This window comes from Schistocerca serialis, chromosome 3, assembly GCF_023864345.2.
Source record: "Schistocerca serialis cubense isolate TAMUIC-IGC-003099 chromosome 3, iqSchSeri2.2, whole genome shotgun sequence".
Taxonomy (NCBI): Eukaryota; Metazoa; Arthropoda; class Insecta; order Orthoptera; family Acrididae; genus Schistocerca; species Schistocerca serialis.
The window spans coordinates 974,667,136-974,789,031 of NC_064640.1; the positions used below are offsets into that span (position 1 = coordinate 974,667,136).

General features: G+C 42.7%; 2 protein-coding genes and 1 non-coding gene across 3 annotated transcripts; 2 read left to right on the forward strand and 1 right to left on the reverse strand.

Annotated features, from left to right (window-relative positions):
* Positions 1-19,866: 19,866 nt before the first annotated feature.
* LOC126471408 (THAP domain-containing protein 1-like) lies at positions 19,867-21,165 on the reverse strand. The gene is made up of 3 exons (XM_050099538.1): positions 20,985-21,165; positions 20,577-20,860; positions 19,867-20,459 (listed from the first exon to the last, which is right to left on the reverse strand). The coding sequence occupies exons 1-3, from the start codon at positions 21,053-21,055 to the stop codon at positions 20,335-20,337; spliced, it is 480 nt and encodes a 159-aa protein (XP_049955495.1). The 5' UTR covers positions 21,056-21,165; the 3' UTR covers positions 19,867-20,334.
* Positions 21,166-21,297: 132 nt separating this feature from the next.
* LOC126471406 (PIN2/TERF1-interacting telomerase inhibitor 1-like) lies at positions 21,298-121,334 on the forward strand. Its single transcript, XM_050099534.1, has 4 exons — positions 21,298-21,506; positions 49,270-49,392; positions 60,780-60,954; positions 119,906-121,334. The coding sequence occupies exons 1-4, from the start codon at positions 21,434-21,436 to the stop codon at positions 121,104-121,106; spliced, it is 1,572 nt and encodes a 523-aa protein (XP_049955491.1). The 5' UTR covers positions 21,298-21,433; the 3' UTR covers positions 121,107-121,334.
* On the forward strand, positions 114,823-114,897 carry Trnat-ugu (transfer RNA threonine (anticodon UGU)). The gene has a single exon. It is a non-coding gene; the product is annotated as a tRNA-Thr (tRNA).
* Positions 121,335-121,896: the final 562 nt, after the last annotated feature.

Genomic DNA, 121,896 nt, shown 5'->3' on the forward strand with positions numbered 1-121,896 from the left:
CTGTTGTTCACATTACTTTTCCTCTTGTTACGACAATCTCTCGAACATGACCCTGCATCCCGCAATGATAGCAGATTCGCTTCTCTTTACAATCCTTACTCTTGTGACCCAGCTTACTGTATCTGTAGAATTGTACTGTTGTGTTGAAAACTCTGCGTTCTTGTTTCTGCGTGTCATTCTGGCGTCTTAGTGCTTCAACGAAACCAACAGCTGATTCTACTGCTTCCTGAAACGTTTTACATCATGCCAGTCGAACTGCTTTGCTTACTTCCTCTCCGTTCAATCCACGAATGAATGTGTCCAAGACTCTCTGGTCGGCTTCGAACAACTGAATGCGATTTTCATTTTCATCTTCTACTAACTCGTACGTTTGAACGTTGATGTTTCGAATTCTGTCGGCAAACTGCTCGATAGATTCGTCTCGTCGCATTCGCAAACTGTAAAGCTGCTCTCTGTAAAATCTGATCGCGTTTTTACTTTTAAATCTCTGAACAACATTCGTTCTAAACTCATTGCAATCTTCTGTTTTCACGAAAGTGGACTCTGCGCTAATGAAATCTTATACTGCTCCCTGAATTCTTAATTTGGCAACCACTAGCTTATCGGAATCTGTCCACGATCCTAAAAGGGCGGCACCTCCAAGTTTACGAAAAAAACACTTTCACGTCATCTTCGAGTCTCCTGCTAAACACTGGTACTGATGGCAATAATGAAATATTCTTTATTATAATTGTACCTGTACTGCACGAACTATCATTTGACAAGTCTTTCGGAATTTTACGCTCGCTTCTTTCTGGTTTTAACTGGCAAATCTCTTCTTGCAGTTCATTAATAACAGTTTGTAGATCAACAATGTTACTCTGACTGGATTGCGACATTTCGTCTAAATTGACGCCAATGAGCCTCTCAAATGTAAAACAAAAATCCATCACTGCCTAAACTGCAGTAAACCAAGCTGAATTCCAGCGTCGGATGTCCCTGCGTAGTCGGAAGATGTTCGTGCTGCTGCTGCTGCTGCTGCTCGAAGTTCACATTGTGCTGCACCTCTTCAAGACTGTAGATTTTCCGTAATTATCCCCAAGCTGACACCACTTCTTTAAGGCGGTTGTTTGTGTTGTTGCCACGGATGATAATTAGATGAAATATTTGTCAGGATTTTTAAGCGGTGGGTCCTTAAGGTACGGCAATACGCGAACACCGACAAGTAAGTTTAAACAGTTTTATTAACAAAGGCTGATTATAAAACACGCACGTTACGCGCACGCTTCATCACTGTGTCCGACATCTTAATTACGGTCGTATCGAAAGGCTCCACGGTGAGCTAAGAAAAGAGACATATTCGCGCCCAAGGCTGCGCTAGTTAAAACGGCGGCCAGTGGCGTACTCCCTGCGGCCGGACGCACTCGTAAAGGCCGGTTCCCACTAGGGCTGCCGCGCGTCAAAACCGCGCGTCAGCGGCGTGGTTGCCATGGAAACGGCGTCAGCGGCAAGGCGCGGCGGGCTCTGCGGCGCGGTTTGCCCATGTCGAACCGCTTCCGCTGCCGCGTGAAGGCCGGTTCCCACTAGAGCGCGGCAGCGCGGCGTGCGGAAACGGCAGCGGCAAGCGTTTTCCGCGTTGACGCGGCGGCTCGCGGAATTGGCGTTCCCATCTGGAAGCGGCAGACGTTAGCGGTAGCCAATGACGGACAGCCACTGAGGTACGGGGCAGGACCCACTGAAACGCGCGGTGCGTTTGATTAACTATATCTTACACCTACGTGAAGGAAAGACGAAGTTGGGTGAAGACATACCAATTTTTCATTTTCTGTACAATGTGCTCTTTCACATACTTCATTATTCATGTTTTCTCATTTCACCATAAACAGATTTCATGACTACCGTTCACGATTGTTCACTATCTCCTAACACAGTGAAACAATGTACAACAAGAGAGATTATTCAGATAGTTAAGCGAGACAAAATTTTAAATGTAGTACGGTAGCAGGTACACGAAAACAGTAAGAACACAAAGGCTAGGTGGAGGGGATGAAAGTGGAAGCCACCTCATAGAATTTCCCACAGAGCATAATGTAATCATCGCCAGCACCTTGCTTAAGAATCACGAAAGAATAATATATATTTGGAACAGTTTTCGAAACCAGATTTTAAATTGTAAGGCATTTCCTGGTGCAGACGCAAACCTGACTGAAGACTGTCAATAGCAAGAAAAGCGTTCTGAAAAAGAAAATTTGTTCACACCGAATATAAATGCTAATGGTTGGATACTATTTTACAAAGGTATTTGTGTGGAGTGCAGCCTTGTATGTAAGTGAAACGTGGACGATGAACACTTCTGTCAAGAAGACAATGGACGCTTTCAAAACGTGGTGATTCATAAGAATGCTGAACATTAGATACGAGGATCGTGTGACTAAAGAAGAGGTACGGAATTAAATACAGGAGGAAGAGGAAATTACAGTACAACTTTGACGACAATAGGGGCTAGTTGACAGGGCGTATTGTGGGGCGTCAAAGAGTGAGGACAAAGGGGTTGGGTGATAGTATTCTGATAATAATCATCTGTTGAAATACTATTCTACTATTTTATCTATTAATGTAAGCAGTGAATTTACTCTTCCATGCACTCCTTAAAACATTTAAACCAAAACTGAAATCAGCTGAACACCAAATCTTTCAACCACTGTCTGACAACTACTGGATTCACTTTCAACTTTCTATAACTATCACTGGCTAGCCACACACACATACAGATATAAGGAGAACAAAAATAAACAAACATTAGTTTTCAGCATATAATTCTGCAGGTTGGCAACATGTACATAAACAAACCAGACAGGAAGGGACATGAGGTGAACACACTGTAGTTACGACTTTAAATCAGAGTTTTCGGTAAAACGTCTACTGCTAGAGACAGAAGAAAAAAGAGCGAACATGAAAATGTGCTTATGTTCCATAATATAAGTTTTAGTTCAACCTCCAGCATGTGAGCAGGTGAGGGGAAACGTATATGTCCGCCAAAAACTCAATTCACTGTAAGTAATCAGTCATTCACGTAAAAAAAGATGTGAACTGTTTTATAATCTCCAAGTATCACAGATCAAAACAAAACTGAGTCATTCTAGATTCCACCGAAGATGCCTTAAAGTAAAAGGCGAAACGCGTCTTGAATCTGTAAAGTACACTGGATAAAGAAAAAAGAAAGGAAATAATCAATAGCTCTACATATTTAGTAAATTACATCTTATGACATACCAGCAAATTAGTTTCGGTTTAACTTCTCATTCGACATGCTATTAGTGCCATTTAAAAAAATCCATCTATCCCTTCTGAAAAACTGTAGTTACTTTCATATCTTGGTAGATAAACAGATTTAGGATATTTATCATGCGACGAAATACATGACTTTTCACAAGTTATCGTTAGCAACAAAAAAAAAAAAATTCGATTTCTTGAACCGTTTACGAAATTTGCGGTTGATACAAGCACATGGTTTACGACGAGCAGGACGAAGTACCGGTCGCGCCGCCGAGCAACCCGCGCGCGATCACGGCATAGCCCGTCCGCCGACATATCAGTCAATATCTCGAGAACGGTGATAGCTATCGATCTGCTCTCAGCTTTAAAAACAATTTCGATATGTTGACTAAATTTCATACGCAATAATGTATTACCTAAAATGAACTGTACGCAAAGTCCACGCAATGCGTTTTTACCTCTGCACACTCATTAAAATTTCGTGTAAAGGTTTACGTAAATGCCATACAGCAAGTAACCACGACGAATAACGAAAAGAAATTCGGTCCTTTATCGAGAGAAGGTATCAGGCTGTAACATGCCCAAGAATCAAATTTTTCTACCGAATAGTTTCCTTGGAATCGGATGATAAGTATTTCACAGCTGCCGCCGCGTCCGCGCCAGCGGTTCGGCGAAAGTTCGTGTGGCCCGGGAGTCCGTACCTGACGTCACGCTCAGCGCGTTCTGTGATTGGCGGCGCGCACCTGGAGCGCGGCACGCGGCAGCGGAAGCGGTTCGACATGGTCAAACCGCGACGCAGAGCCCGCCGCGCCTTGCCGCTGACGCCATTTCCATGGCAACCACGCCGCTGACGCGCCGTTTTGACACGCGGCAGCCCTAGTGGGAACCGGCCTTGATGCGCTCCAGGTGCGCGCCGCCAATCACAGAACGCGCTGAGCGTGACGTCAGGTACGGCACCCCGGGCCTCACGAACTTCCACCGAAACGCTGGCGCGGACGCGGCGGCAGCTATGAAAAACATATCATCCGATTCCAAGGAAACTATTCTGTAGAAAAATTTGATTCTTGGGCATGTTATAGCCTGATATCTTCTCTCGATAAAGGACCGAATTTCTTTTCGTTATTCGTCGTGGTTACTTGCTGTATCGCATTTACGTAAACTTTTACACGAAATTTTAACGAGTGTGCAGAGGTGAAAACGCATTGCGTGGACTTTGCGTACAGTTCATTTTAGGTTATACAATATTGCATATGAAATTTAGTCAACATATCGAAATTGTTTTTAAAGCTGAGAGCAGATCGATAGCTATCACCGTTCTCGAGATATTGAATGATATGTCGGCGGACGGGCTGTGCCGTGACCTCAGGCGGCTCGCTCGCGAAGCGACCGATACTTCGTCCTGCTCGTCGTAAACCATGTGGTTGTATCAACTGCAAATTTCGTAAACGTTTCAAGAAATCGAAATGTGTTTTTTTGCAAACGATAACTTGTGAAAAGTCATGTATTTCGTCGCATGATAAATATCCTAAATCTGTTTATCTACCGAGATATGAAAGTAACTACAGTTTTTCAGAAGGGATAGATGAATTTTTTTAAACGGCATTAATAGCATGTCGAATGAGAAGTTAAACCGAAACTAATTTGCTGGTATGTCATAAGATGTAATTTACTAAATATGTAGAGCTATTGATTATTTCCGTTCTTTTTTCTTTATCCAGTGTACTTTACTGATTCAAGACGCGTTTCGCCTTTTACTTTAAGGCATGTTCGGTGGAATCTAGAATGATTCAGTTTTGTTTTGATATGTGATACTTGCAGATTATAAAACAGTTCACATCTTTTTTTACGTGAATGACTGACTACTTACAGTGAATCGAGTTTTTGGCGGACATATACGTTTCCCCTCACCTGGTCACATGCGGAGGTTGAACTAAAACTTAGATTATGGAACATAAGCACATTTTCATGTTCGCTCTTTTTTCTTCTGTCACTCTAGCAGTAGACGTTTTACTGAAAACTCTGATTTGAAGTCGTAACTACAGTGTGTTCGCCTCATGTCCCTTCCTGTCTGGTTTGTTTATGTACATGTTGCCAAACTGCAGAATTATATGCTGAAAACTAATGTTTGTTTATTTTTGTTCTCCTTATATCTGTATGTGTGTGTGGCTAGCTGGTGATAGTTATAGAAAGTTGAAAGTGAATCCAGTAGTTGTCAGACAGTGGTTGAAAGATTTGGTGTTCAGCTGATTTCAGTTTCGGTTTAAATGTTTTGTGGAGGAGTGCATGGAAGAGTATATTCACTGCTTACATTAATAGATAAAATAGTAGAATAGTATTTCAACAGATGATTATTATCAGAATAGTATCACCCAACCCCTTTGTCCTCACATAATACGTCCTGTCAGCTAACCCCTATTGTTTTCAAAGTTGTGCCGTAATTTCCTCTTCCTCCTCTATTTAATTCCGTACCTCTTCTTTAGTCACACGATCCTCGTATCTAATGTTCAGCATTCTTATGAATCACCACGTTTTGAAAGTGTCCATTGTCTTCTTGACATAACTGTTCATCGTCCATGTTTCACTTACATACAAGGCTGCACTCCACACAAATACCTTTGTAAAATAGTATCCAACCATTAGAATTTATATTCGGAGTGAACAAATTTTCTTTTCCAGAACGCTTTTCTTGCTATTGACAGTCTTCAGTCAGGTTTGCCTCTGCACCAGGAAATGCCTTACAATTTAAAATCTGGTTTCGAAAACTGTTCCAAATATATATTATTCTTTCGTGATTCTTAAGCAAGGTGCTGGCGATGATTACATTATGCTCTGTGGGAAATTCTATGAGGTGGCTTCCACTTTCATCCCTTCCATCTAGCCTTTGTGTTCTTACTGCTTTCGTGTACCTGCTACCGTATCACATTTTAAATTTTTGTCTCGCTTAACTATCTGAATAATCTCTTTTGTCGTACATTGTTTCAATGTGTTAGGAGATAGTGAACAATCGTGAACGGCAGTCATGAAATCTGTTTATGGTGAAATGAGAAAACATGAATAATGAAATATGTGAAAGAGTACATTGTACAGAAAATGAAAAATTGGTATGTCTTCACCCAACTTCGTCATTCCTTCATGTAGGTGTAAGATATAGTTAAACGCACCGCGCGTTTCAGTGGGTCCTGCCCCGTGCCTCAGTGGCTGTCCGTCATTGGCTACCGCTAACGTCTGCCGCTTCCAGATGGGAACGCCAATTCCGCGAGCCGCCGCGTCAATGCGGAAAACGCTTGCTACTGCCGTTGCCGCACGCCGCGCTGCCGCGCTCTAGTGGGAACCGGCCTTAAGGCCTTAAGGCCGGTTCCCACTAGGGCTGCCGCGCATCAAAAGCGCGCGTCAGCGGCGTGGTTGCCATGGAAACGGCGTAAGCGGCACGGCGCGGCGGGCTCTGCGTCGCGGTTTGACCATGTCGAACCGCTTCCGCTGCCGCGTGAAGGCTGGTTCCCACTAGAGCGCGGCAGCGCATCGTGCGGCAACGGCAGCGGCAAGCATTTTCCGCTTTGACGCGGAGGCTCGCGGAATTGGCGTTCCCATCTGGAAGCGGCAGACGCTAGCGGTAGCCAATGACGGACAGATACTGAGGTACGGGTCGGGACCCACTGAAACTCCCGGTGCGTTTTAAAAACTATATCTTACACCTACATGGAGGAAAGATGAAGTTGGGTGAAGACATACCAATTTTTCATTTTCTGTACAATGTATTCTTTCACATATTCCATTATGCATGTTTTGTCATTTCACCATAAACAGATTTCATGACTACTGTTCATCATTGTTCACTGTCTAGCACATTGCTTAAGAATCATGAAAGAATAATACATATTTGGAACAAAGTTTTCGAAACCAGATTTTAAATTATAAGACATTTCCCGGTGCAGACGCAAACCTACAATACTTTATTAGTTACGAGCTGCAGTTTACAACTAAAGAGACAGTAAATGGTAGCAAATGAAGGAAATGAAACTTGAATAAGTCAAGACCCACAGTTTTTCGATAATCTTAACGTTAGCGTAATGCAACGACTGACTGAAACAGAGGAAGGAATCCGCTAGAATACGAATGGATATCTTTGAGAGAAGAAGTGGTGAATGCAGCAGAGTATGAGAATGGGAAGAAGGCACAGTAGAAATCGTTAGATAAAACTGGAAATATTAAATCTGACAAGAGGGAAAAATATAAAAATGCAGCAAATAAAGTAGGTCATTGAAATAGAAATATCTAAACATGACGTTGACAGAAAGTCCAAAATTGCAACGTCATTTTGCACTTGGAAAACATAAGGGAATGAAAATGAGAAAGAACAAAGAAAACTTTGCTCAAAAGAGAAGCAACTGTCAAGAACTCATTTGGCAAGCCAGAACTAAGCAAATAAGAGAAGGCTAGATAGTGGAAGGAATATGTAGACAGGAGAGGGGGAGGGGTTGTACAAACTAAGATAAGTACAATGTTAGATTCCTGTGAGATGTCTGAACACGCAAGGCAATACTGATCCTACCACTTAACTAAGTAGACACACTGAAGAACAGCGATACTGTGTTTATAGCATTTGCATGTTTAGAGAAAGGTTTTGACAATCTTAATTAAAACATTCTTTGAAGCTCTGGAGATTTCTTCGATAAAACACAGGGACACAAGATTATCTACAACTTGTACAGAAACCAAACTGCATTTCTAAGACTTCAATGATTTGAAAGGGAAGCAGTAATTGAGAAGGCAGAAGTAGAGAGGATATAAAATGAAGACTGTGAATAGCAAGAAAAGCGTTCTGAAAAAGAAAATTTGTTCACATGGAATATAAATTGTAATGATTGGGTACTATTTTACGAAGGTATTTGTGTGGAGTGCAGCCTTGTAAGTGAAACGTGGGTGATGAACGGTTCTGTCGAGAAGACAATGGACGCTTTGAAAACGTGGTGATCAATAAGAATGCTGAAGATTAGATATGAGGATCGTGTAACTAAAGAAGAGGTACGGAATTAAATAGAGTAGGAAGAGGAAATTACGGCACAACTTTGACTACAAGAGGGGTAAGTTGACAGGACATATTATGAGGCGTCAAAGAGTGAGGACAAAGGGGTTGCGTGATAGTAATCTGATAATAATCATTTGCTCAAATGCTATTCTACTATTTTATCTGTTAATGTAATCAGTGAATTTAGTCTTCCATGCACTCCTCCACAAAACATTTCAACCAAAACTGAAATCAGCTGAACACCAAACCTTTCAACCACTGTCTGACAACTACTGCATTCATTTTCAACTTTCTGTAACTATCACTGGCTAGCCCCACACATATACAGATATAAGGAGAACAGAAATAAACAAACAATTTCAGCATATAATTCTTTAAGTTGGCAACATGTACATAAACAAACCAAACAGGAAGGGGCATGAGGTGAACACACTGTAGTTACGACTTCAAATCAGTGTTTTCGGTAAAATGTCTACAGCTAGTGACAGAAGAAAAAAGAGCAAACATGAAAATATGCCTATGTTCCATAATCTAAGTTTTAGTTCAACCTCCAGCATGTGACCAGGTGAGGGGAAACGTATATGTCCGCCAAAAACTCGATTCACTGTAAGTAATCAGTTATGCATTTAAAACAAAACTGAATCATTCCAGATTCCACCGAAAATGCCTTAAAGTAAAAGGCGAAACGCGTCTTGAACCAATAAAGTACACTCGATAAAGAAAAAAAAAACGTTTGTTACTTACCAAAGGAAATAATCAATAGCTGTAGATACTTAGCAAATTACATCTTAGAACATACCAGCAATTTAGTTTCTGTTTAACTTCTCATTCCACACGCTATTAAATGCTGTTTAAAAAAAATCATCTATCCCTTCTGAAAAACTGTAGTTTCTTTCGTATCTCGGTAGATAAACAGATTTTGGATATTTATCATGCGACGAAATACATGACTTTTTACAAGTTATCGTTTGCAAAAAAACGCTTTTAGATTTCTTGAACCGTTTACGAAATTTGCAGTTGATACAACCACATGGTTTACAACGAGCAGGACGAAGTATCGGTCGCGTCGTGAGCGACCCGCGCTCGGTCACCGCACAGCCCGTCCGCCGACATATCATTCAATATCTCGAGAACGGTGATAGCTGTCGATCTGATCTCACCTGTAAAAACAATTTCGATATGTTGACTAAATTTCATACGCAATAATGTATTACCTAAAATGAACTGTACGCAAAGTCCACGCAATGCGTTTTTACCTCTGCACACTCATTAAAATTTCGTGTAAAGGTTTACGTAAATGCGATTCAGCAAGTAACCACGACGAATAACGAAAAGAAATTCGGTCCTTTATCGAGAGAAGATATCAGGCTGTAACATGCCCAAGAATCAAATTTTTCTACCGAATATTTTCCTTGGAATCGGATGATAAGTATTTCATAGCTGCCGCCGCGTCCGCGCCAGCGGTTCGGGGAAAGTTCTTGTGGCCCGGGGTTGCGTACCTGACGTCACGCTCAGCGCGTTCTGTGATTGGCGGCGCGCCCCTGGGGCGCGTCACGCGGCAGCGGAAGTGGTTCGACATGGTCAAACCGCGACGCAGAGCCCGCCGCGCCGTGCCGCTGACACCGTTTCCATGGCAACCACGCCGCTGACGTGCGGTTTTGACGAGCGGCAGCCCTAGTGGGAACCGGCCTTGACGCGCCCCAGGTGCGCGCCGCCAATCACAGAACGCGCTGAGCGTGACGTCAGGTACGCAACCCCGGGCCACAAGAACTTTCCCCGAACCGCTGGCGCGGACGCGGCGGCAGCTATGAAATACTTATCATCCGATTCCAAGGAAACTATTCGGTAGAAAAATTTGATTCTTGGGCATGTTACAGCCTGATATCTTCTCTCGATAAAGGGCCGAATTTCTTTTCGATATTCGTCGTGGTTACTTGCTGTTTCGCATTTACGTAAACCTTTACACGAAATTTTAATGAGTGTGCAGAGGTAAAAACGCATTGCGTGGACTTTGCGTACAGTTCATTTTTTAGGTAATACATTATTGCGTATGAAATTTAGTCAACATATCGAAATTGCTTTTAAAGCTGAGAGCAGAAAGATAGCTATCACCGTTCTCGAGATATTGAATGATATGTCGGCGGACGGGCTGTGCGGTGACCGCGCGCGGGTCGCTCGCGACGCGACCGATACTTCGTCCTGCTCGTCGTAAACCATGTGGTTGTATCAACTGCAAATTTCGTAAACGGTTCAAGAAATCTAAAAGCGTTTTTTTGCAAACGATAACTTGTAAAAAGTCATGTATTTCGTCGCATGATAAATATCCAAAATCTGTTTATCTACCGAGATACGAAAGAAACTACAGTTTTTCAGAAGGGATAGGTGATTTTTTTTAAACAGCATTTAATAGTGTGTGGAATGAGAAGTTAAACAGAAACTAATTTGATGGTATGTTCTAAGATGTAATTTGCTAAGTATCTACAGCTATTGATTATTTCCTTTGGTAAGTAACAAACGTTTTTTTTTTCTTTATCGAGTGTACTTTATTGGTTCAAGACGCGTTTCGCCTTTTACTTTAAGGCATTTTCGGTGGAATCTGGAATGATTCAGTTTTGTTTTAAATGCATAACTGATTACTTACAGTGAATCGAGTTTTTGGCGGACATATACGTTTCCCCTCACCTGGTCACATGCTGGAGGTTGAACTAAAACTTAGATTATGGAACATAGGCATATTTTCATGTTCGCTCTTTTTTCTTCTGTCACTAGCTGTAGACATTTTACCGAAAACACTGATTTGAAGTCGTAACTACAGTGTGTTCACCTCATGCCCCTTCCTGTTTGGTTTGTTTATGTACATGTTGCCAACTTAAAGAATTATATGCTGAAATTGTTTGTTTATTTCTGTTCTCCTTATATCTGTATATGTGTGGGGCTAGCCAGTGATAGTTACAGAAAGTTGAAAAAGAATGCAGTATTTGTCAGACAGTGGTTGAAAGGTTTGGCGTTCAGCTGATTTCAGTTTTGGTTGAAATGTTTTGTGGAGGAGTGCATGGAAGACTAAATTCACTGCTTACATTAACAGATAAAATAGTAGAATAGCATTTGAGCAAATGATTATTATCAGATTACTATCACGCAACCCCTTTGTCCTCACTCTTTGACGCCTCATAAAATGTCCTGTCAACTTAACCCTCTTGTAGTCAAAGTTGTGCCGTAATTTCCTCTTCCTACTCTATTTAATTCCGTACCTCTTCTTTAGTTACACGATCCTCATATCTAATCTTCAGCATTCTTATTGATCACCACGTTTTCAAAGCGTCCATTGTCTTCTCGACAGAACCGTTCATCACCCACGTTTCACTTACAAGGCTGCACTCCACACAAATACCTTCGTAAAATAGTACCCAATCATTACAATTTATATTCCATGTGAACAAATTTTCTTTTTCAGAACGCTTTTCTTGCTATTCACAGTCTTCATTTTATATCCTCTCTACTTCTGCCTTCTCAATTACTGCTTCCCTTTCAAATCATTGAAGTCTTAGAAATGCAGTTTGGTTTCTGTACAAGTTGTAGATAATCTTGTGTCCCTGTGTTTTATCGAAGAAATCTCCAGAGCTTCAAAGAATGTTTTAATTAAGATTGTCAAAACCTTTCTCTAAACATGCAAATGCTATAAACACAGTATCGCTGTTCTTCAGTGTGTCTACTTAGTTAAGTGGTAGGATCAGTATTGCCTTGCGTGTTCAGACATCTCACAGGAATCTAACATTGTACTTATGTTAGTTTGTACAACCCCTCCCCCTTTCCTGTCTACATATTCCTTCCACTATCTAGCCTTCTCTTATTTGCTTAGTTCTGGCTTGCCAAATGAGTTCTTGACAGTTGCTTCTCTTTTGAGCAAAGTTTTCTTTGTTCTTTCTCATTTTCATTCCCTTATGTTTTCCAAGTGCAAAATGACGTTGCAATTTTGGACTTTCTGTCAACGTCATGTTTAGATATTTCTATTTCAATGACCTACTTTATTTGCTGCATTTTTGTATTTTTCCCTCTTGTCAGATTTAATATTTCCCGTTTTATCTAACGATTTCTACTGTGCCTTCTTCCCATTCTCATACTCTGCTGCATTCACCACTTCTTCTCTCAAAGATATCCATTCGTATTCTAGCGGATTCCTTCCTCTGTTTCAGTCAGTCGTTGCATTACGCTAACGTTAAGATTATCGAAAAACTGTGGGTCTTGACTTATTCAAGTTTCATTTCCTTCATTTGCTACCATTTACTGTCTCTTTAGTTGTAAACTGCAGCTCGTAACTAATAAAGTATTGTAGGTTTGCGTCTGCACCGGGAAATGTCTTATAATTTAAAATCTGGTTTCGAAAACTTTGTTCCAAATATGTATTATTCTTTCATGATTCTTAAGCAATGTGCTAGACAGTGAACAATGATGAACAGTAGTCATGAAATCTGTTTATGGTGAAATGACAAAACATGCATAATGGAATATGTGAAAGAATACATTGTACAGAAAATGAAAAATTGGTATGTCTTCACCCAACTTCATCTTTCCTCCATGTAGGTGTAAGATATAGTTTTTAAAACGCACCGGTAGTTTCAGTGGGTCCCAGCCCATACCTCAGTGGCTGTCCGTCATTGGCTACCGCTAGCGTCTGCCGCTTTCAGGTGGGAACGCCAATTCCGCGAGCCGCCGCGTCAACGCGGAAAACGCTTGCCGCTGCCGTTGCCGCACGCCGCGCTCTAGTGGGAACCGGCGTGTACTGTCCAAGCAAATTGTCAGCAGGTCTGCTGGCGAGCGCGTGTTATGGCTGCGTGCAAGCCGTAGACCTTTACACAGACTTATTTCGTGCTCATATTGATTTGTTACTTCGATTATGACTATTGAAACCTCACCAATATACGATACTTAACATTAACAGATATCATATGTATGTGGTTGTTCAGTTGTTACTTGCATTATATGCATTAAAACCTTACCTATTAAGGATGTGATAGCATAAAACTTGACATTGACATAAACATTGACATTGCCAGTGTTATTCAGTCAGGAGCTTAAAATTTTCATATGCAACTTTAAAGCTTAACATATTATTACTGGGTCAATTCGTAAAACTTACAATTAGTCAGGTCATAAAACTTACAATTAGTACATTATAGCTGTAATATCTATATATACCGTCAGAACATTACAATTTTACAACTCTCAGTTTGACACATCGTGGTAGCTCTTGTCCGTGCCATCTTCCTCTTGTTTCCTCACCGATGCTGTTGTCCTGGTGGGACTGTCGTTGCTGTGGGCGGAACTGCGCAGCTTGGCGTTGCCTCCCTTTCCTGTACTTCTGATTAACTTCCATTTATCAGGATCCCGCAGTGCTCGCTTCAGATTGTCTTGTAGCAGTTGTACTTCTTCACCCAGTTCAGGTCTGTTTAGTGGAGAACAACATTCTATGGTGTGCCCAGGTTTCCACATGTGGAATTGGCGGCTCTGTCCTGATGTATACAGTTAAAGTATGTTGGGTACGGTCCGTGACCTGTAAGGAAATGGATCGTGCCTGAACCTGGGTCAGCGTGTCTCATTTTTAAGCGCTCTTCAATATTAGGAAAGAACTCAGATACATGCCTGCCCTTTTCACCGGTGCCCCACTGCCTTTGCCACTCCATTAATCTCTGTCGCTTTAAGTCGTGTCTAGTCGGGATATCCTCACGAGTTATCTCCAGAACTTTGTGATGCTCTCCCCATCTCAGCCAATACGCTGCCTCTCTATATCTAATTGTTATATCTATAGGATACGTGCCGAGCACTACGCATAGGGCTTCAGTAAATGTTGATCCGAAGGCGCCTGATAGCCGCAGGAGTACATTCCTCTGACCACTTCTGGCGGCTGTCACATATGTCGATAGGCGTAATCTGTGTGCCCGTGTGCTAGAGGCAAAACTCACTATCGACTTGTATATTGCATAGTAATATGTCTTAATCATATTTAGTGGCATCCTATACTCTACCGTATTTATTCTGGCGAGTTCGTGTAGAATAGCTACTGCCTTGTCTGTTGTCAGCTTTATATGCTGCATAAATGATAGTTTTTCGTCTAGCTGGACTCCGAGGTAGCTATCACTAAAACTGATAGATCGTCAGCATAGCCCATGATCCCGTCTGTGTTGACGCTTTCTTCCATGAGACAGAGAAGTGGCTCAGTTGTAATATCCCAAAATAGGGGCCCTTGGATAGATCATTGTGGACATCCTTTCGTTATTTTCTTGACTACATTTCTGTTGCTTCTCTCCATTGGGCGACCCTATCTCGGCAGTAGTCTTTCAAGTAGTGGTATAGGGTGCCCGGAACCTGCAGCTCTCTTAGCCATAAGAATAATCCGGGCCACCACATGTTGTCAAATGCTCCTTATATATCTATCAGTATTACTACTGCATATTTTCTGTCAGTATCATTACTAATTCGAAGCACTTGATTGATGGAGTCGTCGATTGACCTATTCTTGCGCATTGTCTGGTAAAAGTTTAAAAAGCAGATATTACTGATATTTTATTATTAACTTTAAGTTCATTATTCATTGATTTTACTTCTGAATTTTTTTATTTCAAGTACCATAATTACACAGTCATTTTGGCCAACATAAAATGAAAGCGTCCATAATTGTCATTTTTCTTTTTGAAGAATCACTTTTAAGAGCCCATTTTATAAAGTCGCCCGGGCGCAATTTGTTCATGTAAATGTTTATATGTATTCACACTATTTTCTCCTGAAAATGAGAGCCTGCCTCATACAGTTATTTTGGGGACCTTATTCATGGAAACCTTTCTGTAATGGTAGGATCCTTTTTCCTTTTATATCTATTTGTATATCATGAGCTATGTAAAGTTATCATGAGGTATTTTTCTGAGTACAGATAAATAAATTTCATAAGCTGGTGGCTTGGTGGGAGACTTGATGAGCTGTTCCCAGCAGACGTTCCAAGGGCGCTGAAGCCGGCGGAACTTGACAGCATGCCAAGCACACGCATAAGGGTGGAACCACATTAGCTCCCCCTCCCCTTCTCTGATACCCTTTGGTGCCGGCAGATCGGGTGTTTGTTGCTCTTCGCCGAGACAGTTTACCTGAGTGGCGAGCTAACAGCCGATGGACATGCCCACCCTCTCTCAGCGTGCTAGCGCCGGACAGCATTCCTACATGATGTGCCAATAGGGGCATGCTGGCAAGCCAGGCGCAAAGACGTACGCATGAGATGGCAGAAGCACAACTCAGTCATCAAAACACCCGACGTGGAAGAAGAAGAGGAGCTCATTAAACAGTGAACTGCAGAGTCTGAATCTACATCTACATTCTACATCTACATTTATACTCCGCAAGCCACCCAATGTCGTGTAGAGGAGGGCACTTTACGTGCCACTGTCATTAACTCCCTTTCCTGTTCCAGTCGCATATGTTTCGCGGGAAGAACGACTTCCGGAAAGCCTCCATGCGCACTCGAATATCTCTAATTTGCCGATGACATTGTAATTCTGTCAGAGACAGCAAAGGACCTGGAGGAGCAGTTGAATAGAATGGACAGTGTCTTGAAAGGAGGATATAAGATGAACATCAACAAAATCAAAACGAGGATATAAATAATTTTTTCAGCCTTCAGTTGCAAGGTAATTTTTACTCGTTTACCTATTGCAAAAACCTATTTGCAAAACGAGGATAATGGAATGTAGTCGAATTAAATCAGGTGATGCTGAGGGAATTAGATTAGGAAATGAGACACTTAAAGTAGTAGATGAGTTTTGCTATTTGGGGAGAAAAATAACTGATGACAGTCAAAGTAGAGAGGATATAAAATGTAGAACGGCAATGGCAAGAAAAGCGTTTCTGAAGAAGAGAAATTTGTGAACATCGAGTATAGATTTGAGTGTCAGGAAGTCGTTTCTGAAAGTATTTGCATCGAGTGTAGTTGTGTATGGAAGTGAAACATGGACAATAACAGTTTAGACAAGGAGAGAATAGAAGCTTTCGAAATGTGGTGCTACAGAAGAATGCTGAAGATTAGATAGGTAGATCACATAACTAATGGGGAGGTACTGAATAGAAGTGCAACGAAGAGGAATTTGTGGCACATCTTGGTAAGAAGGGATCGGTTGGTAGGATATGTTCTGAGGCATCAAGGGATCACCAATTTAATACTGGAGGGAAGTGTGGAGGGTAAAAATCGTAGATGGAGACCAAGAGATGAATCCAGCAAGCAGATTCAGAAGGATGTAGGTTGCAGTAGTTACTTGGAGATGAAGAGGCTTGCACAGGACAGAGTAGCATGGAGAGCTGCATCAAACCAGTCTTTGCACTGAAGACCGCAACAACAGGCTCCACTGCCAGCGATCCAGTGCACCTGAACATGTTTACCAATGTATGGATTGTTTTATCAGTGGGACCATCGTGATGGAATTTGCAGTGAAATCTCATCTGATGTCATCATATGATGACATCTTTAGCCTCCACGTCGCAGTAGCCACCGTCTATTTTACAGTAAAAAAACATGCACATTCATGCTGTAAACAACGAAACGCATTTTTAGTTACCAGCATGAGTTTAGTAGTTTAGTGCATATCAGGCAACAGAAAGTACACACAAAATATGTTAAATGTACCTGCAATGATCATAAAGCATATATTTCTACAAAATGGATACTTAATCTCTGGACACCCTGTAGATAAAAGAAATGACGTTAGCATGGATTTGCTAAAATTATATAAAATATGAAAATGACCAATATATGTGATTGTTGTCAACATACATCATAATGACATCACTGATATAAAAGTGATAAACGGAAATAGATAGTGGCAGTTGCCATGATGTAGCTATCAGCTGAAATCTAAAATAAAAATGGCCAACACAAGGTGTCTCAACAATAGTGAAAATTTATATAATATGAGGCTCTATTTCCCTATACGTGATCTTGACTAATAAAGACTTTACAAAAATTCAACATTCATTATCCTACCTGAGAGCTTGGCAGATAAAGATTTTACAAAAAATTAAGATTCATTTCTGAAAAATTTAGGTTACTATTAATTACGTTAGATTAAAACCATCTTTCGTTTATTGTAACACATTCTGTTTTTTTTATTTCTATTCCTGTAATCTCGTTTATCTTATTCTGTAGTCTAAGTCTCCCCTTATACCCTTTTGTAAACAAATACTTTTGGGAGAAACATACTTTCTTGCCATAGTGCTTTTTTAAAAGGGAAATAAACGATCAAACTAACCAAGTAATATGCAGATATAAACAGAACAGGCTAAATTCTAGTGGGTAACATTTATCTTCAGCAGTGGAAGATCTTGGGCAATATTGGGGGAAGCATTATGATAGCAGAAATTTTTTAACTTTGCTGGCTATCTTAACAGCTGGCCATTCATATTGGCAGTAGAGTGTTTTCACAAGTAAGGTGACTGCTTTAGTCGGAAAATTTAATGGAGGAGAGATGGAAGCGCAAGTTTCAAAGCAGCAAACATAAGTCCTGTTGGCATAATCATACTTTGCCCTTTGACCAATGATGGTGAGCAGGCGAACTCACCCACCTTCAAACGTCAGTTGGTATTTCTGCACATATGGTCGAAATTGTTACTGACATAATTTTAAGATGGTGTCATTGGTTCTTAATGCGGTTGTGCATATTTTACCAAGAGTTTAACATACTGAAAACTGACCCTAGAATGCTGGACACGAAAATGTATTTCTTGCAGAACTCGTTTGAACCGTTAAATTCTCTGGTAAATGAGTTATTGCCAGAAGATGAACTGTCATTCTAAAACTTTCTAACGAGTAAAACTAATTTTTAATTAATTTTGAGTCGTATTTCTACCTCTAAGTCAGATATACATGTGCTAGATGCCATCCCAGCTCACGTTAAGTCACAAGAAACAATAAGATATCTGGCTATTGTCTACTGGAGACACCCTCCATCATCACTACACTATTCTTACAGCGTTCCTGAATGTCTTACAGCGTTCCTGAATGCACAACTTATAAGTTTTATGTAAAATGAAGGTTGATATCTACAATACTCCGAAGGCACATGTGACAGTAAGGCTCCTAAAATAACAGTTTCAGCTTTGTTTTATTCTTGTAACTAGTCATGTGTATGAGAGGTCACTGGTAGTGTAAATATAACTATCCCCGTACTTAATTATGTAACCATAGTGTAGATCCTCTCATCGTTCAGTGATTCCTCAAATGAAAACAACGTTGTATTTTAATGGGATTTTATCTTAGGTCAAGAATACATTTAATCAGTGCGTGATTTGTGACACTATACACTGACATTCTGTACCAGTACCTTTGACAAAGAAAACTTAGAACCACAGATTTTGAGATGTGGTACGATATAACTTTATTTTTTACCAGTACAGTTGATGTATTAGCACTTCTAAATTGCATAGAAAAGCGTTAAAATAACATTTTAGGAAGTCTAAATTTCAAAAATGCTGCTCCAGAAGGTCACAGTAAAGGAACCTCTTTTTTTCAGATCTCCGAAGGTACAAATAAATATTCTGTTTACAGTCAGTGACCACAGCAAAAGACTTTTATCATTATTCTGAAATCAGAATACAGTAAAAATCCATTTCGGCAGTAGTGTGTACCTCGACAAGTCCATACTCTAAGTTACCATAGACATACTTTTGGAAACATTGCGTTACTGGAAATGATACTGAATAATTTTTATACCATACAGTGGTTAATGGAAATAGCTGAAGGTTAGAATGAGATTCCTGCCAGAAGATTTAAGAAAAAACAAGCTATTCAAGAGCTGCACTATCAATCGAACGAAAGCAGAATGAGCACATTACTGCCTGCAAGGACAGTTGCTGACACTATTGTGCAGTTGTGGGGACAACGACAAAAGGCCAGTGAGGTTAAAGAGCTTTTAACTTTCCTGACTGTCGTGTGCCACTAGTGTGTTTCCACAGCCAAATGATACGGCATGAGCGAGAGTGGGTATGCATCAACGAGTTAAAATTTCATAGAGTGGCTATAGGTCCGCCATGTTTGAAGCAAATTGAAGTTCTGGCCGCCATGTTTTCTTTAGTCAAGGCATTCGTCTGCTGTGTCCCGCCCCCTTGTAACTGCGTTTGACTTACTTGAAATAGCCCATACTAGCTTTATTTTTTCTAAAACAAGCAATAGACAGCAGTGATTTCAGTGTACACTGACAGCAAAAAGGGATGTTTTTGTCGAAATATGGCTAAACTTTTCGATGTAGATAACGCTACAAGACAACTCAAATAAGTCTGTCCATCCACTATAACGTTACTTGTTGCCCATAAATTAATGCAATTAGAGCAGGTACCACCAGAATATTACAGTGAAACTTCTAAACATGCTGTGGTTAACTATTAGAAACAGTAACGGGCGCAGAAATGCGATATTTTTGTCGCTATTTCAAAGTAAACAGTCAAAGTCTCAAAAACCAGTACACTGTGAACGAGAATTTATTTGAAATATGTGTTACAAGTAGTTAACAAAAATGGTTCAAATGGCTCTGAGCACTATGGGACTCAACTGCTGAGGTCATAAGTCCCCTAGAACTTAGAACTACTTAAACCTAACTAACCTAAGGACGACACACACATCCATGCCCGAGGCAGGATTCGAACCTGCGACCGTAGCGGTCGCGCGGTTCCAGACTGTAGCGCCAGAACCGCTCGGCCACCAGCGGCCGGCAGTAGTTAACACAAGCATATTAATTCAATAACAAAGTCGAAGCGTTCTTGGGTGGGGTAATTTCACAAATTTTCGTAAGTAGCTGTATGCCTTGGCAGAATAAAAGTGTAGGGTCAGGGCAAATTTCCTTATTTGCTGAGAATAATGGCATACTTTTAGCACTGCACTGAAGTTCCAATAGCTCCTTCAACAAGCCAACTACATGTTCACTGTTTAACATATCAGAAACTGAACTACATAGCCTTCTTCTCAAACCAGCAACTAAAGTCTGTAACTGCACTATTCTTCTTTTGTGTCGTACACTAAGTTGCTTCATTTACTTTATCCGCTTCTTTAGTCGCACATTCTCTGCTTGTACTCTGTTATATTGTGTTTTCAACTTCTTAGGGCTTGGTAGACAGTAATTGTGGTCAGCAGAAACAGATGTGGGTCCGACAGGCACTGAAAGAATGTAGTTACATCATAAGTTTATAACAGAGTTACACTATAAGATTATAATAGAAAGTATGTAATTCAAAGTAATTAAGAACACGGAGTAAAATTAAATCATTGACTTACTTTGTGCTAATGATGTCACTGTAATAGCACTATCTTGCAAATTGTCGAAAGATCGCTTTCTGGGTTGTGGTCGTAATACTTTATCTTGCTTTTGTATATGTGGTGGAAAGTTAAAGACAGTAGGTACTGGTTTTGACAAAAGGCGCCTCTGGACATTTGTGTGGTACATATATTTCTCTTCAAAATGAGCTGAACAGAGGTAACTGGCTGTAGTAGGAAACCAGTTTTCTCGCTTCATATTTGTAACCCATCTTTTTGTAATTTCCTTATCTTTTAAAGGAAATCTGTAATCAACGATAAATAAATTACTTCCTGCATTTGTCTTAAGCATAATTACAGTTCCAATGCAAATGACTCTTTAATAAACATTAAAAAACGCGTGTCGTATTTCGGTACTAATATACTTACTTATAATATGAAATATTTGTTGTTTTATCGCTGCGATTTGTGCAGTTGAACGCTGAACACACTGCAGGCATGTTGACTTTATATTTTGTAACAAAAAAGTCAACTAGAAAAGTTAAATATTGCAGTAATATCACAACAGCTGACACACTTCCAACACAAACAACAGTAAAGCTTTCCTAATGTTTTGACTAAGGAGAACATGGCGGCCGAGTTAGCGTTGGTTGCCGCTAGGAGCGCTGTAACTAGTACCTCAGCCACTCTATGAAATTTTAACTCGTTGGTATGCATGCAGAAGCGCTGGTTTGTCTTGAATGCTATGAACTTTGTACGGCGATAAACAGTTTGTTTTTTCAATTTCGTGTTGGTGGTGGCGTGTGAATGTTGTGAACGTAAGGGTTTAAAGAAATATCTTGTAAATATTAGTTTTTGACTTTTAAAACACCCTAATAATGTCTATGCTTGCGGAGAGGCGTACGAAAAAGAAGTGGTGTCTCAACCCTAATGGCAAAGACTGGAGTAACGGTGAGTTAATGGAGTTGAGTGACTGTATGGTTACTGTATGAGTGATCATAGAGTTTAACTTTGGCTCGTACTTTCGAAGAGGCACATCTAGCTTGTTCACATTAATATTAGATGTTAGTGAGGGTTGGGGTAACACATCTAAGCACTGGAATATTTAGGACCATGAACGACACGTATTTCCTCATACATATCTAATAAATGTTTGATGTACATGAGATAACTGTAAGTTATATTTTTAATCTATACATTGTACAATAATTACGCTGGTCAACGAATTGAAACTGTTTCGTTTCTAAGTGGATTGATTTATCTAATTTTGCTAGGTTGAATTCAGATGTGCAAGCAAATTTCTTTCACGTCACTTTGCCGAAATGCAAAGTACTGACTAAATCTTTCTCATAAACTGGAAATTATTCACACACACGAAACATCAAAAAAACCATAATATTGTTAATGCATTGCGTAGTTTGTAAACTTATTTGGGAAAATGGGATGCAGATGATTTATCTCGTAGGTCATCCCATACCGAGTTGTAATGCTGGTAAAATTCCCTGTTCTTTTACTAATTACCTTGTTAACTTAACAAGACGTTCTGACACATTAAATTCATCACTAACTTTTGCTCGACTCCAAGAATTCGGCAGTAAACTGATAAGTAAAACAACACTTTTTCTTCTTCACTGCAGTCTTCGATTAATGTAATGTCTATTAGGATTCACTCCATACACACTCACTTTTATGACATGCTTAATTAATAATAACACTAACATAACACTGAGACACCATTTTTCAACTGCACAATTCAAGAACTTCTAGCTAAATAAGTGTGAGTAGACAATTATTGGTGTCAGGGGGAAGACAACAATCAGACTTGTATAGGCTTGCAGATGCAATTGTTAGCCTACTGAAACAATTAACACAGCATTATTTCGACAAATAATCATTAGCTAGTCTAATGTGGTGTGTTACTTTATGCAGTTGGTATACTTTATTTGATTAGCCTACCAGATATCACAGACGTTAAAAATGTTTTTTTGACTCGTGTTTCTCCATAACTTCCAGTTGAATCTCAGAGTTGAAATTTATACTGAAGTTTGATATCATAAATGTCTATTAACTGAGAAATTTTCAGATTTTTATCTGCCCCCCCCCCCCAACAAAGATATTTCAGCCCACAAAATGGAAAAATTAAAAAAATATATTTTTTAAAACAGTTTTTCTTAAATGTACACTGCTCAGCATTGATACTGTATAAAAAGTAAGTATACTATACAATGTAATAGCATAAAAAATATTAAAGCTGAGAAATTAATCTTTCTTTGGAAAACTACTGCTCAAAAATTGAGTTTTTTTAATTTGTGGCTGATAACTTTGAACTATTACAAATATATTAAAGAATACATTCAGCTAAGTGATAGTGATGTTAATTTGTAGCCCAGAGAGTGTTGAAGCAAATGCATTTTATCTGAAACGCTTAGGACAATCCACTACTGAATAATTGTAAAAAATGTAGATGCTTGCAAATACAAAAAAACACATGTGGCCTGGAACTAATATGGCCCCCATTTCAAAATAATAAACAATATTTTTTAAAAAAAAATATTTTTGTGACTGCTAAACAATGGGAAATTCACCCAGCAAATATAAGATTTTTCTGAGATGGTCAAGCAACCAACTATTTTTTTCTTGGACCACTTGGTATGGGTTGTGACCCTCTTTTGAAATGCCACAGAGTATCTCTAAATAAAAGAAAACGAAAACCAACAGTTATTCTTCATGATGTTAGGAAGAACTCCGTTGACAGCTGGTGAAATTGTTGTTTATTAAAACACGGCTGGTTTCGCAGCTTAAAGCCGCATCATCAGGTGCAACAACATTAAGAGACCATAGGCATACCAATCACCACTAGTCAAAATTTACTATTTAGAGAATATCGGCAATACTATGGTGAGTGAATTGACGATATTCCCTGTGTAGTAAATTTTTACTATAGGCGATGGGTATGCCTATGATCTTTTAATGTTGTTACACCTGATGATGTGGCTTTAAGCCGTGAAACCGGCTGTGTTTTAATAAACAACAATTTTACCAGCTGTCAGCAGAGTTCTTCCTTACATCATGCCTTTCAACAGCTGCGGTTCCCCAGAATATACACGTAAAATAGTTTATGGTAATCCTTGATCACCCAAGTGTTTCATTGGTGATGGTAGCAATATTCCATGGTAAGACTTTCTTGACCCTGTTAATCACTAACAACATCCAAATTTTGTGTGAAAAAACTTAGTTAGAAAACGGTGAACAATGTCTTTTTTTTTGCGAGTTTAGCATCAAATTATCATAAATGAACAATTTTCTGTTGTCCTATAAAGACAGTGGACACCTGTACTGCCCCCTAAAATCTGGGTGGTAGTGACAAACCGATCAGTCGCGTAGCCTGAACTCTAGGTTTAAGAGTGATAGTTTGGTTGAGAGCTGACAAAGCCTGTGAATGTGAATGCAAAATAAATGTGTCAACGGCTAACCTGTAGCATAGTATTTAGTTAATGTTTGTCTTGGGGCAAGAGGAATGTTTGATATGAGTTGTTGGCAGTGACCAGAGGCATAGGAAGCATGCATCAGAATTAGTAAACAGTATGGTGACTACAACATGATGTTATTGATTTTGTCAAGCTACACACCAGTCTGTAACCACACTGAAAACTTATCGAGGTGTATGATTACGTCTTCTCGGGTTATCAGCTGAGTCAGTACGTCATTCTGTGGCAACATTTCAACAAGTTTTCTGCTTGTCACCCTTGCCTGAAGATGAATATCCACAGGAATATTGGATGGTAATTTTGTCCATTTTTGCTGCCCTTCTTGCAGACAGGTGTGATCTCTGCCTTCTTCTGGCTATTGGCCACAGTTTTCTTGTTGGAGGGATCTATAGTATATTAATGGTTAAAAGAGTGGCTAATGCAGCCACGAATTGGTATAGAATGTGATATAGATTCCAACAAGCCCTGGAACTTTGTTCATAAAGAATGATGAAAAATGCAAGTACTTACAAAAATTTTTCTCAATAAACACACCTTCTCAGCTTGCCTTCACTACTATTGGGCAAAGATTCTTTCAAACAATTGAATGCTTCGCCCTGTGTTTATCAAGAGCCTTCGCAAAGTTAATCATCAGCCATAGTTTAATATGAAGCAGGGGCACAATTATTGGTTAATTCTTAACATTTTCCTTTCCTGGAAGATACTTTTATCTGATAGCCCATTGCTTGATGTTGTAGTGGGTTTTGATCTCTCAGCTGTTCCACAAATACAGAAAACAATAGTATTTTGTTAAACCAACCTGTAAGTAGTGAAATGATTTTTGAATGACAGCAGTTCGCCCACTCGTAATATTTATATTTGTTAACCCACAGTCAGAGGGCCGTGATTTCGTATGTTTTGTTCTTATTAAGTGAATGAACCAAATATTCTGATAGAAGGTTAATTGCTGCTAATATGGTACTAACGAATTACTAATAACATTGCTTTCAAACTACTTTTACACTCATAAATTAACACTTGCCAATTTTTAGCATTATGCCGAACATCCAAATCTTGAATCAAACAATTGAAATCTGTGTTTGTGCACATGCTCGCTCTCTCTCTCTCTCTCTCTCTCTCTCTCTCTCTCTCTCACACACACACACACACACACACACACACACACACACACACACACACACATATATTGAATTTTTATTTTTAATGTTTGCAGACAGATCACTGTGTCAACTCTTAAATGTTGAAATTCTTGTTATTTGACCTAAAATCTTATAAATAAATAAAATATTAACTGACTGAAAATATAAATGTGTCGTATAGTCTTAAATATCCCAAAGACTTTACACAATACCACACTGTAGGGGTACATTTTGATCCTGCATTCAGAAGTACGTATCGGTTGATATATCACACACCAGATGCAGTATGATTGTTGACCAGAGCTGTTAGTAAATGGCTTGTTTGGCTGGAAATTGTATTAGGTTAAAACATTCCTTGTTAAGTGCGTGTGCAGCTTTTGATGAAAATTCCAAAGTTCAGATAGTACAGTTTGAGTCATTTACATTATACTCTGATTAAAATTACTTTGTTATCGATGTTTCAACAAGTTGAGTGTTAGGAGCTAGCCTCCATCCAGTTGTGCCCTTTATTGCATGCCGCCACATGCTCACTGTGTTACCTGTTTTGTAGGTACGTGCAGTGCCTTGTGAAGCATGGCTGGCTGCATGCCAGCAGTACATATGCCCCCCCCCCCCCCCCCCCCCACTGAAGTTTGTCAGTCACAAAGTAATTTTAATCAGAGTATAGAGTTTAATTATGACACATTCAGTACATGAAATAGTGACCTCTGGCTTTGATGTGGAAAGTCAGTTTTACAATTATCACTTTGTTAGTGAAAGCATTGCAATATATTGACCATTTGCATGATTCTCTTATGTTAATTTTTTCATTCCATCATGATTTCTGCTTAACTATGTTGGTCAGTCTCTCTCTCTCTCTCTCTCTCTCTCTCTCTCTCTCTCTCTCTCTCTCTCTCTCTCTCTCTCTCTCTAGCACATATGATTTCAGTTTCTGTTTGAATTTATTATCTATTACATTGTTTACAATTGTTGGTGGGTGATAAAGCTGTTTATCTCAAATGTGCTAGTAACGGCTTTATAGTAAGAGAAGTATTAGTTGTTTTATTCATTCATGGATCATTTTTACAAGGATATGATTGAACAGTGTACCACTAGCCTTCTTCATTATGAAATAACTGCTTTACATCAATATATAAACAACGCAACATTGTACACAAAGGATAAACCAAATGAGGCTGTACTATTCTAAGCAGACTGGCCTTGTATTCTGGAGGATGGATGTTCTGATCTCCATTTGGCCACCCGCCATGGTGAACTACCTGTCCCATCCTTGTCAGGCTACACCAATACATAAGAATTATGATATTTTTTTCTGAAACTGTAATATCATGACATGTCAACAATCCGTGTAAAAGTGATCCATGAATAAGACTACCACTACTACGAGACACTGTTCCATATTGATGACAGGACTGTAAACACATGAAATGCTGATTATATTGTTTGCAAGTATTTTGTGTGTTCCTACCTCTTCAACTGGGAACCAATATTCATTCCTAGAAAGTTGACTTTTTATGCACTCTGTAGAGGCATCATCTGCATTTAATTTTATCATTGCCATTTTTCCTCTTTCAACTGAACTTCATGGTGTTTTACTTGTGTTCAGTGTAACTTTATTGCATATTGATCAAATCTAAACTTCCTCGAGGGGTTCATTTGCTTTCTCTGCTAAAGTCTAGATCAGAGCCAGCACCAATCACAGCTGTGTTTTTCTGTTGCTCATAAATGGGCAACACATCAGTTTTGCATAGCCAGTAAAATGATACTTTCACATAACCAGTGAGTGGTGAGAAGAGGTAAATAATTTCTAGTGCTGAAATAGAAACCATTCTCTTTTTCACTGTTGTAAAAAATATTTTATTGATTTTCAATGTGTGCATGTGCACACAGGTTTGAATGGTTTGATTCAAGATTTTGATGTTGAGCATAATGCTCAGAATATGTCACAAATTACAAGGTTGTGTCTAGGTTGGGATCTACTGCCACAGCTTAATTTGATGCTCATTTCATTTGTAGAAATTGAATTTATGATCTTGGCTGTCACAAATAGTTGACTCTTACAATTTCCGAGTTGTGGTGTATGTACGTGACTGTGTCACAATATTCCTTTCTCTCTTACTTCAAAACGTGTTATCTGTCCACTGCTCTCTCATTAGCTGTGTAGAACTAGGGCTGACATACCCCTTTCATTCCCACTGCACCTAACAGCAAGTGCTGACAGCATTGCTGCATGAAACATGTAAGTATGCCACTGGCCCTGATTTGGGCTTTTACTCTTAAGGACTTTTCTTTCTTTTTTCAGTTACTATGGTACATTTGGAAGATCCTGTTTAACCAAAAAAAATATTAATCTGTCTTTTGTAATTGATTCAAGTCGAGTGAACCTACCGATAATGCATGGTAGCTTTATCCCATAACATAATGATGCTGAGGCATATGACACCATACATGCTCAAATAGAAAAAGAACAGAACACTGACAATATCTCTTTCACTTTGATTGTAAGCTGACTGTGTTTTTTAGAATGTAAGGAAATGGACCTGCAGTTTTCTGTGTGGTCTGCATTACCTCTTTTTAGCAGAGGAACAACTGTTGCCTGTTGAAAATACAGTGGGAAGTTTCCTGGTGTGAATGACTCTCTTATGTTTGTTAAGGGAGATTTTATGTCCTGTATGCATTGCTTCATTGCACAGGTTGATGCTTCATGTAGGCATGCTGACCTATAATTTTTTTAAATGTTTATATGATTTCTGACTCAATGCCCTATGGATGGAATTATCATCATTGTACTTAGTCCACAACAGATATTATATCTGTTTTTGAGAATTAGGCCTACGTGAAAATGTTTCTGCAATATTTGAAAAATGTTCATTCACAAAATTTGTTTGGTGTTGTGAATGATGTATCACTTTATTCCCAATCCTTATCTGTACGTTGTTACACTTTTGTTTCTACATCCACATCTACATACATACTGCGCAAATCACCATATGATGTGTGTTGGCTCAGGTTATCTTGTACAACTATCAGTCATTTCTGTACCTGTTCCACTCACAAATAGTGAGAGGGTAAAATGACAGTCCATACACCCTTATATGAGCCCTAATTTCTCTTATCTTTGTGCTCCTTACACAAAATGTACATTTTGTGGCGGTAAAATCAGTGTGCGGTCAGATTCAAATGCTGGTTCTCAAAATTTTCCTAATAGTGTTCTGTGAAAAGAACATCAGCTTCCCTTCAGGGATCCGCATTTCAGTTCACAAAGGCTCTTCATAACACTCACATGTTAATGAAACTGACTGGTAACTAATCTAGCAGCCCACCTCTGAATTGCTTTGATGTCTTCTTTTAAATGACCTCGTGGGGATCCCAAACACTTACGCAGTGCTCAAGAATGGATCACACTAATATTCTATATGCTGTCTCATTTGTAGATGAGCCACTCTTTCCTAAAATTTCAATAAACTGAAGTCAGATGTTCAGCTTCCCTACTACTGTCCTTATGTGATTGTTCCATTTCATATCACTTTGCATTCATACACCTTGCTACAATAATAAATGTGACTCTGTGCAGCAGCATGCAGTTAATGCTGTATTTGAATATTATGGGATTGTTTTTCCTGCTCATATACATTAACTTACATTTTTCTACATTTAGAGCAAGCTGCCATTCATCACACCAACTAGAAATTTGGTGTAAGTCATTTTGTATCCTCCTCCTGTCACTTATAGAGGAAACCTTCCCATACACCATAACATCATAAGGTATGACGAGGGAAGTTGTATGGTCCGCGCATTGATCTTACAGACACACAAATTTCTACTAACCTTTGCCTCTCGACATTTCCCTTTTATGAACTGAGAGTGCAACAATCTCTGTTTCCTCAGCCTTTTCTGAATTTGATTGTTAAACTGCGGACGGTTCATTGTCTAAGTGGGACGCTAACAACTGCTTATCTGCTTTTTCTAGCAGAAATATTCTCCTTGCCTTCTTGATGGATTTATTAACCTTAGTAACCGTTGAATTCTAATTGCTGTCTCTATACTGACACTGTCACTAAGGTCAGGCCTGTTTGTAGCTACAAGGTCTAAAATATTTCCATTGCATGTGGGCTGTCAAATTAGTTGTTCAAGATACTTTTCAAGACACTGTTCGAAACTACTTAACACAACTGCCTGTTTGTGCCACTTACAATGAATCCGTAGACATCTCTGTCTATACTTGGTAGGTTAAAGTCACCTCCAACTAATACTACATGATCTGGCTGTTTCCACACTACTGTGCATAGACATCCTCTGAATGATTGTAAAAGTGTCATGGTGAGATCAGGTGACCAGTAAAGGTATCCGATAATTCCCGTAAAACTTACATGCATCCAGATAATTTTATTGTCACAGTTTTCTCTCCCCTTTTATTGTTTTATCACATCCTAGACTACTTTTCTTTTGTTCTTTACACTGTGAATCATTTTGTCATTAGATGACATTTTTGGCAGAAGTCTGCATCCTTCTATAAATATTTTTGTAGGAAGAAATTTGAGAACTGTGGGTCGCTGTGACTCTGTTTCATGGAAATTAGGTACGTAAGAGGGTAGGAGAATACACTAATGCCTACTGCCATCAATTTGTTTTTTGAGATGTAGCTAATGATGTTGGTCCTTTGGAAATGTATTTTCAAATTTCAGTTTAATTAATGGTGAGAACTTCTGAGAATTTCACATTCACATGTGCTTTGCTTTACATTTCACCCAAATTTTTGTTTGATGGTTCCCTTTAAAAGGCTTGCATTTTGAGGTGTGATAAGTCTTCAGTATGCCTGTAACTTGGGGATTTTTTCCATATCTGATTTTACTGTTATTATTTGGCATAAATGATCTGAGTGTGCAAGATCTTTTACAGATTTTTCACACTTTTCCTTGCCCATAATTGTGGCCACACAGTATATTAATAATGCAGTCATTGTATTGTTTGGCCACAATAAGTTGATCCTTTGTGGTTGCTGTGAGGAATGGCAGGGGGGTATGTGATGCTCCCCACATTAGAACTGCTGAGGGAGAGGCAGTTCCACATCCTTTCTGCAGTGCTGACAGTATTACCCGTGTTTTTTGCTTATAAAGTGGGGCTGAGTCATACGGAAATATTGGCAACATCCATTAGACAAATGAATATTTTCCAACTAGAGCCATTTTTCTGTGCTGCTGTCAGCACAGTCAAAAGGGTAAACTTTTCATAGCCAAATGGTAGTTGGCATTGGTTTTGATGTGTGATGTAATGAAATTGTTATGTGTGATGTCATATGTGGGCAGTAGAGATCAGAAATGTCTGTATACTCGCTTTAAGCTCACCAGCAGTTCCTATGATGTCATCTCCGAACTCACCGTTTCCGTACACTTGGAGACTTAACTTGCCAGTCTCCATCGATGCCTATTTAATTGAAAACTCATCACATGTGCCTGTTGATGGGTACAAGTGGACTTTAGCAATGTAAAAAGGACAGAGAGTACTCTAGTTCGCATGAATAACTGATCACTCATGACAATGCTTCTACGTACATAATGGTTGGTCATGACTGATTTTTATTTAGCAATATGACTGACTAGTGAGGATTCTTCTTTTTATTCATCCATCCGTCCATACATACATATACAGGTTAGGTACAAACAGAGACTAGTAGAGGACAATGAAACAAGCAAATAATCTTAACAAATGTAGGTCAGGAAACCTGTGGTTTCCTCAGTACATTGTATTATGATTGAGCACATGGACACCTTATAGCAGAGTCCCCAAGTATCCAGTCTGCAGATATGTCCTTGATGACAAACACATTACAACAAGCTTACACAAGGCCACCTGGTCACCATTCATGTGAAGGCAGCCTGTAGTAAATCTCCTCATCGATGTCCATACATGTTTAATAATCCCAGGCATGCCAGGCGCGTTCCGAATGCATCGACAACTATCCATAGTGTATTCATCTACATCTGCATGGGTACTCTGTAAATCACACTGAAGTGCCTGGCATTGGGTTCATCATCTTCAAAATAATTCTTTATTATTCCACTCGTGAACAGGATGTGGAAATAATCAACGCCTCTATCTTTTTGTGCGAACTCTACTTATTTTTATTATGTGACTGGTTCTCTGCATGTAGGTTGGTCTCAACAAAATATTTTTGCATTTGGAGGAGAAAGTTGGTGATCGAAATTTCATGAGAAGGTCCTGCCACAACGAGAAATGCCTTTGTTTTATTGATGTCCACCCCAAATCCTGTAGTGTCCCCTATTTCTCGATAATACAAAACATACTGCGCTTCTTCAGACTTTCTCAGTGTACCCTGTCAAAACTACCTGGTAAGGATCCCACACTGCACAGCAGTACACCAAGAGGACGGATGAGCATATTGTAGGCAGTCTCTTTAGTAGAACTGTTGCATCTTGTAAGTGTTCTGCCAATAAAGTGCAGTCTTTGGTTTGCTTTCCAAAATTTTCTGTGTGTTCTTTCCTATTTAAGTTGTTGATAATTGTAATTCATAGATGTTTAGCTGAATTTATGGTCTTTAGATTTGATTGATTTATCATGTAACCGAAGTTTAACAGATTCATTTTAGCACTCATGTGGATGACTTCACACTTTTCATTATTTAAGATCAACTGCCAATTTTTGCACCATACAGATATCTTTTCTAAATCGTTTTGCAATTTGTTTTGATCGTCTGATGACTTTACTAGATGATGAATGACAGCATCATCAGCAAACAACCTAAGATAGCTGCTCAGATTATCTCCTAAATCATTTAAATACACTGATAAGTCAAAAAATTATGACCACCGCCCACTGCGAGGTTGGATGCCGCCTGGTGGTGTTGTGGGCACATGACATGGTAACGAAAGTATGTAAGCGGAGCAGACATGGACGGGAGATAACCCTAGCAAAGATATGGGCTACAAATGGGGAAATCCAATGAGATAAGCAACTTTCGCAAAGGGAAAATTATTATTATGCAGATCCTGTGAATCCCCCCCCCCTCCTCCCCAGGGGGCCTACAGCTCTTTGGCGGGTTTGTGCTTGGCTACCATGATGTCCCAGCTTTTGCGGAATCTTTTCCCTTCTGTGCTGCTTGTCTATACTCTTGCTATTGTTTTTCCCCTCCCTTGGGGAACATGTCTGGGATGTTTTTGGGAATGTGTCCAGCACTTTCAGTAGCAGATATCAGAACAGTCTCTCCACTGATTTTCGTTCCTTTTTTTCTTTGTTCCTTTTCTCCTATCCTTCCTCTGCTTCGGCTTTTGAGGTTTTTCTTTTTCACGTACCCCGATACAGACCAGGCCCAGGGATGAGTGATTACCTGACGTGCTACCTTCTGAAATCACAGATTGGTCCCTCTGTCAGGTGGTCAGGTGGTGTGGCTTGAGATGTGAACAATCACCTAAGGTGGGTACACTCCCCTCTGAGGCCCCCCACCCCATTGCAAGGAGCACATAGTCAGAGACACTGACAATCATGGGGGAGTTCCTCGGAATGAGCCAATCATCGCCGTCACAGTCAACATCTACTAAACTTAAATGGAATGAGGCTAATGATTCAAAGACCCTCCCAGCTGCACCATGGTTCCTTGTGGTTTCACGTACTGAAGACGATCAGTTCTTTGCTATGATCAAACTGTTAATTATTCAGCAAGGTGTTGATGCAGTTGCTGACCCTGTGAAATCCTGCTCTTGTTTACACAGTGGCACTTTGCTTTTGGAGATTACTTGTGATTGTCAAGCACAGCATCCGCTTGCAACTTTGCACCTCCATGACTATCCTGTTTGTGTTGAGGCCCATCAAATGCTGAACTCTACCCATGGTGTGATTTACACTATGTTGCTCGGTGGTCTGACCCATGTAGAAATCCAAACGTACCTCTCTGATCACGGTGCCATTGCAGTTCATCAGGTGATGAAAAAGATAGATGCATCCTTAGTGCCCAGACATACACTCTTTTTCTACTTTTGCTAGAGTGGTGTTTCTGTCCAAGCTCAAAGTAGGCTATGAAGTTATCACAGTCAGACCATACATTCCATGCCCGATGTTCTGCTACCAGTGTCTTTGTTATAACCAATTTTGAATGTCCTGTCGACACCCAACCAAATGTGTAACCTATGGTAGGGATGCTCATGAGGGCGATTGCCACCTCCTCCTCCTCCTCCCCACTGTATCAGTTGCAATCGCTACCACGCAGCTTTCTCCTGAGATTGTCCCATGTACATCAATGAGCGGGCCATCCAGGAGAGGTGGGTGAAGGAATAAGTGCCTTACCCTGTCGATCGCAAGTTGTTGGCTAGTAGGAAAACCTGCGTTCTACCATCTAACACTTACAGTACCGTTGTTGCTACATCTTACTCCACCAAGGACATGGCCGTGCGGACATGCGACCTCAAATTCATCACTGCGGTTGTAAAATCGCCCAGTGTCATGATCGCATCCCTGTCTCATGCTCCAGGTATGCAACAAGCCACGAAACTTTCGCCCCACAGGGCGAAGTCACCTGCTACACAACTGGCTGGCCAGAGTGAAGGAATACTCCCACAAAGACTTCTTATGTCTCTCCAGCCACCAAACATCTGAGTTTACCTCTGCCAACCGCAAACACTCCAAGAAACCAAACAAAGGCAAATGGTCTTCTCCTTCGCCGACTCCCCCTGCGGGTCCGGGGTAAGAATAGGCCCGAGGTATTCCTGCCTGTCGTAAGAGGCGACTAAAAGGAGTTTCAACCGTTTCGGCATTCCATGTGATGGTCCCCCTTGGGGTTTGACCTCCTTTTTTCAAAATTCTACAGTAGTACGAGCCTTTTGGGGAAGGACGCCTTACGTGGTGTATCACTGGTCCTCAGTGCACTAAGACCTTGGCACTCAGCATTGTAACAGCGTTGTAACCACACCCACTATTCCTCCAATTGGGCCTAAACGCCTGATGGGTGGCACACGTTCCGCCCATAGTGTGTCCCCATCTGCACCTACGATCATGATGGACTTTCCATGGCACCCGAAATCCAGCATGGTAGCCAGCCCGTTGTGGTGGGGTCGTCATGTACCCTCTAGGTTGTAGCCCCCTGACAACACAGGGATCGTACTGCCGATACCTGAGCTGCACCCTCCCCACATCGGCCAAGGAGTAGATGCCCGTCTCCTTGGGGCATCAGGACTCCCGGCAACAGTCATCCTGCCAGGTGGCCCTTGCTGAGGCTGGGTGGCGCCCGTGGGGAGAGCCCCTGGTCGGAGTGGGTGGTATCGGGGCGGACGTTTTGCAGATGAAACGTCAACATGTATCAGGTCGCTCTGCGGCCGAGTCTTTTAAAAGGAAAGGTACTGTCTCTGGTTCTGGTTCTCCTACCCTTTCCCCCGTGGCCACTCCCTGGGAGGAAGTACAGGCCCGCCGGCTTGGGGCGAAGTACTTCCCCTGCTATTTAGTCTGTTCTCGGTCCGATGGGGGGACGTTCACCACCTCCAAGCCCATGTTCTTTGTCCAGCACATCGAGGACATCTTCGGGGAAATTGAGGCTCTCAGTAAAATGCGTTCGGGGTCCGTTCTTATAAAGACCCCCTCCGCCACACAGTCGGCGGCGCTCCAGGCATGCGACCGACTAGGGGACATCCCAGTGTCCATTGTCCCGCATCTGGCACTGAATAGGATGCAGGGGGTTATTTTTCATCGAGACCTGCTGCAATCTGATGAGGAGCTCAGGGCCAACCTGGAGCGCCGAGGCGTGCATTTCGTCCGGCGAGTTCAGCGCAGCCCCAAAGACCGTCGCATCGACACCGGAGCCTTTATCATCGCCTTCGAGGGGGACGTTCTCCCGGAGAAGGTAAAGGTGATGTGCTACCAGTGCGGTGTGCGACCTTACGTCCCGCCTCCTATGCGCTGCTTTCGGTGTTTGCACTTTGGGCACATGTCGTCACGGTGTGAGGCTGAGCCCCTTTGTGGCGATTGTGGACGTCCTCTTCATGAGGAACATACATGCACCCCACCACCTCGGTGCGTCAATTGTCCTGGCATCCACTCGCCTAGATCTTTATACTGCCCCGCGTATCAGAAGGAGAAGAAGATTCAAGAATTAAAAACTTTGGATCATCTCTCTTATTCTGAGGCCAGGAAGAAGTATGACTGCCTCCATCCCGTGACGTTGACAACTTCGTTTGCCTCAGTCGTGTCCACTCCTTCCACAGTATCCTCACCCCTATCCTGTCCCCCCTCCACCTCCTCACCCCATCCGGGGTCTATGCCTCCACCTCCCAAATCCCTCCCTTCCAAATCCTCCTCCCTCGCGGCCCCTGCCCCTCTGCCCCAGGGGCCACCCTTCCTCCTCCTCCTCCCCCACCGCCGCCTGAGAAGTGATCCTCTTTTCAGGCGTCCATCGGGGAAACATTCCGGACTCCGGTTTCCGAGGTCCGGCGTTCCAAAACGGACCCCGCGCGTGAGGACCTTCTTCGGGTCCAGCCCACCATCCCCGTGCCTCATCTGACTTCCAAGAAGGCCTCCAAGAAGAAATCTTTATCCCCCTCTCCACCCCGGCGCGTTTCATCTGATGTTCCATCCGCGAGTCGCTGCTCCCGGCCGTCCTCAGTTTCGCCGGGACGCTCTGCTGCCAGGCGCTCATCTGGCCTCTCGTCGGCGAATGATGCTGCCCCTCCTACACAACCCGGGAAAGTGGCCGCAGCTGGCAACGACTCGATGGAACAGGATCCGCCTCCCGCCGGTTGTAGCGTTGTTCCCTCGAAACCTGGCCCTCCCCGGCCGTCGAGGTGACCAGCTCTTCACCCGTTTCGTTCCCCCCTTTTTTTCTGCCTAGCGATGGCTTTGTTACATTGGAACGTCAGAGGTATTCGATCTAATCGGGAGGAATTACAACTGCTCCTCCGCCTGCACTGTCCGCTTGTCTTTGGTCTCCAGAAAACCAAGTTGCGCCCAACTGACCGTATTGCTTTTACCCTCTATACCTCAGAGCGGACTGACCTCACCCCTGCAGACGGTATTCCAGCTCATGGTGGGGTCATGTTGCTCGTTCGGGACGATGTCTATTACCATCCCATCCCATTGACCACCCCACTCCAAGCAATAGCTGTCCGTATTACTCTTTCTGCCTTTACTTTTTCTGTTTGTACCGTCTACACTCCATCGTCATCCGCAGTTAGTCGGGCTGACATGATGCACCTGATTGTTCAGCTTCCTCCGCCGTTTTTATTGTTTGGCAACTTCAATGCCCATCATCCCCTTTGGGGCTCTCCTGCATCCTGTCAGAGAGGCTCCCTCTTGGCGGATGTCTTCAACCATCTCAATCTTGTCTGCCTCAATACTGGCGCCCTGACTTTCCTCTCGGACTCCACTCATACCTACTCCCACTTGGACCTCTCGATCTGTTCTACCACTCTTGCCCGTCGGTTCGAGTGGTATGTCCTTTCTGACACCCATTCGAGCGACCACTTCCCCTGTGTCGTTCGTCTCCTACACCACACCCCATCCCCACGTCCTTCGAGCTGGAACATACCGAAAGCTGACTGGGGACTTTACTCCTCCCTGGCGACCTTTCCGGACCACGACCTTCTCAGTTGTGACAGTCAGGTCGAATACCTCATGGCTGTTATCGTCAATGCTGCCGAACGTTCCATTCCTCGTACTACCTCTTCTTCACGTCGGGTTTTCGTCCCCTGGTGGAATGAGGCTTGTAGAGACGCTATCCGTGCTCGACGACATGCTTTACGCACCTTTCGCCGCCATCCTACATTGGCGAATTGTATTGGATGCAAACGACTCCGAGCGCAATGCCGTAGAGTCATCAAAGACAGCAAAAAACCTTGTTGGGCCTCTTTCACCAGCTCCTTTAACAGTTTTACTCCCTCTTCTGTCGTCTGGGGTGGCCTGCGCCGGCTGTCGGTCATTAAGGCCCACTCCTCGGTACCTGGCCTGACTTCAGGTACTGAGGTCCTTGTTGATCTTGTGGATGTCTCCAATGCCTTCGGCGGCTTTTTCGTGGAGGTTTCAAGCTCCGACCATTACCACCCTGCCTTCCTTCCCAGGAAAGAGGCAGAAGAGGCTCGGCGACCGTCCTTCCACTTGCTGAATCTGGAAAATTATAATGCCCCCTTTACTATGCGGGAACTCGAACGTGCACTTGCACTGTCCCAGTCCTCTGCTCCGGGGCCAGATGCCATTCACGTTCAGATGCTGGCACACCTTCCTCTGGCAGGCAAAAGCTTCATTCTTCGTACCTACAATCGCGTCTGGACTGAAGGTCATGTCCCCATGCGTTGGCGTGACGCCGTCGTTGTTCCTATACCCAAACCCGGGAAGGATAGACACCTTCCTTCTAGTTACCACCCCATTTCTCTTACAAGCTGTGTCTGTAAGGTGATGGAGCGCATGGTTAATGCTCGGTTAGTTTGGATTTTTGAATCTCGACAGCTACTTACCAATGTTCAATGCGGCTTTCGTCGCCACCGCTCCGCTGTTGACCACCTTGTGACCCTGTTGACATTCATCATGAACAACTTTTTGCGAAAGCGCCAAACGGTAGCCGTGTTCTTCGATTTGGAGATGGCTTATGATACCTGTTGGAGAGGAGATATCCTCCGCACTATGCACAGGTGGGGTCTACGCAGTCGCCTGCCCCTTTTTATTGATTCCTTTTTAACAGACCGAAAGTTTAGGGTACGTGTGGGTTCCGCCTTGTCCGACGTCTTCCTCCAGGAGAATGGAGTGCCTCAGGGCTCCGTCTTGATCGTAGCCCTTTTTGCCATAGCGATCAATCCTATTATGGATTGTATTCCACCTAATATCTCAGGCTCTCTTTTTGTCGATGACTTCGCGATCTACTGCAGTGCCCAGAGAACATGCCTCCTGGAGCGCTGTCTTCAGCATTTTCTCGACAGCCTCTACTCATGGAGTGTGGCAAATGGCTTCCGGTTCTCCGAAGAGAAGACGGTTTGCATCAACTTTTGGCGATATAAAGCGTTCCTTCCGCCATCCTTACATCTCGGTCCTGTTGTTCTTCCATTCGTGGAAACAACTAAGTTTCTAGGGCTCACACTGGACAGGAAACTTTGTTGGTCTCCGCACGTCTCTTATTTGGCTGCCCGTTGTACACGTTCCCTTAATGTCCTCAGAGTTCTTAGTGGTTCATCTTGGGGAGCGGATCGCACTGTCCTGCTTCGCTTGTATCGGTCCATAGTCCGATCGAAGCTGGTTTATGGGAGCCTCGTCTATTCGTCTGCTCGGCCATCCCTCTTACGCCATCTCAACTCCATCCACCATAGGAGGTTACGTCTTGCGACCGGAGCCTTCTACACTAGTCCCGTCGAGAGTCTTTATGCTGAAGCTGCTGAATTACCATTGACCTACCGGCGCGACGTACTGCTTTGTCAGTATGCCTCCCGCCTGTTGTCCATGCCCGACCACTCCTCTTATCAGTCCTTCTTCGCCGATTCTCTCGATCGTCAATATGGGTTGTATGTGTCTGCCCTGCTGCCCCCTGGAGTCCGCTTTCGTCGCCTGCTTCGACAATTGGATTTTGCCCTCCCTACCATCTTCAGAGAGGGTGAGAGCCTGACTCCACCTTGGCTCCAGGCTCCGGTTCATATTTATCTCGACCTCAGCTCGCTCCCGAAGGAGGGTACTCCGGCTGCAGTGTATTGCTCACGGTTTGTCGAACGTCGTGCGCGACTTGCTAGTCACACCTTTATTTACACTGATGGCTCCAAAACTGACGATGGTGTCGGCTGTGCCTTTGTCGTCGGGGCCGTCACCTTTAAGTACCGGCTCCTCGACCAGTGTTCCAGCTTTACGGCCGAGCTTTTTGCTCTCCATCAGGCCGTTCAGTATGCCCGCCGCCACCAACATTCATCGTATGTACTCTGCTCTGATTCACTCATTGCTCTTCAGAGCCTTGGAGCTCCATATCCGGTCCATCCCTTGGTGCAACGGATCCAGCAGTCCCTCCATTCTTTTGCTGATGGTGGCTCTCCTGTCAGCTTTCTGTGGGTTCCCGGCCATGTAGGAGTGCCTGGGAATGAGGCTGCTGATGCTGCAGCCAAGGCAGCAGTCCTCCTGCCTCGGCCCGCCTCCCATTGTGTCCGGTCGTCTGATGTTAGTGGGGTTGTTTGTAAGAGGCTTGTGTCGTTGTGGTGGGATACTGCGTCCTCACTTCAAGGAAACAAGCTCCGGGAAGTAAAACCGTTCCCAACTGCTTGGACAACCTCCTCCCGACCATCTCGGTGAGAAGAGGTCCTTCTGACCAGGTTGCGGATTGGGCATTGCTGGTTTAGCCACCGCTACCTGCTCTCCGGTGACCCAGCCCCGCAGTGCCCTTGTGGTCATGCATTAACAGTGCGCCATGTTTTATTGTCGTGTCCCCGTTTTAGTCAATCTCTTGTTGTCCTGCCTCTGCCATCTACTTTACAGGATATTTTAGCTGATGACGCTCGAGCAGCTGCTCGTGTTCTTCGTTTTATTACTTTGACTGGCTTATCCAAAGACATCTAACTCTTTCACTTATTTTATCTGCATCTTTGTAAGAACTTTCTGGTGTCCCCCCCCCTCACCCACCCACCCCCTTGAGTTTTACTAGATCCTATGTGCTCTACCAATTGTGACTGGGCGCTAATGACCTTAGTAGTTGAGCGCCCAAAAAAAAAAAAAATTCCTTCGCCGACTCGGGTATCCTCTTTGACGGTGTCACCATGTGATACTCTTGCCCAGCCAACCTCTGTGTTGCCATTGTGCACCACCAACAGTTTTTCTGCCCTGGACTCCAGAGACCAAGAGAAGGACAGTGCCAATGCAGGATATTTTAGCTGATGACGCTCGAGCAGCTGCTCGTGTTCTTCGTTTTATTACTTTGACTGGCTTATCCAAAGACATCTAACTCTTTCACTTATTTTATCTGCATCTTTGTAAGAACTTTCTGGTGTCCCCCCCCCCTCACCCACCCACCCCCTTGAGTTTTACTAGATTCTATGTGCTCTACCAATTGTGACTGGGCGCTAATGACCTTAGTAGTTGAGCGCCCAAAAAAAAAAAAAAATTCCTTCGCCGACTCGGGTATCCTCTTTGACGGTGTCACCATGTGATACTCTTGCCCAGCCAACCTCTGTGTTGCCATTGTGCACCACCAACAGTTTTTCTGCCCTGGACTCCAGAGACCAAGAGAAGGACAGTGCCAATGCCTCTGTAGATCTCATGGAGCAGGGTCCTCCAGCCCCTATGCCGTATAGTGGTAAGTCTTCGAAGGCTGGCATTTGCGACCCACCAAGGTGACAACCCTTCATTTTTTCCCTCCTCCCCTTTCCTCATCATGACTCTCCTCCAATGGAACATTCACAGCCTTTGATCCAACAATCCAGTAAAGAGGACTTACTCTTGGAATTGCAGTGCTCGCTTGTTCTCTGCCTCCAGGAAACAAAATTACACCCGCACGACTGCTTTGATCTCTCTTGTTTCTTCCCGGCCTGCTTTGACCTTGTGCTCAAGTACGGCATTCCATCTCATGGGGGAGTCTTGCTGCTCATCCAGGATGACTTTCATAGTCAACCCATCTCCCTGACTCTAGCTTCAAGCTTTTGTAGTCTGCATTTTTCTTCCTCATCTGACCTTTTGCCTTTGTAACGTTCACATGCCTCTGTCATTTGGTGTCACCAGGGTATACTTCCTCCAGCTGATTTGGCAACTTCCTCACCCCTTTCTTCTGCTCAGTGACTTTAATCACACAATCCCCTTTGGGGCTCTCCCAGAACTTGTCAGAGAGGTACCTTCTTGGCTGACCTTCTCAATCAACTCAACCTCATCTGCCTTAACACAGGAGCACTCATGTTCCTTTCAGACTCCACACATACCTATTCCCATTTGGACCTCTCCTTTTGCACTGCCCAGCTTTCCCATCATCTCAGGTGATGTCATAGTGGACCCTGTTGCTATCTCCAACACCTTGGGCCACTATTTTGTGGAGATTTCGACCTCCACCTGCTATCATCCTGCCTTCCTCTATCAGAAACGACTGGAGGAGGCTTGGGTGATACTCTCCTTGTCTCAGAATTGCGAGTGCTACAATGCCACCTTTACAGTGAGGGAGCTTGATCATGCTCCCACTTCATCCCGATCTTCCACCCTAGGGCTGGACGATGTTCACATTCAGATGTTGCAGCAGCTTACTCAGGCGGGCAAGCACTTCCTCCTTTGTACATACAATTGCATTTGGGCAGATGGCATGTTTCTCACGTGTTGGTGTGAAGCCACTGTCATACCCATACCTAATCCTGGAAAGTACAAACACCTTCCTTCTACTTATCGCCACATTTCTTTCATCAGCTGTGTTTGCAAGGTGATGGAATGTATGATTCATGCCCGGCTGGTATGGTGGCTCGAGTCTCGCAATTTAGTAACCACTGCACAGTGTGGATTTCGAGTGTACTGTACCGCAGTTGACCATCCCGTCAATTTGTCAACCCATGTACGAATAGTTTTCTGCAGAATTGCCAGACCAGCCATGTTTTCCAATTTGGAGAAAGCCTACGGCACCTGCTGGAGGACTGGTATCCTCCGTACTTGCTACATATGGGGCCTCCATGGCTGCATGCTGTGTTTCCTTCAGGAATTTTCAAAAGACAGAGTTTTCAAGGTACGTGTGGGTTCTACCTTGTCAGACACATATATATACAGGAAAACAGTGTGCCTCAGGGTTCCGTCCAGAGCGTCATTATCTTTTCTATCGCCATTAACCCTATTATGGCCTGTCTCCTGCCGGGCTACTCAGAGTCCCTTATCGTTGACGATTTTGCTGTCTATTGCAACTCTCCACATACTTGCCTCCTTGAGTGGCATCTTCAGCTTTGTCTTGATCGTCTTTACTTGTGGAGCATTGACAATGACTTTCACTTTCCCACTGACAAAATCGTTTGTATGAATTTCTGGTGGCATAATTAGTTTCTTCCACTGTCTTTACATTTTTGGCCTGTTGCTCTTCAGTTCACTGAAACCACGAAATTCCTGCGAGTCTTGCTCGATAGGAAACACTCTTGGTCATACTACGTGTCTTACCTGGCTGCCCGCTGTATACAGTCCCTCAGTGCCCTATGTGTCCTTAGTGGTGCTTCCTAGGGAACGGATTGGACCACCCCCTCCATTTCTAACGGTCGCTTGTCCGTTCGAAACTAGACTATGGGTGTTTTGTTTATGCATCTGCTTATCTGTCCCTCTTACGCCGTCTCAATACTATCCACTATTGTGGCATCCGTTTGGCCACTGGCACCTTTACACTAGCCTGATTGAGAATTTGTTTGCAGAAGCTACTGAACTACCACTGTCATACCGCTGTGACTTTCTCCTCAGCCAATATGCGTACTGTTTGTCTGCCACGCCTGGTCACCCATACTATGCCTCCTTTGACGACTCCTTTGATGACCAGTATGGGGCGTGTCCCTCTTCTCTTGTTACCTCCTGGAGTTCGCTTTCAGCTCTTGATCTGGGAGCTTAACTTCACGCTACCTGCCCCCTCCATGATGGGTGTGAAGCCTTCACCACATTGTTTTTGTGCTGCGGCCAGTGTTCACCTTGGCCTTCATTCACTTCCTAAGGACAAAACTCCAGCCTCATTCTATTGCTGTAAGTTTCATGACCTTCGCATGGAACTTCGAAATAGTACCTTTATGTACACTGATGGATCTCGCACTGACCGTGGTTTTGAGTGTGCCTGTGTCATTGGCACCGACATATTTCAGTATCAGTTTTCGGAACACTGCTCAGTATTTACAGCAGAGCTCTTCACCCCGTATCAGGCCATGCAGTTCACCTGGCAACACAGGCTTTTCAATTGCATCATCTGCTCCCACTCTTTGTGCCCTTCAGGGCCTCTGTGTGCTGTAAACTGTCCATCCCTTAGTGCAACGGATCCAGGAACACTGTCATTTGCTCGCTCTTGGTGGAGCCACTGCGATGTTTATGTGGCTTTCTGGTCATGTCAGTCTGACAGGAAATGAGGTCACTGACATTGCTGCCAAGGCTGCAGTCTTCATACCTTGGTCCGCTAGTTCTTCCATTCCGTCTGATGATCTCTGTGTTGCCATCTGTCAGCAGGTGGTGTCATTTTGGCACCGCCACTGGTCTTCCCTTCATGGGAACGAGCTTCAGGGAATTAAACCTCTCCCAGTGGCTTGGATGACCTCCTCTCGGCCCTCTCACCGCTAGGAGATCATTTTAGCTAGGTTGCGTATTGGGCTCTGTCTTTTTAGCCATTGCCTTTTGTTAAGTGGTGATCCCCCACCAGTTTGTGCTCATTGCCCTCAACCTTTAATGGTTTGCTATTTCCTGACGGAATACCCTGTTTTTAACCAGGTACATTCTCATTTGTGTTTGCCATCTGAGGTATCGGTCGTTTTAGCAAACGATGTGTGGGCTGTAGATAGCATTCTACTTTTTATCCGTCTTAGTCATATGACGAAGGACATTTAACATTTAGTTCAGGACCTCTGTTTCTTTATGGCATATTTTATGGGCCTTTCTGCAAGTCTCTGTTTTAGCTGTCTTTCCTTCCGTCGATTGGGCTTAATGTGTAGCCATTTTTAACTTCCTTTGTGTTCTACAGTTCTGGCATGGGCGTGTATTACCCTACTTGTTTTTGCGCCCTAAAAACAAAAACAGAGCCTGTGAATGAGTATCTTGAAAATGGCAAAGCTGGTCGAATGTTCACATGCTATTGTCCCTCCAATGGTTCAAATGGTTCAAAGCACCATGGGACTTAACATCTGAAGTCATCAGTCCCTTGGACTTAGAACTACTTAAACCTAACTAACCTAAGGGCATCACACACATCCATGCCCGAGGCAGGATTCGAACCTGCAACCGTAGCAGCAACTCATTTCCGGACTGAAGCGCCTAGAACCGCTCGGCCACAGCGGCGGGCCCCTCCGATGATCTTTGTGTCTGTGAAAGGGGTAGGAGGACAGTGAAACTACCACTAGGCAATAAATTGTTGGATGTCCATAACTCTTCACAGAATGTGGGGTTTTGAGGCTTGACTGCTCTGTAAAGTAGGATAGATGGTGATCTGTGGCATCTCTGCCAAAAGAGTACAGTGCTGTTGCGTGCACAAGTGTTTCAGAGCCCACGGTTCATCGTACATTGTCGATCATGGAGTTCCGCAGCAGACCACCAATACGTGTTGACTTGTTGACCCAATAATATCATCAATTACAATTGCAGTGGGCATGGGACTGTTGGGATTCAACCGTTGATCAATGGAAATGTTTCAGCTCTTCAGCTGAATTATGTTTTCACTACACTAGGTCGATGGTCGTCTCCACGAATGCTGTCATCGAGGTGAAAGGGAGCTTGAAACATGCAGCATGCCGCAGACAAAGGTGGTGAGAGCAGTATTATGCTGTTGGAGACATTCTCCTGCACTTGCATAGGACATGTGGTAGTAATCAAAGACACAGTGACAGCTGAGAACCACCTGCATCCCTTAATGTGTGATGTCTTCCCCGACAACGATGTCGTCTTTGAGCAGTTTGATTGTCCATGTCTTGGAGCCAGAACTGTGTTATAGTGGTTTGAGGAGCTTTATAGTGAGCTTACATTGATGATTCGGTGACCGAATTCACCTGATGTAAATCCTATGGAATCCACCTGGGTCGCTATCGGGTGCCATCACTGCGTATGCAAATCAGTAGTCCACTATTTACATGAATTTCATGACCTGTGCATAGACATCTCAAGCCACATACCTTCACAAACCTACCTATAAACTGTCAGATCCCTAGTTTGCAGAGTATTCTGGCCAATCGATGTATATTAGAATCCTAATCTGCGATCTGAAGTTTTCCCGGCGTATTTCCAATTTGAACAGTTCTCAGGTATCCGACTGGGTAGCATCGTAATTTCTCCACAATATTTCGGCAGACGTACATGCTGCCATCTTCAGGTGGATCCTGACGAATTCTGTGCTGTTCTTCTCGGCGCCCTATATATACTAGCTGTTACCCCCTCCACCGTTCCTCTCCTGGTGTCTTCGGTGTGGCCAGCACGGTGGTTACTGGAGGTGGTGGGGGAAGTGGCGCCTGGGTCTGAACTGGGGTCTGCAGTCTCCCTGCTGCTGCCGTCGGGCGCGGTCCTCGATCTCTGGGACTGCATATTTCTCTCCAGGCTGAGTGCAGGGTTCCGAGCCTGACTAAGTCGAAGGCCGCTGTCTTTATTAATTAGATCGTCCTGTAGTCGGATTTTGATGGCCTCTTTAGTAATGCAGTCCCAGAAGTAGGAGGATTGACAGAGTATTTTTGTTTTTTCATAGTCCTTAGTATGGCTAGTCTTTATACTACGGTCAGCCACGGCTGGTTTAGTGGCCTGGCATAATTCGGTATGGCGCTTGTGGCCGCGGCACCTCAGGAATGGTGGAGGGGGGTAACGGCTAGTATATATAGGGCGTTGAGAGGAACGGCACAGCATTCGTCAGGATCCACCTGAAGATGGCAGCATGTACGTCTGCCGAAATATTGTGGAGAAATTACGACGCTACCTGGTCGGATACCCGAGAACTGTTCAGATTAGAATCCTAATCTGTTATGAAAGGAGCTCAATTTTATTAAACTCGTAGGAATTCACAAGGAATCAAAATGGCGAACAAGCTACAGTATAAGGTTAGCTGCTGTTTTCTCCTCATGGGCTATGGAGCAGTAAATAATACTCTGTCCTCCATACGCCACTTTGCACTGATAGTTCGTATAATCAATGTAATGTAGGATGTTTCACATGTGTCATCCATCTGCTTATCATGGAAAGAAGCTCTTTTAACATTAATAGCAGCAGCAACTTGTGGTACCAGCAGCTTTTTAATAGTGTCTGCTGTGGAAATTACTCAATTCGTAACCATATTTGGATGATTTAGTATAGCATTCACATCAACTCCACGACTTGCATTGTTTCATACAGGTATGATTGCTTGGGTTACCTTTACGACTGATTATTGAACCATACTGAATTAGGCCTATGTAAGATCTTCGCAGTGCAAGGGTGCCTCTGAATCACAAATAGTGCATTTTTTGATGGCAGGGCACGATGTTGCTCTGTGCCCAGTTTTTGTTTGGTGGAACACATATGTTTTCTCATGGTGAAAGCAAACTAAACAAGAATTTTAAATTTTGTTTGCATTGTACGAACTTTCTATGTTTTGCCTATGAAGTGTGGACTGTAGCATTGAACTTCTTTCAGACATCACTCTTTCTCTTATAGAGCACATTTCCAATTGTATGCACTGTGTCAGAAATGTTTCACCTTACAACCTCGACAGTCTCATAAAACACAGTTTCGTTAGAGGCCATCTGATCCTGAGTGTCGGTCATTTTCATCCTACGGTACAACAGAAAGATAATGCTCTCAACTTCCAAGTCACAGCTTGCCTCATACACCTGCACACTTCAGTAAGAGGGAGCAAGTCGATGAGTAGGAAGCAACTGCGGCACCATTGTTCTCACACTCATCATACGTAGAGAATGACAGTGGTAAGGAAGGAGGACAGTATAACACTGATGTAACAGCAATGTCTTAATTTCTAATGTATGAAGCTTTCAACATTTTACTCATATTTTCTCCGTTTCTGATCTCTGATGAGTGGTTTATTTGAAATTTAGTTTATGACTTGGTGTTTTGTAGCAGGTGGCACTCTCTAATGCTGAGTTTCTTCGTCAGGGAAGTAGTTGTACGGAATGGCGTGCTGTGGATCTGACATGGTGATGGTCGATGTGACAAGTATGATAAGTTATCTACAAAACTATTGTGTTACGGAAAGCTGTTATGTATCACCATTATGAGAAGGAAATTAAAATGGTGGAGGTGGCTCAGTCACACAATAGCGACGGATTCATGTGATAATATCATGAGGGCACTGTGTGTATGTCCGTACTGTGTGGAATATTGTTTGAAAACTTCTGGACTGCTGATCAACAGTATAGTTTACTTGACCTGCTATACGGTTTTAAGTCAACAAGACGACTGCCGAGTGAGGTGGTGCAGGGGCTAGCGCACTGGACTCGCACTCGGGAGGACGACGGTTCAAACCCGTGTCCAGCCATCCTTATTTAGGTTTTCCATTATTTCCCTAAATCACTCCAGGCAAACGCCGGGACGGTTCCTTTGAAAGGGCACGACCGACTTCCTTCCCCATCATTCCCTAATCTGATGGGACTGATGAACTTGCTGTTTGGTCCCCTCCCCCAAATCAACCAACCAACAAGATGACTTTTAGCAAATGGTCTATTATTAATTAGTTTTCTTTTTGTAGGAAAGTGTGCTCTGAGTAAATTAAGTTTGTATCACATAGTGGGACCTAGGGTTGTCATTGAAATTGAAGAATTGCCATTTAATTTTAGTTTTATTGCTGTTTGAGGTAGGAAGAGGGGTATTAGATACTGGAAGGGGCTTTTGGTAGGTGGGCAAGGGAGGCATTTTTATTTGTAGGGAAGTAGGTGGGGAAGATATTGTACTTGTTTTTTTTTGTGTTGTTTAGCACATGTATTGGAAGTTTTTATTGAATTTTATTTATTTATATATTTTAGGTTTTCTGTATGATGACATTTTTCAGTTGATGATTGCAATTTTAAAATGTGTATGTTTAGCTTTTGTTCTTATTATGACAGTATTTGCGCATGCCAAGTGTGTGCTTTGGGTTTATTTTAGGTGTTAACTGAAGTTAATGATGTGAGGTATAGGGAGAGAGGGTCACATTTCAATTAGCAGCACTTTTCAGTGGTTTGGATTTCTCACTACTGGAAACTGTTTAACGGACTAACAGATAGACAATCATGTTCCACAATAGAATAGTAGCTGATGGTAGGTTCCTCAGGTCTAATTTACAGTGTCAAACATCAATGTATTCTTTAAAGTGAGAGATCAGATAATTGTTGTCTGTGATGTTTTTGTTCGTATATCATCTGCATCTTTTAACATTTTGTTTATTTATTGTGAGTGGTAGCTTGGATCATGTTGTCTACTTGACTCTTTAGTAGCAAGTGTGCTGGAGATTGCAATATACCATTCTACTTTGCACATTTATATGTTGGTTTTGGTGTACAACATAAGTATGTTTCATCTGACATCTGAGATCAGAGCTACCATGGCTCGGTTAGAGATGATCTAGGACTGAGGAAGTCTGTTGTTTACAAAATCGCTTGGCATTAAGGAAAAATATATGTCGACCAGACAATCTGCAATATTTACGACAAATAAGTTGAGCAACATCGCCACATCTGCTTACTCCAACTTGAGAGATCTGCGGTGGCAAAGTGCTTTCTAATTGAGGGGTACAGAATGTTGTATGATGAGACACAGATAGTTGATCCGGCATCTTGCTGTTGGGACTGTGTTACAAGGGAATTAGTTGAAATTAGACTGGCAGAAAATATTATAAATAGGGAGAAGGGAAATCCTGTAAGTGAAACATGGACTCCTGTTTTGTCTGATATTAAAAAATAATTGACTCTGACTCAGCTGGCACAATGTATTGACCTACATATTCTGTAGTGACTTATTGTTCTTGCCGCCTTACATAACTGGGGTACTGTACTTTAATTTTGTGTTGGGGGTAGTTGTGACAGCCTTTTGCACATGCACTGTTGGTTGTCCACGGTGTATGAAAGGGTTGCTATTTACAATAGGCACCCATTCTGGTGAGGTTTAGCAACCAGTGTTCTCACCTATGGCAGTCAGATGGATTGCTGAAATATCATGTCGAGATGATTATATGAGCTGGCTGCAGGCCCAGCAAGGATATTATAAGTATTTTGCCAAAATAAAATTGGAGAAGTCAGTGGAACATTATATTTTGCAAATTGTAAAAACTGGTTGATACAATTTTTGTGGAGCAGTTCTGTTTAGTTTTATGGTTAAGGTTTCCTACACGAGATTGTGTGTCAATTTGTTTGCTATAAACAACACACTAAGTTATTTGTGTGCAGTGGTTTGCATCTGATTCTTCCATTCTTACCACAACAAACAGTGTACCCCTTGTGTGACTATTGCACATCCTCAACAGATATTGTTTGTAAATTATATGATTCTATTTTTCTTTTATAGATAATAATAAATTTGGTCAACGAATGTTGGAGAAGATGGGATGGAAGAAAGGATGTGGTCTTGGAGTAAACTTGCAGGGGATGAAAGAACATGTCAAAGTGTCGGCCAAGAATGACACCAAAGGTACTGAAATGACTACATTATTGAGATTGACACTTTTTTCCCCTTGTCTGATATTGCAGTTTTCCAAATTGTCAGGTTATTTTTGACCATCGTAGACACTTAAATATTAGTTATCTCGCCTGTGCACAAGTACTTACTCATGTATGTTGTTAATCAAAGTATCTTTTACAACCAAATATTTAATTTTAATTTTATTAGAAAAATATTTCTTATCACTTCAGTTATGTTTATGAAACATTGTCCCAAACTTTTACACTCCTAATCTACTGTACATATTTCCATCTGTAACAAACTTTGATTTTATATGTGTTCACACTACTGTTTTCATTATACTAAATTTTCTCTTTCAAACTCGCGTGGTAAGCAAAGAGAAGATGAGTGTAAAGACACTATCAAAGATAATGCTGGGCTCCTTTCTTCTTACCTTTTTTCAAAGACAGTTTTGTACCTAAGAGCAATCAATGGCTTGGCCCATCTCACATGGACTAGACACTTTTTGTGTCTTTGTCTTAACTATTACTTCTAGTCCCCCCCCCCCCCCCCCCGCACCCCCCTGCCCCCCCCCCCCCCGCACCCCCCGCACCCCCCTGCCCCCCCCCCCCCCAGATAGTACCATTTAAAAAAAAAAATAAACATTTGACACTCTTCTCCTGAATGTTTGAATATTTTTTTAATGGTTTCGCTTCTCATCATCACATTTCGTATAAAGAGTAACCTTCACAAGCAGGCTGAGAGAAGCATGTGACCCTGCTTGGCCACTGTATCATCTTTTGCTTTATTGGATCATTTGGATGCTATACAGAGTCGCATGCAGTCAGCTCACCTTTCTCATTGTCAGTGTAAGCTTTCCATATTTTGGAGTTGGGAAAATCTTATTCAAGCAGCTCATGAATCGGTGCCAAGAGTCTGAGTGCACAAGATTCCAGTCTTCTCACCAAGGAAAAATTTGTGGCACTACTGGGAACAAAGCCCAGTTCTCCACGTGGCAGTCAGGCACACTGATTGCTCCGATAAGGAGCTGAATAGCATCTATAACAAAGAAATGTTTATTTACTGTATATTAATTGATAATAATCATTTCATTACTCCAAGTTATTTTTTGTAACAGTTTTAACCCAGTATTACATTTGCTCTTTCACATATGAGGAAATAGATTTATCTTTATACTATACTTGCAGAAAGTTTTAAGACATGATGTTTTTAGACAACTGAATTATGGGTTTTCAATTAAAATTTCAATGCTCCATCTCTAACACTTTTGCATATTTAAGTTTTTCTGTATTGTAATTAGGTCTGTGAACCCCTGGGTTTCTGACTAAAATGTTTTCCTTCCCTGAAATGGTTAATCCCAGAGATATGAAATTTTTACTGTTGTTTTATTACAGCAAAAAGGAAGTAAAAATTTTGTTGCAGTAGTTCTAACAGTTGTGAAGAAAGAAAACATTTTAGTCAGAAAAATAGGAATTTTTAGCCTTGTTTACAAAATGGAACAACATTCCATCTCCAAATGTATTAGAGCTAGAACAGTGGAATTTTAATTGAAAACCCACAATTACGGTGTCTAATAACATAAAGTAAAACATAGACAAAATGCTATTACTTTAAGGATACGTACAGATTCAACAAAATTTAGACATGTCCCTATAATTTCTGCAAGCAATGTGTGTGTGTGTGTGTGTGTGTGTGTGTGTGTGTGTGGGCACACACACACACACACACACACACACACACACACACACAGCTACTTTGAGCCAACTGAATACACTGTGTCAGGAATGCAGTTCTACAGCTGGACTGGGGCGTGAGGAGAAAGGTGGCGGGGAGTGGAAATGAGCATTGGGAAGGGTGGCTGATGGCTGGGTGAAAGGTAGCTGGTGCATGGAATGGGAATGCAACAAGGGCACAGGCACCACTGAATTCATGCAGTGCATTATGGCGATGACCTGAAAGAGTGAATTGAGAAGGGGCAACATAACAGAGAAATGGGAGACTAGGGATGATGATATGGCTGCAGGATGAGTAAAGTTAGGGGCCTGTGGCAGGGTGGAGGCGGATGTGTGATGGGGAGATTGAGGCCAGGAGGATTATGGGAACAAAGCAAGTGTTATAAGGATAAAACCCATCTGTGTAGTTCAGAGAAGCTGGTGTTGGGCAGAAGGATTCAGATGGCATGGGTTGTGAAGCAGCCATTGAAATCAAGCGTCTTGTGCTGAGCAATATGTTCCACTTCTGAATAGCCAGTTCTGTTGTTGACCACACTTTGGCAGTGGCCATACTTTCGGGTGGGCAGCTGGTTGGTGGTCATGCCCACATAAAATGCTGTGCAGATATTGCAGAAGATTTGGTATATGAAATGGTTGCTTTCACGGGTGCTGCTACCACTGACGGGTTAGGATAATCCTGTGTTGGGCATGGAGTAGGACGTACTGGTTGGGTGTATCAGATATGTGTTGCATTTGGGTCTTCCACATGGATATGACTCATGTGGCAAGAGATTGGGAGTGGGTAGAATATTTCTCATGTCTTGGCTCGATGAATAATAGTTGAACCCCTGATGTGGTTCAGATGATTTTGGAAATGAGGAGCTGCTACTTTGTAGCTGGTTTTTGGGGGTGATGGGATGAATAGGAATGTGTGAAAATGTGGTGCAGGAAATTTGTCTGCCTTTTAGATGATGTATTTATCATATAGGGCAAAGGAAATTGTGGTCACTGGTCCATGGGTAGACAGACTACATGAGAGTGGTGATGTGGTGTGGAAGCGATGATAGTTGTCAAAATGCAGGTATTGTTGATGGTTAGTGGGCCTGATAGGAACAGAAGTATATATCGAGTTATCAGAGAAGTGGAAATCAACATTCAAGAAGGTGGCACATGGCACTGAGAGAGCCAGATGAAGTGAATGAGAGACAAGGTGTTGAAGCTGTGGAGGAATGACAATAGTATGTCTTGGTCTTGAGTCTAGATCATGGAAATATCATCAATAATCCTGTATAAGAGGTTCTGGAAAGCTGGAAAGGTTACCTCTAGATGGCCCCTAAACAGGTTAGTATAAGAGGGTGCTCCCCATGCGTGTCCAGGGGTTAGAATAGGCCTGAGGTATTCCTGCCTGTCTTACGAGGCGACTAAAAGGAGTTTCACATGTTTCGGCCTCTTTGTGATGGTCCCCTGTAGGGTTTGAACTCCATTCTTCAAAATTTTTCCGAAGAGCGAGCCAATTGGGAAAGGGCGCCTTACAAGTTGCATTGTGTCCATTGTGCATTGAGATCTTTAACCCACTTTCTCGTTGTCACATTGCAGCCCTGCTCATTCTCCATCTCTTGGGCAAGGACACCTTCCTGGGTGTGTTTTCCACCGTGCACTACACAATGTCAATTTCTACATCGACGATGACCATGGACATCTTTGCACCCGATATCCAGCACGGTAGCCAGTCTGTTGTGGTGGGGCCACCATGTACCTTGTAGGTTGTAGCTCCCTGACTACACAGGGATGGCTCTGCTGATGCCTGCACCGTTAACTCCCCATGTATGCCAAGGGGTAGATGCCCATCCTCCTGGGGCATCGGGACTCCTGGTAATGTCCATCCTGCCAGGTGGCCTTTGCTGCGGATGGGTGGCACCTGTGGGAAGGGCCCCTGGTCAGAGTGGGTGGCATTAGGGCAGATGACACTCCATGAAGCATAGTCCATCATCTCTTGCTGGTGGTGAAACACCAGCAGTCTCTAAGCGATCACGAGCTCAATTCAATGCACATAAGTACGATCCCAAATTGTTCCCCTCCCTGGCCACACCATGGGAGGAACGTCAGGCTAAGTATGGCAGTGGATCTTATTCACCTCGGTACCTTGTATGTTCGAGAGCTGATGGGGCATCTCTCATGACGATGAAGCCTCAGTTTTTTGTTGAGCATTTAGAGGACAAGTTCGGGGAAGTGGAGGGCTTGTCCAAAATGAGATCTGGTTCAGTCTTGATCAAAACAGCATCCACTGCCCAGTCACACAAGTTACTCGCTTGTGACAAGCTAGGGGATGTTCCTGTAACAATTACGCCCCATAAGAGCTTAAATATGGTCCAGGGTATTATATTTCACAGGGATCTTCTTGTGCAGTCTGACAAGCTGTGGGATAACTTAGAGCGACAAGGTGTTCATTTCGTCCGGCACGTACATAGGGATCCAAAGGACAATCAGTTAGCCATCGGTGCCATCATCTTGGCCTTTGTGGGTGATACATTCCCCGAGAAGGTCAAGGTGATGGTATACCCTCCCCCAATGAGGTGCTTTAAGTACTGGCAGTCCTGGCATATGTATTCCCACTATACTTCCAGCATCATATGTCGTGACTGTGGACGTCCATCACATCCCAATACTTCATGTGCCCCGCCTCCCATATGTGTGGAGAGCAGGATTCTCCAGAAAGAAAGGAAAATCATGGAGTACAAGACCCTGGACTGACTGATCTACACTGAGGCTAAGAGAAAACTTGAACGCCTGCATTCTGTGCGTATGACATCATCTTACGCTGCCGCTAGAACAGTTCTGACGCCATCAGCTCCGCCAACCCAGGTCACCTCTCAGAGCTGGAAGTCTACACCTGCCCCTTCTTTGATGGTGGGAGGCACTTCCCTCCATGTTGCTCTTGCACCATCTATTTCGGAAGCTCGCCAGTTATGCAGCACACATTCATAGTTCCCCTGACCATACGAATTACCGTCTCCATTTGCCGCCCACGGCAGTCCATCTCCCCCATCGGCGGCCTAGATCGGGGCCAACGTTTGCAGTTCGCGTGCGGTCCCTTCTCTCCGAACTGGAGTTCTTCTCTTCACCACCTCTACTTGTAGTCCGTTCACGTATGCCTCCATGGTGTACGCCTCGGCCACAGCTTCGTCTGGACCTTTTGCATGGCCCTAAGGACTCCACTAACCCCGCTGCTCTCCGCTGTCACTTCCTATCGATTCTTGACGTCTTCCGGGCCTCTGAAGTGGTTTACACCGACGGCTCAATGGCTGATGGTCACATAGGCTTTGCTTATGTTCATGGAGGACATATTGAGTAGCATTTCTTGCCAGTTGGCTGCAGGGTTTTCACTACAGGGCTGGCGGCCATCTGCAAGCTATTGACCAGTGCTACCATCGCCACCCCCTGGTAGCGTCCATTCAGGAGTCCATCTGTGCCCTGGAACAGTCCTGATGTTGCGTGGTGTTTGTGTGGACCCCAGGACATGTTGGAATCCCTGGCAACGAACTTGCCGACAGGCTGGCCAATCAGACGACGCGGAAACTGCTTCTGGAGATAGGCATCTCCGAAGCTGACCTGCGTTCTTCGTGCACTGCAGGGTTTTCCGGCTTTGGGAGATGGAATGGCATAACAGCACGCACAACGAACTGTGTGTCATTAAGGAGACTATGAATGTGTGGAAGTCTTCCATGCAGGCCTGTCGCAGGGAATCAGTTGTCCTCTGCCGGTTCCACATTGGCCATACATGGCTAATGCATGCTTACCTTCTCCGTCGCGAGGACCCACCTCAGTGTCACTGTGGCTCCCAAATGACAGTCGTCCACCTCTTGCTGGACTGCCCACTTTTAGCCGCTCTGCGGCAGACTTTTAACTTTCCCAGCACCCTGCCTTCGGTGTCGGGCGACAATGCCTCCACAGCAGCTTTAGTTTTACGTTTTATCCGTGGGAGTGGGTTTTATACTTCTATGTAGTTTTTAGTGCATGTCCTTTGTCCCTCCTTGTCCTCTACCCTAGTGCTTTTAGGGTGGAGGTCTTAATGTGTTGCAGAGTGGCTGGCTTTTCCCTTTTATTCTTGTGGTTGGCCAGTCACTGTAATCTTCTTTCATGCTGTCATGTTTTACATCTTTCTAGCATCTCTCTGTTGTTTTCTTGTCCTCTTTTGTTCCTTTTAGTGTTCATTGCCTTCCCTTCATTCTTGTGGCTTTTCCTTTCTTTCCATTTTGTGTTATATGTCTCCTCTGTTTTATTCTCACACTTGTGGCATTGTTTTATTAGGAACAAGGGACCGATGACCTCGTAGTTTGGTCCCTTCTCCTGCCTTTAACCAACCAACCAACCAACCTATAGGAGGGTGCCATGTGAGTGCCCATGTCCACTCTTCAGATTTATGTGTATATCTTCCCGTCAAATTTGTGGTAGATGTGTGTTGAGGGTGTAAGTAGTTAGATGTATAAGGAATGAAGAGGTGGATTTGGAGTTGGAAGGACATCCGGAGAGGTAGTGTTTAAAAAGTGCCAAGGCCTTGGGCACCGGAGTTTTCCAGTCTATGGAGGTGCTGCAATAATGATGAGAAGGAATACAGATGTTAATGGATTGAGGATGGTTGATTGTATCTGTAATACGTCTATGAGTAATTGGTCAACAAGAGCAGAGATTCTTTCATTTGGTGCACAGTATTTAGCTATAAGGGGAGGCCATGGATTGTTAGGTTTATGGATTTTGTTAAGCATGTAGTAGGCGGGTGTGTGGAGGGGAGAGTGGTCATTATGATGGGGATGGAAATGGATTTGGGAGAGAGATTCTGGTAATGACTCAAGGACTTGACTAGGGACTGGAGGCTATGCTGACTGGACTTCTAGGATCGGATCACAATTAGAAACAACTTAAACTGGAACCATCTTATAGAAAAAGACATGGTGAAGGTGAACCAAAGACTGCAGTTTATTGGCAGAACACTTACAAGATGCAACAAATATACTAAATAGAGTACTTCTCCGTACCCTTCTGGAGTATAGTTGCATATTGTGGGATCCTTACTAGATAGGATTGATGGAGGACATTAAAAAAGTTTAAAGGTCAGCTTGTTTTGTTGTATCATGAAATAGGGGGGAGAGTGTCACGCAAACGGTATTTGAGTTAGGCTGACAATCATTAAAACAAAGGCATTTTTCATTGCAGTGAGAAGAATTCATATGAAAGCTAGTGTAGTTTTCAGTATTGTTTGTGTGTCTGTCAACAATTCAGTGCCTCTGCTTACCTTTGCTCCTAAAATATGCAGCTTAAAATCACAATTTGCTCACTCTGGATCAAATTAGGATAAATTCAGCTTAAGTTCTTTGTGCCTTCGTTTTATTTCTACTGTACCTAGGACCATTTGATAAAAAGGCAGTAGCATTTTGTACACAAACAGCACGCTTGTGTTGTTAGTGTGCACAGGTGCAGACTCCCAGATTTTGCGTGCACTTCTTTCAGTATGTATTAGATAATCAGCTAGTCAGTTAAAAAGTAATTCCAATTGTCAGTATTTGTAGGTTTTATCAGCAGGCCAGCATATCATAAAATGTGTTGTTTTCCATACTATTGTTAAGAAACTGTGTTTACTGTACACTCTTGTCTTGTCTTTTTGAGGAGCAACTATGCATTTGTCTGTTTTCTTAGAAGTGTATGCATTTATGAGTTACCACTTTATGTGAAATTCCATAGTAATTAAAGCTGCAAGAGAAGCCATGTTACTTTGCCTGTTTTCATTCCTTGTTTTAAATTGTAGATTAAACAATTCCAACTCTGTCTCACGGATGACAGCACCTATGAGTGCCTGTCAGCTTATGTGCAGGCAGGCATAAGTGAGTAGGCTACTTGCAAGGTGGTCCTATTGCACCACATTCGTTCCTTGTTCCAGGCATGTACAAGCTATTTGGCCACTTCTGCTGCGGACTCTCAACTGAGGCATAGTGTCTCGTTTTTATTTATTTATTTATTTATTTATTGTTCCGTGGGACCACATTTAGGAGAAGTCTCCATGGTCATGGAACGAGTCAATACATGAAAATATAACACGATTGTAGAAACAGATAAAATGAAATATAAGAAACATATTCAGGCGACAAGTCGTTAGGTTAAATAAAGAAAATCAAGAATGTAACACTGGAATTTGCTTAATTTTTTAGCTCTTCCAGGAGCTCCTCGACAGAATAGAAGGAGTGAGCCATGAGGAAACTCTTCAGTTTAGACTTAAAAGAGTTTGGGCTACTGCTAAGATTTTTGAGTTCTTGTGGTAGCTTATTGAAAATGAATGCAGCAGAATACTGTACTCCTTTCTGCACAAGAGTCAAGGAAGTGCATTCCACATGCAGATTTGATTTCTGCCTAGTATTAACTGAGTGAAAGCTGCTAACTCTTGGGAATAAGCTAATATTGCTAACAACAAACGACATTAAAGAAAATACATACTGTGAGGGCAATGTCAAAATTCCCAGACTATTGAATAGGGGTCGACAAGAGGTTTTCGAACTTACACCATACATAGCTCGAACAGCCTGTTTTTGAGCCAAAAATACCCTTTTTGAATCAGAAGAATTACCCCAAAAAATAATACCATATGACATAAGCGTATGAAAATATGCGAAGTATACTACTTTTCGTGTTGAAATGTCACTTATTTCAGATACTGTTCTAATGGTAAATAAAGCGGCATTTAGTTTCTGAACAAGATCCTGAACATGGGCTTTCCACAACAGCTTACTATCTATCCGTACGCCTAGGAACTTGAACTGTTCCGTCTCGCTTATAACATGCCCATTCTGTCTGATTAAAATGTCAGTTCTTGTTGAATTGTGAGTTAGAAACTGTAAAAACAGAGTCTTACTGTGATTTAGCATCAAATTATTTTCCACAAGCCACGAACTTATATCATGAACTACATTATTTGATAATGTTTCAATATTACACACAAGATCCTTCACTACCAAGGTGGTGTCATCAGCAAACAGAAATATTTTTGAATCACCTGTAATACTAGAAGGCATATCATTTATATAAATAAGAAACAGCAGTGGCCCCAGCACCGACCCTTGGGGAACGCCCCATTTAACAGTGCCCCATTGGGACTGAACATCATTACCACTCTCAATATTGCGGAGGATTACCTTCTGCTTTCTGTTCTTAAAGTAGGAGGCGAACCAGTTGTAAGCTACTTCCCTTACTCCATAATGTTCCAACTTCTGCAGTAATATTTTGTGGTCAACACAGTCAAAAGCCTTCGTTAAATCAAAGAAAACACCTAACGTTCGCAACCTTTTATTTAATCCGTCCAAAACCTCACAGAGAAAATAGACTATAGCATTTTCAGTTGTTAAGCCATTTCTAAAACCAAACTGTACATTTGACAGCAAATTATGTGAATTTAAATGCTGCAGTAACCTTGTATATACAACCCTCTAGATAACCTTAGCAAACACCGATGGCATAGAAATAGGTCTATAATTGTCAACATTATCCCTGTCTCCCTTTTTATAAAGTGGCTTCACTACCGAGTACTTTAATCGGTCAGGAAACCGACCACTGCTAAAGGAAAAGTTACAGATATGGCTAAGTACTGAGCTAACATACGTGGAACAATACTTCAGTATTCTGCTAGCTACCCCGTCATATCCATGAGAGTTCTTGGTCTTTAGTGATTTAATTATTAACTCAATCTCCCTCTTGTCAGTATCATGGAGGAGCATTTCAGGTAACAGTCTCGTAACACTTTTTTCTACGAGCGCTATATGATTCCCTGTTGGGACTAGGTTTCTGTTTAGTCCACCTGCTATATTCAGAAAGTGATTATTAAGTACTGTACATATATGCGACTTATCAGTAACACGGACATCCCCACTACGCACTGATTCTATATTCTCGACCTGTCTCTGCAGACCAACCACTTCCTTTATGACTGACCATATGGTTTTAATTTTATCCTGAGACTTAGCTATTCTATTTGCATACCACATACTTTTTGCCTTCCTAATAACTTTTTTAAGCACCTTACAATACTGTTTGTAATGGGCTGCTGCATTTAGATTTTGACTGTTTCTAACATTTTGATATAATTGCCACTTTGTTCTACAAGATATTCTTATCCCTTTAGTCAGCCACCCAGGCTGCCTGTTTGTGCTAGTACCCTGTTTTGAACGTTCTAATGGAAAGCAACTTTCAAAGAGCACGAGAAAAGTCTTGAGGAAAGCATTATATTTATCGTCTACTGTATCAGCACTATAAACATCTTGCCACTCTTGTTCCTTGATAAGGTTTACAAAAGTCTGTACAGCAACTGGATCAGCTTTCTTAAAAAGTTGGTAACTATATTTAACATGTGTTGCAGCGCAAAAATCTTTTAGACTTAAAATTTGTGCATCATGATCTGAAGGGCCATTCACCTTTTTGCTAACAGAATGCCCTTCCAATAATGACGAATGAACAAAAATATTGTCTATGGTTGTTCTACTGTTCCCTTGCACTCTCGTTGGAAAGAATACGGTTTGCATAAGATTATATGAATTAAGGAGGTCTACCAGCATCCTTTTCCTTGCACAATCACTTACACAATTAATGTTGAAGTCACCACATATAACTAACTTTTTGTATTTCCTATAAAGTGAACCAAGAACCTCCTCTAGCTTTAGCAAAAATGTTGTGAAATCGGAGTCTGGGGATCTATAAATAACAACAGTAAGAAGTTTTGCTCCACTAAATTTAACCACACCTGCACAACATTCAAACACCTTTTCAGTGCAGTACTTTGAAACATCAATTGACTCAAATGGGATACTGTTTTTCACATACATGGCTACTCCCCCACACAGCAAAGAGCTTCTAGAAAAGCTGCCAGCCAACCTGTATCCTGGTAAAGGAAGCCTCTGAATTGTCTCCTTATTTAAGAAGTGTTCAGATATACCAATAATTTCTGAGTCAACATCTATAAGCAGTTCACTAACTTTATCTCTAATACCTTGTATATTTTGATGAAATATACTAATTCCCTCATTAATCAGATACCCAAGCTTTGTCGAAAGTGTATCCTTTGTTAGAGAGACTTCCCATAAGCAGCAATACCTATCAGCTAGCTTCAATCTAAAAAAGGTGCAGCTTTAACACCCACTAGTATAGGAATTTTCCCATCAGTGATCCCACCACCCCCACCTATGCTGTCACCTATAAGCTTTGCCAACCTCCCCTTTCCATACCTGTTGAGGTGCAAGCCATGTCTAGTGAAACCCGTTCTGCTGATAGACTCCACCGACACCACTGAAATGTGACTCATGCCTTCTGTCATCAGCGCACCCCCAAGTCTCATGTTATTACGCCTGACGGCTGTATTAAGATGAGGCCGATCGTGACGCTGAAACAGTTCCACGAAATGCACATTCGTGTTGCCAGTCTGAGTGGCTACTGCCCAGCTCTGTAACCACCTGTATGTCAGCAGTTTTGTCCACTCCTATTTACCTCTGCCTGTGGGCATATGGCACTCGAGCTGGGACAACCTGTTGCAGATATTTAGCTCTCTTAAGTCAGTGATTTGGGCACAGCACCCTTACAAACGTTTTGCTTAAATTCGATACTTTCCATGATCCATTATATAACTGATTTTGTTTGTTGTCACTTTTTTTACAGGTTTAGGGTGTAAAAATAGTAGTGACAATGAGTGGATCCATCACCAACAAAATTTTGAAAGTTTGCTATCGGAGCTCGCAAGTTCCACATGTGAAGAAATTAGACCGCCTGGAACATCAGAAACTAAGCCTGTTTCATTGGAAGAAAAATCGAAGAAATCCCGAGCCAGGGTGCAGTAAGTATAAAATATATTTAAGCGTTCATCGATAATTGCTACTCTTTTCTGTCTCCACTAACTTGTCATTATGAAGCTGAATCTACTCTGTTACCTTCCTACTGCTCTCTGAATCATTATAAGCCAATTTATTTTGAATATCTTTAGGGAGCTATTTTAATCTACAGTTTCTCTATTGAGTTGTGTTTGTAAATTTTCCCCAATAAAATGCAATTATTACACCATCATTCCTTGCCCTTGCTTAGATCTCAGCTGGCGATAAAAGACCAAAGCTTCTGTGCTATTGAAATTCAGTTTTGATTAGCAATTTGTGGTGAGTTAACACATCTGTGCATTGAAGATGGCTTTTGTGAATATCTTCAGACTCAGTATAAAGATGAGGAGGAGGAAAATTGTAACTGACAGTGAGATCAGAATTCTTAAGAAACATACCTTTCTTACTTTCTTCTTCTTCTTCTTCTTCTTCCTCTTCTTCTTCTTCTTTAAGTGTCCATCATCAGGAGTTACAGGAGCATGTCAACAGTGAAAGGAACGGAAACCTAGGGGTAGGAATTGAAGTAAATAATGTAAGAGAAGGGCTAAGAACATTTTTAACCAAGGATTGTTGGATATAATCAAAGCAGAGAAAGAGAGAAGCCCTTGTACAGCAATAGACAGTGTTTTAAGTCATGGTCATTTGTGAATTTGTTGGTTCGCTTGATTGTGTTCTGGTAAATGTAACTCATTCAAATAAATTGAATAATAGGAATAAGTATTAATATTGATAAATTGATTGTTCCTGAGCTGGCACCTGGATAGTAACCAGATTTATTGTGCTAATCTCCGTACTTGCTTTACCAAACACTATGAGAAGTAACATTGTAATTTGGAAGTTGAGAGATATACTTAAACATTGGGTTCAGAAATAAGCTGAAATGACTAATATATGTTGAGTAGAAATGCTAGGTAATACATGTTGAGGAGAAATGCTAGGTAGTGAGCAACCTCTGTGCCACCATACACATTTTGTTTGTGATAGACTTGTCTAGAATTCAGGGCTTTTGAAAAATGCTTAGTGTTATTCTACCTGCCTGTCGCATCAACTTATAAATAAAACTCCCAAAGGAAAGGCTGAACTTTTATGGATTAAAAACACCAACACAATAAAAATCTAAATTCATGCACTGGGAGTGACTGTTACAGAGTTCCTAACTGTAACAGGACAAAAAAATCTTTGGAAAGAACAACATTTTAGTTTAGTTGGAGGCTGCAGTGATTGTTTTGAAAATAATTTATTGTTTGCAAGTCATATGAATTTTTAACGAAATAACCAACTTAAGCTGGCATCAGCCACCGTCAGATCTATAAGACAAATATGTTTAAAAATTGAAATACAATTTTTGCAGATTACATCAAAATTTTAATACAGCAATATAAAACAATTTCATGAAAATACACGCCTTGATTCAGTCCCACCAATGATGAAACCACATAGTCAATGAATATACGTGTGGAGGGTCCTGTATATAACAGCTAATCCTTTGCTCAATAAAACATGTAAAGTTGTGACTGAAGGCAATTTTTAATTCATACTTCCAGTCAATAAAAAGTTTTTCAGTAAAAAATTTAAGAACATATGAAAGTACTTTGGTCAATAAAATGTATAAAACTGCATTACAAAGTTGGCATTTACCGTATTTTATGACACAAATGCGTCTAAAATGCAGATAATTTTTTATCTGACCAGCATCCTGCTCGCCAGGTGCATGTTCGTCACTTTGTTAACAGCACTCTTGCTAAGAATGGTTAGGCAGGTAGAAGGCTAATTCAACCTGACATGTACTTGTGGTGTCCACGTATGACTCCATATGGCAGGTGGAATGATGTGTGTATAAAATGTCATCAAAAATTTTAAAAATACTCATCTCTTGCATGATCATTGTGGTCATTTAACAATTTATTCAGGTCTTTTTGTTTAGTAACGTAAATTCATAATTCCTCAATGGTGTCCAAGTGTCTTTGCTTGCCAATTATGTGCAAGGTTTTTAAGTTTTCATTCTTGTTTGTAATACTACATTTTTCTTTGCTGATATGAAACCCCAATGCTGGTATGTTGCTCTTTTATATATGTTCATTGAAATGAATGTATTCTCTCTTGAAATCTTGACATTTAATATTATGCAGTCCACTTACTGAGAACTTATATGTCCTAAGTGTGATATTATGTCATAGTTTTAATTTCAAATTAGTGGTCGTTAAAAGCTACTCTTACATTATTTTTCTGAAGAGTATGTTCAGTTTTTCTCTCTCAGGTTCATTGTATGCAATTGCAGCTATTTTGTCTTGTATATTCGTTGATTTTATTTTGTTGTGATTCACTGGTGGGTCTGCTCTTGATTTTATTTTTATTATGTATTTTTACTACAATTTTTGCATCATAATTATTAGCAATGGCTATCTGCTAAAGAGTACTAATTTCTTTATTGATTTCAGGGCCATCTAATGAAAATTGTAGAATTCTAGGTTTCATTATACAGAAAAAGACGTTAAAGACATTAAAATATGAATTAAATGATGTCTGTGCATGTTAGTTTTTGATAATTTGTTGACAAATATTTACTGATAACTTTTGAAGTAGTTGAACCAAAGTTATTTGACCTCTGTTCTACTGTAAATGGCTATGGTACGACATGCGACATGGCTGTAACTTGATTGTACTGTATTTTAATTTTGACATAATAAGCATAACTTTTCTTTTAATCCTCACCCCTTCTCCCCTTTCAGTTTCTAGTTTGTACCCGAATTGATGCCGAGTCCTTACTTAGCCTAATATTGTTTTTTTATTTAAAATATTGAAGAAAAATTTTGACAAGTAACCTCTACTAGCAAAATGCAAAATTTCTCCGTCCTGATTAAAATGGTGACCCATACTCAGTTACAGGCATTGGTCTCTACTGACAAACCTCGTACCATGCATGGCACCATCGCTCTAGTGTGTGCAAAGTGCTCAAAAGCATGGTGAACCAATAACAGCTCTGGTGGCTCAAATCCGAGGAATATCTATCCTTTTAAGAATCCCTTGTCACCACTGATCCTCTTATATACTTCATTTGGTTCCAGAAGCCATAATGCACAGCCTACATGTCATTCCCATACTTTTCAGTTTGTAGGAAGCATAGGAAAGTACCTGGCTCTACCACATCCTTTCTGCAATCCAGATTTGAGGATTCCAAAAATCTTGCAAATATGTATCTACATTGAAGCACCACAGAAACTGGTATAGGCATGCGTATTCAAATACAGAGATACGTAAATAGGCAGAATATGGCTCTGCAGTGGCAATGCCTATATAAGACGACAAGTGTCTGCCACAGTCATTAGTTCGGTTAATGCTGCTACAATGGCAGGTTACCGTATTTTCTCGAATCTAAGCCGCAATCGATTCTAAGTCACACCTGAGAAATGAGACTCAAAATCCAGAAAAATTTTTTTTCTCGAATCTAAGCCGCATCTAAAATTTGAGACTCGAAATTCAAGGGGAGAGAAAAGTTTTAGACCGCACCTCCAAATCAAAACAAATGTGGTCCATTGTAACATGAGAGACAAATTAGATTGAATGTATGAAGTTACAGCTACAGTAGTTTGCTTCGAGTCGTAAACTTAGCAGTTAAGCTTTACCAGGGAGCCATTGCTGTGCGTCAAGTGCTCCGTCAGTATTTATACCTGTACCCTTTCTTTTTCACGTGCTTCGTCTGGTTTGAATCGATTGCTTATTTTGCTTTGACCTGATACGTGCCTTTCTCTTTGTTATAGGTGTTTACGTCACTCTAAGCTGAAAATGCATTATTGTACTGTGTCATGCATTGTTTGTCGCATTCTGATAATGAGTGTTTACGACCTGTCGCCACTCGCAGCGTGGCTTGCTTGTATGCGCGCTACCGCCGCTTACAATAAAAAAGAAAGAAGAATTGTCTCATTAGTGAAACAATGGCATGAAACTGCTATTTGTTGTTACTTACACTGCTGCTTTCTTTGCTAATGATAAACAAGAACCAAATAATAGACTCTGTATGACAGATGATGTTCTGAACGAGAGTTTAGCGAAAAAAATTTTCCCTTTGAAAATCTTTGCAGACGCCTCTGTAGTACATTACTTTCTGCACAGAAATTAGTCATCTTAGATTTAAAAATCTAATCAGTTGCCGTGCTTCATTTCGGACTCTATCACTATTCAGCATAAGAATAATACGAATATAAACATGAAATGATATGTATATTCTTATGATATATATATTCTTCCGTGTTTGCTGTTGTCTCACTCTAGTTTCGTAGTTTATTTGGCAGATAGGATTTAAATGAGATAGCAGCAAACATGAAAGAATACACGGCATAATGTTCACATTCGTATTATTCTTATGATGAAGAGAATAATGCATGCGATTCACAATTAATAAAAGTTCCTATTAGCAAACATCTCTTGTCACAGGCAAGAAAAAATTCAGAACGTAGAGTTGGCCATATTGCCATACATCCCAAACAGTCTTGCCAGTAAGGGCATCAAAATACAATTGTCTACATTATATAACAATAATTTCAGCATATTATAAGTATGCAAAGATGTGTAAGTTTTGTTTTACTAATGCAGCGTATGCTGTGTAATTACGTAATGTGCAGAATAGATATTGTAGCTTCTGAAACACCAAGCCTGTTCATTTGCCAGTAACTATATCACCTGAAGAGATGAAGTCAGAAACTGTTTCAACACTTTTTACACCTATTGTATCTGTATTTTTTGTCTTTCCTTTTTACCCAAGCTTAGCAAAGTTGAAAATGAATTTTTATATTGTCTTTTTTACATCTTTCTTTTTTTAAGTAATTCATTAAGAAGTGTTAATTAATTTCAACTATTACGTTTAGTTCCTGGTTTAGTAATGCTTCTTTGTGTGATAAATCTTGAAACAGGTTTCACCACATATTGTTATGTTGCAAGTTTAGTATTGGTACCTGGTTTCTTGGTACTCATTCTGTTCTGTGCAAACCACACATCCGAACATTAGCGTACTTTTCTTCTAATGTTCACTCTCAGTTACACCTGTAAAATGCCTCCCAGTAAGCTGTAGAGGATTCTCATCATCAGAGCACGTTCCTCTGCTTTTCTCTATTCTGTTGTGTATTTTTCTGCAGTTTACCTACTGAGATAAACTCTTTGAGTAAACAACCTGTGAAAAGCATGAGCATTTAAAATGCACAGATCCAGAATGTAAAAAAAAATACTCCTTGTACCATTCCACACAGGTCTTACTGAGCTAGCATGTCACAAAAGTCAACTGCTTCCATACTCAAATTGTAATCTACAATACATTGGGTTTTCTTGATTTTTTTGCCAGCATTTCTTTCAGTCTTCTCTGTTTCGTCAATTTATGTTGTGTTACATGCGGTCCACATTCTCACTTCTCTTTTATCCCATCACTTGATAAAAGCATCTTGTCAGTTGATTTGAACTCAGTTTCTCCTCGTTCAGTGTCGTCTGCAGTTTTGGCTTGCTGTGCCTGTTCTTACAAACAGTGCCATATGCAGTTGTTCCATAGCTGTGAAGACAGAGAAACAGGTCTTGGCTGGACTACCAGTTGTGGACGTACAGAGTATGTCCCTGTTACAAATATGGTCTAGTAAGTGTTGCCACTGCTTTACCACTTGTTCTAAAATTGTGGAATCCAATTACTGCTGTTGTGCCTGTATGTGCAATGAAATTCAAAATCTACCCAGTCTGACAGTCACACAGCACAAATGTCTTTATTCCAAATTAACTTTGCTTGGATGGAATAAATTGTTTAAAAGATAATTGACTTTTGAACAACAAGAGATATCGCCAGTACAAGACTTCTGATGTGCACCAAATGTACTGAAAAATGTCATATTAATATTATCGGTGGTATTCCTAATTTCAAACAAATTGTCACTTCCAGTATTTGCAGAGTTGTCACTAAAGGGTAGCATTCTCAAAACGGTCTTGGGACCTTTTTTTCTATAAACTGGGATATTAAAAGTATATTTGTGGACCAATAATCACTTATTTTCAACTATTTAACTTCAAGCATTTGAGGGAAAATAGCAACAAAACAAAGTGCCTGAAATCCAACACCTTTCTACTTTGACATGCAAGAATGCGCAGCTTCTGCAGTATTTGCTCTGATGTACACTTGATGTTGATTCATTTCATCTGCTATAACTGCAACAGGTCTCCTGACAGAAATGTAATTAAAAATGGCAAAATGCTTGAGTCATTTACCAGTTGACATTTGTGTCCTGAAGCCAAGGCAAATGGCTGGAAATCAGTTTGTTTCCAATCAAAAGTGTCATAAGGTGTGCTCTTTTTCCAGAGCATTTTGTTATCACTTTCTGATTCTTCAGATTCTGAATAGCTACCGACTGCACCTCTTGTAGAAACATCAAGCTGGTGTGCTGTACCAGCTGATGTACAGGGCTGAGGATTACTTCTAATTCATGATTCCATTGAAGATTCGTTGTTGCTACTGAAATTAGAGAAATCTATTCACTGTGGCTCCTATTGAGTATCTCCATGATATCTCTATTTGTGGAACCAGGGACATGACACATCTCTCATAGGACAAAAAAACATGAAGTTAAATCTGATGGAAAAACGCAAAGCAAAGTTGAATTTTCCGTCAAACTATGCATCAAACTGGAACTCTGAACAGCTACTGGAAGACCAATGTGGAAATACAACTCTGTGTATTTATATGTGTCTGGGGCACACAGATACCTGTGAATCAGTGTGCATAAAGCCATCCACAGCACCAAAGGGCTGATGGAATAGGATGCTTAAACACATCAATAGCACTGTTGGAAAATGCAAGGGCTATGCTGAAAACTCGTCAGTAGCACCTGGGTAGTGGCGGAGCAGGAATAACTGTGTCATCCACAGCAGTCAGAGGATTATACATTCAATCCTTCTAGCACCAGCAACCTTACCTGTCTTGTTTGCTCATTTTAACATATCTGACAAAAGTGTTTTTTGTACATCTTGTCAGTAATAAGTGTTGTGCTGGATGGATGTGAGATATAACCTCTTCCTACAATAACAGCACTGGGTGTCCTTCAGCTGGGTACCTCGCTACAGAGTCACCCTCTGACACTATTCCAGTTTGCTGAAATAGGTTACTTCTCTTTTAGTCTCTATAAATCAAGTGTTTTGTTTTATATATCTGGACATTCTTCCTCTGATTTTTATTACTTTAGTCAAGTAGTGGATCACAGTAATGTGTCATAGAAAATAGTTTTGCTACCTAAAAAGGTTGCTGTTAACAGAGTTCTCTTAAAATATAAAGACTGATGACTGCATTGTCTAGAACTCATAAAACCACAAATGTCATTATTCAGTGGCTCCGAGTGAATGGTGCAGATAATTCGATTTGGTTTTATTAACCATAAATCCCAAAAGGGAATATATTTACAGGCGTGGCAGAATGTATAATTGCAAGACGCTTAGTCACAAAGAGTTTATGAATTGACACTGTAAATTGCTCTGATTGCCAATTTTTCGAGGCTAAGAATATTCTATATGAAAACAGAGCTGCCCCTGAACAAGATATCAGTGTCTCAGCTCATGGCTTTTAGAGAGCAAATTGCCACTCCATTACAGTAAAACAGTGCACACAGTTCTCACAGGACTCTCTTGAAAAGAAAATGTTTTTCATTATGGATAAGTAACCAATAAACAAAACATTTCAAATTTTTAGGACTGAAGATATATGAAGAGCTGTCTCGGAAGTATCACATGTAGGATCTAGTTCAGGTCAGACGGTTTATGTGTACTGAGGTATGTTGCTATTATGATATACACTACTGTTTCAAAAACCTTTGAAAACACTAGTAGCAGTGATGAAATAGGCCTGTAGTTGTGTCAGTTATCTATTTTATCATTTTTGTATAATTCAGCATTTCTGGAAAATGACTATACCTGAAAGACATTGCACAAATTTAAATGCAGCACTAGTGTACTGTAACCTGATCGTCATAAGCCTACTTGATATTTCATACTCCATGTGAATCTTTGCTTTTTAGTTATTTAATAATTTATGCAGTGTATTTTTTCTATAATTCTATATTTGCTTAAAGCTGTAAAATTTGCCAACTGTTGACAGAAAGTGGTAATTAGGTTGTGCAATCCAAGTGGACAATGAAAATTTTATTTCCCCTTATGAAAGATGTAAAAATAGACACCCATGTTCTATCCTGATATTTGTTTCACAAGTGAACATGCCGTACTAATTTTGTTCTGTGAGCTCCCTGTTCTCCTGATGTAATGGACAGTTTTGGTTTGTCCACTGAAATTCTTTGGTGCTTTATGATGGTATTGTCTGTAAAGCAAATCTTTAACTGATCTGTGACTGCCCTTCAACATAATACTCTAGTACTATAAATTATTTAATTTGGTTGCATGTTAGTTCTGCAGTCAAATTGTTTGTACTGTGGACTTCTTCTCAAGTGTTTAAATGTCTGCATTTCAAGTGGACCCTTATTTCTAAACCATCTGTTTATTATGCTAAAGTGGAACAATTTTTTTGATTGATTTAGGTTTCAACGTTTGTGTGTCATAATGTGGCAGGCTGTTATTAATTTATTTCACTCTGTGGCTAAGAGCTAAATAATCATGAAGATATTGTCTGTGACTGTGCTGTTGTTTTGCTATTCTTCAATTGGAAAATATGCTGTTTGTATCGTGCTGTAAGAGTCAAATGGTTCTCTTAACAACGCATTCCTACAAAAAAAATTGTAAAATGCTAATATCAAAATTTTTAGTAAATTAATTTTGATGTCTGTCTTACAAATTAATCCTAATACAGTGCTAAGCATGGAGAGGAAGTTTCTATAGCCAAATCTAGGAGATTCATAGTTCAGAGCCTTCAAATATTAGCTCTGTACAATGTTAAATATGACATTACATTTAAATGAAAACTTAAATTTTGCGTCTGCTGGGTTCTACAGCAAATAAATGCCACCTGGCTGGGTACAGTTGGTTTATTTATTCACACAAATCATCATGGAGCCCTCACCACAAAGTAATTCAAAAATTGTAGTTCTAGTGAAGAAATAGTCTTCAGGAGGTTCTGTCACCTACACGGGTGTATTGCGTCAATAGTAACACAGTACTGGAGAAAGTTTGGAGTCCATCAGGCTAGGCTATTTCATAGGAGTCTAGGCAACATTCCAGGGTTAAAGCATGACGACAAACACAATAGATGGAGTTAAGCTCAAGGATGCTCCACCAGGTGGGGCAGGAGTGGTGAAATCGAGTGGAATACTCTGTGAGGGCTGATTCTGGAGGCAACTGGCTGATGTGCTGTTGGAGGCTGTTTTTTCTCTGCTGTTTGGTCAGTCGTTTGTCCTTCTTTTGTAGCTTGCTTCACTAGACAGTTGGCTGGTGTGCTGTTGGAGGCTGCCTTTCCATAGCTGATAGACACATAAGAGGCATTAATGGCTGGAAAGAATTCCTCACATAGAAATGAGATAAGATATATGCCCCTAAATGAATTTTGCATTGCTTTTGGACATGAATGATACTCTGAAATAAAAATTTGAAATACATATCAACAATATATGGATATAAATTTCTGTACTGGAAAATACACATGTTCCTATTGAACCACTTGTCTTGTTTTTAATTTTCCAGATCTTTAAATTCATTACACTGTTCTTAATTTTAAAAATACATTGACTTTTGCATCCTCATTTTCAATTAGAAAAATAGCGGTGTATAGCATCTGATTATCCTAGAAGCATCGACAGACTGTATCTTTCAGTTTTACAGAGCTGTTACCTAATTGTAGCTGGACTAAGGATGAGAATTATATTCATCCAACAGACTGATATACTGTGTTTGAAAGAACTGCATGGAGTTGGTCATGATGGAATAAGGCCAGGTGTCTGAACATTTAAAAACTCATTGTGTGGCCAGGCATTTAAATGTATTCCATATGCCAGGTGACTGTGTATAATACTGTTAATTTTCTCCAATTGAACATTATTTTAATAACTGCCTGTTAATCATGAAGTACTATGGATTCTACATTTTTTAGAAATAGATGTTACTAAAGTAATTGCTAATGTATAAATTCAGTAAAAATCCACCATATAGTTTTCAGAGGCTCAGTGTAACTTCAATTTGACAAATAAAAAAAGAGGAGGACCTGCAATTTGTGTTTTTTAATCATTTTTATATGTTATTTTAGAACATTTTTTTTTTTTTTTCAGTGTTAACATATGGCTATTGTTAGGCCAAAATAGTTTTACAGTTCAGTGATTTTGCTGAAGTATGGCTTTAGATCTACTTTTCCAATGTGCTTTCTGAAGTGCAGAGCTGAATGCAACTGTGGAGACATTGAAGCATATTAGGTACTTTTGATTCACATTGTACCTTCTAAACACTTCATCTAATGTACATCCTGATGACACATGCTGAACAATCAGCTACACAAGCTGGGCAGTACATATCATTCTTCATGATGATAGGGAATAATGGAATTAGGGACATGAACTTGTTGTCATATAGCTGTTGGGGGTGGAATGTCATATCAGTATAGGAAGACGCGTAGACATGTTCAGAGTACCAGATAGGAGGACTGGTGGCGCGCACACGGACAGGTACAAAGGTGTGCATGTTAACACGTCAAGAGCAGTTAAAGGGTTAAATTATGTTAAAATTCTGTTACGCTGTTAGTTTGTGTTGATGTGTTCTCTTTTTTGACTCATGGTAAGGTGAGTGTGAAATATAGGTTTTTAGGTACCTGGACTCCATTAAATGCACTTCCATTGGGAATTTTTGTAGGTTGTAGTGTGGCGGGTTGGAAGATAGTCCAATGTTTGTTTTTTTGTTTGTTAGTCAGTTTCACGTTCCATGGATCCATTTGCACAATAAATTGTAATGATGTGGAATGAGTCATTTTACATTCACATCGCAAATTAATTTGTAAATGCGGCTACATGCAGAACATTTATAATTTCGTTGTTATTTTTTTAATTATACAGATGTGAGTTAGTAATTCCTACCCACTACCTTTTACACATTACAATAACAGACCTACTTCTACTTAATGGGAGGAGTTGTCAAGGAGAAACTTTTTCAGTTTGTTTTCAAATTTTACTGTACTGTTTGTATCAGACACCTTATATCACTGGGTAAGTGATCAAAGATTTTTGTTGCAGCAGAGATGCACATCTCTTTGTGCTAAAGTCAACCTTAATGTAGAGTAATGATTGTCAGTTTTTCTTCTGGTATTGTAATTTTGTAGATCACTGTTTCTTTTGTACTGTAATGGGTTATTTAAAAAAAAAAAAAAAAAAAAAAAAAAAGGGAAACAGCACTTCGTGTGGGAATAAACATACTGTGAAGCAGCAGTCAGAATGTCCAACTCCTTAAACAGATGTCTACAAGATGATTGTGGGTCAGCACCACATGTTATTCTGATTGTACTTTTTTGAGCAATGAAGACTACATTTCTTAAAGATGAGTTACTCCAGACCATAATCCCATACACCGGGGGTTCCCAACAAAATTTTCTCGAGGACACCCTCATTGAGCATGATTGGTACCTTGTCATATCACAGTATCAATTACCTAAAAAAGCCAAATTAAGAGTCTTTTTATACGTTTTCTATTTTTGGTACTTAGAAAAAACATTGACATAGTCATTTCTGAAAAAATATTGAGCAGCCAAAACAAAGAATCTGTTATCATACGAAATATATTTAATATATTTCTTATTCTAATAGCATCTTGCAGACCCCTCTGACATAGCTCGCGGACTCCTGGGGGTCCATGGACCACCTGTTGGGAACCACTGCCATACACCATTACTGAACATAAATATGCAAAATATGTTAACTTACTGACAAGATTTACAATGATTGTAAGTGCAAATGTGGCTGAACAAAGTTGTTTTAGAAGTTCCAAAATTTGCTTTTTTTCGTGTTTAAACTCTCATCAGTATGGACACCTAAGAATTTTGAAGTTTTCGGCCTATTTATTATTTTCTTGTCATATGTTACACACATCAATAGTATAGTACCCCTAGATGTGCAGAATTGAATATGTTGTGTCTTCTTAAAATTGATGATGAGACTGTTCACATAAAACCAGCCAATGATACTTTTAAGTACATTGTTTCTATTTCTTCTGTTTTTGTATGTATGCTTGGATTCATTGCGATATTAGTGTCATCTCGCAAAAAGAACTAATTCTGCTTGTTGTATATTTGTTGGAAGATCATTTGCATATATGAAGAACAGTAGTGGACCTCAGATTGCGCCTTAGGGAACTCCATATGTAGGCTTGAGGTTTTCCTGCTTGCCGTAAGAAGTGACTAAAAGGAGTCTCACACATTTCGGCTTGTATGTGATGGTCCCCTGTAGGGTTTGACCTCAATTTTCCAAATTTTCGCAAAGAACGAGCCAATTGGGGAAGGGTGCCTTACATGGTGCATCATTTCCATCGTGCTCTCAGATCTTCTTCAATCTTAGTCATCATGGCTTTGCAGTTCCTGTGGGTCCGATGGTTAGAATAGGCCCGAGGTATTCCTGCCTGTCGTATGAGGCGACTACAAGGAGTTTCACATGTTTCGGCTTTTGTGAGGGTCCGCTGTAGGGTTTCACCTCCATTCTTCAAAATTTTCCCGAAGAGCGAGCCAATTGGGGGAGGCACCTTACAAGGTACATTGTGTCCATCGTGCATTGAGATCTTTAGCCCACTTTCTTGTTGTCACATTGCAGTCCTGCCCATTCTCCATCTCTTGGGCGAGGCCACCTTCCTCGGAGTGTTTTCCACCATGCACTATGCAGTGTCGATTTCTGCATCGACAATGACCATGGACTTCTTTGCACCTGATATCCAGCACAGTAGCCAGTCTGTTGTGGTGGGGCCGCCATGTACCCTGTTGGTTGTAGCCCTCTGCTGATGCTTGCGCCGTTAACTCCCCACGTATGCCAAGAGGTAGATGCCCATCCCCCTGGGGCATCGGGACTCCCGGCAATGGCCAACCTGCCAGGTGGCCTTTGCTGTGGATGGGTGGCGCCCGTGGGGAGGGCCCCTGGTCGGTGTGGGTGGCATTAGGGTGGATGACACGCCATGAAGCATAGTCCATCATCTCTTGCTGGTGGTGAAACACCAGCAGTCTCTAAGCGATCACGAGCTCAATTCAATGCACATAAGTACGATCCCAAATTGTTCCCCTCCCTGGCCACACCATGGGAGGAACGTCAGACTAAGGATGGCAGTGGATCTTATTCACCTCGGTACCTTGTATGTTCAGGAGCTGATGGGGAATCTCTCATGACGATGAAGCCTCAGTTTTTTGTTGAGCATTTAGAAGACAAGTTCGGGGAGGTGGAGGGCTTGTCCAAAATGAGATCTGGTTCAGTCTTGATCAAAACAGCATCCTCTGCCCAGTCACGCAAGTTACTCGCTTTTGACAAGCTGGGGGATGTTTCTATAACAATCACGCCCCATAAGAGCTTAAATATGGTCCAGGGTATTTTATTTCATAGGGATCTTCTTTTGCAGTCTGACGACGAGCTGTGCGCCAACTTAGAGCAACAAGTTGTTCATTTCATCCGGCGCGTACATAGGGATCCAAAGAAAAATCAGGTAGCCATCGGTGCCTTCATCTTGGCCTTTGTGGGTGATGCATTCCCCGAGAAGGTCAAGGTGATGGTATACCAGTGTGTGGTCAAGCAATATATCCCTCCCCTTATGCGGTGCTTTAAGTGCTGGCAGTTCTGGCATATGTATTCCCACTATACTACCAGCATCATGTGCCGTGACTGTGGACATCCATCACATCCCAATACTTCATTTGCCCCACCTCTCATAGTGTCAACTGCAGAGAGCACTATTCTTTTTGGTCACTCGATTGCAGGATTCTCAAGAAGGAACAGAAAATAATGGAATACAAGACCCTGGACCAACTGACCTACACTAAGGCTAAGAGGAAATTTGAACACCTACATCCTGTACCTATTACATCTTCTTATGTCGCCGATACAAGAACGGTTCTAGCCCCATCCATTCTGTCAATTCCAATCACCTCTCAGAGCTGTAAGACTACACCTGCCACCTTGATGGTGGGGGGCACTTCTCTCCCTGTTGCCCCCGCGCCACCTACCTCAGGAGCACTGCCCCCCCCCCCCCCTTTTCCCATCTTCTAAGACAGAGAAGCGTACAACTTCTTCGGCTCCTCTCACTAGGAGTGGGTCCCTTGGGTCCTTGCCTTCCCAGGTTTCGACTGGTGGGAAGGATGACACCTCCAAGTGGCTGATGTGCTCAAAAGCAGTTGGCCATAGGGCTTCACGATCCTCCTCAGTCCTGGACGACTATGCCAGTGAAGTCCTCCCAGCCAGGGAAACCCAAGGAGCAGCGAGAGAAATCCAGAAAGAACACCCCCAAGAACATGGAAATTGTGGTGGCACCCACACCACCACTACCTACAAACTCTGCGTCTGAAGATGAAATGGGGATTCTGGCGTCCTCTGAGGACTTAGAGCTCGCCTAACCCTCAGACACAATGGATATTGCTCGCACAGGTACTCAGTCGGTGGCAGCAGGTTACACTGAGGCGTAAACTGCCTCCTTGAGCGTTCATGCCTTCCGAGCCTCACAATCGTGTCATCCTCCAGAATTGCAGCTGTTTTTCCCACAGCCTGTCTAAGCTACAGCAACTGTTAAGCTTTACACCTGCTTTCGGCATTGCTCTGCGGGAAACCTGGTTCCCAGCAGTGCGGACCCCTGCCCTCTGCGGCTATAGGGGATATTACAAGAACTGTAGTGACTATATTAGAGTGTCAGGTGGAGTTTGCATCTATGTCCTGAACTCAGTCTGTAGTGAAACTGTGGGATAAGGACGACGAGAGGAAATAACTGTCTGCAACATATGTCTTCCTCCAGATGGTGCAGTATCCCTCAACTTATTGGCTGCACAGATTCATCAACTCCCTACACCTTTCCTACTTTTGGGAGATTTTAACACCCATAACCCCTTGTGGGGTGACACCGTGCTTAGTGGTAGAGATGTCGAAAATTTTCTGTCTCAGTTCGACCTCTGCCTCTTAAATACTGGGGCCCCCTCATGTTTTAATGTGGCTCGTGGTACTTACTCAGCCATTGATTTATCCCTCTGCAGCCCAGAACTTCTTCCATCTGTCCACTGTAGAGCCCATGACGACTTGTGTCGTAGTGGCCACTTTCCCATCTTCCGATCACTCGCTCGGCACCAATCCCCCAGATGTGTGTACCCAAATGGGCTTTAAACAAGGCAGACTGGGAAGCTTTCACCTCTGCTGTCACCATTGAATCTCCACCAAATGGTATCAACAATGTGGTGGTTGAGTGGGTCACTAGAACAGTTGTTTGTGCGGCAGAAAATGCGATCCTTTGTTCTTTAGGGTGCCCCTGGTAAAAGTCAGTACCTTGGTAATCGCCGTAAATTGCTGAGGCAATTAAAGTGTGTTGGCGAGCTCTACAGCGATACAAGCGGCACCCTTCCCTAGAGCATCTAAGAGCTTTTAAATGGCTCCATGCCCGTGTTCGCAAGCTTATACAAAGATGCAAACAGGAGTGTTGGGAGAGGTATGTCTTGACCATTGGCTACCATACATCACCTTCTCAAGTCTGGATGAAGATCTGACGTGTTTCTGGGTATCAGACCCCAACGGGTATCCCTGGCGGTAACATCAATGGCGTGTTATCTACCAATGCAAATGCGAATTCCGAACACTTTGCTGAGGACTATGCTCAAGCTCCTGCATCGGAGGATTACCCCCCAGAATTTCGCACTCTCAAAAGGTGGATGGAAGGGAAAGACCTCTCGTTCTCTACACGCCAGAGTGAACCCTATAATGCCCCATTTACAGAGTGGGATCTCCTCAGCACCCTTTCACATTGCCCTGACATAGCTGCTGGGCCAGATTGGATCCACAGTCAGATGATTAAACATCTCTTGTCCGACTACAAGCGACATCTCATCATCATCTTCAACCGGATCGGTGGCAATTGTGTCTTTCCATCGCAATGGCGGGAGAACGCTATAATTCCTGTGTTCAAACCCGGTAAAAACCCGCTTGATGTGGATAGCTATCGGCCCATCAGCCTCACCAATGTTCTTTGTAAACTGTTAAAATGTCAGCGGTTATGTTGGGTCCCAGAGTCACGTGGCCTACTTACTCCGTACCAGGGCGGTTTCCGCCAGGGTTGCTCTATGACTGATAATCTTGTGTCCCTTGAGTCTGCCATCCGAACAGCCTTTTCCAGACCCCAACATCTGGTTGCCATCTTTTTTGATTTAAGGAAAGCTTACGACACGAGCTGGCGACATCATATCCTTGCCACATTATACGAGTGGGGTCTCCGGGGCCCGCTCCCGATTTTTATCCAAAATTTTCTGTCGCTCCGTACTTTCTGTGTCCAAGTTGGTGCCTCCCATAATTCCCCCCATATCCAGGAGAATGGGGGTCCCGCACTGTTCTGTATTGAGTGTATCTCTGTTTTTAGTGGCCATTAACTGTCTAGCAGTAGCTGTAGGGCCATCGGTCTCACCTTCTCTGTATGCGGACGACTTCTGCATTTCATACTGCTAGTCCAGTGCTGGTGTTGCTGAGCGGTGCCTACAGGGAGCCATCCACAAGGCGCAGTCATGGGCTCTAGCACACAGCTTCCAGTTTTCAGCTGCGAAGTCGTGTGTCATGAACTTCTGTCGGCATCATACTGGTCACCTGGAACCAGAACTTTACCTTAATGATGATCCATTCACTGTAGTGTAGACATATCGTTTCTTAGGACTAGTTTTCAATGCGCGATTGACTTGGCTTCCTTACATTCGTCAGCTTAAGCGGAAGTGCTCGAAGCACCTCAATGCCTTCCGCTGCCTGAGCAACACCAACTGGGGTGCAGATCGCTCTACGCTGCTGCAACTCTACAGAACCCTTATTCAATCCTGCCTTGACTATGAGAGTTTGGTTTACGGTTTGACGGCACCCTCTGCATGGCCTTTACTTCACCCTGTGCATCACTGTGCCATTCGACTTGTGACAGGAGCTTTTTCGGCGAGACCAGTGTCCCTCCATTGAAGGTTAGGCATACACAACTGCTCGCCAGTTATGTTGCACACATTCGTAGTTCTCTTAATCATCTGAATTGCTGTCTCATTTTCCCAACCACTGCAGTTCATCTCCCACATCAGCAGCCCAGATCAGGCCTAAGGTTGCGGTTCACGTGCAATCCCTTCTGTCTGAACTGGAGTACTTCCCTTTACCACCTCTACTCGAGGTCCATTCATGTACACCTCCATGGTGTAAACCTAGACCGAAGCTTTGCATGGACCTTTCGCATGGCCCTAAGGACTCGGTTAACTCAGCAGCTCTCCACTGTCACTTTCTCTCGATTCTTGACGTGTTCAGGGCTCTGAAGTGGTTTACACCGATGGCTGACGGTCATGTTGGCTTTGCCTGCTTCCATAGACGCCATATTGAACAGCAGTCCTTGCCCGATGGCTGCAGTGTATTCACTGCAGAGCTGGTGGCCATATCTCGTGCCCTTGAGTACATCTGTTCATGCTCTGGTGAGTTGTTCCTTCTCTGTACTGTCTCCCTGAGCAGCTTACAAGCTATTGACCAGTGCTACTGTTGCCATCCTTTGGTAGCGATCATCTAGGAGTCCATCTATGCCCTGGAACGGTCCAGTCATTCAGTGGTTTTTGTCTGGGCTCCAGGTTATGTCGAAATCCCAGGAAATGAACTTGCCGACAGGCTGGACAAAAAAGCTACATGGAAACTACTTCTGGGGATCAGAATCCCTCTCACTGACCTGCATTCATTATTACGCTGCCAGGATCTTTGACTTTGGGAGATGGAATTTACATAGTCTCAGTATGTACAAAAAACTGCGTGCCCCTAAGGAGTCTGTGAATGTGTGGCAGTTCTCCATGCGGGCCTCTCACCTGGAATCCGTGGTTCTCTGCCTGTTCCGCATTGGCCACACTTGGGTGACACACGGCTACCTCCTGCACCATGATGAGCCACCTCAGTGCCGGTGCAGTTGACAGTGGTCCATGTACTGTTAAGCTGTCCTTCTTTGGCTGCCCTGCATCATAATCTCCATTTACCGGACTCGTTGCAGCTGATTTTAGCAGACACTGCCTTATCGGCTTATCTGGTTTTACGTTTTATGCGTGAGGTTTTTTTTATCCTTCTATATAAGTTTTAGCGCCTGTCCTCTGTCCCTCTGTTTTCTCCCCCCTTCTGCTTTTAGGTTGGAGGTTTTAATGTGTCGCATAGTGGCTGGCTTATCCTTTTTATTCTCATGATCAGCCAGCCATAGTAATCTCCTCTCTTGTTTTAAACTCTTCTACCTGTTGTTTTACATCTCTCTATGGTACTCTTGTCCTATTTTGTTCCTTGTAGTATTTGTTGCCCTTCTGTCATTCTTGTGGTTTTTTGTTTCTTCCAGCTTTGTGTTGTATGTCTCATTTGTTTTACTCTCACCCTTGTGGAATTGTTGTAATCAGAACAAGGGACCGATGATCTAGCAGTTTGGTCCCTTGGTCGTCCCCCCCCCCCCCCCCCCCCTTTAAACCAACCACAACCAACCAACTCCACGTGTGATTTCTCCTATCAGAACTACGTCCACCTACTACATTGGTTGAATTATTCAGACTCACACAGTCAAACACCTTAGATAGGTCACAGAGAATTCCAACCACCACTGTTTTATTGTTTAATGCCTGTAAAATTTGGTGAGTGAACATGTAAATGGCATTTTCAGTAGAGCAACTATTCTGAAACCCAAACTGTGAGTTGCTGAGGATACTATTTGTGTTAAAGTGATATACTAGTCTTGAATACATCACCTTCTCAAAGCTTTTGGAAAAGATGTCGGCAGTGAAACAAGTCGGTAGTTATTGACATCTCTTTTATCACCTTTCTTTTAAGAGGTGCTGAACAATGGCAAAATGTTTTGAGTTAATGATGTATTACATATTTCAGATAAGACTGGGCATATTGTATGGGAACAAATCTTTAGCTCTCTATTGGAAACACCACCAAAACTAGATGAGCTTCTATGCTTGAGAGGATGTATAATTTTCCTAATCTCAGAAGGAGAAGTTGGTGGTTCATTCATATGATTGAATTTTATGAGCGTTGTTTTTTCAACATATTGCAATGATTTTTCTCTTGAACTGTTTGTCCCTATACTTTCTACTGATTATTGAATATATTTGCTGCCTGTGACTCATCATTTATAGTCCTTCCCTTCAGTTCAATAGTGATGTCACTCTGTTCTGTGTTTCGTTCTCCTGTCTCACTTCGCTACATTCCATATAGCCTTGAGTCAGTTGTCAGAATTACTGATTTATGACAATATATGCATGTTCCTTGAATTTTTAATTAGCTTTCCCAGTAATTTTGAGTAATTTTTGTAGTGTGCAGCTACTGTAGGGTTTCTATTCATTTTTGCCAATCGATATATTTCCCTTTTCCTTTTCACAAGATTCTTTTATCCCTCCAGTGGTGTATGATTTTTTTGCGTGGCTGTCTGACGTCCTTTCTGATTAGCTTATGCAGAAAACTATTTTCAAACAATGATATAAATTTATCATTGAATAAATTTCATTTTATGTTAGCATTTGGTTCAACATAAATTTCGTTCCAGGTCATGTCTTGTAAACTATTCTTGAAAACATTTGTTATAGAGGCATTATTTATTCTGATTTCCACAGAGGAGTGCCCATACTGTAAGGCACTATGTTAGTTATCCTAACTAACTGTACATCATAATCAGAGAGATCATTTGTTACTGGTTAAATAGTTATTTTCCTGCTTTCAGTGTCACCAAAGAAAACATTATAAATTAAATTCCTACTGTCTTTATCCTCCCATTTTGGAAAGTTAATTACTGAGATCAAATTGTAGGATTCAAATAAGATTTACAGATCATTTTTCCTATCACAGTCCTTATGAAAATCTATTTTGAAGTCACCACAGACCATTCACTGCTTGCTGCTGTCTGTCAGGTAGCACAGTACAGGATCCAGATTCCTCATAAACAGTTCAAAATTTCCCTGTGGAGATCTACATAGAGTTACAATTAAAAATGAACTAGTTTTCAGTTTTAATTCACAAGCGCAGAATTCTGTGTGCTGATCACTACAGAAACTACTTGTTTCAATATTTTTGAGCTTGTATTTTGTCTTAATATGTACTCGTATATAACTCCTCCTTTTCTCTATTAATTCTGCATGAGTCAGCTGCTAGAGTGTAATTTTTTAAAATGTAACGTTAACTGGAATACTCTCTTTAAAATTCTGAAGGTGGCAGGGGTAAAATACAGGGAGCGAAAGGCTATTTACAATTTGTACAGAAACCAGATGGCAGTTATAAGAGTCGAGGGGCATGAAAGGGAAGCAGTGGTTGGGAAAGGAGTGAGGCAGGGTTGTAGCCTCTCCCCGATGTTATTCAATCTGTATATTGAGAAAGCAGTAAAGGAAACAAAAGAAAAATTCGGAGTAGGTATTAAAATTCATGGAGAAGAAGTAAAAACTTTGAGGTTTGCCGATGACATTGTAATTCTGTCAGAGACAGCAAAGGACTTGGAAGAGCAGTTGAACGGAATGGACAGTGTCTTGAAAGGAGGATATAAGATGAACATCAACAAAATCAAAACGAGGATAATGGAATGTAGTCAAATTAAATCGGGTGATGCTGAGGGGATTAGATTAGGAAATGAGACACTTAAAGTAGTAAAGGAGTTTTGCTATTTAGGGAGTAAAATAACTGATGATGGTCGAAGCAGAGAGGATATAAAATGTAGACTGGCAGTGGCAAGGAAATCGTTTCTGAAGAAGAGAAATTTGTTAACATCGAGTATAGATTTAAGTGTCAGGAAGTCGTTTCTGAAAGTATTTGTATGGAGTGTAGCCATGTATGGAAGTGAAACATGGACGATAACCAGTTTGGACAAGAAGAGAATAGAAGCTTTCGAAATGTGGTGCTACTGAAGAATGCTGGAGATAAGGTGGGTAGATCACATAACTAATGAGGAGGTATTGAATGGGGTTGGGGAGAAGAGAAGTGTGTGGCACAACTTGACTAGAAGAAGGGATCGGTTGGTAGGACATGTTTTGAGGCATCAAGGGATCACAAATTTAGCATTGGAGGGCAGCGTGGAGGGTAAAAATCGTAGAGGGAGACCAAGAGATCAATACACTAAGCAGATTCAGAAGGATGTAGGTTGCAGTAGGTACTGGGAGATGAAGAAGCTTGCACAGGATAGAGTAGCATGGAGAGCTGCATCAAACCAGTCTCAGGACTGAAGACAACAACAACAACAACAACAACAACTTATCTATCCCTGTAGTTATCTGCTACTCTGATAGACATAGGAAGTCTGTCTTTTCAGAGCTCTCTAAACTTTCCAAACAGACAAGAAACTCTTCTACCTACTACTATTTTGATGAAATAAGCTAATGTTACTTCTCTGTGTACTCTTAAGCAATTTATATGGTTGTTCTGTTATTTTGACTTCTTTTAAAACAGGGTGCTTGAATCGTAATTCCAACCTAAAAAACCTATTTCTCTGACATCAGTAGGCACAGGGATTGTGCTGTCTGTGCTTGTGGGCACCCATGTATTATCAGCAAGAATCTCAGCCGACATATATTTCCCTCTCCTATTCAGGTGTAGGCTATGTCTGGTGCCAGTGTTTCCACAGGTTATGAAAATCAGGGAATTTCAAACACATCAGGGAAATAGGGGGAGTGCTGCCACTATTTCTTGCTGCTAGCCTAGCAGCTGCTGACGAGAGGCTTGGTTGGATCGGATTCTCAGAGACTGTTGATGCAGTGGCTGGAGTCAGTGGTCATGTGTGCATCAGTTGTGTCTAAGTGTTTGTGTGAATGTGTGTGTGCTCTCATTTTCTGGCAAAGGCTATGGCCGAAAATTTAGTTGTGAGAGTGTGATTGTTTTTTCTACGTGCCTGTCTATAGCTAGTTACAGTGAGATGCTACCTATCCTCATCAGTACTAATTCTCAGAGTATTTGTGCACGTTGTCTATTGCATGGATTGATCACCGCAGTCTCATTTCATCAACATGGCATGTGTGAAACGTGAATAGCTGGCCACACGAGTGGATTCCCGTGACGGGCCAAAACCACAGGCCGTTTCTGCGGGTATCTCTGCCGATCTGAAGCACACAATTTCCCACTAATGCAGGTCCTGCCCATCGGATATAGTATCACTGATCTGTTTGCAGGCCAGATCTGTTTGTGTGTGGTGTAATGCAACAGACTTCCATAGTTTATCATGGACCCAGGACTGCGGTGCTCCTCAGTAGGCCAGTGGCCATGGGCGATGGATTTCAGAAATTGCGACTGTCTAACTGCGAGTATGTTGTACAATGTGGCATTTTATAGACATTTTATTTGTTCTAGTACATTTTGGCACTTAAAAATTAGTTTATATGTTAGAAAGTATGGACGAAAAGGAGAAGAAAATTGTCAGTTGCTGGCGGTTTGAATGCTATGTACTCATATTTTTCTCGAAAGAAAAATCACACAATACCTGTAAAATAATAGATATAACACAGCGAGTAATAAGCAACAATCATGAATATAGTAGAACCAACATCTTATTGGCCGTCACCTACAGTGTTGGTTTACAAAATTCTTCCCCGCCTTATACACTTCTTTCAAGAGGCTTACTTTTTCTGAGTTTATTTCTGAAATCAGTGGAGGTATTTTAAATCAGTCTTGCAACTCCAAGGAAATGTATATTTTTGTCACAAAATGTGTTTCGTTTCATTGAAATAAAATAACATCAGTGGTCGTAATGAAACACGCACACCATTTTGATTGCTTTCTCCATCTAAAAACAGTTCATTACTGTAGTAACACTGTTCACGTTTACGTCGCACTTCACTTGGCGTAGACCGGGACTGTGTCCGAGGCATGTCCGATGTTAACTGACTGGGCACGGCCCGTGCTGCCGGAGTTGTTGTTGTTGTTGTTGTTGTTGTTGTTGTTGTTGTTGTCGTTGTCATGCCGGCAGAGGTCGCGTCCGAATTCTCGCGTGCCCTCTGGTGGACGGGACTCTACTTGCGGCAACTACCGTCCGTGACACCCTTCGGGGGGTGAAGCCACTGTGATCCACTGCGTCGGAAGGTGGAGCGTCGGCAGGAGCATGACCTCCACATCCATTGGATGGCCGGAGTCGAGGGGATCTGCCAACCCTCGAGCCGGAACCTTCGAATACGGCTGGAAGTGACCCACATGAAGAGGCCCCCGTCGTCCCACAACCGGAGCCCGGGACAGAACGGGCGACAAGCTGTCGAACTCCGGATCCTGTTCCACCTCGGGAGGGTCAAGACCCAGTGGCGGGGACGAAGGGGAAGGGACGACCCCAGGTGAACCAGCCTCCTGAGAAACCGGGTCTGCTAAGGGGGCAGGCTCTCGCTGTGGCATCTCGAACGATGGTGATGCCGGTGCTGGAGTTACTGGAGGCTGCCAAGGCTGAGAATCATCGCAGTGCGGCAGAGTCACAGCGGGTAGAGGAGGTAACGTCCCCTGTGAAACCAACACAGGTGCCGACAATGGGGAAGCCGGTGTCCGAGAGGTCGGAGGGTGGGTGCCCGAACGTGGACGTAGCTGATTTTGGTGACGACGTACCACCCGGTCCCCCGCCTGCAAGGTATAGAGCCGGCGGCCATGTCGGCGCAGGACCACCGCTGGTATCCAACGTGGATTGCGACCAAACCCACGGGCCCAGACTGACGTACCCAGGGGAAAGCCAGGCACTCCGTTTTGTGAAGACTGGTGAGGACCAGGCCGGAGGAGATGCAGCAGAGTCCGAGGTTGACGCCCATGGAGGAGCTCTGCGGGGCTGCGTTCTCCCATTGGTGTGGTCCGGTATGCCGTCAATAAAAACGTCAATGCTTCCTCCGCAGGAAATTCGTGCACATACTTTTTCATCTGTGTCTTAAATGTGCGCACCATGCGCTCGGCTTCCTCATTCGACTGTGGATGGAAGGGGGGAGAGCAAATGTGCCGAATACCGAAGCGCAAAAATCCTGGAAGGTCTGCGAAATAAACTGCGGTCCATTGTCCGAGACCAAGGTGATTGGCAGACCTTCCACAGAAAAGATTTTTGCTAGTGCCTGGATTGCAACTTCTGAAGTGGTTGAGGAGCAGCGAACCACATATGGGAATCGGGAATAAGCATCAATGACAATGAGCCAAAAACCGTTGAGAAACGGGCCCGCAAAATCGATGTGAACACGTTCCCATGCTTGGGTTGCCGGCAGCCATGAAGAGAACGCTGCCCTGGGAGATGGTTGTTGGCTCGCACACGGGGAACAGGCAGCCACCAAGTGCTCATTTTCTCTGTAAATACCGGGCCAGTACACATGTCTGCGAGCCAAGGTTTTAGTACGGGAAACACCCCAGTGCCCCGCATGTAATAACGTGAGGACCTCCCGTCGTAAACTTGCAGGAACAACCACGCGAGGAGCTGTATCATCGGTAGCCAGAAGGAGAACGCCTTCCAAGACCGAGAGGCGGTCCCGTAGAAGAAAATAATTACGAAGAGGGTCCGAGGCCCGGCCCGGAGGGCGGGATGACCATCCCTGCTGAATGAGGCGAACTACTTGCCGGAGAACCGTGTCAGCTGCCGTTTCCCTGGCGACTCAAGAACTAGTGATCGGGAAGCCATCAACCGCTTGGCGGGACGCCACATCCAAATGAAAACACATAATCTCCTCGCGATCGAACTTAGGATCCGGGCCCACCGGAAGACGGGAAAGAGTGTCGGCGTTGGCATGCTGTCCTGTAGGGCAAAAATGAATGTCATAATGGTACTTAGAGAGGAACAAGGCCCAGCGCTGTAGTCTGTGGGTCGCCCTATCTGGAATCTGAGAGGCGGGGCCAAATAACGATATTAACGGTTTATGGTCAGTGATTAACTGAAACTTCGTGCCATAAAAGAAAGGGTGAAACTTGGTAACAGCGTAGACAATGGCCAAAGCCTCTTTTTCCACCTGGGAGTAATGGGCCTGCGCGGGACTAAGCGTTTTAGATGCAAACGCCAGTGGTTGCTCGGAACCATCTGCGTTGCGATGGGCCAGGACCGCCCCCACCCCATACTGCGAAGCATCTGTAGCTAGGACCAACGGCTTATGGGGATCAAAAGTAGCCAAACAAGGGGCTGATGTGAGGAGGCCCTTCAACGAGGTGAACGCTCGCTCGCATGCAGGCGACCAATCAAAAGGAACACCCTTGTGCAGAAGGCAGTACAGGGGGTGGGCTATGGTGGAAGCCCTGGGAATGAACCGGTGGTAATAGGCTATCTTGCCTAAAAAAGCTTGTAACTCTTTCAGCGAAGCGGGCCAAGGAAGGTTGACGATACCTTGGACCAAACTGCCTAGTGGCTGGATACCATGCCGAGAGATGGTGTAGCCCACATACTCAATGGATGGTTGAAAGAAGGTTGACTTACGCAGGTTGCAACGCAAGCCCACAGACCTGAATTTGAGAAAGAGGGTGCGAAGGATGTGCAAGTGTTCCTTCGTACTGCGGCCTGTGACAATTATGTCATCCAGGTAATTAATACAATGAGGAATTGTCGACGTGACATGCTCAAGATAACGCTGGAATATCGCCGGGGCACTGGATATTCCAAAGGCCAACCGCTGGTATTGGTAAAGGCCAAACGGTGTGTTGACGACCGCCAACCGTTTGGAGTCCTCATCAAGTGGTATCTGATGATAAGCCTCCGACAGATCGATTTTCGAAAAATATTGGCCTCCCGCCACAGAGGAGAACAATTCATCAGCACGAGGCACAGGATAGGTGTCCACCACCAATTGGGAATTAATGGTGGCCTTGAAATCGCCACAAAGACGTAATTTTCCCGAGGGCTTCCTTACAATAACGAGGGGCGAAGCCCACTCACTGGAAGAAATGGGAAGAACGACCCCTAGGGCTGTCAGCCGGTCTAGCTCTTCCTTTACCTGAGGGCGGAGAGCCAAGGGGATCTGCCTCGCGCGTAGAAAACGCGGGCGAGCCGACGCCTTCAATGTCAAGTGAGCTTCAAAATCTGAAACACGCCCCAGGCCCTCCTCAAAAATATCTGGAAAGTCGGAGATCAAAGATTCCAATGATTGATAGGGAACGTCTTCGGAGACCAACTGTATGGTGTCAGCGATAGAAAAACCGAAAGCTTGAAAGGCATCCAGGCCAAAAAGGTTAGCTGAGCTCGCATCACTGACAACAATAAAAGTAATAGGCCGAGTGACTGATTTGTAAGTCACGTTGGTAGTGAATTGACCCAGTAGGGGAATGAACTGTTTACCATAACCGCGTAGACGCCGGTAAACTGGCGCCAATGGGGGCGATCCAAGGTTGGAATAAGTTTGTGCATTCAACAACGAAACTGCCGCGCCCGTATCGACTTGCAGTTGTAACCGGCGCGACCGAACCGACACCTCAATAAAGAGTTTGCGTGCCGATGCGTCGGGAGCCTGGCCCGATGAAACTTCCTGAATGTCAACGTCCATGTCCTCTGCACCTGCTTCCTTCGATTCTTTTGAGGCTGAGCGGCAAACTTTAGCAATGTGACCTTTTCTATTACATTTGCGACAAATGGCCCAACGCTGGGGGCACTCTGACCGATCATGATGTATATAGCACGACGCACAGAACGGCAACAGGGGCCAGTGGCCGGAATTCTGTTTATGCGCCGTGCGGGAGCGGCCGTAACGGCCGGATTGTACCGCTCGCACGTCGTCCACCCCTGACACAGTGGACGCGGCCGCGCCGCCCTGAACCTCCGCGACGTCGCACCACGCTTCCAGCTGTTGACCTGCTGCGTGAGAGACTTCATACGATTGAACAATGGACAGGACTTCCTCGAGGGAAGGGTTTTCTAACTGCAGGGCCCGTTGCCGGACCTCCCTATCAGGGGCCGAATGAACAATGACGTCGCGTACCATAACTTGGGCGTACGACTCTCGCGACTGCTCCGTGACAAAATGACACTTGCGACTAAGACCGTGCAGGGTAGCGGCCCACGCCCGGTAAGACTGATGGCGCTGTTTCTTGCATTGATAGAACTCGACCCTAGCTGCCACAACATGCATGCGGTGGCGATCATATGAAGACAGCAATGAACACAATGCGTCAAAAGACAAGGACGAGGGTTCCTGCAACGGCGCTAGCTGCCACAAAACTTGATACAGTGAGGGAGATATCCAAGACAAGAAGAGAGCACAACATACCTCCGCATCGGCAACATGAAACGCCTGGAAATGCTGCCGAAGGCGATGTTCATATGCGTCCCAATCCTCCGCCGTCTCGTCATACGGGGAAAGGGAGGAGGGAACGACGCCGGAGCAGACGGCGTGGAGAGCAACGCCGGAAGCACTTGTTTCATGGTGGCCATGAGTTCCGTCTGCTGCGCAACCAAAACTCGCACCAAATCCTCCATGCTGTGGAGAAGCTGCGAAACCGGAACAACGACGCAACACGCGAAAGAACGACCCTACTCAGCGCCAATTGTGTAGTAACACTGTTCACGTTTACGTCGCACTTCACTTGGCGTAGACCGGGACTGTGTCCTAGGCATGCCTGATGTTAACTGACTGGGCACGGCCCGTGCTGCCGGAGTTGTTGTTGTTGTTGTTGTTGTTGTTGTCATGCCGGCAGAGGTCGCGTCCGAACTCTCGCGTGCCCTCTGGTGGACGGGACTCTACTTGCGGCAACTACCGTCCGTGACGCGCCATCCCAATGTGCGCCTCCCGCGATCTTTCTGGTGGCTACTACAATTACAAAAGATGTTGATATTAGTACTTAAGATTTTTGCTCACATCAGGAAACGCCATCTGCTTGTAATTTTTTTTTAGATATTTGCTTGTTTGCACTATTGTTTCTTGTACTGTAACTGCAATGACAGATTGTCAACTTAAGATTCTTAACTTACCCTTGAGATCTCAAAAATTGTCAGGGAAAATGATAAAACTTGTCTGGAAATCAGGGAAATACCAGGGAATTTCACTTGGGGAAACTTGTGGCAACCCTGAGTATATCCCCATCTCCCAATTAGTGCAACTGGCACCACACTCATATATTTCATTTCAGCCAGTAGCAGCTCCTCAACTTATTGTTCACATGGCTCACATCAGTCATAGCCCAGGGCTGGTCATGGCACAACAGGACCTCCACAAAACTCAAATTTTTGTGCATGTAGTTGCTACACCTGTTTCATCGAGGTCACCCCAAATGCTGTAACTACTGCCCATAGCCAGGCTGTTCCCTGCTCCACCTACTACACTGAGGTGCCAAAGAAACTGGTATAGACATGCGTATTCAAATACAAAGATATGTAACAGGCAGAATATGGCATTGTGATTGGCAATGCCTACATAAGACAACAAGTGTTGATGCAGTTCTTAGATCAGTTACTGCTCCTACAATGGCAGGTTATTAAGATTTAAGTGAGTTTGAATGTGGTGTTATAGTTGGCGCATGAACGATGGGACACAGCATCTCTGAGATAGCGATGAAGTGGGGATTTTCCTGTATCACCATTTCACGAGTGTACCTTGAATATCAGGAATCCAGTAAAACATCAGATCTCCGACATCGCTGCGGCTGGAAAAGATCCTGTGAGAACGCGACCAACGGCGACTGAAGAGAATCGTTCAACGTGACAGAAGTGCAACACTTCTGCAAACTGCTGCAAATTTCAGAGCTGTGCTCTCAAAAAGAATCAGAATGTGAACCGTTCGACAAAGTATCATTGACATGGGCTTTTGGAGCTGAAGGACCACTCGTGTACCCTTGATTACTGCACAACACAGAGCTTTACACCTCGCCTGGGCCCATCAACACTGACATTGGACTGTTGATGACTGGAAACATGTTCCCTGGTTGGACGAGTCTCGTTTCAAATTGTATCGAGCGGATGGACTTCTACGGGTATGGAGACAACCTCATGAATCCATGGACCCTGCATGTCAGCAGGGGACTGTTCAAGCTGGTGGAGGGTCTGTGATGGTGTGGGGCGTGTGCAGTTGGAGTGATATGGGATCCCTGATACATATAGATATGACTCTGACTGGTGACGCATACTTGAGCATCCTGTCTGATCACCTGCATCCATTCGTGTCCATTGTGCATTCCGATGGAGTTGGGCAATTCCAGCAGGACAATGTGAAACCCCACATGTCCAGAGTTGCCACAGAGTGGCTCCAGAAACACTCTTCTGAGTTTAAAAGTCTTCCACTGGCCACCAAACTCCTCAGACATGAACATTATTGAGCATATCTGGGATGCCTTTCAACGTGCTGTTCAGAAGAGATTTCCAACCCCTCGTAATCGTATGTATTTAAGGACAGCCCTGCAGGATTCATGGTGTCAGTGCCATCCAACAATACTTCAGGCATTAGTCGAGTCCATGCCAAATCGTGTTGCGGCACTTCTGTGTGCTCGTGGGGGCTCTACACGGTATTAGGCAGGTACACCTGTTTTTTTAGCTCTTCATTGTATAATAGCATGATCCTCTTTGCCCAAATTCCCTATGTCCTCTGTCACCTGGCTAAGGCTAGCAATTATCTTCACAATACTTGTGACCTGGTACCCTGTTCCTTATATGTCTTGTAGTATCTGGCCTACACTACTATGGAGCAAGACACCTTTCTTCTCTCTCTTTTGTTACTGACCTTCACTGAGTTTCTTCACTGGAAGTTTGCTGCATCCTGCTGTGACTTACAGCTAGATGAGGTTCATCCCCTACCCTCATTTGTATCATTTTCTGTTGGAGTTTCCTTTTAATGAATTAATAATGATGCTTGTATCACCAGCAAACAGTGTCAGTTTAGTTTCTTGTTTCTGATAAGAAGGGTCATTCACATTTATCAAGAACACAAGGGGATCCATGATCGAATCCTGTGGAACACCTAATGTAATTTCACCCCAGTTAGATGACGTAGCAAACTTCCTTAAATCACTTAAACCATATGAAGAAACGTTTTGCTTCCTGTTCTGTAGATATGACATAAACCACTCATATGCTGTTCCATTCATGCCATAGAATTGTAATTTCTATAACATAATGTCATGGTACACACAGTCAAATGCTTTGCATAAGTCGCAGAAAATTCCTGTTGGGGATGTTTTACTATTTAAAGATTCTATTGTGTGGACAGTGAAATTGTACGAGGTTCATTCACATTAAACCTGATCAGTGCGTCTACCTTTGCGTTGCATGTAAGGTGGCACCACATAACTGCGCCATATATTAGTAGAGAGACTGATGCGTGTGCACCGCTTGATGTTGCATACCACCAGTGTGTTTTCACATCGAAGGGAAGGTGGTCACACAAGTTATTGTCCACTACCGAACATGCAGGCGAGTAAGCAGGAACAACGAGGAGTGATTCAATTTTTGGTGGCGGAGGGAGTTGGAGACGCGCAAATAATTCCTTGAGGTGTGTGAATCACTGGAAGATGATGCTTTTCCTGGACAGGCTCACACTAGAAATGGTTGTGGAAGTGAATGCTTTAGCTTTGGACAACCGCAGAATCACCGTGGACGAGATCATCTGTTACTGAGTATTAGCTTGGGCGCCGCCCACACCATAATGCATCAACACTTGAACTTTTGAAAAATCTGTGTGCAGTAGGTTCCCCACCAACTGATCACCTAACAGTGCAATACTTGAATGGTGCTGTCTTTGAGTCATTTGCAATGTTATCATGAGGAGGAATACGGCTTTCTGTTGCATATTGTCACAGGTGACAAAACATGGTGTCACCATTTTGAACTGGAATGCAAGTGTCTGAGCAAGCAGTGGAAACATGCGTCTTCACCCTCTCCAAAGAAATCACAGGCCATGCACACCAGTTTTGGTGAGGTCATGATGTCCCCCTATTTTGACCACAAGAGCCCACTACTTACAGAGTTCCTGGAACGGGGAACCACCATCAATGCCCAGCATTATCAAGCCACTTTACAGAACCTTAGATCAGCCATCAAGTTGAAACACCAAGGCATGTTGTCCAATGGCCTTATCCTCCTGTATGATAATGCCTTCCCACACATGGCCAATGCGGTGAAGACCACACGGCCAATGCGGTGAAGATGTCATTGCAGCAGTTTCGGTGGGAAACACTGCAACATCCACCATACAGTCCCGACCGTTCACTATGTGACTTTCATGTGTTTGGACCTCTAAAACAAGCTATTTGCAGACATCGATTTGCAATGGATGATGAAGTGTGACTGGGTCCAGGCCTGGATCCGAAAGCAGCCCACTAGTTTCCTCAAGGATGGAACTGACTGACTAGTCTAGCAATGGTATAAATGTGCCAACAGTTTTGGTGATTATTTTTGAGTATGTGTACTGTGTATAACAACATTTTTGAGTTAATACAGTCATTACCATTACTTTACACTAGTGACCCGGTTTCATTTGAATGCCCCCTATATATTGCTGTCTGAGTGAAACAGCATTTTTGAAGTCTGAACTCTGATTTACTAAGTATCCCATTACTGTTGAGATGGCTAACCAGTACTGAGTATTCTACTGTCTCGACTATTTTTGAAAATGCTGCAAGCAAGGATACAGGCCGGTAATTATTGACATCTTTGGTGTTCCCTTGTTTGTAGAGAGGCTTGACTATGGCATATTTTAACCTGTCTAGGAAAATACCATGAGTTAGTGATGCATTACATATGTGACTCAGAACATCAGCTGTAATTGCTCCATATTGTTGTAATATCTTGTTAGAGATGTCATATATTCCAGCAGAACATTTGTTTTTCAAAGTTGTAATGAATTTCCTTATTTAACAAGAGGTTGTTAGGTGAAAATTAATCTAATATTTCTCAAAACTGGCTCTTCCATGTACTGCTTGGATTTTTCTTTTGAATGATTCTTGTCAATTTCTTCACCTAACACGTAAGAAATGTTTGTTAAATACATTAGCTACTTGTGTACTATTGGTTAAGATGGTCTCATTCTCTTTAATAGTGATACTACCTACCCCAGTGGTTACTTTTCCTGTCTCCCATCTAAAAACATTCCATATTGATTTGATTGTATTACCCAAGTTGTTAATTTCATCTCCAACATACATATTCTTGATTTTCTGACAACTTTTCTCAGTAGGTTACAATAATTTTTATAGTGTTAAATCACTTCTGTGTCTTAACTAATTCTTGATGTCTCATGCAGTTCTCTTCCTCCACATTTGTCACACATGATTTGATAGAAAAATTTATACTAAAGCAGAAAATAACGTGGCACAAGAGCACTGAAATTTTGCAACCTGTACTAATACGTAACTAAATGCTAATGCCAACAAACTTTTAAACTTACTTTCGAAAGTTTAATTAACTACCTAAACTATTTATGACAGACATGAATTAATTTAATTTTGAACCACCAAGTCTAGTCAAAAATAGAGATCTGCACTCACATGAAATTTACACCTTTAATAATCCAAGGTTTCTTCGAAAACTGTTTGGTGTTACTTTTAGCAGTTATTTTGGGAAACAATGTTCAAAACGGGATATAAGTTTGTCAAGAAATATGTGGCATTTATCATTAGCATTTGTCTCATTACATAAATCTCCCCAATTAACATTTGTTAAACTTTTTCTGAAGTGCTCTGTAGATGCTGGTTTGAGCAACCTTACACTTTTACTTAATGCTTTCTAAACTGTACTCCCTGCTAGATTTTGTAAGTTAATCAATTGTGCATCATGGTCTGATAATCCATTTATCACAGGGAAAGCATATGCTAGTTTTACATCCTCTTGATGCACAAATACATTATCTGTTAGAGTGCTACTGTCTTGAGCTATACGTGTAGGGAAATTGATCACTGATTCTAAGTTATATGTCATTAATAACTTCTATTGCACTATTCCTATCAGAATTGCATAGAATGTTTACATTGAAATCACCACAGATCATCTTTTTTTGTCTGACAGACAGCATAAGGCTAGTACTTGGATTCACAAAACTTGTGACATGGTACTCTGCTCTTCATTTCTCCTGAAGCTGCTGGCCTACATACCTCCCATGACTGTTACCTAGAAGCAGAATTCTTCTTTCCTATTCTGATTTGATCCCAACATTTTTTCTTTAAGCTAATATTCTGCTTCAATGTACATTCAACTACATCTGGATGAGGCCCTTCCACCACTACTTCAGATTCCAAGCAAACTGATTTACTAATTGAATTTTGAAAGTTTTTTTTCAACGGTTTCCTTTTTTCACTCTTTGCTTGCTGCCTTTTCTGAGCGTCCTGCCTCTTTTTCCTCCATTAGCCTACATAATTCCAAGTTCGCATTTTCTAATTCAGCCTTAAGGGCACAAATGTTTTCCTCCAGTTCAGTGATTTTAATGTGCTTTCTCCATAACCTACACTGCCATTGAAGAGCCTCACTATCTACCCCCGTTTCCTCGCCGCTACATTCGCCCCAATGAAACCATAACCTACAGTCTTCACACAACACCTCTTCCTTCAGATTTCTACGGCAACCACCACATTTGTCACACATGATTTGATAGAAAAATTTATACTAAAGCAGAAAATAACGTGGCACAAGAGCACTGAAATTTTGCAACCTGTACTAATACGTAACTAAATGCTAATGCCAACAAACTTTTAAACTTACTTTCGAAAGTTTAATTAACTACCTAAACTATTTATGACAGACATGAATTAATTTAATTTTGAACCACCAAGTCTAGTCAAAAATAGAGATCTGCACTCACATGAAATTTACACCTAAAATGTAAACAAAACTAATGAATACCCTCCTTTCTCAAATACTTTCTTTTTATCTAAATACAGAAAAGCAAAATCTTCACTAGATAGCCCAGAGAAGGAGTAAATGGACTAGTCTAAAATGTAATATTAACTAAATTTGCTTTTATTTAAATATTAATAACTTAGCAAGAGCTTCGTGGACGTGCGTCTACCAGAGATATTCCTGCCAGTGAAAGAGAAACCGCATAAAGAGGGTATAAACTTATCTTTTTGAGTGAAAAAAATGGTATTTGCAAATTGAAATCTACAATGGGCAAGAAAATAATCCAAAATTCAGATTAGATCATGAACCAGATATAGTAGCATCAGGAAACATTGTAGTAGAAGGGAAGTTCCAAGGGACCAGATCTATAAGATCTGTTCTGTCAGATATTATACCTCTATAGATCTAGATGTTTACCAATTCAAGCAAGGCATTCAGTGAGTAGGTTCCAAAGGAATAATATACCAAACTATAAATTTCAAAATGTAAAGGAACTGAAGAAAGAAGTATGTGAGTATTGAGGAATACATTACTACTGTTGACAGAATGGTCATTTCCTCCATTTTGTATATAGACAATACTATTGTCCATTTCCTGTTTACTTTTGTCGGTGAGCTGCCAAAATCTGAAGTGAAAATGTTTGACAAAAAGAAAAGAGAACACAGAATGGTAGCAGGTCTTGTTGTTTCTGTTTGTAGCTCATATATGGAAAATGTAGATTTATTAGACAGCAACATTTACAGATGCTATATAAAGGTTAGAGCCAAAAGGTGGAATTTAAGTTTGTTTTTCCATCTAATTGACATAATTGTAATAAATTCCTGGATCCTCTACAGAAGGTTATAACTGGGAGGGAGGACTAGGGACGGGGGGGGGGGGGGGGGGGGTCGTGAAGAACTAGCAGTCACGTCAATGAACCAGAATGAGTTTAGAACTGAATTGGCTCAAACTCTTCACTAGGCTGGTCCTGGAGTGAAAAAAGAGGTAGACCAGCTAGCAAAGATCAGATAGAGACCAACAGGCGTAAATACAAGGGATCATTGTTACCTCGAAAGGATATAAGATTAGATCCCTTGAAGGACTGGTCAGTGTAGAATGAGAAGAGAAAAATGTACAAATGTCCTAGCTGCAAAAGCTGTGTGAGAAGTGCAAGGTAAACTTATGTTCTAATAAAGACAAAAACTGCTTTCACGCACTCCGTAGGACCAAAAGACAAGAGCCATCCGTACATTTTCCATAGCACCATTAATTCTATAGTAACTGTTGTTCATTTGGTGTTTAAAGCTATGTTTTTATACTTAACAAATGTTTATTAATGAAATAAATTTCATACCATTTTGCATAAGTTGGTAGGTTGATTTGGGGGAGGGGACCAAACAGGATGTCATCGGTCCCAGCGGATTAGGGAAGGATGGGGAAGGAAGTCGGCCCTGCCCTTGCAAAGGAACCATCCCCGGCATTTGCCTGAAGCGATTCAAGGGAATCATGGAAAACCTAAATCAGGATGGCTGGACACGGGTTTGAACTGTCGTCTTCCCGAATGAGAGTCCGTTGTGCTAAACACTGCGCCACTTCGCTCGATTTTTCATAAGTGCAAAGTTTCATGCAAGAGTGAATATGATAAGCCTCATGCAGATGTACATAAATGCAATGTTCTCTCCACACACTGCATGTAGTTCACTACAAGTGTCTACAGCTTTCATGTTCACACACAGGTAATATGAGGGTCATTCAGTAAGTAATGCCCCTCATTTTTTAAAAAAAGCCCTTAATATACACAGACAAACGTCCTTGTTTGTGCTTCACATTTGATGTTTGTTCTGTATGCCAGTGAAGTTTTGAACCATTCTGGCAGATGGCAGAGCAGCAGTACAGCATCAAAATGGTGTCTACATACAACTCATGTTACAAGAAGCAAGCTGTTATTGAATTCTTGTGGCAGAAAAAGAAACCATGGTAAACTTGCGTAAACATTTGTGTGCAGTGTATGATGATGCTGCAGTTGATAGGAGTACAGTTGAGTGATAGGCCAGGAAAGTTACAGCTTCAGGAAATGCAGAAACAGAGCTCCTTGATCAGCCACGCTCGGTACATCCTTTCACAGCCACTGCTCCAGACATCCTTTCACAGCCACTGCTCCAGACATCCTTTCACAGCCACTGCTCCAGACATGCTGAATTGTGCGGATGCCATTATTCATGCCGACCGACGCATCACAACTCGACATTTGGCTCTACAGTTGTTGGCAGCAGTGGAATTGCATCTGCAATGATCGAGACTCACAGATGTTCAAAGAGGTGCTCATGATGGGTATCACAAACGCTCGCAGCAGACCACAAGATTCAAAGAAAGGCCATTTCATCTGAATTGTTCGAGTGTTTTGAGACCGATGGAGAGGCCTTTCCGTAACGGATTCTTATGGGGAGTGAAAGTTGGGTGCACCACTTTGTAGTGGGAACAAAAAGGCAGTACATGAGGTGGCATCCTCCTCATTCATCACAAAAGAAGAAATTCAAGACAACCCCTTCTGCCGGAAAAGTCATGGTGACAGTCTTATGGGATTGTGATGATGTCATTCTCGTGTGTGTGATGCCAAGAGGGTCAACCATCAATTCAGTGGCATACGTGAAGACTTTGAATAAACTCGAGCAACTGCAGTGCGGGACAGTGTGTAATGCCTTCCTGAAGTCAAGGAAAATGGCATCATCCTGAGTGCTGTTGTCTACAGTGCTGTGGATCTTGTAGACCAACAGAGCAAGTGAGTTTTGCAGGATCTCTCTATGCGGAGACCATGTTGATTTTTACAGAGGAGATTTTCATTCTCCAAAAATGTCATAATCGTAAGAATAAAATGTGTTCCACAATTCTGCAACAGATTGTCATCAATGATATAGGTCTATAATTGTGTGCATCTTTCCTACGGCCCTTCTTAAAAATGGGAAAGACCTGTTGTCTCTTCCAGTTGCTAAGTACCCTTCGTCAACCTATAATAAATTACTGCTGGAAATGGAGCATGTTTTTTGCATAATCTGTGTAGAATCTTACAGGTGTCTCATCTGGTCCTAATGTCTTTCCACTACTAAACAATTGTAGTTTTTTTCTATTCCGCAATCGGTTATCTCTATCTCAATGCCTGCCATTTTGACATTCATACGATGATTGTAAGGAGGGAACGTGTTATGATCTTCTGTGGTGAAACAAGTTTGGGAGACTGAATTCACTATTTCGGCCTTCTCTATGTTATCTTGCATTTCATTGCCAATATGTTGACTGAGTGAATGAATAGATGATTTTGAGCCACTTACTGATTTTACATTTGACCCATACCTCTTAGGGTTTTTACTCAGATCGGTTGACAGATTTTTACCTTCAAAGTCATTGAACATTTCTCTCATTGCTCTCCATATGCTCATTTTCACTTCATTCAGCATTTGTTTGTCAGCTATGTTTTTTCTTCCCTTGAATCTGAGATGAAGTTCTCTTTGTTTACATAGCAGTTTTCTATTGATTTCAGCTGATTATCAGCCATCATCGGTGCTTTCAACGTGTATGTTCTTGAGTAATAACCGATGATGGCTGTTAATCAGTTGAAATCGATATACAAAATTGCGACTGGTTGCTGCTTATTTGGTAATCCATTTCATTGCCTGATGACGATGACGGCTGCTGCAGCATGTGGCAGGCAGACATCGTCGAGTAGCTGCGGAGCTGATGAGGGAGCAGGTTGGCATGCCATCCCCCTTCTCGTGAGAGGCTGTAGAGCAGGACTGGGTATTGATATCTCCTTAGCGACGTGCTCATTGAGGTCAGCGGTTGACGTTGGAGGCGTCAATGGGGCCGTTGGAGGCGTCAATGGGGCCGTTGGAGACGACGGTGCAACACCTCTGGCAGAGACAGCGGCGGCTGCAGCATCAGGTGCAGTGGAGGCTGCACTGGCGATGACAGTCGAGAAGTGGGGGTGGAGGTGGGAACCTCAGGCAGTGATGTGCCAGGCAGCACCCCCACTGCGTCACAAACCAGACCATGTGCAACACAGGAACAGGCATTGGTATTGGTGGGGGGGGGGGGGGCGGAGGGCGGGGGAGGCAATAGCCCTCTGGAACAGACCCCGACATGCGCACCCGCAGCTGGTCGAAGGGACCGGACATCTGCCCGTCGGGAGTGTAGATGACACACAGGTGGTGGCCCCAGCAGCGCTCATTGACGGCAGGAACAGAGTTCATCTGGTGTCTGAAAGCACGAGCGCAAACAGGCATACATAGCTGGCATTGTCACAGAGCCAGCGATGATGGCAGATTCGGTGTCAGATGCAGCAGGTGGAGGAGGGTTCATGATTGGCATCCGTGTAGCAGCACTGCTCGGCCCTTGTTCCCCACCACAGTGAAACTGTACAAACTGGAAGAACGGTCTAAAGCAACTTAGGAAGACCTGCCAGATACATACTTCTGCACCTGAGTTTTAAATGTCCAAACCATGAGTTCAGCGTCACCATTAGATCGAGGATGAAACGGCGGACCTGTGAGATGGCGAACTCTGCTAGCCTGACAAAAAGATGCAAATTGTCGAGAAACAAACTGGGGACTGTTATCAGTAACCATGGTATATGGAATTCACTCAAGTGCAAAAATCTTGGACAGGGTTGAAATAGAGGTCTCCACGGACGTGGACAGACAACACTCCATGTAGGTAAGGAATAGGCGTTCACTACATTGAGCCACAGGTGATTTAGGAAGGGCCCAGCAAAATCAATATATACACACTGCTCACGGATTCTACGGTGTCAGCCGGGGAAAAAAGATACCTGTGGGGCCGCCTGTTCCTGAACCAAGGTTGCCCCAAGTTCTGGAAATCAGGTTAATTTCAAACATATCAGGTAAATTTGGAGGGGGGGGGGGGGGGGACCACACTGGAAAAATCTCATTTTTGTCTCAGTAGATGAAATGGTTTGTTTACTGAGATGTCATGCATTGTCGCTGGCAGGGCGCAGCTGAGAATGTGCACCACTTCCCTACGCCCCCATTCTTACTGCTTCTCCCTTTCCTACCACTCCCCTCAGCTTGCAGTCAGTGTTGCCACAATTTCTTGCTGCTAGGCCAGAGACCACAGTTGATGGATTTCAGGAATTGTGACTGTCTCACCACAAGTACATTGTACAGTGCGCTGTTTTATAGACATTTTATTTATAGAAATAGATTTTGGCACTTCGAAAGTAGTTTGCATATTAGAAAGTATGGATGATAAGAAGCAGCAAACTGTGGCAGTCGCTGGCAGTTTATATGCTACATACTCATATATTTCTCGAAAGAAAAATTACACAGTACCTGTAAAATAATAGACATAACACAGTGGGTAATAATTGACAATAAGAAACATAGTAGAACCAACATTTTATTGGTGGTCACCTATGGTGTTGGTTTACACAACTCTTCCGTGCCTTATACACTTCTTTCAAGAGGCCTACTTTTTTCTGAGGTTATTTCTGAAATCAGTGAAGACATTTTAAATTTGTCTTGCGACTCCAAGGAAATGCATATTTTGTACTATTGAAATAAAATAACAACAGTGGTCTTAATGAAACACACATATCATTTGGATTGCTTTTTCCATCTAAAAACAGTTCATTGCAAAAGATGTTGATGTTAGTAAGATTTTTGCTCACAGAAATACAGAAGACCTTACATGTTTTTTGTCAACTTATGTCTTTACTTACCTGTTACATCTCAAAATTTGTCAGGAAAAAATGCTAAAAGTTGTCTGGAAATCAGGGATTTCACTTGGGGAAACTTGTGGCAACACTGTGAACACAGTGAGTGCAAGCAGCAAAAAGCTGTGTAATGTCCCCATCTATGTCCAGCCAATACGCATGCCAGTGGGCCACAGCTTTGGTGTGAGAGGTCCCCCAATGACTGACATGCAGAAGCCGCAGTAAATCATGGTGTAGGGAGGCGGGAATCACAACCTCGGGAGGAGCATCCTCCATAGCTAACAAAAGAAACCCATCAAACACAGAAAGGCGGTGCTGGACTGAGAAGTAATTATGCATCGATCCGAGGCATGTCCTGGGGGTTTTCTGGACAACTGTGCTGCACAAAAGAGAGGACCTGACTAAGTACAGGATCCACGGTGACAGCCGATGCTATTGTGGCACTGGTGATGGGAAAACCATTGACCACATTCTGGTTGTCAATATCTAAATAGAAACAAAGCAACTCATCAAGATCACACAATGGGTTTGGTCCGATTGGCAGGTGAGGTAAGGCATTGGCATTGACATGTTGCACCATAATGGGCCTGATAATAACAGGAGAGGAAGAGAGCCCACTGCTGCAAATGATGCGCTGCCTTGTCTGCCACAGGAGCTGAAGGGTTAAAAAGAGCAATCAAGGGATTTTGGATCCTATCTAAATGGAATTTAGAACCATACAAGAAGACTTGAAATTTCTTGAGCGCAAACACAATCGCTAAAGCCTCCTTTTCAGTCTGAGAATACTGCTGCTGAGTCTTAGAAGCATAAGCAATGGTTCTGAATGACCTGCCTGTGTATTTGTGTGCCAACACCGTGCCAACACACAAGTTAATAAACAATTTGTTTGGGAAGATAGTCATTGTAGAGATACAGTATATGTCCATTGGTACTACTGTGTCTGCCATGTTTTAAGAGGAGTTACACACCGATGCAATGTGGCCTTTCTTTCAACAGTTGCAAACAGCCCAACACTTAGGTCACACAGCATGCTGATGTTGGATGAAGCTGTATGGGCAAGACGGAAGGGGGAGGGGGGGGGGGGCATGCAGTCACTGTTGTGACGTGGCCTCTTGCTGCTGTGGCCATAACTGATGCCCCATGTGATGCTGAGTTGAAGTTTGTACTTCTACAATGGATTTCCTGTTATCCTGAACACTTGCAGCATGCCTAACAATGGTTGACTGAGCAGCTTCCAGTACCTTCCCCCCGTGCAACAATCTGATCACAATATGCTATATTGGGCACACTTGTAAGTTTCGGATTTTCACCTTGAAGTGCTTTTTTGCAGACTTCCCTTTCTGGGGGCAGGCGAATAATAACGTCACAAACCGTGTGATCAGCATAGGATTTGTGATGGGTACTAGTGACAAATTCACAAAGATAGTTCAACCCACGTAATTCTGAAGTCTAGGCTTTGTAAGATTTGTTTGGACATTTCTGACAATAGTAAAATTCTACACACGTTTCAATGACATGCATTCTGTCACAGTAATAGGTTCAGAGAAGCTTGCACATTTCATTAAATGATAAGCTGGCGGTTGTTGCAAAGGCACAAGTTGGCACAACAACTGATAAAAGCACGACAAAAGCCAGGAAAGAAAGAATCCCTACACAGGTTTGCATCTCCCACGTGAAAAACCTGGAAATGTTGGTGTAACCGTGTCTCATAGGAGTTCATGTTATAACCTTTAATCACTAATAAATTGCATGGATATACAAATGTAGAAACAATAGCTGGTTACATGCTACCAATTCCGTATCGGTCATTCGACTGCCGTGCCGTGACATGCGGCCGGCGCCGTTCGTAGCTAGGTGGCGCTCCCGCGCTCAGGCAAGTTGCGGAGCGCCTCTATCGCCGTTTGCGCGTACTGACGTGGTGGCACTCTTAAATGTCGTGGCACTGTCACAACACTTTTCCCCCCTTGAAAAAAAACACTCACTTCCTGGGATACATGGACAGCGCAGAGACATCCATGGCCTCTTGGGAGGCCCCGAGAAGATCCCGCGGAGAAACACGAGAGTACGGTCGAAAATGTCGAGGACGGAAGCCCGTGCGTGGAACATGCCTCCTGGACGAGATGATGGGTGAAAACTCCGGAGCAGCATCCATTGGTGTCGTGGACCTGGCGGTGTGCTCCAGCGAGATGGGTCCCGGAGAGGGGTCCCGGAGAGGGCGGCGTCGCGGCTGGGACTGGTTCCGGCGGACTCGGAAGCGGTAGCGACGTCGGCTGCAGCAACACGCACGGGAGATCGGCAGCAGCAACAGGACTGGCTTCTCGGGCTGGTGGAGGCGAAGGAAGGGGCGGTGGCACCGGCGTGGCCACCACTCGTGGGCGCATCTGGTCGTAATGGCGAACAACCATGCCGTCATCCGTACGTATTTCACAAAGCCGGCGGCCGCGAAGAGCCTTGACCACCCCTGGAATCCATTTAGGGCGAGATCCATACCCTCGTGCCCACACGTCAGCGCCCACCAAGTATTTTCCCACACGAGGGGACACAGTACAAGGCCTGACAAGGTGAAGCAGGTGCAGTAGAGTGCGCGGTTGGCGGCCAGGCAAGAGTTCAGCAGGGCTGCGATCACCCAGAGGCGTGAAGCGATAAGAACTCAGAAAATGCAACAGAGCATCATCTGTGGAAAAATCACTAAGGAATTTTTTCATCTGGCTTTTGAAAGTGCGGACAAGGCGCTCGGCCTCCCCATTCGATTGCGGATGGAAGGGCGGTGCTGTAACATGATGAATCCCGTGTCCAGTACAAAAATCACGGAAGGTCTGCGAAGAGAACTGAGGGCCATTGTCCGTGACGATCGTGGATGGAAGACCTTCTAGCGCAAAGATTTTGGACAAAGCCAGTGTCGTCGTCGCCGCAGTGGTGGGCGACGGACATCGAACAACAAACGGAAACTTCGAGAAGGCGTCAATCAACAGCAGCCAATAAGTGCCGAGGAAGGGGCCGGTAAAGTCAGCGTGCACCCCTTCCCATGGCTGCGCCAGGTCAGGCCACGGAGAGGGCATTGTATGGGGTGCAGCCAGTTGTTGAGCACACTGACCACACGCAGCGACCATGTGGGCGATGTCCGAATCAATACCGGGCCAATAAACGTGCCTGCAGGCCAGGGACTTAGTCCGAGAAATCCCCCAATGGCCTTCATGCAACAGTTTGAGAACATCTTTGCGAAGAGAGGCTGGCACCACGACCCGTGGAGATGCGCCACCCGTGGCCAGAAGAACAACACCATCATGAACAGAGAGACGAAGGCGCAAGGCATGGTAGTTGCGAAGGGGATCCAATGCCCGGCCCTTGGTCCTGTCCAGCCAACCCCGTTGAATAAAACCGATCACCTGATGCAGGACCGGGTCCCGCGCAGTAGCCGACGCGACCTGCGAACCTTTAAGCGGAAAACCCTCGACCGCACAACGTTCTGCCTCATCAATGTGGAAACAGAGTAGTTCATCTCGATCGAAAACCGGGTCGGGGCCCATCGGCAAACGCGACAACCGCATCAGCATTGGCGTGCTGGGCCGTGGGGCGATAGTGAATCTCATAGTGAAAACGAGACAAGTATAAGGCCCAACATTGCAGGCGGTGAGCTGCCTTATCCGGAAGCGATGCCGATGGGCTGAACAGAGAGACCAGCGGCTTGTGGTCAGTGATGAGGTGAAACTTAGAGCCATACAAAAAAAATGCTGAACTTTTTTAGAGCATAAATGGTAGCAAGCGCCTCCTTTTCGATTTGAGAATAACGCCGTTGCGCATTGTTGAGGGTCTTGGAAGCATAGGCGATGGGTCATTCCGACCCATCCTCATACCAATGCGTGAGAACAGCCCCTAGGCCATACTGGGACGTGTCAGTCACCAGAACCAAGTGCTGACCCGGACGGAATGTGGCAAGACAAGGCGCCAACTGCAAATGAGCCTTCAGGCAGACAAAATCCTGCTCACACTCGTCGGACCAACAGAAAGGAACGTTTTTGCGTAACAGCTGATGCAGAGGATGAGCTACCGCCGCCGCGGATGGAATGAATTTGTGATAATAAGCAATCTTGCCTAGAAACGCCTGAAGTTCTTTTACCGTAGACAGCCGGGGTAGAGCGGTAATGGCCGCAACATGCTGACGTAGGGGACGTATACCCTCACGGGACAAGTGGAAACCAAGATACACGATGGAGGGTTGGAAGAACTGTGACTTGTCCAGATTGCACTTCAACCCAGCCGAATGCAGAACCCAAAACAGTGAACGCCAATTGCAAAGGTGCTACCCAGTGGAGGCCCCTGTGACAACAATGTCATCCAGATAGTTTATGCAGCCGGGAACGGAAGCCGTGAGCTGTTCCAAAAACCGCTGAAAAATGGCCGGCGCGCTAGTGACGCCAAACGGTAACCGCTGGTACTGATACAACCCACAAGGAGTGTTGATGACGAGAAATTCCTTGGAAGACGCATCCAACGGCAACTGATGGTACGCCTCCGATAAGACAAGTTTGGAAAAGAACTGGCCCCCAGCGAGCTTGGTAAATAACTCCTCAGGACGGGGAAGAAGATAAGTGTCAATGAGGCTCTGAGCATTGACAGTGGCTTTAAAATCACCACACAATCGCAGACTCCCGTTTGGTTTAGAAACCACCACGATTGGCGATGCCCATTCGCTGGAGGTAACAGGAAGGAGAATCCCTGAAGCTGTTAACCTGTCTATCTCAGCCTTGACAGGTGCACGCAACGCCACCGGAATAGGGCGTGCCCGGAAAAACTTAGGGCGAGCTGTAGGTTTAAGAGTAATGTGGGCTTCAAAGTCCTTGGTACGACCCAGACCAGCAGAGAACACAGATGAGAATTCAGAACCCAATCCATCCAGCTGTTGATACGGAATATCCTCAGATATGATGTGCACATCAACATCAATGGAGAACCCGAACAACTGGAAAGCATCATAACCGAACAGGTTTTCAGTGCCCGCATGATCCACCACATAAAACGTGAGGGGCCGAACAACAGACTTGTAGGCAGTGGAAGCATCAAACTGGCCAACGATAGGAATTTTCTGTTTATTATAAGTTCTCAGATTTCGCGTAACTGGAGACAAGGGAGGGGAGCCCAACTCCAAATACGTGTGAGAGTTAATGAGAGTTACTGCAGAGCCAGTGTCCACTTGCATGCGAATGTCTTTATCCAGAACACGAACAGTAACAAACAACTTATTTGTTTGAGAAAGCACACAGTTAACATTCATGTCCGATGCCTCGTCCTCGTCGACAGGAACTTTAGGGGACTGACACACAGAAGCAATGTGGCCTTTTTTCCTACATGAATTACACGTGGCCCAACGTTTTGGACATGCAGCACTGTCATGCTGTACGAAACAACGTGGAAAAGAAGGAAGTGCGGAACGAACTTGCTTCTGTGGTTGCTGTTTACGCTGCGAGCGTGGTGGCCCAACGCAACGTTGTTGATGCGAGTGAACCGCCGTCACATCGTCGGTCCCCTAGGAAACAGGCAAATTGTCCGTGTCGAAAGTGGTCTGTATAGCGCCTACATCACACCACGCGTCTATTTGCGCACCAGCAGCGTGAGACACTTCAAAAGATTGAGCAATGCTTAGAACTTCCAACAGCGACGGGTTTGGCAGTTGTAAGGCACATTGCCGAACTTCTTTATCAGGAGCAAGCTGTAGAATAGCATCCCTAACCATTGAATCTGCATAAGATTCATGATGAGTGTCCGTGACAAACTGACATTTCCTACTCAGACCGTGTAGTTCCGCCGCCCAAGCCCGGTAAGATTGATGGGGCTGTTTACGACACCGGTAGAACGCCACGTGGGAGGCAATGACGTGGGTGTTTTTTCGGTAATAGTTAGACAATAAGTCACACATTTCTTGGAAGGACAGAGAGGCAGGTTCCCACAGCGGGGCTAACTGAGATAGCAGCTGATAGATCCGTGGGGAAATCCAAGATAGAAATAAAGACTTACACATAGGATCATCGACAATGCCGAAAGCCAAGAAGTGTTGCCGCAAACGCTTCTCATAATCCTCCCAGTCTTCAGCAGTCTCGTCGTAAGGAGGGAGCGGAGGCGGAGAAGAGGAAGACAGACGATGAGTAAGTGACGTCGACAACGCCTGAATAGCAGCTGTTAGCTGTGTTTGCTGTTCAATGAGCGCTTGCATAAGCTGTTCCATGTCTGCCCCGACACGAACACACAAATCCACAACGCAGGAACGAAAATATCCGACCTCGTCGCCAAAAAGTGTTATAACCTTCAATCACTAATAAATTGCCTGGATATACAAACGTAGAAACAATAGCTGGTTACATGCTACCAATTCCGTATTGGTCATTTGACTGCCGTGCCGTGACATGCGGCCGGCGCCGTTCATAGCTGGGTGGCACTCCTGCACTCAGCCTAGTTGCAGAGCGCCTCTATCACCGTTTGCGCATACTGACATGGCGGCACTCTTAAATGTCGTGGCACTGTCACAACAGTTCAGTCTTCAGCCAATTTGTAATAAGCCAGAAAGGGCAATGCGTACACCGATGGGTGAGTGACCTGCTATGAACAAGCAGGTGCCATTTGATTGAGAGCGGTGGTGAGAGCCTACTGCTGTTCCACAAAAACTTGTTATTGGGCAGTGATATGTTAGAGTATTTCTTCCATTGAGATTATTGTCATGTGACTTAGCACTGACACCAACATGTGGAGAAAGCGTAACCATAACTCGTTGCCAAGTTTGCTGTAGCAAGAACAAACAAGATTTATGGAACAAAGTTCTTTATAGAGCAATACGTAAGATACAATGAAGTACGTGTTGTGCATAGCATTGGACATGTTGAGTGGACAACAGTAATACAGGTTACAGAATAGACCAAGCACTCGTTTGTGATCATTTAAATACACTCCTGGAAATGGAAAAAAAGAACACATTGACACCGGTGTCTCAGACCCACCATACTTGCTCCGGACACTGCGAGAGGGCTGTACAAGCAATGATCACACGCACGGTACAGCGGACACACCAGAAACCGCGGTGTTGGCCGTCGAATGGCGCTAGCTGCGCAGCATTTGTGCACCGCCGCCGTCAGTGTCAGCCAGTTTGCCGTGGCATACGGAGCTCCATCGCAGTCTTTAACACTGGTAGCATGCCGCGACAGCGTGGACGTGAACCGTATGTGCAGTTGACGGACTTTGAGCGAGGGCGTATAGTGGGCATGCGGGAGGCCGGGTGGACGTACCGCCGAATTGCTCAACACGTGGGGCGTGAGGTCTCCACAGTACATCGATGTTGTCGCCAGTGGTCGGCGGAAGGTGCACGTGCCCGTCGACGTGGGACAGGACCGCAGCGACGCACGGATGCACGCCAAGACCGTAGGATCCTACGCAGTGCCGTAGGGGACCGCACCGCCACTTCCCAGCAAATTAGGGACACTGTTGCTCCTGGGGTATCGACGAGGACCATTCGCAACCGTCTCCATGAAGCTGGGCTACAGTCCCGCACACTGTTAGGCCGTCTTCCGCTCACGCCGCAACATCGTGCAGCCCGCCTCCAGTGGTGTCGCGACAGGCACGAATGGAGGGACGAATGGAGACGTGTCGTCTTCAGCGATGAGAGTCGCTTCTGCCTTGGTGCCAATGATGGTCGTATGCGTGTTTGGTGCGGTGCAGGTGAGCGCCACAATCAGGACTGCATACGACCGAGGCACAAAGGGCCAACACCCGGCATCATGGTGTGGGGAGCGATCTCCTACACTGGCCGTACACCACTGGTGATCGTCGAGGGGACACTGAATAGTGCACGGTACATCCAAACCGTCATCGAACCCATCGTTCTACCATTCCTAGACCGGCAAGGGAACTTGCTGTTCCAACAGGACAATGCACGTCCGCATGTATCCTGTGCCACCCAACGTGCTCTAGAAGGTGTAAGTCAACTACCCTGGCCAGCAAGATCTCCGGATCTGTCCCCCATTGAGCATGTTTGGGACTGGATGAAGCGTCGTCTCACGCGGTCTGCACGTCCAGCACGAACGCTGGTCCAACTGAGGCGCCAGGTGGAAATGGCATGGCAAGCCGTTCCACAGGACTACGTCCAGCATCTCTACGATCGTCTCCATGGGAGAATAGCAGCCTGCATTGCTGCGAAAGGTGGATATACACTGTACTAGTGCCGACATTGTGCATGCTCTGTTGCCTGTGTCTATGTGCCTGTGGTTCTGTCAGTGTGATCATGTGATGTATCTGACCCCAGGAATGTGTCAATAAAGTTTCCCCTTCCTGGGACAATGAATTCACTGTGTTCTTATTTCAATTTCCAGGAGTGTAATACTGTTTCTTTGGCGGCTCACCAGAGTGTGCCAGGGACCCAGGTGACTTCTATAAGCAGGCCTGTGAGCTGTATAGACACACAATCACACGTCATTACTGAAGGTACACCAGAAAGTTGTCAAATGTGTAGTCCTACATCATCAGGTATGATACTCTGGTATGTATTTTCTCCTAGGAGATGATGTAATAATTATTTAAAAACAAAAAAAAGTGAATAGCAAAATGCTTCTGAATAGAGTGTGCTTGAGCAATACCTTTGGCTGTAAGGGGAAAAGAAATAATTGTAGCCCATTTATGTATGAGGTTCATTCAAATGAAACCTGGTCAGTCTGTCTACTTTTGCCTTACACGTAAGGTGGCGGCACCACGTAACTGTTGGTATGGCAGCACCATCTGTTGGTAGAGAGACTGATGCGTGTGCACCGTTTGATGTTGCATACCGCCAGTGTGGTTTCACGTCGAAGAGAAGGTGTTCGCACAAGTTATCATCCACTACTAAACGTGTAGGTGACTAAGCAGAAACAACGAGTAGTGAATGATGATTAATTGAAACCCTCAGCTGCCGACAGGTGTTGTTGATATACCTCAATGGGGACAGCTGAAATTGTGTGCCCCGACCGGGACTTGAACCCGGGATCTCCTGCTTACATGGCAGACACACTATCCATCTGAGCCACCAAGGATACAGATGAATAGCGCAACTGCAGGGATTTATCCCTTGCACACTTCCCGTGAGACCAACATTCGTAATGTTCCTAATAGATATTTGCCCATCCACTCATTACTCGCACTAGCTGAGGTGATGATTCCCGTAAGAGTTCAGGTAACCTGTGCGCATTCGCACAGACATAGGTCAATGCCTGGGTAGCCATAAATGGCCCAGCATGTGCTGACACCATCAAGGAAGGGAGGAAGGGGGGAGACATGATAAATCCATGCCGGCGGCTCCCATGGTAGTTCCTCAACATTGATCAGCTGGCCCAGAAGACAGCGGTACTGTCTGTGGGAGTCCTGGCTGATCGGTGGGTTCCAGGGCACAGCTTAGTCCAGCCTGCAGGGGAGTGGGTACCAGCTGTGATGGAGATGGGAACGATGGTTTTGCCTCCACAGGCATCTCAGTCCGAAAGCACTCAACCTCCGTCGATGATGTGGTGAGGAGGCCGGTAGTAGTGGTGGTGGGAGCTGGAAGTGGCTCTCTCATCACTAGTCATTGTTGAATCCGTCGCACATAACATGAGGGTGGATATTATAGCGGTAGCAGATAGGCTGGTGGGCAGGCCTGTCCCTGGCATGGTTGCGGAGGTGATGCTCAGTCGGCAATTGAATGGAAAGGGAATGGGGCATGTCACATTGTGGATGAAGCTGATTCCTGTGCCACCCCCTATTGCCAACAATGACACCTTCGGAATACCCGGGGTTCTGGCTGGAAATACGAGTCCAGGGTTGGGAGCTCACACGGTGGAATGGCACAGTGCATGGGCGGTGGGCACAGCAGGTCAATGAGGCTGCAGGGTCTCTGCCCATGTAAAATTTTGTCAGTTACAGGAGTGGATTGATAAGTGGTGAGGAAGCTGTTGAATGCTTTCTTGGAGTCAGCTGTCCTCATCATTTTGTGTTTTGAAGGTCCTGACCATCTGCTGGGATTCCAAATTGGATGCAGAATGGAAAGCGGCAATCAGGTGCTTGATCCCATTGCATTGACAAAAACCCTGGAATGCAGCCACTGTGAACTGAGGGCCAGTGTTGGAAACCACGATGGAAGGTGCCCCTCTATTGCAAAGATGATGGATAGGGCATGGATTGTAGCTGCTGTGATGGTGATGGTAGCCATCCATGTGACACAGAGAAAGTTAAAGAGAACACTGACAACTGTCAGTTACATTGCCACACAGCAAGGGGGAAAGTGCGTCTGTATTGGAGTGCTGTGTGGTGGGCTGATAATGGATCTCATAGGCACAGATAATAAGGAATAATGGCCACCATTGCAGCTGCTGTGCTATCTTATTAGGAAGTTTTGAATTGGGGCTATATAATGAAATGAGAGGCTTGTGATCAGTTATTAGGTGAAACTTAGTGCTATATAAATATTCTTAAAACTTCTTTTAGTCATGTATGATGACCAGTGCCTCTTCCTCAATTTGAAAATAATCTGTCTGTGTCACATTTAATGTTTTAGAGACAGACACAATGGACTGTTCTGTGCTGTCAGCTTATTCATGGGATAGAACTGCACCAATGTCATAACCTGACACAACAGTGGCAAGAGTTTGCCCAGATGGACACTGCTAAACAAGGGGCTGACCGAAGGTGCTTTTTGAGTTACTTGAAAGCATTGTGAGAATCTTTTGTTGTAATTTACTTTGCTGAGGTCTGACTGGAGTTGTTAGGGGTTGTCCCATGTGCTTGACGCTCAGATCAAAGAAACGACATTTGTCGAGACAACAATGCAGACTACTGGCTTTGAGCCACTCGAGCAACATCAGTATGTTGCACAGGTGCTTTTCCCACCTGTCCCTGGTAATTAGCAAGTCATCTATATAGTTATTACCGTTGAGAATACATTGGAGGATTTACTCGAGGTACCTGTGGAACATAGGAGTGCTTGTGACCCCAAATGGCAACCTGTTATAGTGACACATGGATATATGACAAATGATTTGTTAATATCTAGAAACTGCTATGTCAGTGAGATCTACCTTTGAAAATTAATGACCCTTCAGCCAATTTTGCCAATAATTCCTCCAGCCTAGAAATTGGATACAGATAGAAATTTGATTGAGTATTAATGGTGGACTTACAATCACCACAAATTCTGAGTAATCCATTTGGTTTCTTAAGTGACCCACTGTTAAGACAATACTGCTGATATAACTCCCAGACTTGGCAACATATCTAGTTCTGTTTTAACTTGTTCACGCATGGGAAAAGGCACTGAACAAGCTCTACAAAACATAGGTATTGCTGATTGCTTTAAGGATACATGAGCATGGAACCCTGTTACACAACTTAATGTAGATTCAAACAGTTGCTTAGATTATACACATGACATATCAAGTTCTGTGAATGGTATTGCAGTTGAAATGAAATTCACCTGGACCTGAATTTGAAACCCAAAAAGTGCAAAAGCATATAAGCCAAAAATGATAGTTTTCGTCCAAGAGTTGACTACTAGCAGGATTAGTTGCTGGACTAATTTCTATACTTAGATTGGACTTTGATCTGATTCCATAACAGTACTGACTGGCCATCATAAGTCACCACTCTGTGCTGAGGGGCCTCAGCTGTGGGGAGCCAGTGTGTTTGTATGTGTCCTCATTAATCAGAGATGTGGCTGCACCTGTGTCCATCTGGAAGTCTTTGATCACTCCATTAATGTTCAGTGGCAACATGAGCCTCTACATCCCAGCTGCTGCTACTGCAGGCACTGGCAAGATAGCATGCAGGCGCTTGTAGCCAATGTTGTTGACACATGTCGGATGAGGCAGACACTCACTAGTTGCCCCACTTTGTGGCATTTAAAACAGGTGATGTCACAGAAACGCAGTGACACCATTTATGCTGTGAGCCACAATCTTCCATGAACTTTCCTGGGACACTTTAGCAACAATAGGGAGAAATCGTTGCTGACCCTCCACTCACTTTGGGGCACAGTGATAGTGAACTGAGTGCTTCTGTTTTTGTGTGTCTACTGATAATTTAAGGGAGGTGGATCGCTAACTACTGAATCCCATGTTACAGGATGAACGGGTGCTCAGTGAGTCACATGATGATGATGATGTGGATTGGAAGTTATCAGTTGATCGTAGAGCACAACGGCAACTAATACTACTAACAATGTCGACACCAGAGGAATCGTAAAACATAGTTTGCACTGATGCAGTTTCTTTGTGAGCTTTGGCAGTCATTAACACATCACTTGAAGTGGGATCAAATTTCACTCTAATTTCTCCATCAGTCAAATCTAATTTCTCTGTCAGATAACAACATCAGAGTTTAAAACAAGGTTTTCAGGAAATTTTACACTTGTGTGCAAAGCCTTGCAAGTTAGCAGCCCATGCTGTGAATGAATGTTTGCAGACGTTGCTTAACGCACTGATTAATTTTAAGCCTAGCTGCAACTGCATGAGTTTGGTGACCATAGCAGTTAGCCAGCAAACCACAAATATCAGAAAAGCTCCTTCTAATGGTGTTTGAGTATGGGCATAGTTTTTGCACTACTTAATACATCTAGTTTTTGCACTACTTAATACATCTTATAACTAGAAGACAATGTGCAGTCTCACATTATGGGTCATTCACTTGACCTGCCATGCAGTGAAGAACAAAACCACATAAATAGACTTCCCAGATCTCATGTGCCACGTTGAAGCAAGCAAACTGCACAGGGGGAAGCTAGGAAATTCCAGTTGCAGACTGTTGTTGGTTTTGCAGTAGTCTCAATAGCTATTTTTGCTGCTGTTATTGGAATTCCCACCATTATTCATGCTGCTGCTGTTGCTCCCACTGTTTTTCGAGCTGTTGTTGCTGCCGTTGCCACAGATGTAGTTGCTGCTGCAGCTGCAACTGCTGTTGCCATAACTTTGTAAACTTGTTATCCATGTGTCACTGTGATAGTTGCACAATGGGAAAGCACTTGTTGCCACTTTTCCATCCTACTCAGCATAGGTAGAACACAGTTTATGATCATTGCGCTAGTGGTAAAGCAGAGACCTGCAGAACAAACAGGTGATTCTTGAGCTCAATGACAGCAGAACCCACAAAGTAAAAGGATAACCAAAAACAAGTCCAGAGCCTAACAAAGGCACCTTAAGCATGTACAAAAGTCCAGGGAGCAATCCAAGTCACAAACGTGAGGCAAGACCAAAACTGCTGTTCAATAGCACATTATTAAAGACTTCAAAGACTAGCGAGAGACGAAGTAGCAAGAGCCGGACTGTAGTATTTACTGGCATACTCACATCAGTGGCTAACTCTCCATGACTTGCTTGTGGCCGCAGCAGCACTTTGCAAGGGAGCAAGCTGTGGCCGAAGTCTGTAGCCCAAGTATCTCTGACGTGATCTCCCTATTGATACTCCGGTTGGGTGGTAAATCTGAATCACTTTAGAGACCACAGACAGAAGAAACAATAACAGTGAAAAAGGCATGGTTACATCTTTGTTGATGTTTAAGAATAAAGTGTTGCCAGTGTTAATTGGCAAATGCGTGCTGGAATTCTGATGCAACCTCTTTAAGATATTATATGAAGATGGTATCTGTTCTTTTGGACATGTCTGAAACCACAGATAGCACTGGTGATCTTGCAGCTCTTGAAAAATGAAATCCAGACCATCAGCTGCTTACAGGCATTGATAAATACCAACAGGGACAGTTGAAAATGTGTGCTCCGATCGGGACTCGAACCCAGGGTCTCCTGCTAACACGGCAGGCATACTATCCGACTGAGCCATCGAGGACACACAGGATAGTGCGACTGCAGGGACTTATCTCTGGTATGCTCCTCCGTGAGACCAACGCTTCCAACTTACTGTCCACACACTACATTTATAGTGACCCTGCCCACAATACTCATAACTCGTGGCAGTCAATCTACCAATTCCCGTAAGAGTTTGAGCAATGTGAGTGCATTGATATTTATCAACGCCTGTAAGCAGCCAATGGTCTGGATTTCATTGTAATTTCATTGTTCGAGAGCTGCAAGATCGCCAATGGTATCTGTTCTTTTGGACATGTCCGAAAGAACAGATACCATCTTCATATAGATAAGGTTTACCAGCCAATGATCTTCTTCAGTATGGATGAACTCACATTACTCAAACTCTTATGGGAATCGGTAGACTGACTGCCGCGAGTAATGAGTATAGTGGGTAGGGGCAATAAGTTGAAAGTGTGGGTCTCATGGGAAGCGTGCCAGAGATAAGTCCCTGCAGTTTCACTGTCCTCTGTGTCCTCGATGGCTCAGTTGGATAGAGTGTCTGCCATGTAAGTAGGAGATCCTGGGTTCGAGTCCCAGTCAGGGCACACATTTTCAACTGTCCCCATTGATATTTATGAACACCTGTAAGCAGCTAATGGTCTGGATTTCATTATAATTTCATTCTTCAAGATTTTGTCATGAAGACTATCTGCAGGATCTTTAGAGGTTCCATTGTAAGTTCTGACATTTCCAATCACATACATTTTTATGGATTCAGTTTCCAGCTCTTTGAAACTGACTTTCATGACACTCGGGTTGCTCCAAAATGCTCCTTCATCAAGCTTGCTCGATTCTCATATGTAACCAGTTGGTATTATTATTACCCTGTTAGTATAATTAGTTTGGACAAAATATGAAGGCAAGGTGAAAAGTTAGCAGCTTGGCAATGAAAGACTATTTTTGTTATTAAAATGCCTCTCTATTTTATTTATTTGTTTTACTAATAACATTTTAGGTCAGTGCATTTCAGTCATCCCTACAATGCAGTTCTGGAAGGTCTAGCAATTACCAGTCTATGGCTACCATTATCTCTTCGTTTGCCTCAGTATTTTCCAGCCGCAAATTTCTGTAGATTTAGAAATAACTGAAAGAGAAGTGATGTCTGTCTGGTAAATGGAGTGGATGTTCCAACAATCAATATTTTAAATCTGCTTTACCATTTACACAGCATCTTTTGGGGCAGATACACTGTCCTCGTAAATGAATGCCTTAGTATTCACCATTTATTGCAAGGTAAGCAATAAGAAAAATCCCTTTCACCTCCCAGAAAATGCTGGCAATTGCCTTTCATAATGCAGAGTGACTAGTTTACACCCACTGCTTTGATTGCTGTTTCCTTTCTGCTATCATGCGTTGATTCGTGTCTCGTGCACAGTAACAAATGAATGTACAAAACCAGTCAGATTTCTTTTAAATGGTCTCAAACACTGTTGAGAAATTAGTCTTCACATTTGCTTTTGACCATCAGTGAACAAAAGTGGAAACAATTTTGCATAACGTTTTCCCATAATTAATTTTTCATATAAAATCTGAAATACGTCTTGTTCATATGGTGTGAACTCTTTCAAACACCATTAACTGCTAATTGTCCACTACCATGTTCAGCACAGTATTAATATTTTCATCTGTGATTTCACAACTGTTGACAATTAGGATGTAGATGTAGGATGTAGAGTGTCATTAGATTTGACTGAATTTCCATTGCTGATACTAAGAACTTTGCCAACATAGTGTTCCAGTTTAGCTGTTTGAAACAAACACATGCTACGTGACTGTTTAAAAAAGCTGCACGAACAAAACTGTTCTGCAGCTCAAGTTGACACCTGCTTGTGTTACTCTACACTGTGAGTGTGTGGGAATGTTTGAAACGAATCCCACCTCTGCACCAGGCCAAGAACTTTTCACCTTTTGTTCATATTATACTCGTGTTTTCCATTATCACCAAAGGGACATGATTCTTCAAAAATAATAAATTATGTTGCAGATTGCAGTATGGTATAAATACCAATAGTGATAACATTTTAGGTCAATGCATTTCACTCAGAAGAAAGGTGGAAGGAGTATATAAAGGGTCGATACAAGGGAGATGCACTTGAGGGCAATATTATCGAAATGGAAGAGGATGTAGAGGAAGATGAGAAGGCAGATGACAGTGAGTGAAGAATTTGACAAATCACTGAAAGACTTGAGTCAAAACAAGGCCCTGGGAGTATATGACATTCTGTTAGAGCTACTTAGGAGAGCCAGCCATGACAAAACTCTTCCATTTTATGAACAAGATTTATGCTACAGGCAAAATACCCTCAGACTTAAAGAAGAATATAATAATCCCAATTCCAAAGAAAGCAGGTGCTGACAGGTGTGAAAATTACCATATTATCAGTTTAGTAAGTCATGCTAAATGCTAACACAAAGCCTTTACGGAAGAATGGAAAAGCTCGTTGAAGCCGACCTTGGAGAATATCAGTTTCGATTCTGGAGAAATATAGGAACATGCAAGGCAATACTGACCCTACAACTTCTGATAGAAGATAGGTGAAGGAAAGGCAAACCTAATGTTTATAGCATTTGTAGACTTAGATAAAGCTTTTGACAATGTTGACTGAAATACTCTCTTTCAAATCCAAAAGGTGGCAGGGGTAAAATATAGGGAGCAAAAGGTTATTTAAAATTTGTACAGAAACCAGATGGCAGTTGTAAGAGTCGAGGAGCACCAAAGGGAAGCAGTGGTTGAGACAGGAGTGAGACAGGGCTGTAGCCTATCCCTGATACTATTTAGTGTGTATATTGAGCAAGCAGTAAAGGAAACAGAAGAAAAATTTGGAATAGGAGTTGAAGTCCAGGGAGAAGACATAAAAACTTTGAGGTTTGCTGATGACATTGCAATTTTGTCACAGACATCACAGGACTTGGAAGAACAGTTGAATGGAATGGACAGTATCTTGAAAAGAAGATATAAGCAAAACAAGGATAATGGAATGTAGTCAAATTAAATCAAGTGATCCTGAGAGAATTAGATTAGGAAATGAGACACTATTTGAGAAGCAAAATAACTGTTGGTGGTTGAAGTAAGGAGGATAAAAAATTTAGACGCAAGAAAAGCATTTCTGAAGAAGAGAAATTTGTTAGCATCAAGTATAGATTTAACTGTCTGTAAGGCCTTCCTGAAAGTATTTGTATGGAGTGCAGCCATGTATGGACGTGAAACATGGATGATACACAGCTTAGACAAGAAGAGAATAGAAAATTTTGAAATGTGGTGCTACAGAAAAATGCTGAAGATTAGATGGACAGATCACGTAACTAATGAGGAGGTACTGAATAGAATTGGAGAGAGGAGAAATTTGTTGTTCAACCTGACCAAAAGAAGGGATCGATTGGTAGGACACATTCTGAGGCATCAAGGGATCACCAATTTAGTACTGGAGGGAAGTGTGTGGGGTGAAAATCATAGAGGGAGACCGAGAGATGAATACAGTAAGCAGATTCAGAGGGATGTAGGTTGCAGTAGTTACTTGGAGATGAAGAGTCTTGTACAGGGTAGAGTAGCATGGAGAGCTGCATCAAACCAGTTTTTGGATTAAAGACCTCAACAACAAGAACAACAACAACCTATTATGAGAATACTCAAACTGTGGCATCTGCCAGAGCAGAGGCTACTGTAGTTGTTCCTAGCAAACCTTGCTCTATTTCTGGAGGATACAACAACAAACTCAAAATATTAGATCACTTTATTAAAAATTGAACAGTCTGAAATATTTAACTTGGAAACAATCCAGGTTCACAGGAATGATAAATATATTTGTTACTGAACACTATGACTTTTATCATGTGATGCAGCACAAAATGATAGTCTCATCTCAATGTACCATTGCCTATAATGGTTGATACACAGTTCTAACATCTTATACAACTATCACTGCTGCATTTGACACCACAACTTTTTAATCCTTTCGTGGACCCTGGGGGTTATACTTACTACTAACTGTATTTCTTTACTGCATTTACGAGAATATGTCGTATCACTTCTGCACACTCCTGGCAACTAGCAGTAATCTGCTGCACCAGTTGTAGTTTCTGTTTGTTACTATATACAGCTCTTATTGTTGTGGGAATTATAAATCCCACCAAACAACGTTGTTTTAAAGGCCCTTGGGAAATATGGTTACCATCAAAATAGTTTCTCCAAGAGGCTTGGAAGATATACCTGCCACAAAATTTGTGTGTCTCTTGTGGATCTTGGGAAGCATACTTACCACCAATTTAATGGTTTTTCAAGGCCTTTGGGAATATGTCTTACTTCCTCTGAATGTGCCTGACATCTTGTAATAATACGCTGTATCGTGTGTATAAAAACTGCTACAACAGTCAGTTTCTGATTGTCATGAGCTCACTACTGTTGTCACTTGTGAAGTCAGAAAAGATTGCTTCATTTCCACAGTGGGAAATTGTTACATTTATCACCAAAATAACAGCTCACAAAAGAGCTGTGGGGGATAAACATGCCACCATAGTTTTTTGTCCTAAATCACAAAAATAAAATTATCCGAGAAATGAATATTTTATTTTTTTTGATTAACTTCACTGAGTCGCTACAAAAAATGTGCCTGCAAAAGGGTTAAAATAAACAGTACACCTCTATGCTAGTATAAGCTGATTTGTTGATGATTTGTTTGACATTGGTTCTGTTTTTTAAGACCTTTTTTTATGATGAGAATATGATACATATACTAATCTCATATTTCTCTGCAGTGGACTTTAAACCACTATGCAACTGTATTGATTGAGACTTTCCGTGGCATCCCTAAGTCAGTCCAGGTGAACACTGACAAGACCTCTCCACTTCCACTGAGTTATGCACTGACTGTAATATATTTGATAATGATGCACAGCTAATCTGTAACCTATGTACTTAGTTATTACATGTGTTGTTGCTTCAGACGTAACTTGTGTTTGGTGTTAAGCAGAAAAAAGGCAACAATTTCACTGTATACCTTATGATAATTTTGTTATCATTGAAATGTATGCTGATATAGAAAACTACCATTCGTGATGTAGTAGCTCGGCTACAGAACATTCAGTAGAGACTGATATGAGTAAGTCACATCTGATTTTTAACTATCTTTGGAATTAACTTGTAATGCAAAAATCTATTTTTTTCATTATTCTGGTTTACAGGATGATATGCAACTTGGAGAAAGTTTTCATTTTAGGCTTTTATAATTCTATAGATTAGGGTGTTACATCACTTTCTCTCCTTATATTTTTTCTTGGTCTTCTACAAGTTTTGCTTTTTAAGTGCGTTTTGTTGGTAATCTTTAATAATGTCATCTGTCACTTGTGGCACAGGGCCTACTGTGACCAAGCTTTCCATCGTGCAACAATTAACAGTTCATATTATTAACTAACACTGAATAGAGTAAAAACATGTAACTGGAAAGTATTGGAACAATTAAGCATGTTATGGTATTGTTTGTAAATGAAGTTTGATTGTTAAATGATAAATTTCTGTATTTGAAGCTATTGCTTAGAGTCTGTTTCTTTTCTTTGCAGTTACCAGAAGTTTACAAGGGGAAAGGATGTCAGCCGATATAGTGCTAATGACCTGGCTTGTATATTTGGAAAGAAGTACAGTTCTGCTAACAGTAAATCATCTGAGATACAGTATTCATACCACACTAATACAGTAAACATCTCCGAAGCTGATTCAGAGGATGGCGTGATTTCTGCTGAACAAACAGTTGGGCGGAGTTTAAATGTATGTGAAGAAAAAACTATTGATGACTGTTTATCCTCACATTTGCCCAAGCATAGGGTAAAAGGTGAACCTGGGTCTTACAGGCATGAAGATAAAGATGAGCAAGAGAAGCAGAATGATATTTTGAAAGAAATTTCAAATGTGAATGAAAATTCTGTTACAGGTGTGGATATAGATCAGGAGTGGAAAAGTGAAATTGAAGATAATTCTGCCAGTCATTCTTTGTCAGAATCTTTAGAAAAGATCAGGTTTAAAAGAAAGAGGAAACATGCAAAAGATTCACAAAACAACCAACAAGTCTTTACAGCGACCATGATTTCAAGCTCACAAATTGGAGTGAGTGAATGTGATACTGTGGCCCATGAGGGTGAGGAAATGGATAAAAATGAGGAGGACAAGAAAAAAAAGAAAAAGAATAAGAAGAAAGACAAGAAAAACAAGCCAGTGGTAGAACACGAGAGTGACAAAGAAGGCAGTAAAATATTGATAGAAGAAGTTACGGAAGTTACGTCAGATGCTGAAGAAATTGGAAACAAAGATTCTGAAAATGCCAGTATGATTAGTGAAGCTGACACTAGAGGCTCTAAGATCAAGGTAAAAAATGTGGGTAAGCCACATAAAACTCAGATTTCTGAAGGACATAAAGGGCCCCCTGAAATGAAGAAAAGAAAGAAAAAGAAAATGTGTTCACAGTCTCTTAATGAATCAGATGTGGTGGAGAACATTACATCTGAGATTGTCAGTCCATCATCTCCAGACAACAGAGCTGGGGTCAATAATATTCAGAGATCAATAGGTTTCTACAGTGAATCAATTCCTTCTTACAAAGAAGAGCCCCATCAGTATGACATCAAGAGTGCTTTGAAGCCTAGAAAGGCCATTAAGAAACAACACAGTAAAAGCATGGATTTTGGTTTCAAAGGTTCTAATTTGGATAGAATCTTGGGATATGGGAGTTTGAGTGTAGCCTTAAAACATGCTAATAAAATAAAATAAAAAATTATATTGCAACAAGTGTCAGAGTAAACTAACTAGTCTACCTAAATACTAAAACTCTTGGATCCTGTTTGCAAGTTGTGATACACTCATGATCTCAGTTTGCTGGTTGACAAACAGTGAAATGTGACACACTGATCAACCTGGATATTGTATTTTAAATTTTATGTAAATTCTGAACTATATTTTTTGCATTGTAATAAAAGTGTACATTTTACATATAAAATATGTGTTGTTTGTTATGGATTTGCACAATACATAGATTAGATTGGCTAAAGTGCATTAGAATTAACAAATACCAACTATAATGTAAGGAGTAGGTTTTGATCATGTTAAGTCTCCAAAGGCCAATGATGACAGAAAATGTGCCATACGTAAATTGAGAAGTTGTCTCTGTGAATAGAACAGCTATTAATAATTGAAAAGCACACGTTTGCTTTTGTTCTGCAATATTACTTTTATTGTATTAACCAGTTTTTGGCTTACAAGGCCATCTTCAGACATTTACTGAGTATTGTCACCAAAGAAGTTACAATGTTTGCAAACAACATTGGAAGAAACCTACAATAAGTAACATCTTTGACAGTGTGGTGGTAATGCAATGAAAAAGCAAAAAATTTAACAGTAAATAAATAACAGTGGAGTAGACAGGGAAACCTTTAAGACAAGATAGGAACAGCATGCCTGCATAACATTTTCTATTAATAAACAAAACTAATAAAATGAAATTACTACCATCAAACAGGGTGATTTCGGACGGTTTTTTCGTTATTTTGATTGTAACTTTCGT

Excerpts from the sequence above, each read along its gene's own strand:
- LOC126471408 (XM_050099538.1), bottom strand. The coding sequence starts at position 21,055 with ATGCCTGCAGTGTGTTCAGCGTTCAACTGCACAAATCGCAGCGATAAA. Across the intron at positions 20,861-20,984 it reads ACAAATATTTCATATTATAA|ATTTCCTTTAAAAGATAAGG; the intron begins GTAAGTATATTA and ends CGTTGATTACAG. Across the intron at positions 20,460-20,576 it reads AGTGACATCATTAGCACAAA|TGCCTGTCGGACCCACATCT; the intron begins GTAAGTCAATGA and ends ACATTCTTTCAG.
- LOC126471406 (XM_050099534.1), top strand. The coding sequence starts at position 21,434 with ATGTCTATGCTTGCGGAGAGGCGTACGAAAAAGAAGTGGTGTCTCAAC. Across the intron at positions 21,507-49,269 it reads TGGCAAAGACTGGAGTAACG|ATAATAATAAATTTGGTCAA; the intron begins GTGAGTTAATGG and ends TTTCTTTTATAG. Across the intron at positions 60,955-119,905 it reads AAATCCCGAGCCAGGGTGCA|TTACCAGAAGTTTACAAGGG; the intron begins GTAAGTATAAAA and ends TTTTCTTTGCAG.